Source organism: Tinamus guttatus, unplaced genomic scaffold (assembly GCF_059628265.1).
Source record: "Tinamus guttatus ecotype Peru unplaced genomic scaffold, ASM5962826v1 Tinamus_guttatus_pri_ptg000601l, whole genome shotgun sequence".
NCBI classification, from domain to species: Eukaryota; Metazoa; Chordata; class Aves; order Tinamiformes; family Tinamidae; genus Tinamus; species Tinamus guttatus.
In genome coordinates, this window is record NW_028289135.1 from 3,266,814 (window position 1) to 3,410,992 (window position 144,179).

Genomic DNA, 144,179 nt, shown 5'->3' on the forward strand with positions numbered 1-144,179 from the left:
GGAGATGAATCAGTAAAGTTACAGGATCACATGGATGAACCAACTACTCAACTGTTGTAGCTTCTGTGATGTGGAAGCTTGCCCAGACAACCCAAACACAGTTAAAACAGGAGCTAAAAGGATGGGTGAAATTTCTAAAAGTTGTCAGCTAAAACCCATCAAGCCATGCTCACCATCTTCATTTAGAAAATCTGCTAGAAATTGAGTATTGTACAAAACTCACAGAATTTTTGGCTTGATTTGAATAACACAACAGTGAGATTGGTATATCTTAATATCTCCACCTTCCGTCTTGGTGTCCTCCCATTTTAACTCTTAGCTGATCAACACTGGGAGATGTAATTGCTTTTGTTCAAACTCCAAGCTCTTAGGAATCAAACAAAAGACCAAAATGATCAGTTTTTTCCCAATAGAGAGACAAGTAGAGAGTAAGTTCAAACACCTAGAAATAGCAATTGCGTAAGTAAAATTACCACCAGGTTGAAAACTACCACCAGGAACTGAGATAGCTTCCTGAAGTGTTCAACCAGGGCAAGATCTTTTCATCCACAAAGCAGTAGAAACCACCCCAGCCATCTACTACAGTCCTGCCAGTTTGTTTGAGCAGAAATTACAAGCTCATTGCATCCAGCTGAATTAATAAGTGCAGCTCCTCAGATAATTCCTCTTGAAACACCTTATGTTCATCTCTACATAGGCATTTACAATGATCCATAATAAACATCTCATCAGAGTTTCCAGTGCTATGTGAATTCAGGTTTTTAAATACATCAGCAACCTTCACTTTTGTTTTGTTGTCATGAATTTGGAGCTGGTTCCACACTGCCAGCACTGACACAGGGTCACCATGCACATTCACATAAGACATCTCAAGCTTGAGCACCCAGAGCATAAATTCCCTCACTTGGTGCCATGGCCACACTTCATATCTGAATGGGTGGAAACATGTTTGGGTTGAGCCCCCAATCTTTGTCAAGACTGACAACCAACATGTCCGCTAGCACGAGCTGTGGTATTAATACCTCCTGGAGAGTTTTCTAAAGCAACTAACCTAACTATGACAACATACTGCCTCACCACATCTAGGCCACCTTCTCTCCCTGTGGCACAGGGAGGAGCCCAGAGAGTGCAGTGGGGAGAAGGAGGGAGGACTGCTGTTCTAAGCATGTAAGGTACAACCAAATCTCTGAATCCTCCTCTTCCTCTGCCCTGTACTTTATTCTAGAGCCAGAAATATTTGCCATCTTTCTGAGCATGTTAAGTCATCAAAGGTGTTGTGCCTGCCAAGTTACTCACCGGCAATGGAGTTCCTTTGACTGGTGCTCCTCTGGAGACATTGCCTCCTCAAAGCACAATGCTGACACCACACCAGGGAAACAAATAGGAGAACTGGTTCCCAGGGCTTTGTAAGCTGTGGGATCTGGCATCTGACTCTGTGAGTCTATGGTAATGCACACCTGCGAATGTCCTTGGACCAGGGCTCCCAAATGGAGACATTCTACCTTGGCTCCTCAAAAGAGCAGGTACAAGCCCTTGAGCTATAACAGTGTGAACCATTTGATCAATTCTCACATATACAAGTTTCAAAAGACATAAATATAGCCCTCCAGTTTCACCTTGGAGTTGGCCGGAGCCCATGTTCAAGGGAATTGTCTTGCAGCATGGTAGTAAGAGAGATGAGGCTGCTGGGAGTGAACTGAGTTAGACGTTTTCCCCAAAGCAAATGCTGTTTGTCATGCAAGAATGCTGCTTCACCTGCCATATCCTGCCTGTGTGCTCTTCTCTCCTTGCAAGATCCCAAGCTTTCTCTCAGAGCAAATGCTGGCAGATGCTGGCGAAACTCTCTGTCTGATCCACACTGTGGGAGAGAAGCTTTCTTCAAGGCAGTTATTCTGTGCAGAGATTCTGGCAGTTCTGTAAATCACAAGATTAATGTTCATTGTAAATTAAGGCAGAATCAGCCAGGCAGAAAACTTCAATGGCTGAACATTTCATGCGTTATAAATAGGAGTAGCTGCCTTGTACAACATGAAATAACCAAAAAACAACAAGATTACATTGTAGCTACAGAGACTTCCTCTATGCACCTGGAGGAAGCATGCACTGTAATAATATCATTTATTTTATGATCAATACTTATGCTTCAAAGAGAAATTCAGCTCTTTTTTCTTGAGTACTCTTGAGTGAAATTGAGTTTGTTGTTGATTTCCTGCTTTGCAGAGGGAGCAAAATCCTGTGCATTGTTCATCTGTTATCACCGTGGAAGAGAAATAAACACAGGGATTTAAGTTTAACATTTCCCTGGCTTGAATGGTTATCAAATTTGTATTGAACATACAATTAGACTGTGGCTTAATGACATATTTATACTAATGAACACCTCCCCCCACACAAAATCAGACTCAAGGCTTCTCTGGAGTCAAGAAAAAGCCCTACAGAACAGGCTTGGGTGAACTGTCAGTAGGATACGTGATAAGGATGGAAGTGGCTCTGGCTTCTAGAGGGGTCTCCCCATCTTCTACCTGATTTACCCTATCACTCCCACTCATCCTATCCCAGCTGTTTGTGGCTTGAAGCAGCAGAACTCAGCTGGGTAGGAAACATATACCTCTGGAAAGAAGTCAGATATCAAATGCTAATGAGTTTTTTCATTAGGGCAAAGTGTCCTTGGGAGACACCTGACCATAGCAATGTGTGTGCTGGGCACTTCCGGGTAGTGTGACAGCCTGCCCCACCTGGGACTGGAAAGCAACCAGCAGATGCAAGAGCACATTAGCCCAGAGCTCCATGAGGAAAAACTGACCAGAATTTGTTTATCTCACACTCCTCTCTTTCCACCCGCTCCCTATTGCTGCAGCTGTGCTCACCTCCCTGAAGCAACCATCTTCTCTTTTTCAGGGTGCTCTAGAGGGCCACAGCCAATTGCCTTTGCAGCTTTCCAGACATTCCCATGCATGCATAGCTCTTGCTAGCATCTGAAATGATGAATTCAATGGTGTTCTGTGTAAGCACTCAGGTCAGAAGTCCTCACTGCAGCAGATCTAGTTGAAGACAGGAAAAGGCCATTCCTGAAAAAAAAAATCCTTCCCATTCCCCACAGGGAGATCATTCTTTCCCCATTTTTCTAGGGATTCTCCATGTTTTTTTCCTCACTTGGTTTCTCTTTATTTCCGAGACTTCCAACTTTTGTTGGAGACCATGTACAATAACACTCAACCAAACGCATTCTCAAGGTAATGAATATCGTGCTTTGCTCTTCCTGTTGGCTTCAGTTTGAAGCTTTTAACTTTCCCACAGTTGACAGCAACATCAAAGGGTCTCACGTTGTTTGCAAGCCTTGGGTGAGGTCCACAGTTTGAACATTACCTTTTGATACACCCACAATTTAGCTTTGGAATGAAAACTGACCTCTACCAACACACTCCCTGAGAACAACCGGGGTCTTCACAAAATATCACCCCAAATCCAAAACAAAACAAAACAAAACTGTGTCCTCTATCTGTGAATTTAAGAACACAGTTCACGAAAGTTATTAGCAAGCACAACATCAGTTCAGCAGTTACGGAGGCGCACTCTACAGTTAGGCAAAGTGGAGACAGTGTCTATGTTTTGCAGAATATCCAGACAATATGCAGCCATGAGTCCATGCTTGAGAATCTGCTATGATTGCCCATTTACGTCTTTAGTGGGCTCTGTGCATTCATACGGGCTGTCACCTGGGCCTCCCATCTCAAGAACTGATATGGTGTGTGTGGGACCTCAAAGTCACAGCAGACAGGGAGATTCCCAATTCCACTACGCTCGTTGGCGGTTAAGCAAGGGGAAACTATGCAGCTCAAGGTAGCTTCACATGACTCCTCAGATATGAAACAGAGCTCCTAAATCTGTTAGTCAATAGATCCAGTGAAGCTACACACCCTCGTCTACAACTCCATTTTGACTGGGTGGGCTGCAGAGGTTAACTAAAGCATGAGAATTCAGCCTGTGCACCCTCCCATAACATATGAATAGAAGAAGAGATTGCATTTTCTATTTTTCCTCAGTAAATATCTGTCTAATCATTTAAATATTCATAAAATGGTTTTTGTTATTTTCACACTCATCTTTGAGTATCCCATTTGCTTCAGCAGCAGTACCACTCACTCCACGATTATTGAAGAATATTTTCATGACCTCAAGATGAAGTCACTCTGAGAAGTCCTGCACATTTGAATATGGCTAATTTAGAGATTGTTATAAAACATAAATGTTTTGTCCTACAGCTACTCTTGGGAAGTTCCTGAATTAATTAATTCCCTAAAATACGAAAGAAAATGTACAGACTGGAAACTAAGGACTTGGTTTCCCATTCTGAGAATAGGACCTCTGTTATGAGACCAACACTCTGTATTTGTACTTCACAAGAAAATCATTTTCTTTTCTACAATGGGAACCCAAAATATAGCATTCAGACTACAGTTGTATTGGCCTTCTTCTACAGCAGTGCTTGAAACAGGCTTCTCAAAATGCGAAATGGACATTTGCTCAGCAATGATCAAAGAAATTCATGATTTTACAGAGATATTGTGACTTTGGCTGTCATATGTGTATAATGAAGCAGGTAGCAGAAACAGCATTTCTTCTGTCACTTACATTTTCAATATGTCCATATATTCACCTTACATCATACATCATATATTGGCCCCAAAACAGTTACTTAGAAGATCTATGGAAAAAGTGTGATCAAAAAACTGAAATATAGGATAATACTAATAACACCTTGGCTAACTAACACAGCTCTTATCACAATCTTCTCTCTACTCATTTGATTTTGCTACTAAACTCCTCATGCTTTCTCGGGCGATGTATCCTTGAAGACTGGAGGTCAGGTTGCATCCAGAGTGGCAGATTCTATGCTGATAGCATGTCCAATATGAGGGAGATTCCTGCCTTCAGCAAGTTTTTCAAATGAGATTATTGATTTCACTTGGCAACCAAATCAAAGTAGATCACATGGCTGAGCACAGTGGGATTTCATTTGTGTGGTAAGGACAAAAGGTGAAAGTTTTTCTGTGAAATACCAAGCAGAATAAGCAAATCAAGAACCTTCTAGTTCTGAAACCCCTAACTCTTAAGGATTATCAAGAAAAACAGGGAGCAGCAAAAACCCTTGTTCTTTGAGAAGCCCAAAGATTTGTGATTGCTTACAATGATTTAAGCTTTTTCATGAGACATTCACCTAGTACAAGATTACCCAATTTGTATTGCTAATCCAATCGAGGATCCGAGACCACTAAGTCCAAAATGGTGTTAATGTTTGAGTGGAGGATATGGAAGGAAGGCCAAAACCCAAACTAGTAAGACCTCTTTGAGTTTTAACATATGAACTGTTGCGCTGTCTCCAAATGTTGCTGTTCCTAAACCCTGCCCTGGAAAAGCTACTTAAAAAACACACATAAGAGAAGGCATATTTACCGGTGGCTAAGCACACTCCTGCATAGAGGATCTTGTTTTGGAGAAACAAACATGGTTGCTCTCACAGAGGGTATCTCACACACTGCTCCCATAATCAGAGTTGGATCATGAGTCATTTGTATCCCCAAGTCTGTCTGCCACCAGTACATTTACCCTGGGCTAATGGGCTCAGCCAGCAAACTAAAGATGCTCTGTTCTCTGCTTTCCAGAGGGAGTTTGAAAATATTATACTCCCTAGAGCTAGGCTAGCTCTCCTGCTGCAGAATCACTGCAGCATCCAAGGTATGATGCTCGCTCCCTCCAGACTGAAGGTAATGCCTTTGAGCGGCTGTTTCTGTTTGAAAAATACTCGTATTTCTCTGCAGGTTCTGAAGAATGGAGACTTAGCCCAGCAAGTGCAGCAGCATGGCCTTCCTAAAGACAGATCCCCATTAATAAATCAAAATATTCCCACATTACCAGACAAACTCTTCTACATTTTCAAATGGGCAAGGGTGACTCAGTTACATGGGTCTTCTCCTTCTGCACAGATCAGCGGCTCTGGCACTTCAGCCTCTTTAGATCTAAATCAATGGCTGCATCAAGGAAGCCCAGAACAAGGACAGGGGGAAGAAGGCAAAGTTACCTCTCTCAGCTACTCTGACTCTTGAGACCCTGGCTCTGTTCCCCCATATAATTTATAGTATCTTGAAGAACGATCCAAACAACTCCAGTAGCATGATCAAAAGAATATAAAAAAGACCTAGAGGTGATTCAGGATATTAGTGCCATGGAGTCCTCCACCTTCTCCGTTGCCTCCCACACAGCCAGGGGAGCCACTGGAGGGGCTTCTAAGCACCAGCTCCCTTGGCAGCAACAGAAAGTGTAACTACCATGAAGATATTTTCTACAGTCGCTGTACGTGGCTACTACTTGTCCCCTTTGGCAAAGACAAACCCAGAAACATTGCAGTTTCACATTCACATTCAAGTGTGTCAGAACTAACAGCCTCTAGAACAACAGTAATTAATCTCCGCAAGGTTTATTGGGGTTTGTTTATTTTTGCTCCTTGCAAACTTTCAGTTTTTAGATTAAGAAGATCCTTGTTATCGATCACTCATTCATCACTCGTTTCATTATGTGATCTTCTGCTGTGCTGTTATTGTCATTTTTAAAATGATCAGATTACGTTTATTTATTGGCTACTTGAATCATGTAATCTATTAAGTTTCATTACTATGATTTGGAAGAAATATATATTCAGATAAGTTTTCATGGCATGAATACTCAAGGGTCACTTTGGCTCACAAGATGGAAAAAAGGTCAGAAATTCAATGTAATGTGACAAAATTCTGTTATTCCACTTATTATGGCAACATGTACTGGTACCACTAGTGTTAAGGCTTGCATCAACATTTCCACTTTAAATCTTCTTCACAGAAATCTGTAGCTCAGTCATAGAAATTTGCTGTAGGCAGAACATGTCATACAAATATTCAGCTTAGAACTAATTTTCTTTAACATGTTTTAACACCTTCCAAAACAAACAAGCAAAGACTTTGGCACTTTTAAAAACAGCCCTCTATCTTAATCTACACAAAGGGCTTGATTCAACAATGAGCTGCCCTAGTTTGAGGCTAATATAAAGTATAATAACATTAAATGAATTGAGTTACTCTGGAAATAAACTAGAATAACATACTGCAAGGTCAGACTCAAAGACTCTTTGTCTATCAGAAACTCTATATACCGCTAGTACATTCTATTTTAACATCAACCTGAAGCCTGCTGATTTCTGCTTCTCATAATAACTTGTCCAAAAAGGATAGAAATCCAGTGTTATAAAATTCTGTTTCCAGATGATCATACAGCATTAACTGAGGCATCCAGCGACACTCCAAACCTGCCTCAGTCAAAATAAATTAGGTGAATGCATCTCTCATCCCCCCTTTTTTTTTCATTTATTCAAAATGAAAAATGACTTTTGAGGGATAATGCTTGTGTAGAGCACAAAACAAAACTGACTTCAAATAATCTGAACATTGATATTACTTCCTAAGGAGATCAGAGTGTTTCTCATTTCAATCAAGATGCTCATAAACAACTAAACATTAAACAACAAATAAACAAAACAACAGAACAACAACAGAAAGGAACAACTAAAAACTCTCAAAAACAGACTATACCGAGAAATCTACATTTGAGTTCCTTATTAGATGCTGTTTTACATAGAACAGCAAGAGATAGGGCCTGTCAGAGGGTGACACAACTCCTAGAAGCTACATGATCAGCTGAACCCCAGCCTACAAACATCTACTTTTCTTCTTGAGCCCTATAGAGGACATTCATGACCAGTTCAGCTGTAGGAGGCTTTGTTTGGACAGAAGACCTCTGCAGAAGAAAGGTAAGTGAGATCCTACTTGGCTTTGCAGCAAATAGCTATGGGGTACTTGAGAAATGTCTTAAGCAAAAGGCAGGGTCAGAATCCTTTCAAAAAAACACGCCGCTTTGGGGAGTTTTAGCTTATCTGGATCTCATGGAAGGTGTACATACGTGTTTTTTGCTTCAGTATCTGCATGACAGCAACAGTTCTGACTCTGTGTTTTAGGACCATGTGTGCATCCGTGCTTGTCTTTATCCTTGTCACCGCCTCTAATGATGACATAAATAGTAAAGCATTTCCTCTCCCCAAACCCTAGACAGACAAAATCTCAGATGTAAGCAACCATCTCCATTGCCATAGAGTATTAGGATGGGTGGGAAAAGGAGGAAAAATGCAGAACTACAGCACCCCATACAGTGGCAGAAACTGCTGTGCCCTGCATGTATGGAGTAATAACTGGTGAGGTGTCACCTGGACTGTTATTGTCAGTTTTGGACTCCCCAGTTCAAAATAGATGGTAATAAACTGGAGAGAGCACAGCGAAGGGCTACTGAGATAGATAGTCAGGTGCCTTAAGCACCTGGCCACAAGGGACAGCTTAAGGGAGTCGGGCCCATTTAGTAATAGCAGCCTATAACTATGTGTAGGGGATTTACAAAGATGATAGAGCCAAACTCTTGTTACTGCCAGATGATCAAAGGTCAAAGGCCAGAGAGGGTGGCTTGGGAGATTCCGATTGGACATTAGAAAATGGACATTGGACATTACTCCCTTGTTGGGGGAGTAATGTGGAATAGAGGTTATGCAGGCAGGCTGTGCAATCTCCCCCCTTGGAGGTCAAAGCCATGTCCGGCCTGGTACAACGCTGGTGCTGGTGCAGGAGGTTGGACAGGATGACACCCAGACACTATTTCTTTGACAAATTATCAGTTTTCTTAACTGATAGTAACTGAAATGACTTCAGAATGAAATGTGGTTGCTCAGAAAGGAGAAAAAGAAGTCTGTGAAGGTGTGAAAAATGGAATCTGGACCCTGCATATCCATCATAGTGAAATGAAGAATATGTATTTATAGATGAAGGATGGCATTTGTGTTTCTGGCAAAGCTGTCTTAGTGGAGTTTAAAGTCTTCAGGTGAAAAGAATAAAACACAGCAGTCTCATTAGAAATTGCAATCATCTGTATTTCCTGTCCTGAGTTGGGATATAAGGTCCCAGCAATCTTGGGGTCACATCAGAGATGTATTTTTTTAGAGAATTTAATACCTTATACATACTGGGATTAAAGATTTCTTCAAAGGCATAGAAGCTGTACAGCTGACTGCTTTTGAATGCCAGAAAAGACACTTTGCACATATTGAACAAAACTCCTGTGGTTACACCCAAAATAACTTAGGAAGCCTGAACCAATTTGTTTGCCACTAAATACATTTCTACAATCAAGTCCTGAACTCTCTCAGGGCTCCTGTGATTGTTAAAAAATAAAACCACATTAAAATAAAAAAGTCCCATTTAGCCCACGAAGACTGAATGGCTGAGGGACATATTTTTTTCTCAAAATATCTTAAGTTTCTTGAGCTCTTTTTCCTTGTTGATGGATTTAATGAGACCATGCTGTTTACATTTTCTCAATCTCACTTTATTTCCTGCACTTCCAGCTGCAATCTACAGCTTGGGCTCAGTACTTGTAACACCAGATTTTCCAGAGCTATGGCTGTATGACTGCAAGTAAATGTTTCACAGGCACTTAGGTAATTGGGAAGGGTGCTATCAGCTTCATTTGCGTGTTCACTGCTTATTGTATATGTATTGCATGCTAGAGCAGCTTAAAGGCAGCAGAAAGGAAGGCAGCAGCTGGCACCCTCCCTGGCATGCAAGCAAGGAGCTTGCTGCTTCCCACCGGGCAGGTAAAATCCTCTGGAGGAAGGGGAGGGAGAGGAGACTGCCGAGAGGAACGGCCGGCTTGCTCCCCACCAAGACACCAAAACAACCTCCAGGCTGCCATGGAAAATGACACCTTCTGGAGGGGTCACATAGACCATGCACTCCAGGACACCGCTCGAATTTTCACAAAACAAGCAAGAGGAAAAAAAAAAAAGAAAGAAAAAAAGGCTTTATAGGCAGGGAGCAAAGATTTATTTTTGAACACTGAGAAAATCTCCATCCCTTAGAGGATCAGAGTAACTTTGTCTGAATTTACCTTGCTCTTATCTGTATTCTAATTAAATCCTGCATCAGAGACTGAAAGCCCTTTTGATATTTCAGGCATAGTCCTGCCAAGAAAAAGGTATAGGAATATCTGCCTCTAAGCTCTGATCATCTTAGGATCCTGTCAGAAGAGCTTAGCAATCTAAGTCTCATTCACGACTCTGGCTAAGGGGTTCAGGATCTTTATACCATTAACAAGAAGTGTGTATTTCCACATCACTTAAAATAATGTAGCCTGGGTATTTCTGAAAACTTTCCTTGAGCTGAAAAACTGCGGAATTATGGAGGGAATTTGTGATGTATTTCTTCTAAAGCATGTGGACAAGTCATTAGTACCATATTGTTACTCATTTACTGTAATGTGGTTTGCGTCTGCACGGCTTGGGAGAACATGTGGTGCATTCAGGAATTATCACTGGCCTGTTAAATATGCAAGCCTAGTTATTTCTCCCTTTTCCTCTCTTTGAGGATTATTAAGACATTACTGCAATATTATAAACTATTTAAAACGAATGCTCATCTGTGCTATTCTCCAAACTGATTCTACTTTCTGTACTTAGCTTTCTTTCAATGTCTCTTCTATTTCTGTTTTATGTTGGCTTTTTTGTTCTTTTTCTAATAACACCAACAAAAAAAAAGCAGCAGCTGAACTATACTGGGTTGCTCTGCAATATCAATTTAGGATGGACTTGAAAGGAAGGTAGCTAAACACCGTCTTAGCAATTCACATTTCGAGTTTCCAAGAGGATTTTATGCATGAACCTTAATAAGGCTATTTAGAGATGATGAAACTGCCTTGTCAGCATCCCTTTAAAGATGCTCAGTATAAATATCAACAGTCTTGCCGGACAATTGGCGAGACGTTAGGAGGCCTATTGCATGCTGTGCTCTGAAGCTATCTGGTTTTAAAGAGCAAATGACTCATTTAATAGATATGGTTCTGTTGAAAGAACATTTTTTTCAGTCCTTAGCAAGAGGTTTAAACCATATTAACATTAGAAATCAATGATCCAGCAAAATGTGGACTACTGAGATCATGCCTAATAAAGACAGACTTCAATTTTATTTTCATATCCTGTTGTTGGACTAATCATTTGACCTCATTATTAAGCAGGGTTTGGATATAATTCACCATCCCACACAGAGACTGATTCTTTTTCACTTGCGCCAGTTTTACTGTCTTCAGTAATTTCAGTGATATTAATCCTGATTTACAACAGAGGAACTGGATATAACAGAGGAATTGGATTTCCCTACATGTTCAAAGAAATCAATCACCCTCTATATACAGGCTCACAAAGCACAGTGCAAGTCAATGATCATTGCCATTGGAGTCAATGCCATTTGGAGTTTTTTAGTCTCTATGATAAACAGCTTCTGGTGACTATATGACATTAAAGTACATATGAATGTGCCTAATGTTTGCTTGAATGACAGCAGCCCCACTCCTCACTGTCCAAGCTGAAGTGGACTGAAATGGGTGAAATGGGTAGAATGGCATTTCCCCCACTGAAAACAAAGCTAGCTCAGCCTGTATGCTGATTGATAGAATGTTGAACACATTTACATTAATTAGTGCCTATGTTTAGGTCCTCCACTCATATACAAGTACTTGAAAAAACAGACTTTGACTTATGTGCTGAGCCACTTTGAAGTTCCGCTTTAAGCTTCAAAACAGGAGAATGCATAGGAAACAAAAAGATATTCATACTCTTCAAAAACTTACCACAAAGTGAAAACATTTCAAATGTTAAGTGAAGCAGCTTTTAGTAGGGGCCATTCTGAAGTCCCTACTGAAAAAAGGAGCTTACCAAGTTTTCCTTCTGGCTCATGTGCTTGGATTCTTCCAAACGGAAAAGCAAGGAAACAAGAGGTGGGGGGTAGAATTTTCTTCTCACTCCAAGGAAGCATGTTTCAGGCAGAACAGAATGAAAAACACAACCTGCCTGCATTGAGAACAGAGCAGAGATCAAGACTCATTTTTCTGCCAAAGTCTTTTCCAGGGTTGTGAAAGTATGTATTTCCCTCTCATTTTGCAAAACCTGCTCCCAAACATCCAGAAGCAAGCTTTGGTCTGCAAAATGTTGCTTCTGAGTTGTAAGCCATTCTTTCTCCTGCTAGTGAGAGCAATGAAAGACAGAAGCCGGAGTAAAGAACATCTTTTTTGGCAATAATTTGATGTTTCTGATGCTTTCAAATAATAGAACACCAACTCCTGTGTTGCACTGGGCTTCTTAGATGTTAGAACCAATATTACAGCATAGAGCTCAAGAAATGCTGGCATAGTAACATAATGCATGTAACAACCCTTTTTTTTTTTTTGCAGAGTAAAAATTGCTTTCTAAGCAATTGCCCTATGATAATGTCATTTGTTTGGATTACAAGTACTTCAAGCATTTTTTTTTTCCCCAAACAACTTGATTTGGGGCCTGAAAGGATGGAAGAATCGATTTGGGAATTTCTATTAAATAGAGCACAGAAGATGTAAAAAGATTCTGTATAAAGCTATTACGTGCTTTAATAGGCATCTACAACATGATTATGCTCTCAGAAATAGAAAAACACCAAAAAATATCCCTGATCGTCGTAATAGCAGTCTCAGAAAACAAGCCATTTACTAAAGCACGGTCGACACTGTGAGAAACGTCCACAAAACATTTCAGCAAGGACCTGCATGGAAATTAAGGGTCTCACTTCTAAGGCAGGACATTTTGTGATTTTACCACAACTTGTACTTTTACAAAGGTTAAACCCTTTTACAGAAGTAAACACTCGAGTTGGCTCACATGTTCAGTTTCTGCACCTCAGTGCTTTACAGCATAGCCTGCTGTGCTGGAAAAGCTTTGCTGACATTTAGAGTACTTCCATAACACAGTTTTAGGTCAGATCAGGAACACATCTTTGAAGTGAATTTCTCAGTCATTCCCACTTACTGTGCTTTGCTTCATATTGTGGATTGGTGTCGGAGTCCAAAGCCCAGATTCTTTTCAGATGAAATTAAACCAGATCCCACCTAATGAACCACTCCAACCGCTAAAGGCTTTTCAGTCACAGGACTGGACAAGAATGTCTGAAAGAATTCCTCCCACCTCCAAAAACTGGGTCTTCAACACCAAAGTGTTCTCCTGATCCACAGTAGTTGCTAAAGCAGACAGCCTCTGCCTACGCTTGACTAAAAGAGGCGTTCTTGTTAGCAGCAAGTTGCTCCGAGAGGAGTATTTAAAAAAATCAGATAACCAAAGTGCACAGCAAAATGCACATTACCTATGTCAAATCCGATTATGGTCTCTGATAAACACTATTTTCACATGTTTTAAAAACAGTAACAGGACAAACTAAAACTCCTTCCCCTGGTAAAAGTCACTTAAGGAAGAACCACTTGCCTCCAGCAAAACTGCTTTAGTGAATAGCTGCTTGCCCAAGGGACTAAGAGATTGCAGACAGAGCTTTGTATATTTTGGAAACAAAATATTTCAAAATATGGGATGGGAAAACAAGAAAGATAGATACCAAAAATCCTTTTTGCATAGCTAATTATAATAATGTGTTTTCAATTACTGAAAGAGAGTAATGGTGAAATGAGCATTGTACTAATAAATGCTGATACAAACTCAGTAGCATCCCTTCAGAAAAAGCTTGTTAACAAGTTTATTTCAGTTAGTACAGCTTTTCAAAGAGGATAAAGCTATCCTCAAATACAGGCGTTCACACACACATTGTGCAAGTTGCTCAGCACTGCTGTTTGGCAAGGTCTCCAGCCAGATGGGTTTGCTAATGACTCTTGCAAGGTGTTTAAATCAGATTTTAGTGGAACACATGACTGCCATGTTTAATTACTCTAAGTTAATATACCTTAATGGACATTATTTGGTATTTAAGCATCAGAATTTTTGATGAAAAGTACAAAGACAAAACAGTCATCTTCTTTTGGAAATAAAGATACCAAAGCCTTAATTCCCTGCTTATTTATGACCTTTCCAAAGAGAAGTCATTCAAAATAATTACCACAGCAGAAGCAGACATTTGTTCAACTTACAAAAATGTTTCTCAGCCAATATATAGTAACAATGGATACAGATTATTATTTGTGTCAGCAGAATATATATTTAAAATATTCTATGATTTTCTCTAGCTTTGCCTGAATGCATTCAGCTGAAAGGAAACTGAGATCTGGCCATGATCTCTAACTATTTTTTCTTTTGGAAGCATAACTTCAAAGGTGCTTATTAGCCTCATTTCATATTGTAAAAACTAAACTTTTTGGCACAGATTTTAAGCACATTGTTATATATGAAATTATAGCAAAATAAAAGGAATATAAGGTAGTTCAAGCTATTTTCAACCTGCTAGGGCATCTCACAGAAGCTAACATTGTAAACATATCTTTGATTTGGGCAAGCGGATTGCGAGCTATTTGCTGTTACAATTAATTTAAAATAACAAGGGAAAATCCGATACCTTCTGAAAATGTCTTCCTTAGGGAAAACATTACATATTTTGGTTAAAGAAGTGTTCTCCTGGGTAAGCACTCGAGCCTGTGAGCGCTCAAGACAGCTTTTGCCCCCTGCCCTATGATGCCACCTCCTCGGCCACAGGACGGACACAGCAAAGAGCTCGGAGCTGGGAACGGGAACAAGGGGCTGCGGGAGCCCTCGAGGGCCGGACTCTCCCTGGCCCAGGGAGCCGGGAACAGGGAGCCCGGGGAAGGGGATCCTCGCAGCGCCCTGAGCTGGCGGCGATGGCGTTCACGGTAGACAACACAACATAAAGTACTTTTCAGATTTATATTTTTAACATTTATTAAAAAAGCAGGATGTATGTTCATTTCAAATTAAACAGTTAAAAATGTTAAAGCATACAAACAAATCCGTTGTGTACTAGCAGCATCCAATTGTTAGAATTTTCTAAAACTCCTCAGTACAGTCTTGGCAAGCTAAAAATATTACAACTTGCAACCAACTGATCTCACCATAGTGCAGATAAAACAAACTTTATAAAATTAACAATTTAAGGTTAAATAAGCTTAAATAAAGGTGTTAAATACAAGACACTTAATCAAAGCTTCTGTACAAAGATAAACAAATTTGGCATTGTACAATTGATTGGCTGGCTCACACCATACATGTTTTCCAATAGGTAAGCAGTATAACTGTTTTAGCTGAACATCAACTATACAAAAGTAACTGAAGTTGAGAGCAGGCTAACCCCTGTGAGCCATTTACAAGGCATATGCATCTTTAGAAAATCAGAACACTGTTTATATTCAGGCACCATTTGTTCCTGCAAATAAATAATCTCTAATGTATCTGCATCCAAACTAGTGTTAAACACATCAGTGCTAACATTTTATAAACACAGCTTTGTGACTATTCACTATACCTCCATTCTTATTGCTATGACAATGTGGACTGTGGAAATAAAACTACTGTACATACAAAAAATAGAGCACCTTTTAAACATTAAAGTATATGTCTGGTTATTCTTTTTATCTTACAATACTGAAGCCCAAGCTAATGTAAATTGCTTTAACATTTCACCAATGCACCTGAAATGCAGGAACTAAAACCCCATATATTCCTCTTCAGGCAAGCCCCAGCCAGAGTATCTTCTAAAAATGTCTAAAATGACACCAATAATTTTTACATTCATCTTCACACAAACAAACATCTGCTATTCTCTGCTTTCTTCATATGAATTTAAAGATAGTTCTCTCTCCTGTTCAAATGAATAAAGCTGGATAGAGAATTTAGCAGAAACACCTAAAATGGATTGTGAACACAGTGAAATTATCCCGCTAATTCAAAAATACAGCCATTGTACTGTTGAAGTAAGGATTTTCAAATGGCCCAAACATTAAGATTTTTTGTCTATTGTATTGAAAAACCATTCCGTAAATTTCCTCAGTTGAGCAGCTGCCGTTTGAGACTCCTCTTGAAGTCTCATGTTATCTTGTCTCAGATGCTGCACCTCTGCTTGGAGAACTGCTTTGTCCTGTTTTTCCTGGTTAATAAAAGGTAAGTTGAATCAAGTGAGTAGCCATAATGACAACATTTATTTTTGTTGCTAGTATTTCTGTGCAAGCCATACAGTATAGTTTGCTGAGCTCCCTAATCCATCATGACAGCTACTAAGTGTAATCCCAAAATGTGATACAATGTTTTTCTGAGAAGGAAAACATGCAGGCTAAAAAGGAATCTAGATTCTACTTCAGTACAAGAATTCTGGAAGTTCATTTAACAAAAGACTCAAGCACTAAAAGAATAAGAAGCTCTCAGGTATCACAAATGATACCTAACGGGTTAAGTATTAGGGATTTGATTTCAATCATACACTAAGTAAGAAATACAGCTGGCTTCAGAAATTTCCCTTACATGACCATTTTCTTACCAAACTTGGTCTCTTCTAGCAGTCCTGATACTGTTTCCAGCTCAGAAATTAGACAGCAAATGAGACACAAGTCTCACAGAATGGCTGTGGCTCAAAGGAACCTCTGGAGATCATCTAGAGTCCAACCTTTCTGCTGAGCACTGCTGAAAAGCATCTTGGCTCATCATCTCTACACCCCCCATTCAGATGCTTATACACATTGATGAGATGCACTCTCAGTGTTCTCTTCACAGGCTGAACAGTCCCAGTTCTCCCAGCCTTTCCTCATAGAAGAGATGCTGCAGTCTCTTAGTCATCTTAGTAGCCCTCCAGTGAACTCGCTACAATAGCTCCACGTCCCTCTTGTAGTGAGAAGACCAGAACTGGACACAGTACTCGGCTTCGGCCTCACCATGGCTGAGTAGAGGGGCAGGACCACATCCCTCAGCCTGCTGGCAGTGTTCTTTCTAACGCACCCCAGGATACCACTGACCTTCTTGAACACAACAGTGCACCGCTGCCTCATAGCAACCTGTTGTCTACCAGGCCTTCCAGGTCCTTCTCCACGGAGCTGCTTTCCAGCAGCTCAGCCCCCAGCCTGCACTGGTGCAGGGGGTCCTCCCTAGGTGCGGGACCCTGCACTTGCCTTTACTGAACTTCCTGGGGTTCCTCTCTGCCCATCTCTGCAGCCTGCTGAGGTCCCTCTGAATGGCAGCACAGCCCTCTGATGTACCAACCACTCCTCCCAGTTTGGTATCATCAGCAAACTTGCTGGGGGTGCACTCTGTCCTTCACCCAGGTCATTTACCACAAGGCAACACAGGCAACAAATCTGATGTTAACTACTTAGCAATAGTGCCTGTGTGCATATTCCTATCCATTGCTAAATCCAAAATACCATAAATGAAACGGAGATAAAATACCTCACGTTCACTCTGGGATATGACTGCATGTGGCCTAGCTATTCTGGAGTAGTTAATGACCTGTAAATCTGTTAGCCTTGCAGCAACTTGTTTACACAACCATTTCCAGGGACCTTTTGGGCCTCAGTGTACTGATCAACCGCTGTGTTCTACAATTAATTCATTCATCATCCTCATGTTATCTAGTTTAACTGATGTATTTTTTTCAAACTTTTAATGAACTCTGCATAGGAATATAGCTATTAAAAGTGGAGAATAATGATACTGGTAATATTTTTTTACCTTTCTCAGGTCAGTTTGTAGCTGCCGGAGGATCACCTCTAGCTGGTTTACTTTTCCAGTCAGAGTAGTAGGAGCATGTTCCCTGTGAAGTAAGTGACTATATTACTCTGTGTGAGTTAAAAACATTCCCCCTGCCAAGTCTTGCAGAATAATACTTGTAGTGATAACAAGGCAGAAAAGCAATTTAGGGATAGTTGGGAAAACAGGGATGAAAACAGAAACAGTGGAAGGCTATTACTGAAGCAATGTCACAAATCATTGCTGCAATACCCAAATTTGATAGTGCCTCTCATGCTCATCAGGGTGAAATTAACATTAATTTAAGACGGAATGTCTTAGCAATCATTTGCACACTTTCACAGAGCAAGTCAAACCCTCTGCTAAATGGTGTGCTCAGTGCATTGGTTAACAAGCTGCTCTCTGATAAGGCCTGGGGTAATTTGAAGCAAGCTGCAGCGGCAGTCATGGTAAATCAGAAGAGCTGTTAGAATTCTTTTGTCTGGTCTACGTTTGTGCCATTTCCACTAAAAGATAAACCTATGACTTTATGAAGACAAATATTTTGTTGAAAGGTCAAACCATATGAAATATTGCCACAGGTTAATCAAATACATGACTGAAGAAAAATACTGAGAAAGTTTTCTTTTTGTATGACAATAAGCACTCTGGGAGTGCTTTATATATGTTATAGATGAAATTAGACATAATGTGAATTATTTTGTCTAGAAGAGAGAATATGTAGTTACACACAAAACTGAATCATCTGCTTTGTGCCAAGTGTGCAAATTGGAGAGATTTGCCAGTGTTAGAAGTGGAACATGTTTAACAGCCTTTTGCAATCCTTACTGCTTATAGCTGGTAGAAAGATGTGGTCTTAAAAGTCATTACAAGAAATATGCTTTACCACGTAAGTTGTGTAAAATTGGTTCAAATTAAAATGTGATAGACTAACAAGCATGAACACTAAAAGCTTTATTTTTCCTCCACTTCCTTTTCTTCTAGTCCTGCAGCTGAAAAGCAAAACTAATCTAAGAAGTGTTTTTCTTTTACAGTGTACTACTAATGGACAGATTCTACTGCTGAATCTCTATTTTCCAAACAACTATACTCCCCGCAGCAGAAAAGACGAAGGAGAAAAAAAAAAGTATAAACTAATTCTTTTCTAGAGCACTGGTTGTGAGAAATTAGGATAGGTGTGACACTAAAGTCTTCTTCAGCCTCAGTTATATGTTTCCTTCATTCATTTCTTTTTGTATAAACAGAAAAATATGGATTGGCAAGTAGCATGTTTTGCTTGAACATGTATTCATATATTTCCTGGAACAGCTGCAAAGGTTAAGTAGGAACACCTCTTGCACCCGTTGAAAGAAGTTTGCTCTAATTGTGACATACCCAGCAGCCTCAAGGAAATCTTTTCCATCTGGGGGACTCTCATCCAATGGTAATTCTTGTGCTCCCTCCAAATCCTGAGCTTGCTGCATATCGTTCAGGGTGCAAAAAGATGCTACTCTCTGATCTGTAAAAAAGTCATGTAAAGCTGTATGTAAATACGGACATATATACCGAATGAAAGCCTATATAGTGGTAGCTTTCTAGGCACAGTTAGAGAAAGTTTCTCCATCATAGCTTTGAAGATAAGCACCAGATATAACGTATATTCCAGTCAGTTGGCTTCCCAACATCTGCATCCAAAGACAACCTCAAAGCCCATTGTTTTGCATGTATCAGCAGAGTAATATAAATTTGATAGGACCACTTAATGCTGATTTAAACAGTAATTTGGTCTTTATGAAATCCACAGAAAATCTTTTGAGAATTCAGGGCCACCACCAATGACAATAACAATTCAGCAAAAGGTTTGCATTTCCATGGATTCAAAACCATTAAATTCAGAAACGTACACTGCTCAGTTTATACTGTTTTACTGTCTCAAGCATTTGCAGAACCTCCTGGTAATCTGCATACTTGAAAAACAATAAATTAATGCTCTTTTATCAATTGAGTTTTTTGTCATATGTTTTACCAGGACACATCATTCTCTATGCTGCATTTCACTGGAACATAGTCTAACAAGCAAAAATATAATTACCCGTAGATATACAGTGCAGTTGCCAAAATACACCAATCACCACATAATAAAACTATGCCATGCAGATCATCATTGCACGCAACAGAAGTAAACGATGCATTCATTATGATTTATATTTTCTTCTAATAACCTATGTTCTGTGGAGACTAATTTAACAGATTTCTGTCAACAAAATCCATGCCTGTAGGCTTTATATAAATTCTGGCCACAACATGCCTGCCTTGCCCTTTCTCCCCTTGCTCTGCCACCCCCACAGGCCCAAAGCTTGCATTACCATGCAGACGTGCAAACATAGCAAATATTAAAGAAAATACAGAAGGTAAAAGTCATCAAGCCCAGACCATCACCTAGAAACGGCGAGTAATGACAGAGCGGCCCAAGTTCTTCATCTGAGTCAAAACCTGGAATAAGATTTAGAATGTTCCTATAAACAAGGTAGACCATCTCCACTAACGCAGCTGTGGCCTTATGTTAAGTTCACATATGGAGTGTTTCCAGTGCAGCTCACGCTGCCTGTCACCATCAACCTTTCAAAACCATTTTTATACAACACCAGCATCACGGTAAAGCAGGAGCTTTCATGCCCCGTGTTTCCTATACCCAGTATGGTAACACACAACAAGACAACTTGGCACAACACACAAAAAGACATTCCGCCCTCCTTGGGACTCTAAGCACCCCGTTAAAAAAAAGTGACCGCAAGCCAGATCACTTTAATGGGAAGAAAATTTTCTTTGAAAGGTTTAATCAAATAAATACAGCAAAATAGCTCACTAAAGAGCAGTTTAAAGGTATTTTTGAATAGCCACTTTTAAGAAGTAGCAAAGACTGACAACTCTTCATATAACATACCTAAGTTGCACGTCATTTTGTATCTATCTTTAAAGATCACAGGTGATTTTTCCTAATTTTATTCCTTTTCTGACTAGAGATGGACCTCAAACATGAAGATTTTTTAAAATATATATCTTGACAGCAAAGCAGGAATATAATTTTAAACTCACCGTCAATGGCCTAACTTTCAGAACTGGAACACCTTAATATGAACAGATTTATATAGTACAAATAAACTAAACCTGGAATGTAGTCTTGAGGCCCGAAATAATACTGTATAAGCAATCTGGCTGACAAAAGGCATTGGGCATAAGTTTGATGTGCACATTTAATGATGCGTTTCACTTTTAGACTTTGTTCAGCTTTTCATTATCCTTGATAGAAGAAAACAGTCAGCAGCAAATAAGCTGCTGCTATTTTTTCTAAGTTATGACTTCGCTAATGCCCAACAATGTGATATGTGTGATACTGCCTCTAAGACAATTTTATTCCAATATAAAAATATTATTTTTTCTCCTACTACTTAGTAAGCTTAATTGAAGAGAATAGTCACTTGTCTGTCTCATTGCAGTTATGAAATTGTCAGTTAAGAAAATGTTTTGCGGGTTTGTTCTTCCTAGCAGTCTTTGAAAGTATGTTTTCTTGACTGATAAAAGCATGTGTATAAAGGGATATATGCAGCCATTAATGAAATAGCATTAAGAAATTTTTAAACACAATATTTTAAAATATTTTCAAAATCTTCCTGCAGATTTTGTTTTTATTGTTTTTTTAACAGAATGGATTTCACATTCTATGCATGAAAGTGAGAGCAAAACTACCTTAATAGTGAAGTGTTTTAAAGAAATCCTGTCTCTAACTATGATAATACAGACATACACTCTTATTCCTCCAGCCAATGAGGATATCTTCTCTTCAAGTGATTAAGTGCAAACTAAACAGAAAAAGAAGTACATATAATCTCAGAGCTTTATTTTTCATCTAGAATACGCTTGTCAAGTTATGGGTAGGAACCATGTATGAAAAACTATCTGAGAAAATATAGCAGCGTTTTTATCAAAAGCTTAAGCAACAGATGACTTGCAAAAGACGCAAAGATGAAACACAATCTGTCTCACTTGAAGGCAACAGAATGTACAGTTGTAACCATTCAACATTTGAGTCTGGCTTTGCACCGTTTCAGGTTACTGAAAAACAGTAAAAAAAAAAAAAAAAAAGCCGCCAGGTAATTTTCAGGCAGTAGAGAGCAGAAAATGCTAAAATCAGTATGGTTTATAAGGTAGCCCTCTTGTTATCAAGACCTAGTGCACCCATAAGCATATTCTGACTTTTGCACTGAAGCAAGCGGGAGTTACACAGGTATGCATTTGAAATGGCCAGATGTTATCTAAATATTTTCATTTTTTATTTTTTAATAGAAATTTAGCATACTAAGTTGGCAAAAATAATTATTTCTTATGTCAAATGCTTCACTTCTTCCTCATTATGTTTTCTGCAGCATTACTTGAATTACGATATGAAGATTTTAAGTGGAAATGCTAAAACAATACTAATTATAGTAGCACAGATGTTTCTGCAAAGATAAACTAGAATTAAGAAATGCTGCATTCTGATTGGCATGACTAGTAGACAATCATAAAAAAGAACGTGGAAAAAAATCAGTGGTTGAAACCACCTGATTTAATGAATTAAATGAGGAAAAGCAGAGGGACTTCCTTAGCTGTTTATCCTCACAGTATAATTTACCAGCTACTTAACAGTTTTCTTAACCATATTTTTATCTATTTATAATCTTTATACAATATATTAAAAAATACGTAATAATATACATGTTTGTGTGAATCCTTTTAACCTAGAATGCCAGGAACAGCTACGGACATCTAGAGAGGCTTCTCCCTTTGTCCACTCCAATTTTTCTACACGATCCAAAATTAGCTAGCAGCTTTAACATAACACAATTGTTCAAAGCCTGCCATTCTTTCCTAAGTTGGAAAGCTAGGAGAAGAATAATACAAGAAGAGAATTTAAAAAACTGTCTCCTTCTCCCTTATCCTTTTCTGAAATGTCTTTGTTCTCCCTGCTCTCATTTGGCTCTCCAATTTATTCCATAAATCTCCCCATCTTTGTGTTTATTCAGTTCAGCACGTTGTTTTCTTTGTTTCTTTAACTTCTCCTTATGCCCCCAATTCCCTTTCCCCAAACCCTGCCTCTTCTCTTCTGCTATGCAGGCACACCAGATCTCTGCCTATTTCTTATTGCTTATCTCAGGACTGGATGCAAAGGTATTTGCACATTGAAATAGTGTGGCAGGTGCTCCCTGTTACCCTCTCTGGAGAGTATCGGCATCCACACATGAAAGAAATGGAAGGGTAACCCTTGCTGTTGAGTGCATGCACAACTGCAAGGTAAAGATGATCTCTGTGGAAACTTTAGAGGCAGATGCCTGGCATGCAGCAGAAGGCAGTGCAAAGACTTGAACAACGTTGCCCAAGGCTCCAGCTTACACACCCTGACCCTCAGTAGAAACAGCCCAGGCACAAGACCTTCTGCTCCAGAGTGGAGCACCCCTTGCACAGCTCTCCATTGCACTGGGAAGACCCGTCTCAGGAATAACAAAAGATTTTCAGGAAAAGTGTGAAGTCGGCACTCAGCTCCCCGAAGCTGTTCTTGGAAAAGGTGTTTGAAAGGAAATGCGCACAATGTGAGAGGCAGCACTCTCATGGCACTTGTAACGCAAAAAAGTCACCACACCTTCTGGAGCTTTTTCTGAGCCACTCAGTCCACTCTCGTGGGCCACAGTTTAGAAACTTGTTCTACATGAGAGCAAGGCTTCAGTGGGATGCTGAACGAATCCCACTTCACGGGAGAGAAAATCTCCAAATCTGGAGAGTTTTCCTAACTCTCCAGAAGGAGAGAAAAAAATAGGTAAAAATCATATCCCTTCTTGTTTCAGCTGTGAGTAAATTCTTAGTCAAGATGATGGCTGCAGAAGTCTTGCTACTGCATTTAATTCCTGATCATCTAACTCCCACACTAGAAACTTCTAAATAAAAGGAAATTTATAATACCTAATATTAACCTGGGCACAAGCACATTTTAAGAGAGACAGAAGAAGATAGTGATGTTTGCATTACGGATTTTGAACTGAGAAAAATGTTTGGGTTGCCTGTATACAGGCCGGAGAGACTGGGGGCAAAATTCCTGACTCTGGAATCAGCCTGGTGATTCTTCTGAGGCACAAAATGATATTTTGTGCCTAGGGTCCAAAAAAGAACACAAAATTTAAATACCAGTTTGGTAAAACTCTAACATTAATTTATTAGCTCAGTGTTAGCCCTGCCCATTTTTAAATAATTTTTAATTAAAGGGATTATTTTATTATTTTAGGATACCTTTTTTTCCAATGGTCCAATGTAAAATGTAAAATCACTTTTACATCCAGTTCATTAGAAAGGTGGAAATAGTTTTATATTCATAACAGCATGATCTTATGATCAGCCACTCTTTCTCACACTGATAGAAAGCAGATCAGTAGTTCTAAGTTATTTTTCAAATCAACTTCAAGTGACCCCTCGATTTTAAAGGACAGTATTAAAATAGACAAGGACACAACATCTGTCAGTTCATATCCCATTATTTTAAAAGCAAATCGTAAGTCACATTCCCACCCAATGAATTTTTCATGATATGCCAATCAGAAAGTCATTTAAAAAAGAATAATTAATTGTAAGACATAGTATGCAGAAAGCTGACCAAGGGCGTTCAAAATATACGATTCCTAATCAAAAGATTTAGAATGAAGTGTTAGTCAAAATATTTTCTAAATTATCTAATACATGCACAGATGTCTCCATTGAAGAGCGCGAAACAGAGAAGAATCCTATTTTTGCATACAAAACTAGTGTATTATTTACTGTTCAAAATCTTCTAAGATTAAAATAAACAAATAAAAAATCCTCAGTAACAAAGTTTCTATCTTGTGACTCAGGTCATCAGTTCTTTGAAAATCTGAGATACTTGCAGTCAAAACCTAAGAAGTAAATACTTCCTCCCTAAAACAGGGCATTGCTTTTAGCCATGTTTTTCTCTCTCTCTCATAAATTCAAATGGTAACTATACTCACATAAGATTTCCAAAATGAAACTCTGCAAATTGATTAAATGTTTTAATTTTAATTCCATTTAAGGAGTAAAAAGAAATAAACTGTATGAAAATTTTTGTTTTTAAGAAAAAAAAAATCTTGAAAACAGAAATGTAATGAGTGCAGAAGTTTTTTATATGGTAGTTAAACATATTCTTCATATACCGAATTACATGGATCCAAATCTATTTTCAGCTGTTCAGGATGTGGATAACAGATACCAGAATTTTCCCCCAAGAAATTCAGCAAACATATAGGAACAGCTGTCCAGCTCTCAGCTTTACAGTACTTCCTACCAGCTACATGCTCAACAGACATAGTTAAGTACTACCAAACAGAGATTAATGAATATAAAGTTAATCAGTTTAAGAAACAATACAGTACTTTAGACGGCTAATCATCGCTGCTCTTTAGTGTCTTGAAATGCTAATATTGACATTCAAATTACTTTAGTAAGGTGATCTGAATAGCTTCTTATCAAATTGAAATTTAATCACTTCATACTTAGAGAAGCAATTCTCTAAGTATCACTTAGTATGAAATCTATCACTTATCACTAAGTATCAAATCACACCAGAAACCTGATTATCATGGTAGCTTCTAGTTAGTTGGGGGCAGGGGGAGTAAGAACATCTCATCACTAACTCCACCAACAGCTTTCCTCATATAGGTAATTCCTGCATCTTATATAATATTACAATCACTATGAAAATATCACTATCATTATTATCATGCTCTTTTACCTCTCATACCTTCACTAATTAAAGTGTGCCAATTAACAAATGCAGGGATTTTAGGACAGCACAGTGCTCTAACCAAAACATCGCACAAAAACAACTAAACAGTCATATATCTTAACTGTATACATCCATATATGCAAACTGAAACAAATATCCACCCCTCTCAGTTTATAAATTAAGTACGTGTACATAAGTTTTGTAAGTTCAGCTGTCAAAAAGCTGAATTTTTTTCTTTAGTTAGCCTGGTTTTATAATTTAATAATTTTAAACTTGGTCTTGCACCTGGAATTCCAATACTGGAAAACATAGCATTTTTGGTGCTTTTTGCAAACTTATTATGAAAACTGAGAGAGACAGCAACACCGTTTGAACAACACATTCAAAGTTTATAAACACAACACAATAAACCCAGAGAAGTGCTATTCCCACTCTCCTTTTTATGTATTTAACTCATGTAAGCTCTGAATTGCTCCCTCAGAGCACCTGATTTTTCCAAGAGATTACAGAGGGAACTTAGGCTCCTGAGTGCATGACTTGCAGCTAAGACAGATACTGTATCACCCCAAGCTGTCAGTGACAAACTGCCATTGAAAACTCATACAGCCAAAAGAACTAAAGGGCTACCGAGGCCAACACTGGCTTTTGGTAATTCAAATTGTGGCTATGCAATATATTAAAAAGAAAAGTTTTGTATGCAACAGTGATCTTTATGCAAGTTTTCCTGTTACCTTCAAACGCTCGTGCAGCATCTACCAGGTGGGACCAGTCTAGCCCTGTGGCAGTGTCTGGCAGGGGCATCAGGCCAGGATCATTGAATTTGGCTTTATCAGATAAGGACCCATCTGAGAACCAGAATTCATCTAAACAATAAACACAGTAATTAGTCTTCCTATAACAGTGTTGTATAATTCATTTTGAAACTACTATAATAAATTGTTAAAGTTTATAAGCAAAGCATGCTTATCCTCATTTTCTTTTCCAGTTCAATATTCAGTATGTGTAGAGCAATTGTTGAACTCAGGCAGCATAAGAGGGGGAGCATTTTGAAAGATCTTTTTGTGCCACTGTACACATGATGGGTTCTTTCCAGTTTCCTGTGATTGCTGTGTGAGTAGGCAGCATCTATTCTTAAAGCACCCCATATTAAACCTGAGCACTGAGCAAAAATATTGCTAGGCAGACAAAATTGTATTTAAGAAGACTGTGAAACTACACCTGTAGAATTTTATATTGAAACTGAGACATTTCAGGTCCAGAAGCAATTCCAAAACCATCACCTACTCTAATATCTTTGTAAATTCTAGCCTATCCTCAAAACTCACTTTCACACTGAAAATACTACTCCATCAGTTTAATATATGTATCTGAACAACAGAGGAAGTAAGACTTGCATGCTAATCCCTAGACTCCAGTGAGCTGTAACTCACAGTATACTGAAGATACCGGGTACTTTTTGATTAATGTACAATATCTAAAGATAATGTAAATACAGCTTACAGTTATGCAATCTTTTAGAAAGATACTATGCACCTACATCTTAGCAAAGGAAATCATTTTTATAACTATTTTAAACTTTTTTTTACATTTTTCTTTTCCAGCTGTAACAATCTTTATATCGATCAATGTATACACAGTAAAATGAATACACATGAGCAAGCACACACATGTTTTTAAAACTGAGCCTAAAACTAAAAGATTATATTTAATCTAATTTAATCTTAACCATAAATTTGGTGATACAATATTTTACTTTTTAAAATACCGCAGCCTGGAAAAGATATATCTACTTGTATTAAATAAAAAAGGTCAAAATATTTGTTTTTTTTTCCTCACATATTTTGGATATACAGGACTTCTTCCTTCCAGTTACTCTACTGATTCATACTATAATACGTATAAAAAAAAGCTTCCTCGAGCACAACACCAAACAAAATCAGTGAAGGAAGCAATGCACGCATGCATGTGAAAGATGCATCGTATTCTAAGAAAATGGCATGTTGCCATTGCCTTGATACCGGGAAAGAAGAGGAACAAAGCTTATTTGAATTAAAATTTGCATATATAAAAATCCAATAGCCTGTTATAGCACATATATAGTATAGTATAGCAACACTATTGTATTTCACAGAGCAATGATTACAGCAAGTTACATTCTTTGGGAAAGTTTTATCAGGAACAAGGCAGCAAAGGAGGTTTGCACTTCTGGGTCAAAAAAATATGAGTCTTGCAAATCAAAAACAATTCAGAAGAGGTAGGAATCCTGTATACTGTGGAATTTGTGTTCTATGAAAGTCGTTCTGCAAATTATGTGCATGATGCAGTACTGTTATAAATGGAAGTGGTTTGACAAACATCTAAAAATCTCTTTCTCAATCACTACTCTTGTAGGCAAAAGTAGATGCTATATAGTAGTAGTAGATGAGAAATTTAGTATACAAATAAATTCTGTTCATGCATTCATATATACATATTCATATAGAATATATATACATTCTATTCATACCTCTGTACCAATATTTTATTTTCAGTTCCTAATAAACATACCTAGAATTTTACCTAAGTTCACCTTGAGGTGAAAATACATTGGAAGCTCAACCACAGAGCATTCTCTGAGCTTTTCTATACACTCTGGGATTTATAACAACCTTGTTTCCGCAAGTACAATATTTTTTATATATTCTTGTCGAGGAAACCAGAGAGAGAGAATGCTTTATCTGAAAGCTGGCAAGGCAGCTTTTGGGCCTAGACCAGTAGGTGGGCCCTAAGGGAGAGCCCTTGCTTTTGTGTGATCAGGCTACAGAGGCTGGTTGTGAAATCCTACTGGTGTGATTCTGCTGGCTTTCCGAATTAGAGCGTAGGAGTGATATATTCACCAGCAGCCATCCTTCATTATGCACTGGCTTTCCGAAAACCTCAGTTCACCTTAGGGTGGATCCTAGTTGGACCTGCACAAGCTTTGACAGAGCAAGTCAACTGCAAGAAAGCCTGCTACAGTAGAGGATTTGAATAGATGACTCTGAAAACTGAGTGTTCATGCTGATGTTTGATTTATAAGCTGGAATAACTGAATAGGTATCCATATGGCTACCACCAAAAAAAAATATTTTGAAGATCCAAATTGTGTTAGGCAACAGGAAAAAAAGGCTCTCTAATGATACACACCAATTTGTGCATTCAGATTTCAGAGAATATAGTGTGTATTTCAGGAATGCTCTGAGGGGAACTATTTCTATAGTGCTGTATTTGCATTTCCGTACTGCTCCTGTTGCCTCCAGTTTTTCTTTGCATGATCCTACATCAGGAGCTTGGAGGCTACCTACTGATTCTTCTCTGATTTGCACAAAGTTGGCAAGTTATGCGTGAGAATGCACAGCTCTGCGCGTCCAGGAGGAGATGTCTAATCTCACAGACCACTGTCTCCATCGCCCATGAGGTTGGTTTTGAAGCAATACAAATATATCCTTTATTTCTTTTGAGGAAACAAAGGAAGTATTACCTTTTATTTTTAAAAACTATTTTCTTTACTCCCTTTTGGCACACAATCATTGATTTTGTGTTTTATGGTTCTTTCATTTATGTCATCTATTTCTATAGGTAGGAATTTTCTTAATTTTCATATGGTTACAGAAAAGTACTAAGCAATTTTAAGAGTGTTTGTTTTCACCAAAATTATAGAGTAAGCTCGGTTTCAAACAGAGACTTCCTAAAATTGACTGACATCAGTCCCACATACCTGTGTATTCAAAGAGTAACTAGTTATATTGAAAGAAGAAAGATTCACCTGACTTTGCTCATGCCACTTGTAAAAAAACTATTTTGCTTCAGCTGGAACTGCTACTTCTATGAAGAAATCTTAGATCATGAAAAAAAAAAATCTCAAAAGTGCTGCAGCTTAAGGAAAATTTCAAGTCACATGCAATGTCATGTGTAACTTCCATTTTTTCTTTCCTGCTATCAACAATTCTACCTCTAAACTCATTTTAAACAACAGCTTCTGCCTTTCCCTTCTTCAGTACTGTCTAGGGTTGCCCAGGCTCCCTTCAAAAATGTGTGAATATCCTTATGGTCTGAGACACTTTCTCACAGAAATATGTTTACGTTATTGTTAGAGTATTGGACACAGGCCCCCAGTAACTAGTTTTCTCTTTTACTGTGGAATATATTTTTACGTTCTGCTACAGAGGACTGTTCACTGAGCGGCAGTCTGTAGGAGTCAACACATCCACTCCTTTGGTTGTGTGGATCATTTGATCAACAGCCTGCACAATGACAAACTGACTTCCAAAACACTAAGACTGTACAATACTAACACTATTTTCCAGTTTAACATTGCTGTTATCACTGAGGCTGGTTTGGGGTTGCAACTCACCTGACCAGTAAGCTAGTTACTAAGATAGTCATTCATCTACTACCATAGTTTCAGATGTATCATATCTAAAATACAAACTTCTAGCAGCCTTTTCAAACAGCATGGATACTCTGAAAGCTTTTAGGTTTGCTAGTGTATCACTATAAAACCTTCCCTTCATTACAATGCTTTTCACTGCAAATATCCTGCACCTTGCTATTTTTTTTCCCCACAGTGCTACAGTATCATGCCAAGTTATCACTCACACAAATATTTTCCTTTCATGCTGGTTTTTTTATAATATAGGTGGACCATAATACTTGAAATCTTACTCAGACTGTTTCCTTGTGTGTTCCTGGGTTTCTCTGGCTTGCGTCTATGTTCTAGTTATGTACTTGTGGTTCTCACTGTTTTCTTTCTTTACCTTCTAGTTCAGCTCCCATGGATTTGCAAGACAGGGAGAGATTTGTACAGTTTGTGCTATGTTAGAATCACTCAACACAAACAGTACTATCTCAGAGCATCTTCAATGTCCCCCAGGCAAAATCTGGGGAAGATCTCAGCTACATGCATTTTGCTTTCTGTCTTATGCTAAAAATAAGATAAAATGAAATAAATCTTTCTATAGTTGCACACTCTGTGCAATCAACTGCACTCAAATATCAGAACTTTCACCATTTCAAGCGTTACTGAAAGCAACTCTTCTCTCACTTAATTTCTACCAGCAATAAAACAACAAATCCAGTAGCTTCATTTTCTTATCTTCCCACAGCAAAAACCAGATATAAAGTCCTATTTTCATATTTGCAAAGTCCTTTTGTGTGGTAACTCAGAATTCCGCATAATCTGAACCTCTTGTGGTTGTCCACTGTGCCTTCTTTTACATGCTACTTAGCTTCCCTCTGTTAATCACTCTTTTCCTTGTGACAGGGTCTCATGAGAGTTGGTGCTGCTGCAGTACTTTGTACACCACAAGCTGGGTAGTAACATGTAATAATGTATCCTTCCAGTCAAATTTGCACACTACCTCCACTAATTTCTGGACACATTAATTATTGTTAAAATTTAAAGAATGCCAATATAGGTATTTTAAAAAGACAATATTATGAAAGTTAAGTATCTTCTTATCTGAAACATCAATCTAAATTTACAAGCTTATCTCATCCCCATTGTAATTGAATGGGAATATCCACTTTGTAGTGATTCTAAGATCTTCCTCAACTAGAGTTGAAGTTAGTTTCATACATGATCATACTGCATAACTTCATTTTGAAATTAACAGCGGGCAAGTCATGATGTGATTATTTTCAGAGGGCAATTACAGAGAAGCAGAATCACAGAATGGCTGAGGTTGGAAGGGACCTCTAGAGGTCATCTAGTCCAACCCCCTGCTCCAGCAGGGACACCTAGAGCACGTGGCACAGGGTGGCATTCACGAGAGTTTTGAAGATCTCCAAAGAAGGAGACTCCATAACTTCTCCGGACAGCCTGTTCCACCATCCAACAGTAAAGAAGTTCTGTCTTGTATGCAGATGAATTTTCCTGCATTTCAATCTGAACCCATTATCATTTGGCATGCCCTTTCTAGCCCATTCCCGATGGGGCTCTAGGCTTTCTCTCTCCCTTAACCCTAACCCTAAGCCTAAACCTGAGGTCACCAGACTTAGTGCTCACTAAATTGCAAATATGATCCTACAATGAATCTGGATATAGAGCTACATTTCCTTTGGCATGCCCTTTATAGACTCACTCTCCAATGGGCTCCAGGCTTTCTCTCTCTCTTAACCCTAACCCTAGCCCTAAGCCTGAGGCCACCAGTTTTACTGCTGGCTAAACAGCAAATAATATCTTAGCACTAGCCCAGATATAGTGCTTCTTCTCCTTTGGGATGCCCTTTCTAGCCCATCTCCTCATGGGACCCTATGCTTTCTCTCTCTCTTCACCCTAACCCTAGATCCGAGCCTGAGGTATTCTCATTGCTACAGCTTTGCTAGTGCCTAAAACAGTACATGGCTATGAAAGGTAAAACCCTTGACAGAAGACATGCCACCAGGTCTAGTGTTGACTAAATGGTAAATATGGTCCTACAGCCAATCTGGATATACAGCCACACTTCCTTTGGCATGCCTTTTCTAGCCCCACTCCACATGGGGCTCTCGCCTTTCTCTCTCTCTTAACCCTAATCCTTACCCTAGTGCTAAGCCTGAGGACATAAGGCCTAGTGCTGTCTAAACGGTAAATAAAGTCCTATCAGCAACTGTATCTTCCTTGTAATTGTACCTTCCTTTAGAGAGCTATCATAAAAGATCCTCTATGACTGGCAGTGAAAGGCATATAAGTGCTTTTACAGTAAATAACTAAAAGAAAAAAAAAAGATTGAACAAGAAAACAATATTAACTACCTAGGATATCAAGAGTTTTATTATACTGGTAGGCTACTAGTTTTGATGTTTTTTACCTGCAATATTTTCCCTCCATTTATTAATCTTTTTTAAAGTATGAAACAAGAATGGAAAATAATGTGTTAAGACAGTTAATATTTTAAACACACTAAACTTTGACTGCTGAAGAGAAGCAGTATATGCAGCTCCAGTGCAAACCATTACCTGCCTTGTGTCAAACTCCAGAATAAAAGCACACTGAAGGTTTGATCTCACTTAGATTTACATTTACATCAAATAGCTTAAAATGCAGGCCTTGTTATATTAAAAAGGTATAAGAAGGTATCATAAGAAAAGGAAGCTATCAGGAAGCTATTTATACCCAGCTCCTTCATAAATAACAAAAATATACTGAACTAGTCTCACAGGAAATCAAATGCAGCTTCATTTTCTATCAGTAAAAACAGAAGGATCTTTTCATATTAAATTTATGGAAAAGATTTTCACTATGATGGAAGAATAATAATTTTAGAATGGCGTAAATTATGCCAAGCATGCATTGGCATCTGAAGCGAATGCATCACTTGTTCATGATACCAGTTCGAAATTAACCAGTGATTAGTTTATGAGGATCAGTGTCATAGCTGAAGCCACTGTAACTAGAAAAGTGATTTTTCCATAAGAAACTTACTTCTGAAAGTTCATAAATGATTGTTAGTTCATGAAGGAAAGATAACATTATTATATCGTTATTACAATTATTATTAAATTATCTGTCTGCCATCTCTCCGAACTGATGCCTATAAATCTCCTTAATGCTTTCAAAAACTCTTCTATTTTTGAAAATTGTGGTCAGTTGTGATACAGTATTAGGATATCCTCTAATTTTATGTCCTCTGTATGTCCAAATAAAATAATAGAGAAGTATATAGAGTATATAAGGAATACTCAGCATTTTTTCAAAACACACTCTTATTAAGTATATAAATACAGATATGTAGCCTAAGTATATGCATCTGGGTTGGTAGATGTGGGCTGTGGTATACAGGCATGCATATTTTTCACAATTTTATTTTGTTCTTCTATTTGTGATTTTAATACTTTTCATTCCATAATATTCATAAGATTACTACATACTTTACAGCTCATCACTCCATGTGCGAATTATTTCAAGATAAGCATATAATAAAGGTCTTACTTATGAAGGTATCACAAATGAAGAGAAACTTTAATAAAATAATTTTACCTTACCAATACCTATAATTTTTTCTGCTAATAATATCAAGTGTCATTCGCAAAGCTTTAACATGTAAAGAAAGTCTCATCAAATCTGATTTTGAAGTTGGTGATGATAGCAAGATATTACCAAAAAGATCATCTAAATAGAAAATATTCCATTTGACAACTACATTAAAAATATTCATGAATATGTGCATATTTCAATAGTTTAAATATACACACACACAAATAAGGAAATAAATAAACTAAGATAAAACAGGCCAGCTCAGCCTAAATGGGTCACCACTGGTTGCAAATAGGAAAATAAAATGAAAATAAGAAACATCTCCAGACAAATGGTTGCTACCCATCACTTGTATAATGAAAATTCTGGAAGGACAAGTAAAGTGAATGCGGCTCCCAAATATGAAAAATCCAATTTGAGCATTAAGGCAAGCATAAGCAGATACTACTGACAAAATATGCTTTTTACCTACGATATCTGGAACGCTGATTTAGAATTTCATAATTTTGCCTCTATTTTAACATTTGGTGATTCATTTGAGGTTATTAATAATATTCTAAACTCAGCAATAACAGAAACCATTACTTACTTCTCAGATTTCCCATTCCAGGAGTCACACTCATTCTGGGAGGTAAAGTGCAGTGATACGGTGGAGTAGTGCTGAACAAAATATCATTTGGCAAGGCCTGGTCTAGCATTGAACTTCGAGAACTCGCATATGAAGATCCTCTGCGATTGCTGCATATGCTCTCATCAGATAAGGTACGATAGAGTGTCCTCCGTGGAGAAAGGTTCCCATAAAAGGAAAACTAAATACAAAAATATGAACATATAAGACTATTCATTACTGATTAAATTAATTCACATTCTATCATATGCATTACTGATTAAATTAATTCACATTCTATCATATCCTGTCGTCAATTCCTGGAGTATTTTTCTGGGCAGGCCTTCTGGATAATAGAGAAGATCAGAGGTCAATTCTACCAGAGTCTCAAATGAGTTACTAAATTGGATTTTTATACATCCTCTTGATATTTTTGGAAAATATTACCATGAATTAATCAGATACTGTGTAGTTTTATTAATTCTGAAATGTTAAATAAAATCTCCATAACTATATGACAGTAGTATTTTCCAGAACGATATATGAGGAATTGGCCTCAAGTTGCATCAAGGGAGGTTCAGGTTAGATATTAGGAAAAAATACTATATGGAAAGAGTAGCCAAGCATTGGAACAGGGTGCCCAAGGAAGTGTGGGAGATTCCATCCATGGCAGTGTTTAAGAAACACATAGATTAGGGACATGGTTAACAGGTATGGTGTTGAGAGGCTTGTGGTTGGACTCGATAATCACAGAACCACAGAATGGCTGAGGTTGGAAGGGACCTCTACTGATCCTCTAGTGATCTTGAAGATCTTTTCCAACTACAATGATTCTATCATTCTATGAGGTTACCATTTCTGCCAAAATTTATTCAAGAAAGACTGCGTATAAAAGTGCCTGATTTGATTTGAAATGACTATATTTTAATATTAAGCATTTTGAACTGATATAAAGTGCAATATAATTTGTCAGTGAAAATGATTTGAGACATAGTAGCTCTCCAGTAAACATGAACTCTCTCTCACAATGGATGAGAGTTCAGTGAAAACTGTTTATGCATTTCAGAAAGTTAAACAACAATCCCAATAGCTACAGTAAAATAACTAGTTACAGTATTGTAAAACTTAAAGGATTCCTATGTGTTACTTTTGTTCAGAAACTATGATTATGCTATTTAGAACATATTACAAACATAGTAGGTCTGGATAACATTGAGTTAACATCCAAATATAGTGATTATTTCAGGTAATTCGATTGCTTTGTGTTTTATTTCATGTTATGCAAAGAATTCCGAACTATGCATGCTTTGCATAAGAATATCAAATTTTAAATCCTGTACTTTTCATGAACTGATTGTCTTCATGTGATGGAAAGTAGCTCCATGCTCTCCACTAGCACAGACAATTATGCTTTTTGAGAAGTTAATATAGGTATTCATGAAATTGTGATTCAGGCTTCAAGCAGAATGGCTGGTACCGAGTATCAGGGAGCAGGAGCAAGCAGGCTATTTTCATTCATATGCCTAAATACGGTTTGAGGCACATCAATTTAGGTACCCAACCTTGAAAGTGTTCCTCTAAACCTTTGAAATTATAAGGAACTTGCCCAACCTTTATAGCTGAGCAGAGGCATGTTCAAACAAATACTGGATTTAACATAGAAGCATCAAAAAAGTACTGTTTTCATATTGTGGTAAATTATGTTATAGGAACTAAGGTCAGTATATATAGACTCCCCTTAGAATATCTTTAGTTCATACAAAATGATCATGCCTTCTCTATACCCATTTGGGGCATACTATTAAATCACTTATAGATAATTGTGTCTGGAAGTTACAGAGGCAAAGAAAGAGGCCAACCTTTCTTCTCCCTTCCTCCACAGAGAGGTTGTCTGGCAGCATCATCTTCAGAAAATCTTCTTTGGATAATAGTTGCTGGCCTTCAACAATGGCACTCCTCGCTGAAGCCTGAAGCGGGCTGGATGCAGACACGGCATCAATATCACCATACTCTCTGTTCAGAAAATTCGCGTAAGTGTTATTGTATTTGCAAGGCTGCATTTATTTTCAATCACAAAATAAAACTTGCTAGAATTATTTTCTGGCATAGCACACCGTTATTCAGAACATTTTCAATTTTAAGTACGTTAACCTGTTTGTGAGTCCAAGATGAAATTCTTAAAGCACTGAGAAAAATCACTTCTTGGGAATTCCTCAGACAAATTAAAAGAGATAATGCTTATTCCTCCCAACTTGCTCTTCTTTGCACACTATACTTCTTTATTTTTGAACCTCCATTTATATCTACATTTTCAATAAATTGAATTTCAATAGATCTAATTTTTCAATTAAAAAATCAATATTTTGTGGTGTGACACTGTATTCAGCTTCACAACCTGACAAAATTACCATGGACATGATTGATCATATTTGAAGGATATTTGTAATCAATTGTGCCACATGCTAAGTGTGTTTTATTATCTGCAATTTCACAAAGCTGCTAGATAAATAAAACATCCATCCTCTTTAATTATCAACAGATAAAAATGTATTTACAGTCAGCAAAAGGCTGTCAAACTGAATTATTCTTTCGGTTTTCTTCCAGTGAGAAGGGAAAGAGGTAATTTTGACCAGCTTACTTTGTAAATGCAATTGAAGGAACTACAGATTCTGAAACACACAAAACATTTTAAGCCATTACTTACTGCCAACTGCAGCATAATTAGTGACTGTATCCTCAACAGAGAGAATTCAGGCTTGGCTATGGTAAATTGTAATTCTCAGTGAATTATACCCTATAGTGGCACAGCCTTCAGCAATTGACCTGATTTTCATCACCATTGCTAATTGGAGATGTTGTTTTATTCAACATAATTATCTACAGATAGAGATTTTCTCTCTGGGATGTATAGAAATCCTTCCTAGAAAGAAAGAAGTGAAGTAGTGCTCTGTGGCATGGAAACAAGTGAAAATGTTTTCCAACATGTGAAATGCTGCCATCTTCAATTAATGTTTTTTTAAATAGAGCTTTTTCTTGATGAGTCTTTTCAAAATTGCTGAGGTTTTAGTTTAAATGTCATGTTTTATTATGTATTTTTGCTTTAAGGTTCCATCCAAAATAAAGAAAAGCTGTTGCAAGGATTCATTAACTTCATAACGTGGAAGCCTGGGGGACCAGTGAGGCTGCCACTTTTCTATGGCAGCTCCTACTACGCCTGAACAATGACTAAACAATTTAACAGATGAAAACTTTGGGGAAAACAAAAAAGTGCACAATCTAATAACAGAAAATACACTATGATCTGGACTGGAGGGTAGTAGTACCTGCTACTTCTGAATATTAGGAAATCAAGAGCTTAACTTTCAACTGTGTTTTGGTGTACATATTCTAGATTTTATTTTTAAATGATTCTTACTATAAATACGCAGATATGTGCAATGCGAGGCAATACAGATAAACATTTAGATACACAGAGTCAACTACAATTTATTGAGAAGCAGAACTAAACAGCTTATGCACGATTTCAAAGGTAAAGAGGAATTTAAAAGCTAATTTTAAACAGCAAATTCAAGCATTATTTATCACTGCTACAGCATAGGGAAAGATGGAAAGTATCTATATCTGAGGTAGGGCATCTTTTCCATTCCTTCTGCCTCTGTCCAAGAACAACAGATTCCTCACAGGCTATTCCTGTGTAAAACTGAAAATATAGTTGTTAATTAGAACAGATCAGAAAACTTTGGGCTTTTGGGAAGCAGATGGACTTGAAAACCAGTCCTTAATATCAGTTCTGTATCCTGACCACCCGTACTGATCTGTTCTTAAAAATCAAGATCAGGAAAAGATACTAAGAATCTACCAAACCACTTCCACCTGACTTATTTTATTTATGTATTTATTTTTTAAACTATCTATGATAGACAGCTGTTTTGGGTCATCTCTCTCAACTCTAATGGATTAGCTGGTTTAGTTAGGTTTTATAACTAGCTTTAACAAGGAATGTCAGGAAATAAATTAGGTACTTTTTTCAATTAACTGTAAGGTTCCTGGGGATTTCCAGACGAGTTCTTTACCAAAATAAAATTATGGTTTCTCTCAGTTGTTTTTCAGAGATTCAAGAAGGAAAATGAAAATGTCTGACAACTATAGCTTTTTGCTTACACAGCATTTTCAATTATTTCATTTAACTTGCTTTATTTTAGGCCTGGGAAAAAGACACAGTTGGATAGAACTGAGAAAAAACAGTATCCTGCATTTATTACCTTTGAGGTAAGAAACAAAACCCCTCATACTTTTAAAGGTGAAAGGGAAACCTGTGTTTTTTCATCTCTCTATCCTATTTTAATTTTTTTTCACCATTCTTTTCCAAACAAAGTTAAACAGAGTTCTTACTCATGGCATTCAGAAACTTCAGATTCTTCAGGTGTTGGACTACCTTCTGATTTTTTCCATCCAATGACGTATTTACTCACTGCTCCTTGTCTGTGGTATGGTTTTGAAATTGGCCCAGAAATCTGTTGACTACTATTCTGTGACACTATATAGACTTTGGAGGTATCTAGGGAGCCGCTCTTCTTAGAGCAGTGTGTTGATGGGCTTCCTGAATGATGTGACCCACTGAAAAGCAAAAACATACAAAGGCAAAAATGAAATCTCCAATAATACTGTGAATCAGAGACTCTTCATCTAATAGGCAGCTATTATTTTTAATGTTATTTTTTTTTCAAGGTTAAAAATCAAGGCAATAATATCGATACAGTAATTTCTTGGATATCAGTGGCATTTATATTAAAGCTCTGATAATACATTCATGCGCATGCAAACATGAACAAAGTTGTGATGAGTTTCAAAAGTGAGTAATGTACATAATTCAACTTGCAGAAATGCTAACATAAACTGATGAATTAAGATGAAGGATCTTAGTTCAGTACATATATATGGGAGGAGCATGTGTGCAATATTCAGTATATAGGTACACACACAATATGGCATAATCCATTTATTTCAAGAACTATGTAAGGAAATACTTGGTCCCACAGATCTCTCTAATGTTAAAATATATCTCTCTGTGCTCTTCCATTTCATGGCAATGCTAGGCTGCATCAGTTTAAACTCAGTTTTTTGATTAGTACTGTTGAGAATTTAATACTACCAGCTTCCTCTATGATTTTAATACACTCTTTTATTATGAATAATAGCACTGGTAGGCACTAATGAAACATTTTACTGAAGACACAAAGTATTTTAAAATGAACTAATGCAAAGACTTATTTGAAGAATATACTTCTTTTTATCTTGAACAATCCATAAACCGAGTGTGTTGCCTAAAACCCTAGGCTGAAGCCTGAAGTTGAAATCCAACTTTCACTGTTGTTCACCAAAGAGCAAACACAGTGTTATCCTTTATTTTAATCCCAAGAGTGCTGGGTCCATTCACAGAGGATCAGAAATCATTGCTGAAAATATTACATACGTCTACTTTGCTTTCTGTGTCATTAGCCAAAATTAAAATGCCTACTGTGGAAAGAAATTTGATCATCTGAGGCAATGGATTAAGAATTTTCATCAGAGTTGGTATGAACATTTAGCTTAAAAAGAACTAATTTTCTGTCTTTCTCCCTTTATCTCCACCCCCAAAATGAACAAGATGAGAATTTTCTTGGGAAGAGTGACATTAAAAGCAATAGGGTTGCTCCTTTGCTCATTTTCCACACAAAATACATGAAGAAATGGGGTAAAGACATCAGGGCGAAGAAAATTATTCATGAAATGAATAATATAAAAACTTGAAGTCTAAAGGTCAAGCAAAGCAGAATGTAGAATATATATCAGATTGATACCATCCAGGGGATTTTAGATATCTGTTATTAAATTTAATAAAGATGGAGCATCCAGTGTTCCTCATGCCAGCCTCCTCTGCAGGCTTTAAATACAGGAATACTTTTCAAAGCAAAGAAATCTGGCTTTAGTTAGTGAGCTCAACACAAGTGTTTGCAAAAGCAGTACGTATTTTTAGAAACCAAAATGGATTGACAACCTATGTAAGAAACAATGCATAACTGGAGGCAAAGAGGCTGGTTCAGCAACAATAACCTGAAGGTATTTGATAATTCATGTATTAAAATGAATTTAACATTGAATTTTTAAATTAAAAAAAAAAAACTCACAGCTGTGAGACAATGTTTTGCCTCTGTCAGATCAGTCCTGCAATGTGCAATACTGTTCCTGCAACAGGTTTCAATCTGTAACCCTTATTCAGATACTACAGCATTTGACTTTTTCAGGAGGTTCTTTTATATGATGAAGTTCTAGAATGAGGTCAGTATTTCCAATCAACATCTTGCCTGTGTGTTGCACTTCATCTATGCAGTAAACAGAATACAATTCTAGCAAGGAAATGCTGCATTTACAGGACACTGATTTCCCCCAATCTGTGGACAGTTTTAAAGCTGTTTAGCTATTATAGAACTTCACTATTTAATGTTTCTAATTGTGAGTAAATGCCTTAGAAGTCCGCTGTTACGGATTATAAAACATATAAACTCAGGGTCTGTCCAGTTTAAAAGTACATAATGGATTTGGCTGTAGATGTGACATACTTCTGGCCTGATTTGAAAAACATGTAAGCAGAGTTTAAATGAAACATTTGGGGCATATAACAAATTTGCTGCTTGTTTATTTTCCTATACTGACTGACACTGAAAATGGAAAAATGAGAGGCAAAGAACAAACAATTTCCTTCCATGCTTTACAGAGCAAAAATCTTAACACAGAGACCAAAGCTTCAACTTCAAAGTCACCATAAAATGAGCATTAGGAGATAAAGGCAACCAGCTGTTCAAGCCAACTTTCACAGGTGGCTTTACAAAGATGCACCATGCACACATTCTATTGGTAACAAAAAGATGGAGCACAAAAATCAATCATAAATTCAGTTCAACAAACTTGTAAGGAATACATCACAATAACTTAAAGAGAGGCGGATGCAAATGCTGCTTTAGTACAAGGAAAAAGTCTATTGTAATTTATTTGATTTCTTTCTGCTATAACTCCCACATCATTTGTTGCACTGTATTAAGAAATACGAAAAGTCAAGTTTCAGAGGCAAAAGAAGACATTAATAAGGCTAATTGCTGTCAAAATAACAAGACTGAGGTGCTTTGACCTATTAAACTCAATATAATGGAAGAAATGCTAATGCTAAACTCACACAAATAATATAAGGCATCATGAATGGATGTTATGCTGATGCTTGCTAACTTACAGTTTTCTTTTCCAGTAATGAAAGTAAGGCCATATGCTCTCACGTATTTCAGCTATCAGCTCATTACTGGTAAGACAGCTTGGAACAGTCAAAATTTAAATGCAATATATATTTTAGTAATTTATTCTATGATATATGCTACTATAGTCACATGATGGGACTTATCAAATATGAAATTATTTGTAAAACATCTCCTAGAATTGAACTATGAGAAACAAATTTTAAAACATTATTAAAAAAAAAAAAGAAGAATTTATTACATCACTTTGCTCTGATTTAGCGATGTTTCCCAGCTTTGAAAATCTAAGCAACACACAGAAGGTCACATTTATAGTTCCCTTTGGACTTAGCAGCAGAGCTAACTTTTTTTTTCCCCTCTTACGTAGACTCATCAAAAAAGCTTGAAAATCAATAGTTTCTCTATAGCCGTTTAAATACAGCAAAAAAAAAAAAAAAAAGGAAATCAGTTAAGTGCACTTACAAAAAAAAGCAGAGGAAAGCAAGGAAAAGGAGGAAAAGGAAGAAAAGGGAAAGGAGGAAAAGGAAGAAAAGGGAAAGGAGGAAAAGGGAAAGGACAGAGTTCTCTGAATTTAATCTACAACTAAAAATTCCTGATTGCTACATACCTGGAATGAGAGGATATTTCGCTTAGGTCTCCCATACTGCCTTCAGCTGTATGACTGGTAGGAATGGCAGAGGCATAGCTATGAACAGCATAGATTTTGGCTGGATCATCATCTGGCCCAGGGGCTTCAGCAGCTTCGGCCCACTGCTCGGTCCGACAATGCACTCCGGCCCGGCTGCCAGCGAGATGCAGGGGGGCCAGCAGCGGGGTGGGCATACACGGAGCTGTATCGATCCCGCTGTCGGTAGAAGCCCCTTTTATATATGTTAGTCCAAGCAGTTCAGGGTCCATCAAATCTCCAGAACCAAAGTGTTTTTCATCACTGTTGCTGGACGTATTACTGGATAGAGTATTGCTGCTTGAGTGGCTGGAACAGCTTTTGTCTCCAATCTTAACAGCAACAACAAAACAAAGACATCCCCTCAAAGTCAAGTAGCAATATGTTTATTTTCGCATGCATTTCTGAATTTATGCTTTTCAAAGATGACTTAATTCTTGTTACAGGATGTTATAATTGCAAAATATGAAAAAGGTTAATTTTACCATAGTTTCTATGAAATTAATTACATGATTGGCTAAACACATTAGAGGTTGATGTCACTCCAAATAAAAGTGACTATTAGGTTCCAGTTGCATCTTTTGTAGCAAATCCTAGTAATACACTAGAATTTTCTGATTATAGGTCTTGCTTAACGTCCATAAAATTGCATTTCAGAATAGTTAAAATAAAATTGGCAATGATCTGTTTAAACATGTACCACAGCAAATCTGAAGAACACTAAAGACTGAATTACCCTTGGCCTTTTCTCAGTTGGGTGAAATATGCAGTTTCTTGGCTCAAATCCAATTGGATGTGTGGCTACTTGCATTGAAGCCAAGTGCAAGGTATGTGTACCAGATGAAAGTAACTTGAGTCACAAGGCTCTAAGCGAGGCATGGCTATTCAAGGGGAAGAACTTTGTCAGCCATTTGAGTCAGAAGTTCTTCTTTTTAAGGGGTTTTAGACTTGGATTGATCTACCTATGAGACAGAACAGCCAGAAGCATAGATGGACCTCTTAGATGGACCCTTAGGCATAAGGGTAGTGGAAGGGAGACTACTTTTATGCTCCTTCTAGCATGTGCACACAGGTGTTGCTTATACATTAAAGCTGTTAGACAGGGCAGCTTTTCCAGAAGTGACACTTCTATTTCAAGCAGGAATCGCCAGGTTTGAAAGTTTGAGAAATTGTTTAAGAAAGGTGGGAGGGGGACAAGGTTACATTTGTATTCATTCTGAACTTTGTACAACATGATTGTCACCTTAAAAACAACAAACTAATTGTGGAAAATGAGAAGTTCTTCCAAAAAGAGGAAAAGGTATTTAAAGAAAAAGGGCTCACTTTGTGCTGTAAATGTAAATTGTAAATGGAAAAGGAACAGACAAGGAAAAACAAAACAAAATGAAAACCTCAAAGGCATAAAACCTGCCCTGGAAGATATATCACGTGAATGAACCTTTCAAAAAACTTCTTGTGTGCTGCTGAACATACATACTTAGCCATGGTCCTAACACTGTAACCGGTAGAGAATCTGGACAACATCTATCGACACAGACACACTGAATTGTTCAAGGTTCACATGGCCATAGCTCAGGATCATTTTACACATTTCTTCATGCTAAGAGAAATTTTTAAATGAAGCCTAAGTTTGAAGTCCCTGATTGTGACTTCCTGTTAAATATCATGCCATGGAGCAAGATTTAAATAAATGAATAAATAAAGATAAAATCAGGAATATATTATTCAGCCAAGGGAATGATTCAAAGATTTTATGACCAGGAGAACAAAAAGAGTTTGAAGATGAAATTTCCCCCCTCTCCACCCACAAGTTAAAGGAGATAACAAGAATGCAAAGATTTATTTCTAATGCTTAAATATATTACAGAGTCCTTGTTCATTTGCTGCAGCTCTCAGTGCGAGTTTCACTGTCTTTCCTGGAAGAGTAAAATGGCAAATTGGGCTAAGCAAAAAAGGAGGAGCATAGGAGAATGTTACAAAGACTTCTACAAGGTAATGCCGTTTTTTTTTGTCTTGTTTTTTAAGATACACCAACTAAATAGTTCCATCTTGTTAGCATTACCTTTACAAGGAAAGTGCTCTTTTTTGTACAGTGTCTTCTGTACAATGCATACATGTAGCGCAGGTTCTCTAATACAGGTTAACTCTATTAAAAAAAATTCTATTCAGTTCCTCATCATCTAAAAAGACTAAGAGCTGCCCCGGCATAAAAATGTGATTGAAGTTCAACAGAACATGTGTTTAATTTTGGTATCCATACTCCATTTATTTTTAATTGTTATGTATACTGATTCCATCTTTACGTCAACTTGATCTAAATTTAATAAAAAGTACTTTCATGTCTGTGTGCGTAATTATGTAGTATGAGTCTGCTTATGATAGTACTTTTTTTTGAGAAATCTCAAGCTAGATTTTCATCATGTATCAATATACGCCAGATGCAAATCTGCCTCCATAATAATATCAATCATAAGCTTACAAACAGAATACAAGTTCCTACTCTGCATAAGAATATTTACCTGTCGCAATCACAAAAACAATAGAAGTAATGGACATAATAGAAAAGAACAAAGCATATCATTAATACTTCCTGAATTTCTGTCTCTACAACACTGAGAATATTGCTACTACTAAAGACAAATCTCTGATATTGGTGCATGAATAATCTGTTCACCATTCCCAATACAGAAAATGCATTTTTACTTATAATTATAGTGCATGTGTATTTCATACCACATAACAAGAAGTGGTATGGTGAATATAATGTCTTTATTTAGTACGTGAAATACTTTGGAGATTAAAGAAGCCAATATAAATAAAGTTGTAAACAGACAGCAGAGCAGTGTATATTAGCCAGGTTTTTATCTCCTCAATGCCCCAGCCCCCTAAAGTTCTTACAAACAGAGATTAAACATGTTATATTCACTCCAGGCAAGGGTCCAGATGAGATTACTCTTTGCTTCCCAAAACCTGCACTCATTTTCCTAAACTATCAGAATATATTTTAAAATGTGGTTCTTCAAGTCCTGATTTTTAAAGAGTTTTGAATGACATACAAGTAAAAGACTTACATGTGAAAGTTTGTTTGGAGAATCCTTGCCACTGCCGTCTTTTTGCAACGCCCGATCTTTGTAGGAACTCAGGACTTTGGTCGAGGGTGCATGCCACTTGGTTTCTGCCATAAATAATTGTGTTTTAATTTCTGACTGCTAAAAAGATGAGTATACTGTACAAAGAAAAAAGGCACATGGCTTAGTGCTTTAAACATCAGGTTTTAAACCCGTACACTCTTTGGAATCAGACATGAGTATCTTTCAGAATTTCCTAAGATCAAGCTTTTCAGGGATAATTAAACAGAGCTCAGCCTGCTTTCCACAATTCATAAGGCCTTTAGCAGTACAGAGTTAGTTTATTTCAAGTATTACCTAAACATCCCACAGCATATTCTGTTAGACTGTCTATTACAGTCCCTATTATTTTCACTGTCACATTATATGCTGTTTGAGTATCAAATCTCCGTATTAGAGACGGCTGTACTTCTGATACTGATATTGCACTGTAAACAACATTTTTTTAAGATATCATATTTTTTATTACCAGAATGTCTGCCTCCTTCCAAGGGTTCCTCTCGTTCTCTGCCTCCTTCACACTCCAGAGAACCTGAACCTTGGTGTTCATGAAGTAATGGGGATTGGCACCTTTTAACATAAAAACAAAATTAAAACAGAAAATTAAGCATTAAGTTTTTTTTTTCCTCTTCCCTATTAAGAAGCTAGTTATATGATGAACATCACCACTTCTTACTCCTCAAAGCAAATATTCTGCGATTAAACAATCACAACAAACCACCTACCAACCTAGTAATATTTCCAAACACAGGACGGAAATACTTACATGCTATTTTCTCAACAGCACACTTGTCTCTTAAATGTGAACAGACTAGAAGAAACTAGATTTTAAATTAAGCTTTGAGTTATACAGCAAATCTTTTTGCGGTGGGTGAGATACGGAAATGCAAGTTTAACTGCTTCATAAATGAAACACCACTGAAAACGCCCGTGCATTTTGCAGCAGAATTTCACATTCAAAACACGCGTTCAAGCTGCTGACAGATCCATTGCCTTGGTTTGCTGCCATTTTACTTCAAATTATGAATGATGCCTCTATTCATTTCAGATTTTGAAACTGTACGAGATTCTTCAAATTTTATAATCTGAACTCCAGATTGTCGGGTACATATTGCAGAAGGTTAATTATTTCTCACTAAAAATCAAGGTTGCTATTAGTAATTATTATGCTGGAAAAATGAAACCAGAGAAATTTTTTTGTGTTTCTGGTTCCAAAAAAGGATTGCCACAGTTTTATCTGAATTATTAACGCCTATCTAGCTGCCAGAGATGCGAGTGCATCATCTGAAATTCCTTGTGGTGGATCCAGAATACTTTTTGTAAATGCCTCACAGGATATTTTATACACAAGCATACATGCCAAATCAATATATTCCTTACAGACTCCTTTTGACAAGGAGTCAAAATGATGTTTTCAGTATTCATGTTTTTTCATAAAATCTTAAAAAAAAGTGACAAATATAGAGTGTTTTTAGATTATGCTATGTATATACTGCCATATCTCAGCATCTTATAACAGAGGTTCTCAGCAGCTGTATTTGTACCACAAAGGGATATATTTAAAGTAATCAAGGACAGATTTCTTACATAATATTCTTAGAATATGTACAGTATGTTAGAGTGGTCTCTTTGTCCATAAATAGGTAACTTCAGAGACTTTTAGCATTGAGGGATTAGCAGGGATTGGAAAGGACCATCTCTATACTGCAACAGCTTGTCAGGGAGAAGAGACCTCAGAAGAGAGTTTTCTGAGCCAGTTTCCTGAGCAAGAATGGAGGCCACTGGAACAAGCACAGGAAGCACAGTCTTGTAACAATAGAAGGATCAATGACCCTTCCACTGAAACAAAAGGAGAAGAAATTATATTTTTTATTATAGCTCTGAGCTACTAAGTGTTCCATTCCTGGGATGTTATTTACATGTCTGTTCCAGTGCATGTTATTTATCTGGAATGTAAAATACCTATTTGGTTCCAAACATTTAAGTGGTTCAGTTCTAAAATTATATGGGCATACACATTGCATTATGATGGTGAAATCTGGGCTTCTTAAAGCTTACTAATAATCTTTGCAAATCAATCTATGATATATAGCATGCACATAAGTTTTGTTTCAGAAATACGATGTGTGGGAGCTACAGTAAAATATAAAATCATCCAATACCCGTCATATCCCACTTGTCTCCACTGGCTACTCCCACTGGGTCCTGGGTCACTGGAGGAGGACTGGTTGCTCGGTGAACTTCTGCAATGTTGACTAGAATCATTAACAGGGCACTGAAGTATTTACACAAATAAATCCATATTTATAATTAAAAATTAGTTAAACATACGCAGTATGAACACAAAGTATATTAATTTGGGAAATTTATAGTTTTATCTTAGTTTCCTATCATTTAACTGAGTATTTTTGTAATATATTATTTCATTATTAACAAAATAATTCCAAATGTAACTTTTTTAAAAGGCATAAACTTAAAAGGAACAAAAAGACAGAGACTAATGGCCAAATCCCGATTTCCTTATATCTACCTTTACTTCTGTCCAAATAGGATTTACTCTTGAGTCACAGCAGCTGGATTAGGCCTCAAAATTTACATGTGGGAATTTCTTGTGGTCAATCAGAAGTAATTATTAGTCTCTTTTCATGTGTCCCAACTTTGAGCATAATAATTTAGAAAAGGAAAAACTGATACTTTTATATATTTTGTTCTAATAGTCTTCGACATAGAAGAGCAACGTGAAAACAGCTTCATGAATAATGTTATTTGTGCTTATTATTTAAAATTTGAGTCTTACATCTTTACAAAGCCACCACAACTATTCTTCCTGGATTTTCATTCAGCTAAAAAATAATGTTCAAATTTGTTCTCAATTTCCTTCCTTTCACTTCTGTGCAGATTGGTCCAGAACTCTACAACCTAATTTCCCTCCTCAGATATATTATCTTGAATTGCCTGTTTTTCCTTCTTTTTATTTATTTTTTTGAGGCAAGGTAAAAATGAATTTGCACACTCAGGCAAGACTTGAAAAGAGTTAGTTTTGGATTCATGCACAACATTTGCCCAAGGACATGGCATTCAATAAGCATTTTTACTGTTCAGCTTGAAAATCTTCAAGACACTTGCTACTGCATTTTGTCTAACAGCCAAACACACATAAAGGAGATGGAGCTACACTTAAATCTTGTCTGTGTTCCTCTCTAGTAGGGATGGACAGGACTGATTGTGTGTCTCACAGTCAAGTGAATTAGTGTATGGACTACAGATGAGATCAGTTCTGTGTTACTGCTTCTAATCATCCAGAACTCTACATCCCTTCCTGCAGAGCTTGTATCATCCAGCTTCAACAGGTGGGTAAAAGATGATCCTATCCTTAGACGGGGTCCCAGCCGCTAGACTGGGACACAGTGCTCAAAACTCAGATATTCCTTTGTACTATTTTAAGGCTGAGGAATGTCTAGCTTCCAAGCCTTCCAATTCCTAGACAAGTGACTGCTAAATAAAAAAAATTCCCTTTTAAAACCACAGCCCCAGAAGGCCGGCCAGAGAATCCTTCCCACAGCTCCTTGACAGGACTGTAAGGCAGCTGCCTGCCCGCAGGAGCGGATTCTAGACTCCAGGTGAACAGAAGCTTCCCTACAACTCCGACTCAAGCACAACAGCACGAGGAGACTTCCCAGGGGGAAAAGCCAGAAAAGCGAATCTGACTTAAGCTTAGCTCTTAGTCGTTCTCTGAGAAGCTGTCACAGAATTAGGCATTTTGTAAAAACAGAGGATGAGTTCGAAGATATCCTTGCAGTTCACAGAATCACAGAACCGTTAAGGTTGGTTAAGCTGGTTAAGTTCTCGTCAACTGATTATATGAGACCCCTTGATCAGCTCAGGAATGTCCGGCTTGCCTTCTCAAAGCCCGAAACTCTCCAGCAGCTGTACTAGGAGTTCAGACGCTCAGCACTCAGTTTTTGATTTCAGTCCAGCGACAGGGCACCTCACTGAGAAGCACCACAGTAGTTGAACTATTGCTGCTCCTTTACTCTATATTCTGCCCATAGGTCTCTTCTTCCTCTTTTTATCTCTGAAAACACCCATTATAAAATGACAGCCAGGTTCGTTCATTTTCAGATCAATTACTGTAACTTTCCAGTTTTATCTCTCTGCTTCTCCTCGCCTGCACTCCTCTTTAGTTTGGCTAAATTGATATTGGGTCTCTGACCCTTCTAAAATCTCTTCATCATTTTCGTAGTCTGAGTACATATTTTCACCCTCCCTAGACTATCTGCAATTAGCCTTATTTTAAACTTTAAGCCATCTACCAAGTCTCTTCCCATGTGGAAAGAGCTTGCCAATTAGATATGGTGCCTTTCATATTTGGTGCCCACATGTCTCAGTACATCATTCTCCTCCCCTCTCATTATTTGTGCTCTGCAGCATGTCTTCCCCAGAATAGCACCCGGGCCTTGCACTTAAGTGACGCAGAAATCTTTCCATGACAAGGGATGGTCTCTGTATTCTAAAGGTTTTTCACATGTTTCACTGTGTGTTAGAGATGTGCAAATTATGTTCAAAATTTCCATATTTGAATGAACAGCATGTCAGAAAACTTTTTCTTTCTTCCTAAGAATAGCATGTATATGAGCAGCAGAGCTTCATGAAGTATCCTGAAGTATTTCTAGATGTCCAATATATTATCTACTTATGCCAATAATTTACCAAGAATTTGGAGAACAAATCATCAGAATATACTTAAGTGCTGTAATGATAAGAAATGCACCTCTTTCTGCAGCTGTGGTGAGGGGTAAGGGCACAAGAGAGAGCAGCAAAATCCAAGTGATCTTAATTGTCCCTTTTCCAGACCAAGATATAGACATATATATTCAAAAATGTCTTACTAGTAACCGCATATTTTTAAGCAAAGTCATTAATTGTTTCTACCAAATTAGTAGTTCATGTAGGAATGGCAGTATTTCATGATTTCAGGAAGAAATTTTTTGAAACAAGACCATTATTTGGATTTTTATCAATTTGAGATTTCAGATAAGCAATACTTTTGTCCTTGGACATATATCATTTCAGAGAAAAGGGCATAAGCAGAAATAATTGAAAATAATAAACAGTAAATTAAAGGACAGAGATTTCTATTCAAGATGCATCGTTTTTCAAAATAATTCAGAGATCAGAGTTCGCTGAAATTTTAAACTTAAAAAGAAATTGTTCCCTTATGTAGAAATATGATTAAATTAGAACATACCTACTACCCAATCATCTAAGAGGTGTTATTTATTCAAATCACAAGCTCCTCTTTGTTTAATTAAAAGCAAAGCAAAGCATAAGGACTGGTAATGAGTTACAGAACCCTTTGAAACTATGCCAGTAGTGTGGTAATGAGATTAAATCATTCATTTTTAAAGGGATGCTTTCATTTTATTTACACTCACTATTTGTTTTAATATGCTCCCCAAAGACGGGGGACCATACACTGTTTAGATCAAAAAGTAACAACAAGCCAGTTTCGCACTTCATTGATTTGGGAATAAAGGGGAAACATTAACTGTCCTCATCACTAGCATCCTCAATACAGCATGCTTACGATGCACATAGAAACCACTTATTTCAATCTGAGAGAACCATGATCACTGAGTTTACTTTCACACAACCACAGAACTAAAATTTCTATTTAAACTGAACAAAGTAACATGCACATTCAAAAACGGTTTCGAAGCAAGCATAGCAAAGGTCTAGAAAACAGAGATATCCAAGGAAGGCACATGAGGAGAATGACAGGAATTAAATGGAGAGTATATTACCTTGCACCATCTGGTAGCTTTCTATCAAAGGAAGTGCTGCGAGGAATGGCTGTCTGAGCCTGCTGGAGAAGCTGCTGGCACTGCAGTCTGTCAGATGTTCCTAGGATTGGAGAGGCACGAGAGAGAGGCTGCCCAGCGGGAGTCGGCACCCGATGCCAAGTAGTATTCCTTCTGAAAGGGGTTTTATACTCACATGGGGTGCCTTCACTGTCAAGTTTGTATTCCACCATGGGTATACGACAAAGTTCTGAACAACCCCTGCAGAACAGAGGAAAACGCTGATAAATCTCATGGAAGGGACCAAAAAAGAAATCTTGTTTCCTACAGTGGGGAGTGCAGGCGTATTCTTCTTCAAGACGCTTAAAGATGTTCATACAGCATCACATTGCCATTTGAATGCTTCAAAACTGAGACGGCAATCAAGCAGGAAACACTTCAAAAGAAATGATTTGCTGTCATGCTGTCAAAGGTTTTTGAGCTTTCTCATTGAGCTTTCTCATTTCTCTTCAGAAAGAGAAGATAGTTTTCATAATCTGCATCTTAAATTTTACATAATAAAAACAAAGCATTCAGAAGCTATGAAACACCAATGTCAAGTTCTTGTGTAACACCTTCACTTTACTCAAATTTCATAAATACTAATAATTTCTTAATGTATAAAATTCCCATCAGAAGTTACACACATTTTTTTTGCTTCCCAAAACCACACAAAATCACACAACATATCACACAATTCCCAAAATAACACAACATATGTTTGCATCACAGTGTATGCAATAAGTGGCATCTAAGTATATTTCTATTTATTTGCAAAGGGTACTTTCCAGCATCTTGTCTACTGAGGACTTACTTTGCACAGAAGAGTAATGGTCAAGGGGAAAGAAGAGACAAATTCAAAATTAACTGCGCACATCTGCTTGAAGCCTACAGTACGCAGTTCCTAATGCATTCCCAGAAAGGGCAGACTCAGGTGAAGGCACTGGCAATATTCCCTAAAAGGTCAGTCTGCATCTGGGATATTTGCAGACCTAGGCAGGCTGTGCTTAAGTTAAGGACTACTGTCTAAGCAAGTAGTTAACAGAGATTTCAGGCTCCCTTTAAATCAGTGCTGACTATCACTGCAGACATACTTTATATTCTTGCACATAGTAAGGTTATTTATCTGTTTCTGACAGGTAGTGGGTACTAAATTAACTTCTATGAAAAAGCTCCTAAGTAATTCTAATACGCCACATTAAGTGTAAGTAAGAAATAGTGAAAACATGCTTCTCTGTCTCAACTAAAATTCACAGTTCTCTCGGTTGAATTGAGTCATAATCAAGTTTGCTTTTGTTGAAAACTCACATTCATCATTGCTGACTAAATTCAAAACATCTAGAGAAATTGTAATAGAGCAGGTATAATGTGATTATAGTCTTACGATCCTGAGAATACTTCAGCACAAGTGATTTCACATAAATGTGCAATTCAGTTAAATCATACAGATTCTTGTGTGGTGTATTATTGTGCCCTGAAGCTTCTAAACCAACCTCTAAAAATATATTTTTTATTGTAAGTATTCCAGTAGGCAGATGAAGGAGAAGGTATTATAAAAACGGTAACTATGTTATTCAAGATTGTTGAAAAGATCTTCATGCAAAAGAAGCAGCTCTTTCTGAATATGCCCAGGGAGATAAGTCACACTGCTTCAGGCTGCTGAATTTTTGCGGCATTGGAATTGGCAAACTGTTGATCTGCAACATTAAACTCCAGTCCCTGCAGATTTAGGGGACTAACTCCTAACACACTCCAAACAACTCCGTATGTTTGAGTATCCTGCTGGTACTTAAACATATAAAAAAAGGCCAAGAAAGAATTTCAGTCAAAATTCACATTTAGAGTGGAGATTAGAAGTTAATGTAGGTGAGAATATGCTGTGATGAAGACAACCTAAAGAAAGGGCACTAGGATATTCCAAAGGAGAACTGAAAAATCCTCATTTTTCACAGTTCTTCTGTGTTCAGAAAAGTCAATATTAAACTCACCAGTAAAAATTTAACATGTCTAATCTCTGCTGGTGAAATACCGCTGGATTTATTGGTATTACTTATTTTTCCTTACTTCTTTTTAGAAAAAAATGAAAAAGAAGATCACACTAAAACTGTACATCAAGGAAACATCAAGGTTGCAAGGTTAAGAACTTAAAGGGTAAGAAGGGTCGAAATTAATTAATATTATCCACATAACTTTAATTTCTCCTCTTTCTGTCACTGGAGTAAAATTTTATACTTTCCTTTTTGCTTTTAGCAAAGAACACCTCATGCCACACACATAAAGGACAGCATTCATTGAAGCTATGCTACTCAATACGTAGTTATCATTATCATTTGATGTATGTCAGATTTTCAGTTGCATTTTTCTGCACTCATTTCTCATGAGAAATTATTTGATAACTGCCTACTTTCGCTGCATGTAAAACTCATTTCTTCCCAGCTCCTTTTATCACACAGTATCAGAGAATTTCGCACGGATGATTTTCTGGCTTTAGCTTCTCTATGGAAGCAAGAAGACATGAACAGTCTCCTTCCACATACAAAGAATGAATGCACAGAGAAATCAGTGCTACAGAAATAGCACTAGTTTCAGATCAGTTTGATATGTCTATAGACTTATTTTTTCAGACAATGCCACATTTATTCAATCACTGCTTTGAAATACTTCACTTATCCTTTTTTTTTTAAAAAAAAAAAAACGTAAAAAATTGTTTTACTTTTCTGAAAATCACAAAATACACATAGTGAACTCTTGGAAAAATAGATACTGTGGAATGGCCACGTTAAGAAAATTGCATGGAATCACACAAACATTTCTACTGCAGAAGCATAAAGAGAATATACTTCTCCAGGGCACTATTCAGTCGCTTATACCCCAAGACCTTTCTTCTCTTTTAGGATTCCCTGCCTCATCTGCTATACATCTTCCAAATCTGCAACAAATGAGACCAAGGTCTAAGAGACAACAGCCTCTAGCAATACAATCTTGATTCATTTCCAGAGCAGGCCCATCATGTTAAGTGAACATAGAAGGCTCATAAAGGACAAATCATATAAGATTGATTATTCAATTAAAGCCTTTCATAAAGCTTTATATACAAAAGGAACAGAACAAAGAAGGCACAGATGACTTAGCAATGTTAATATTACTTTTGTGCACTGTATAATGCACAAAAGGCTGTCTATATGGTTGGTCATTATTTGATCAGGAAGCTAAACAGCTGTGCATCTCAATTATTCCTCTGCTGAATTCTTAGTATCACTTCACTCTCTCCCTTTTCAAGAGTTAGCAAAGCAGTGCCTAAAGAGCCTATACTGCAGCACAGAAAGGTAAAACCATAATTTTAGCTACTTGCTATATTGCAACCAAAAGGAATCAGTTACTACACGCCTGCAACCCAGTAAGAGGAGTTTTTTTAATATTTAATTGAAATTTTTACTAGGATGTGTAGGATTTAAAACAAATTTTCCAATTATACTAGATGCAATGCTATTTGAAAAACTCACTCAAAAAGATTCATGCTATTCATGAAGCAAGTATGAGCAAGTTTCAAGAGTACATTTGAAATTAGAGCATTTCCTGTCCTTCATTCGCTATAGTTTGCAAGCAAAACACTCTTCTAGCATAAAGACAAAGACTCCTAATCTCTTCAGTTTAGGATCTGTATTATCCAGTAAATAACTTTGTTCGCAGTAGTTACATAGCAGTTGTAGTTACATAGACTCAACAATATAGCAAACTGTATTTTAAAATGTAAGGGGCCACTTTAAAAGCCTACACTATTCAAGAGTTATTGCAAGGAACACTGTGGTCTGCAACAATACATTATTCAATTTTCAAAAATATGCAGACCAAACCCTTCACTATTAATTCAAGATTCCATGCATGGATTTGTAAAAGGCTCCCTGAAAGAACTACATTATACCAACCTACTAGTTAGAAAGGTAAATATTAATCTCTAGAGAAAAGTTAGAAGCTTTCATGTAGCATCATCAGGAGTTTGCCACCTTGATGACTATGTGACAGCCTTGTCTTTTCTGCTATATCCACTACTATCATCTATTCAGTATCACTCCTATATTTGGATCCCAATGATAGTGAGCAAATTTTATGAAAATAGCTTCCTACTCTTTAAAATTCTAGAAATGAAAGGATACAAAAAACATGGCTTGATCTGGTGAAGTTATCAAATTGACCACAATTTATTTATTTTACAAAATTAATTTTTGGTTAAAATTGCTACCACGTGTTAAAGTCCCTGTAGCATTTGGTGTTCCCATGAACTGATGAAAACATGGTTTTAATTTGCAGATCTCATACCTCATTATGAATGATTTGCTTCCACAATAACAAAACTGAATTGCTTGCAACTGAATCATCAAAACATCACAGATGGCCATTAAAAGATGGATATGGCCACAGAAACACACTCACAGGTGTTCACCTTTAATTTTGTACTGCACTGAAAAGGTCTCCCTTACTACTATTATTTCAATGCAAAACATTCACTCTTGCTCAGTAAAAAGTCATTATCTATACAATAAGCAATACAACAAGCAACCACAAGTCTTTTCTCTGTATATCACTATAGCTGATGTTAAATTAAAGGCATTTTAAATACCTTTCTCCACCTCAGCAGAATATGTAAATGTTGCATAGTAAAAGCCCTCCCAGAGCTGCTTAACACCTGGAAGAATGTTTTTTGCAGGGTCAGTAGGGCAACTGCAATAATGCTATAAGGGAGAGGCACATCTTCAAGTGGGTCAGGGAAAAAGATTTAAGAAGATGGTTTCTTGAGTTATCTGGTGTACAGAATTATCTCACTGATCTACACTATTTGCTTACGGTAGCTACAGATGACATATTCCAAAGGAGAAAAGAAAGAAAAAAAAAGAATTGGTGGTATGTTTCTTGAGAGAGGTAACACTGAAGGGACTCTGGCAGCATTAATAGGGCTAGAGCTCACTGTATCACAAAAGCACTTTATTAACCCTCTATACACTTGGTCTGGCTTGCAATTTTGTAGAAAACACCTGCTAATATACATGAAGAAATAAGTCAGAGTATCACAAAATTTAAAAGTCAGTATTAAAAACTGGCCTATTTTGGAAAACAGCATGACAACTCACACTGCTATCTAAAGGACTTTTCTGTTATCAAGGAGGAAATTATGCTCAAAGACAGAAGGCAATTAACTCTTCTAGACAATGCATAATGACCGAAATACAAGTGTTAAATTTAAGGAGAGAAAAAACATCAATGGAACTAATCTTTTCTAGAGTCCTGGTAAACCAGTTGAAGAGTATACAATGATTCTGTAGTTGCTAATCAACTTCCCTAAGTAGAGCAGGAGATATTGCATATTAACTGAATGCAGCAATCAGCTCAGTAGGCTGCCAAAGCTGGAAACACTCCTCTCTCAGAACAGGTATTTCCACCAAAAAATAGACTACTGCCACAAAAATGTTAACACGAGCAGGTACCCGCGTCCACTTTGATAATGCACAAAGTTCTTAGGGGGTTCCCAGAGGATTTTAGTTTGATAAAAATATAGCTGTTTGCCTAAGCACAAATAAACGTCAATCTTCCAATTATATGTCCAAACCTATTGTCACATATTTAAAAAGTAATGGGAAAGCTGCAATCATTTGAAATGCGACTATGAAAACAAGGTGAAGTACAGAGTCTCCAAAGCCTTTTGAAAGGATTTAGCAATGTTGAATCCTCTGATATATCACAAATTTGCCATAACTCACTCTGAAAATTTATGGCAGAAGACTCTCTCCATTGATACGAGCCAGCGGTATCTCTTATAATCACACATAAATATATGAACATAATAAATCTTTATAGAGATCAAGGTCTCTTATTTAAGTGAATGTGAATTTTGAAGAAACAAAATAAAGTTTATTGAGTTTTTTAGATCTTTATAGGATGCTGTACTTGAGAGTACAAAATGAAGAGTTAACTACAGGTGCTCTATATAGTCTTTGAGCATTACTGGAACAATAGCAGCAAAAGCAAATTGTTAAGTAATGCCATTAATTTCCTGTTAAAATGTGTATAAATCCAGTTTACACTCTACAATACAAGGTAACAGTAAAAACATCAGAAGAACAAGTGAAAAATTTCAGGGAAAGCCTTAATGTAGTAACAAATATGACACAAGCATACTTATGCAGAACTGGCTATCTGACCAGCATGTTCATCTGAATATTGCACTCTAATTGAGGAACTTTATGTTTTAAGAAAGCAATTTCTTTTTTCTATTTAAATATCAGCCTGGTGTCATAAAAATAATTACAACTTCTCAGTTTGTGCACCATTACTTAATTGTTGGAGCAAACTGACAACAGCAGGAGCTTTGTTCATTAATTTTACAAGACAGCAATGAAATCCAGGAGGCCTTATCCTATGATTGCTTTTGCATACACCGCTATCAAGACTGAACATAGAAGGATCTGCACTAAATATTGGAACACATTTATTGAGCAAATTTTGATATATTGCATACAGTATTTCCTAATCTCTCTGTAACACTAATCTGTGTGTTCAACATCTAAAGTAATTTATTTTTGCACTGCAATAAACTAATAACATGTAGTTGGGAACATAAAATAAATTTATTGTTAATAGTTCATTGCTAATATTTTAGTGCATGCACACTTACATATATATCTTTTTACATAAAGAGGTAAAGGACTGAAGATACTGTGGGTAAGCCATCATAAAAAAAATCAAGTTAAGAACTTGATCAAACATCTCCACTTCAGCTGATATTTTTTCAAGGGACTTAGACTGTTTTGGAAACACCCTTGAATACTTGAAAATCATTTCCATTTGAAGGGTATAATTCCCAAGACACTTAATGGCACTCATATCCCATCTGTGCAAACTCACTTCAGAATTTAATCTCAGCAAGGAACCACAGTTAATAAACAACCCAAAGAGGAAGTCCATATTGGTCTGTTTTCCTAAAACTCAGTTGAGCAGCAACTACTTCTTCCAGTAGTGGAAACCTATTTATTACCTCATTAATTAGAAGAGAGGCGTTAATAAAATTATAAATGGGAATAATCCATGAAGCTTGCATTTAGAGGGGGATAAGAATACGTATGAGTGCCATTTTTTTTTAATTCCATTGATTCTTGTAAAAATGTAAGAACTGATGTAAATCAGTATCTACTCACTGATAACAAAAAGATGAACATAAGCTAGTGACTAAACTTGAAATCCCAGATTTTGGCATTTAAAGTAATTATACACTAACAGAAAATTTATAATAATCACCAATATTTATCATGAAGAATAAAATTTAAACACAGAGGAAACAAATTTCCCATCATCAGAAGAACAAGACAAGTCAAACTTTCAAGATGCTTACTTCAGCCCCCAAAACACACTCCTCTACACCTGCCAGATAGAATGAAGTATTGTATCTTAGAAGTAAAGCTCTAAAGCCACCTGCGAATGAAAACAAGAATTCTTGGGACATACCGGTGAAGCCTGCAGACCTCAAGGATTTGACTGTACCCCTGACTTCAAAAGAAAAATGTCCTTTTTTTGTTTGTTTTCTGTTGTTGTTTTTAATATTTACTAGAGCTACTTGACAGCGAAAAAAAAAAAATCTCTCCTGTTGAGCAGGCACACCTGCCTTAACTGAACAGGTAGCCCAGAAGGCTGCAGGGCCTCCATCCTTGGATACACTCAGAAGCCACCTGGACGAGGGCCTGGGCAACCTGCTCTGACTGACCGTGCTTGAGCAGGAGGATTGGACTAACTACCTGGCAGAGACCCCTTCCCATCTCCATTCTGTGTCTCTGTGAACACTAGTAACATTGGTGAACACAAATAGAAAAAAGATGATGAATTAACTTTTCAGGAGAAAAGAATCCTCTGCAAAGGTTTACACAGCTACTTTAAGGTATAATGTGACCACCAGCTAAATCAGAGTGGCTCAATATTAAACCTTTAATTTATAAATATAAATATATATATATATATATATATATATAAATATATATATATATATATATATAAAATTTCAAACAGCTTTGATAAATGTTAATGAATTCAATTTGTGAACAATGTGGTGAAAATTAGAAGTTCAGTAACGCAAGAGACTAAACCTAAGCATAGATGTGGAAAAAAATAAGATGAGATAGAATTTATACACAGAGGTTTAATTAAAAAAAACTTATGCATCTTATATGGATTTGGGATTTTAACATTTCATTTCTAAAAATGTGTCAAGATTTAAAAAAATGTTCATACAGTATGTATTTTTCTATCAGAGACTATAAAATACACGTTTTACCTTTGATATAATAGGATCAGCTCATTAGGCTCATAGACAGTAAACAGCCTGGAGATGTATACTAAACAAGCCAGTGGAAATTCATACCCAGAAGCAGATGGTGAGAAGAGCAAAGCTAAGCAAAGACAGGCTTAATTGCTAATTCTCTCCAACTAAGCAAAACGGTAGTATTCTACATTCACAGGCATTTTCTTCAAAAAGGAACCCAATGCTTCAACATGCAGGTTGAGGCAGGAAAGGGCACTTCTGTGTCGTTCATCAGGCCAATGACTACTTGGAGAATTGCCACCAATTAAATAGAAGCACACCAGTATTCATGTATACTGGCACTAACTTCATAGTGCTGCATGCTATGTAAAATTTTATGGCTTGTTGTCTTGCCAAGAGCAACACACTAATGCTTTTTCTGTTAAATTAAAAATCAACAAGAGAGTTTAAAAAGGCCTTCTAAAAGCAGGCAGATGAGTAATTCAGTTTACCCTGGTACAGTTCTCATTCAGAATGAACCAAATTAACAATGTCTACATAAAGTATGGGAGAAATAAAGTCAGACTGTTATGAAGTTTTAAATGCTACCACCTCTTTTATCTACCACAATAGTATTAAAATGGAAAGAACAAAAATCAATCTTTTGGTGACCATAAAAAATAAAGGAATACTGGCAGGAGAACATTGCATTTCATCCCCGAAAACAATAGTACCGTCATTCTAATCGACTTTATTATACTGTTCTCCTGCGTGCGTGCACTCATTTATTTCAGCAAGACTTCTTAGCTTCAACTAAGGATTTCATTGATGTGATTCAACATTTAATATTAATAAATTATATTTTGATAGAAAATGAGGAGAATTACAAGGCCTGATACACCATAGATAATCTGAATCCAACGTTTCACCAGTTGCTTTGTTAAAATTTCATATAAGAAATATAAAAGTTCAATTTCAATACTTAAGAGTCAAAGAAACCTCACAGAAAGTAAATACGTATTTTTCAGACAAGGATACCTTATTTGCAAAATTAGTATTAAGATATAATAAAGTAAAAATCCTGTCACAGAAAAGAAATCACAACAGGTTTTATAGTGGTTGAAGCTCATTTCTTTCAACCCTTCCAAACTCCACAAAACTAAGGTTCTTACTAAATTTCTACGAAGATCCCATTTTATCTTCTAGTTCAAAGCCATATGGTTTTTGTAGGGAAAAACTGCTTTAACAGTCAAAATACTAGTATCACCAAATACAAGACACAATATTCATTCCTTGAGAGCCTCTAATAACAAAAGTCACAGGCAAAGCAGCAGCAAAGTAAAAATAAAATAAAATGTCACATGAAGGGGTGCTACTCCTTACCTTCTGGGTGCTCCATCCTCGTGTGGCTGAATTATCACCACCTTGACTGTGACTGACGTGCGTAAAAGGTCAATCATTTGCTCATGAGTCAGAGTCGCCACGGCCACTTTACAGATCTCGACCAGGCGGCTCCCTTGCCTTAAGCCTGCCTTCCACGCAAAACCAAAGGGCTCCACGTCTGCCACTATCCCTTCAAAGTTCACGTGGAATCCAAGCTGGCCCAAGCCATTCCTCCGAAGGGTCATTTCCGTGGTTTCACATCCTCTGGTCACTATCTAAAGAAATATCAGATTGATAAGCTACTGTCGGGACACTCATTTCTTTCAACACACAAACAGATCAATTATCAAACACTATAAAGCCACGAATGGCTTGATGTTAAGTATCCCCAGTGTAATAAGGCTAACAATTATTTTTGACGTTTTTGGTGGAACAACAGTTCCTGTGTAAAACAAAATGAACAAAACACAGTCCTAAAATCTGTCATCCCTGGAGCAAACAGCTGTCCTGTGTCAAATTCCCCCCCATCTCTACTCCCTCAACACAAAACTGTTTATATCATATTGAAATCTTAACAGTTACTTCAGCCTTAAAACACAAAACAAAACAAAATGCAATCCCGCCAGCTACTGCACTCTTGCTGGGTTCTGACTGCAGGTGTGCAGGCAGTTTTTCTTCAGGATTTAGCAGCATTAAATTTGATGATAAAGTAAGCTCCACTGAATGAAAAGCTTCAGTTCCAGCAGCTTTTCTTTCTCCAGCCCTTAGCAATGAAGATCATATGGATTTATTTTGCCTTGCAATCTGATTCCTAACTAGTGCCATCTCCACACATTGAGATTGCTCATGCGATTAGGAAATTTAGAACCAGAAAACTGAGGTTTTTCATACTCAATTTGAAGTAATTCTGTCATCATACAGAATCTTCAAATTCCAAAACCTTCAAATTCAGAATTTACTAAACAGGCTTATATTTATGTTTTAACAATTTCTCAACAGTTTTGCCCAGTAAAGCATGATCACAAGACTTTGTATGCGCTGGGGTACTGCACCAGTCTTTCACCTCTCAGAAGAGCAAATACTAGTCCTCATTACAAACTAAGTTGACGAGTCTAAGACTAACATTCCCTTCAGACAATGTCACAAAATTGGTACCTATTTTACCTCCATTATTACACTTAAAACTAAAACTTAGCAATTGCATTATCAAAAAACATTGTTCATAATACATAGCATTCAAATATCACAAACTGCTTACAACAATTCTGCAGGACACAGATCTGGCCTTTAAGGATAAAACTGTTAAGAAGATCACTTGACCTGGTATCCTAAGTTTACACTGCATTAAAAAGAGTTCTGCAGCACACCTTATTCCACACTTACTAATGCTGCTTACGGTTGCTTTTGGCATGCATTACAAAGGCACCTGTATAACCCAACTTTAGTCATATAATTTGAAGTGCTTAATTTAGGAAACTAGTGTCCCCATTTCATCAGCTGCATAGGACAGGTCTTGCCCAAGGTTGTTTTAAAGCTGGAGTTTAATACAGGAGCCCATTTTCGGAAGAGTCTTGTGCTTCCCACAGGGCTGTTACGCAGGCTGAGGCTGCACTGGGTTGCACAGCAGCAGCGACCATGGTGTAAGCAGGTCCCCACCACTCACAGGGAAGTGACCCTGCAGTGCGGACTAAGCCGCAAATGACCTCAGCAGTTTCCTCCCTGCACTTCCTATTTGGACAACCCTTCGTAGTCAAGGTCTGTTCTGGTGTCAGGGGTAGGAGGTCTAATTTCTCCTCCCTTCTCAAAACCAGCGGCTGTCTGGAAAAGCTTTGGAGTGTTTATATAACTTAACGGCTGTAACCTGGCCAGCCAAAAGTCACTGTTACTCTATATGTAACAGCAGTAAGGCAGTAAGTTACAGTCTTATTAAGTTTTAAAGCAGTACTACTGCATTTACAGAATATCTTCCATATGGTATCTGTCATCCAGCAGAAAAAAAAAAAAAAAAGAGAGAGAAACTAGACATATGAGAATGAAGTGCCTCAGGACAGTAAGTTATTGTATGTTTGCTGATCTGAGTGAGCTGATCCATGCTCATGCTTTTAACCTGCAGTAAACTCATCGCAATGAAATCCAGTTACTCCTCATTTATTAAGGGCTAATCTTCACTGAGTTCTGAAGTATTTAGACAGCTTGCAAGAGACTGATATTCTGAGAATCACTGCTTGGCAAATTCAGGATATTTAAACCATGGCAAGTTGAATTCCTAAAGCCTTCAGTTACTTTTGAAAATATGGGCTTCAAAGTTGAAATATGAAAGTCATAACTGAGATATCCAATATATGCTCTTTAGTTTTTGATTACAAGTAGCGCTCTGGGTCCTTCTTTCCAAAAACAGCTACAACATCCTCTGTCAGTATTCAGCTCTAAGTTACTGCTTTGTTTTAGAAGCTTTCCATTTTAAACTGAGAGTCAGGAGTCTAGCTGAGAGAGAGAATTTTATCTTCACTAAAGTACACAAAAAATCTTCTGAGCAAACACCTCTTTGTTATGTACCAATTATGGGATATTGCCAAGGATAAAGTATACTAGACAAAGTGTACAGATTGCCGCAACCTAAAGCTTTCAAAACTTCTTCAAGTTTGTTAAATATTCAAAAATTAAAAGAGAAGGAATATAAACATCCTGCCATAGATTCAGCTCCTTCCAAAGCAAGTAAAAAGAATTGCAGGAGACCTCAAGCAATGCCACATGAAACAGTATTGCTCCACTCCAAAATAGTTCTTTTTGATTTTGGGGGGGCTTATTTTCCTGAATATGTGGTGGTGCACAATCTAAGAGATGACTTTTCTGCATGCCACTAATATCAGTGATTTTAAGTTGAAGTTTTTTTTTTTTTTTTTTTTTTTTTTTTTTTTTTTAAGTGTACTGTCACAGAATCACAGAATCACAGAATGGTTGAGGTTGGAAGGAACCTCTAGAGATCATCTAGTCCAACCCCCCTGCTCCAGCAGAGACACCTAGAGCACGTGGCACAGAGTGGCATCCAGGCAGGTTTGGAAGATCTCCAGAGAAGGAGCCTCCACAACTTCTCTGGGCAGCCTGTTCCGGGGCTCTGTCACCCTCACAGGAAAGAAGTTCTTTCCCACACAGAGGTGGAACTTCCTGTGTTTCAACTAACACCCATTACCCCTTGTCCTGTCACTGGCCACCACCAAGAAGAGCTTGGACCCATCCTCCCTACAATCACCTCTCAGGTACTTGAACATATTGATCAGATCTCCTCTCAGCCTTCTCTTCTCCAGACTAAACAGGCCCAACTCACTTAGCCTTTCCTCAAAAGTTGGATGCTCCAGTCCCTTAATCATCTTTGTCTCTCTCCACTGGATCCTCTCTAGAAGCTCAATGTCCTTCTTGCACTGGGGAGCCCAGACCTGCACACAGTACTCCAGGTGTGGCCTCACCAGAGTTCAGTAGAGGGGGCAGAATCTCCTCTCTTGAGATGGTGGCTATTTATTTATTTAATAAGAGATTTGATCTTGGTTAGTTCTGAAATATTTTTGTCTTGCAGTAAGAAGATTCCAGAAGGTGTGCCACTTGATTTATAGTGAGGTTCCCATTAAAGATTGTGTCACATTTGAAGTATCGGTCAGATTAGATTTTTTTTTTTTTTTTTTTTTTGCCTGGGAAATACTAACTGATGTCAAGAATGTTGCAGTTACTGGGATTCATTTCACAGGCTAAAATGGAAAGAGTGGTAGACAGTGACTTACCCTGTGAAGATTAGGTTATCTGTACCAGCCAAAAAACAATGTTAAAGATTGTCCTCTTTGGGGATTGTGTTTTGGGACAGCACAGGCCAGAACGGCGAGAAACTTGCAGTTTGTCTCAGCTCATGTAATGGTCATGCTATAATAATATACACCCTTGTCTGCATGCTCCAACTAATAGTGCAGTACTGCTGGTGATTCTTAAAAGTCTATCATCAGTGGCCCCAACAGGTAAATTTTCCTACTTATTTCAGTCAGCTATGTCCCTAATGCTGCTAACAACTAAGAGTGAAATATTACATTGTTGATTGTAACCATGGGAATTGCAATCGTAAACTCTTCCAGACATTGAATCTAATCTACTCTCTAGAAGCACTTCCGATCGAGAACCTTTCTCAATAGAATATTCTATTTCAAACTTTTCTATCCATGTTCAGAAAGAATGAATCTGTCTTCTAATGAACTGTTATCTAATTGGAGACTGATGTCCAAAGATCCATTCAGAGTCTGTATTCTGTCTTAAATCACCCTGCCAATCTCTGTGATCCTAATGCAAGATCCACTGCTTTTACTGTCTTCACAGTAAAACACAGAGCCAACCTAGTTTGTCTAATGTTTGCTTTTCCTTTTCTCTCTCTATTCAGTATTATTAGATATTCTCCCCCACAACACAGATTTGACTCTTAACTTGACAAATCCCAGCTGTTTTTTTCTACTGATTCTTTTGGTTCAAAAGACAATCACAATAAGCTCCTCTGCAGCTTTTCATAACTTTTCTTCATCTAGATACTCAGAAAGTCTTCCCTATTTATCAGCAGAATTTAAAGCCAGAGAACAAAACATAATTATCTCCTCCAAGATATCAATTAGTAAATATTTTATTTTATTTTATTTTTTCTTAATTCTTTCTCTCTGTTAGTTCTCTAACAAATTATTTTACTAGTGACTGCGAAGGGTTAATCTGGTCACTGAAGTTTGGTGTCACATCACAGTTCGAGTATTCATCTTCAGCTTCTGCTAACACATATGTTTGTTGATCTTTGCTGTACTGCGCCAGTTAAAAGGGTTTTAAAGTATACATCTGCAGCACTGAAATGGAGTTTTACATAACTTCTAGTGTTTCTAAAGGGTCACCCCTCAGCTTCTGTGTCTAAGTGTACATAAGGACTGCTTAGAAAGTATTCAGCATCACAAAATAACTAAATATTGCTATTCAGCTTACAAAAGAGAGGGAGAAGCAGAGGAAAGACAGAAAAATCTGAGCCAAAAAAAAAGGAAAGAACAAAGTTGCTAAATACGCATGACAGATAGTCCTGTGAAGTAATGAGAAAGTTGGATGCTAGGGGTGAAAAAGGAGGTGATCAGGGTTCATGAGAATAAATATTTGGTAACATTAGTAATAACTGATGCTAAATTTTTAAAGCTTAAATAATACTGTACTGTAGCAGACAGTTACTGCGAATAAAGTAGGAGACCAAATCAGAATCAAAGAGTGAAACTGGCTCAAAATTACCTTTTTGTAGATAACCACTTTAATTTTTCTAACAGATGAACTGTAGATGAACTATAGATGAACTATAAAGATCTATCCTCAGCAATTTAGACATTTGAAGTAATTGTAACATTTAAATATTTTTACACGTTTTGTAAGACAGAAGAAGTGATAGCGAAAGTGAACAGCAAAGTAGTCACCACTGATGACACCAGTTTTCACTAAAGCTTTGAAACTTATCAGCTTTAAGCAACATATATTTTTAATTTAGTAATACCTTTATAGCATATACTGTTCTTCAGAAGAACAATAAGGAAAGAGAAGACCTAATGAAAAGCATAATGTAGCAGTGACAAAAGGGGTCCAAAAGACCCCTTTATTGAAACACTGAAAGTCTATTGAAAGATTAAATGCCCTTTGGTTGAAAAAGGTGATTATTTAAAGCATTTTTATTGTGCAATGCTAAATATGAATGCAGAACTATAAAAGCTCTAAACCATTAGCTTTGGTCCTGCAATCCAGCTCATTCAGTGTGAAAACAGCAAGCATAGGGATTTATTTTCAGTAGAAAACTTTCTAAGACAAACAAAACTGACACTACTAAGAGCACTTAAGGCCAAAGTAAAAAGTATAACCAAATGAAGATACATCAGTCTTTTTACCTTGCAGCTCCTGTCAGTTCATTTGTACTCACTGGCGCAGTTACAGGACAGTTTTGCTAACAGGGTCATCAAGTGCCTGAAAACCTTTATCCAGTCAGTTGCAAAAACTGGAATTAATTGGTCTACTTGCCTTCACTTCCTACATTTCTTTAGCATAGAGAAGCAAATCAGAAGCACCACTTATGTAAATTTGCTGCTAGAGTTCACATAGGCTATTATAAAAGGCAAAATGAATGTATTTTACAGTAACACCACAATTTTGTATTTTTTTTAACTGTAACTTTAACTAAGAGTACATTTCTGCCTATAAAGGTGTCATATAAGAAGAGACAACAGCAAGGGAAGAGCTTAGCCTTTCAATGCCAATTTCAACATTAAAACTATGCATAGCCTTGAACAAGTCTATCAAACTACTGGCATCAGATTTACTGTCCCTCAAAATGAATTGCTAACACTTATCTCATAAATTATCAAGTGTTATCATCTGATAACACTTATCTCACTTATCCTGTTGTGAAGATTATTGTCTGTAAAATTCTCTGAAGATTGAGAATGGTATTCAAGTATAAACAAAAGGCATTTTTAATTATATCTCAAAGGGAATGCAGACAAGTAACCGTTGATAAAAATGTTGGCACTCCGATTTAGAAATAGTACTTACTTCAAGTCTTTGAACAATTTCTCTGATGTCTTCAGTACAATTATCTGCCGCAGACAGAAGAATACATTCTCCTCTCTCATAAAATACTTTGATGCTCATTAACCCAGATGTCCATCCAATAACATCTCTGCAGGAGCAGTTAAACACAACATTTTTTGATTCTTTTTCAATCAACATGATAAATTCATTGGAGATTCCAAGGAGACATTCAATGTCAGCAGACTGGCCAAAATCTCGTGCAATCACATTCCACATAATTGCTCCAACACTGAATAAATGTGCATCTTTCCTTGGCTTCACTTTTTCTTTTTTTTTTGCCCCTAAAGTAATAAAGCTAAACTTTGCTGAAGTATCCACTGTAGCCGTAGTAACAAAATTCTCTGCCAGATCTTTCAAGTATTCTTGACGTGTCCTTGTGGCCATGGCTCGAAATTTTTCTGACTTATGTGCTGCATTCTCAGCATTAATGACTTTGGCTAAAAGAAAGTCCCTAAAGACTGCTGATTTGGGGAAAGTTACTCCTTTGGGAATGGGTGGACCAAATGGAGGTACGTCTTTTGATCTTGAAACACCAACACTGGGAATAAAAAGAGACAATAAAATGGATATTTAGGTAAAAAAGAAAAGGCATTTAGATAATCAGGACTGATCTACACAGTCTATTTATACAGATGAGTTAAGCATTGATGTATCAATTTTTAGGCGTTTTGGATAGACAAAATTTCAATAGTTAGGTTGGGAGAAACATTTAGGAAACCTATTAAATATATTCTCTTTCACATACCAACGAAAATAGAAGGGATGGTTCTGCTTTAGAATGGGCTTTTTTGTTTTAAATATGTAATAAGACACTGTAAATGTGTCTTAGTGAGGCTAAAAAAAATCAAAGATTATTTTTTAGGGGGCCAGTGTCTTGTTCCTTTTGATAAAATATGCAAAAAAACCTTTGTAAGATACTGTATTGATACACAGAAATAAAACTGATTTCAATTCTCGGACAGGTTGCAAGAGTGAAGCATGAAAACAGAGGCAAGAATACCAGTGTAAAACACACATCTGTAATAGTCACTAGTACAGATAGCAGTTTAAGTTGCCTTCTCTAAGTTATGGCCTTTCAGAAGGCCTGCAGTTAAAACGATGGAATTTCAAAAATTTCTGGACAGTTCACAATAGGATGTTGAGGAAGTAGAAATATTTGATACACAGTTGCAGCTACAATTGATAACATATTTCACACACAACATATACATACATACATTATGACACATAACATATTTCAAATTAAAAATAATTTCCAAATACAGCTGAAACTATGTACAACCACTAATAACTTGACTGAAGTACAGTCACACTTGGGCTTACAGACAGCTATCACTACGTAAAAAGAAAAATGTAACTTATGAAATATGCAATGTATTAAAATAAACACTGTTATAGTTACTTAAACAAACACAGGTTCTTAAAGAAAGCATAAATCCAGCAAGTACTGGAAATACTACTCTTAAGACCCTGATTATTATTTGGATAATTCCCAACTGGTTCAGAATTACTTTTCCATCCAGTTTGTCTTCCTAGAACTCACGATGCCTTAACTTAACTGTGAGAATTAAAAAGTGAACTAAGAATTTGAGATGCTTTTGTGCTCCCAAAAGCCCCAACTCAAGCGCTTAAAAGAAGTGACTTTTCTTAGTGTCATATAGTCAAGTGAGAGATTTATATATACTTTAATAGCCTTCTAAAATATTTTCTTTTAAATTGTCTTGCATTCTGTGGAAAAAAAAAGAAGCATGCAATACAAATTCTAAATTAGCTACTATTGTTGCATCAGTAGGTTTTATTTTCACACTGTTATTGCCCCCTTTTGTGCCTATACATCAGCAAGACGGAGGTTTGCACATACTTGAGTCTATCAATTATGTCCATAATTCCAAATGTGTGCAAGGTATTCACATGAGTTTCAGATTTACAGAAAATAAAGCAGAAATTCTAAAATTGTACACACATCTCTAGGAAATACAAAACTGTTGGAACAGACAATTTCACTGTAGAGTTAATAGCAAATTTAAATAGTTATAAGGCTCTACTCACCTATAGCACACATTTTCAGTGCAAGGATTATGCACTTTGACTATGACAAATACATGTTGAAAGTGGGAACGAATATTTTTTGGAGTAAAAGGAAGTGCTCCTGGCTCTTGGAAGACAATGGTAACTATATCATTTCCTATATGCCTTTTCCTTAGCAGCTGGACAAGAAACATGCATTGAAAAATTAGTTATTAAAAAACTGACATTTTAAAAAAATTTTAGCAAAAAGCAAACAAATAACCAAGTAACAAAAAAAAGTTTTTTTTTTCCTTATGAAATCTCATATCCTGGATAACTACAGGTAAATTATATCAGGCTGATCTGCAAAAGACAGGGAAAAGAAATTGGACTAAGAGCACAAGAATACCAGTGACTTCTTTCACACTCCCATGCTAGTTCAGGTTAGTGTCTGTTGTTTTTACTTATTCTCTCTTTTTTTTTTTTTTTTAGCATCAGTGCATCAGTGTAGTAATAAGAAATATATGTTACATCAATTAACTATTATTGCTATGTATACTTCTGTTCCCTTTTTACAGTGTAATGGGCTTTTATGTGTAATATCTGCTTTTATATAAAAAAGTAATATTGCTTTTCCAATAACTATTTCTTTTGTAGACTGCATTTTTATTGAACATTAGTCCTTAATATTATGATGATTTTTAAAAAATAGCTTAGCTTGAATACTAATCAACATTTTTAACTACTGTTTACTTGTGAATGAAGCTGAGACACAGAAGACTTATGGAGGAATAGTAGCTATTCGTAACTCATCTATTAATTAAAAGCTCATTCTGCTAATCAGTACTTTACTTTTTTATGACTGAAACATACTTAATGAAAAATGTGAAGTACTTTATATTACAGTTTAAAAAATAGCAATATAAACTACAAAACACCTCCAACAATAAGGGACAATAAGGGACCACTACTCTTAAAAAAAAAAAAAAAAAAAGGGGGGGGGGGGGTGCATCCTGGGGTGCATATTTCTGCTCCTGGGGTGCATTAAGAAGAGCGTCTCCAGCAGGTCGAGGGAGGTGATCCTGCCCCCTCATACTCAGCCCTGGTGAGGCCTCATCTGGAGTATTGTGTCCAGTTCTGGGCTCCACAGTACAAGAGGGATGTGGAGCTGCTGGAGAGAGTCCAGCGCAGGGCCACAAGGATGATCAGGGGCCTGGAACATCTGCCCTATGAGGAGAGGCTGAGAGAGCTGGGCCTGTTCAGCCTGGAGAAGAGAAGGCTGAGAGGGGATCTAATCAGTGTCTATAAGTACCTCAAGGGAGGGAGTGAGGAGGATGGTGCTGGCCTCTTTTCCCTGGTGGCCGCCGACAGAACTAGAGGTAATGGCCACAAACTGAAGCACCAAAAGTTCCACAGGAACTTAATGAAAAAAATTTTTAACAGTGAGGGTGACAGAGCACTGGAACAGGCTGCCCAGAGAGGTTGTGGAGTCTCCTTCTCTGGAGATCTTCAAAACCCGCTTGGATGCAGTCCTGTGCCATGTGCTCTAGGTGACCCTGCGTGTGCAGGGGGGTTGGACTAGATGATCTCTAGAGGTCCCTTCCAACCTTAAGCATTCTGTGATTCTATGATTCTATAAAATGATCCTTACGTTCCTCACTAAAGTAAATACCTTTCAATTTTTTAGCCCTCATTTTAAAATAACTTTGCTTAGAGAACACCAATTTATGTCACTAGAGGGAATGAAGTACTCTAGTACATGCTAGGTCGCAAATATCCACCAAAAGTGTGCAAAAGAATTTGCTTTGTCAACTACTAGCATATAGTTATACCTTGGCTCTTTTGCTTTAGTGTAACTAAAAAGGATATAAGAATAAGTTTAATTAAAAACTTGCAAAATAAGTAAAAAAGTTCTCTACTGGATGGATTTTACAAAATATAATCTTTCCAGTAACAGAATATTCGCTTGTATTACCTCAGTTGATTAAGAACAAGTGCTTCAGCTAAGAACAAATGAGGTAAGGTTACACATATTACAGCCTAAGACATGTAGGTATTTTACATCGCATTACATTACATTGATAAAGAAGTTCTAAAGCTAGTGAGAATGGCCAAACCCGCAATTTTAAAGCAGTTAATGTATCTATATAATTTTAAACACTTAAAATCCAAAATACAACATGAAGGAATTAGTCTAGTGATGAAATTTTAGAATAGATATGAGAAACAAAATAATATTTGGTGTAGGCCATGTGATCTAGTCATCCAAACAAGCACTATTTCACTAATTTCACTATATTCAAGAACATTTCCTAGTTTGGCAGACCTCTTTAGGAGGTTCTACTTGTAGGTATGCTTTGCTTAAGCAGGAATAACGGTCACTTAATAAGGGTTTTTTTTAAGAGTTTTTGAAATTATACTAGCAATAACCATCTTTTAAAAATGAAAGCAGTTTTTTATGCTCTCCCTAAACAGTTGTTTTAAGAGCTTAAATCTCTGAAGAGGCACAAAAAATAGTAAATAGTCAGTTCACCATTTTTATGAACCTTACCAAGCTTGCTGAGATCTGAGTGTTTTCTTCGACATTTTAAAATAAAATCAATGCAACACTGTTATAAATAACTGTCATGCATAAGTGGTCAGTGAACTTCAACACAATGCAAAGGCAAAACAAACACAGTCGTGCCTGTGTACAGGGAACCAGATGCAAAGAACCAGGAGGGGAAGGAGCTAAAACAGAGTGGTGTGAAGGTTGGAAAGTAGTGCTCTGGAGAGGATAACAGAACAGGAGAAGAATAAACTACTGAATGGAGAAAAAGGAGGGAATGCACTCTTCCCTAGAAAATGTAAATAAAGACTTAATTCTGAAAATGAAAGAGGAATTGGAGGAAACTGGAACCAAGCAAGAAGATGTATAAGCAATTCCTTTTCCAGTTCACATGCCATGGCCTGTATTTTCCTCCCAACTTCCACCTCCTCATTTTTTTTTTCAGGTTCTCAGTTTCCCCTTCCTCCCCCATTTAAAGGTCTGCTCAGGTTTTTCCTTTTTTTTTTTTTTTTTTTTTTTAAATCTGCCTTTCTAACATACAGTAAAGAATCTCATGCCAATGCAGAGCACAGTAGGAACTGTCAACGGGGTGCACAGATTACAAGGATTACTTACAGTAAGGGGATGCCAAACACTCCCTGACATCAATCAAGTATCAGTCTAAACCAGTATAGTAGAATGAACCCAACACAGTAAGATAGGCATTCAACAGGTAATCGGTAAAGGAATTTTATGGAAGAGTTCAAGACACACAAAGGGAGTCCAGTAAGGTAAATATGTTAGAAAAGCAGAAGTAACTAAAAATAGATATACAAAATAGCAGTTGTTATATCAAATAGGAGATCTTAACTATGATTGTCAATTCTTAATTTTCAGATATGCATCTCTAAGGAAAAATATTTGTTATTGTAAAATTTAGCATATTTACAGGCTATGTAGAGCCATAGAAATCTTACCCATTTCTGAGGAATTTTAATTGCCTATTCAAACCAGAAAACAATAAGGAATTCTCCTTGCAACAGGAGTGGAAAAATATTCTTCATTCAGTTAAATAATGAGATGCTGAGAGACAAAAAACAAAACCCTTCAAACTCATTTTAGTATGTTTCTAAAATAAGTGGCTTTAAAAGCTCTAATTTCAATTTGGGTTATTAATCAGCACAGCAAAGCCAGAACAAGTGTCAAAAGGTATTTCCTCAGACTTGGTTAAACTGTGCTTGGTATAGCCAGCCATATGTCTGGTTATCTCTAACATCTTAACAGTAACTTAAGTTCAATGTTATTTCACTCTTGCATATCTGTTTTAAGTTTTCATAAAGTCAGATGAAAATTGATGATTTGGACCAATTTGGATTAATCAGGTCTGACTATGTGCACACAAGCAGACTGCAAATGCATGAATGGAAAACTTGCAAGGGAATGATTCGGAAAGGAACTTTGGAAAGGGCGAAGTTTAAAGGGGAAGACCTTAAACTACGATTTCAAGAAAAGGCTTCTCCAGGAAAAGGAGAAGGATGGCCACACCAGGACTGGTTGTGCTTTCTGTCCTAGGGAAGGAGCAGCTGATTTGAAAATTCTCAGTCTTTGTTGTAGCCAAAGTGAAAATTACCTTGCTCTTTGGATCTCCTGCTGGCTCTAAAACTAGAGGGATGTCCTGATCAGTGACCAAGCAGGGCGTAGTTAAATCCTGGAAGAAGCAATAAATAATTCTGGTGTGGCCTATTTTTGGCTCACAAGTATTTGGAATCTAAGAAGAGCTTGGTGGTTGCTCATTGAAGGTCTTCAACCTAGATGATGAAGATTAGCTCAACATCTTGCCCCATCGTTACTAAAGGAATGACACAGGGAGAGGATGCAATAACCTCACTTTCAGTACATACACAATATGCCTGCAAAAAATAGCTATTGATATGGGGATCTTCATTACTAATAGAATCTAAAAAGAAAATTACTGTGGTCTCTAAATTGCCTTGATTTGCCAAATCCCACAGAGCGAAACAACATTCATATTCCAGGGCTCCTCCAAGTCTGTGTGTGGAGGATGTGAGCAACTGCATCTGGGCTACTCAGTATTTACACAGGCTCAAGGAAAAAGACCAAATCTATTTTATTTGAGCTTCTGAGAGATAAGACTGTTGCTACATTACATATTCCAATATGTATTTTGGAACTAAACAGTAACAGAAAAAAATTAAACAATGATTATTGCACATTAAGGCTGGCTAAATTCTGATCATTTGGGTGTGCTTGTCACACTTCATTAACAGTGTCCATGCTGTGCAAATATGGCTGGATACCAGCATTTAAAAATAATGTAGTGGGTCTTCAGATAGGCATGCTGCTTCAGCTTAGAGAATTGCCATGTTATTTTGATCTCAAGAAAGGCATGAATCACAATATGATGCTCTTACTAAATACTTAAACTGTTAATCAGACAACGACTGATGACGGTCTACTAAAACACTGTTGAAAAGAGTATTTGCTGCTGGGCAAAATCACGGAATTAATATCGGAAGATTTTGCAATTATAAGAATTGATACTGGTCTATGAAGAAAGACGCATAAGGAAATAAAAGAATGAAAGGAGAGCAAAGAAATAAGACCGTAATAAGGAATGGCTGAGCAACACAGCAGTGAAGGAGACAAACAGCAACCATTTACGAGAATTAGTGAATCACAGCAAGAGGACACCCTATTCTCACAATTAAAGAGAAGTTACAGAAGACAATGACAAAGGTAATACACTCCACGTAAGGTCATATTTACTGTCAGTGCCTGTGATTAGCTATAAAAATATTCATATTTCATTATAAGGCAAGCTCATTCAGTGTATTATATCTTAATAGTATACTGTTTTCCCTATTTATATGTTTTCCAGTCAAAAATCAATTTATTCAGAAATATTCTACTACTGCAATGAGTTCTGCATCTCTGCCTTGCAAATATGCAAAGGTCCTGAAAGGAATATTATAACTGATTTAAAACATAACAATATTTTTAACTATCTCATGTGATTTCAGAAATTCAGCAATCGATTTTATTTTTCAAAGTACCATATCTCAAGAAAACCTGAAGCATTTTTCAATTATGTATAAAAACAAATTATTTTTTGTATATAAATCAAATTAAAATACATTTTTAAACTAATACTCATTTGATTATTATGCACAGCTACTCTTAGCGTGTTTAATAAATTCATCTGATCCAGTAATAAGGCAGAAGTGAAAAGTTCAGAGAAACAAAGCTACTGCAAATCTGTGAAAACAATCCAGTATCTTGATTACTAGATGTTAGCACAGTTTAGTGTGCGATAAAGCTGAACATCTCCTCTGAAAGCCATATATATTTTAAGCCATATGATTGGTCAGAACATTCATAGTATTCATACTGTGAAGGATTTCTGCCTTTTGATTCCTAACATAGTTTCTTTAAACCTTATCTAAAGCCTAAGTGTAATGGCTTAAAACTTTGCAGTTATCTTAACTGCTCAGTTGCAACAGTTCTTCAAACACTTCAGAGCATTATGCAATAACTAGTTAAAATGCATAAATACATTATATATGTCCTTCCATTTCAATTTTCATTTATCCTTTGTCAAGAATTTTAATTGTTTGCTTTATCTTTTGTTGCTGCCTTGACACATCACTTTTTTCTTCCCACAAGACCTACTGATAGGGTAGACATGAAAGATGCAAATCACAGACAGTTTAACAGTCACTAGCCACAAATTTGGTATGCTGCTCATAAACAAAATCAGATAGCATCTTTATTTCATGACAATCCTCGTGACAATATGATTAAAGAAATCTTTGCATCTTACACTGCAGTGAGAGGATATTCTTAGAAATTCATTTAATGCTTATTTCTGCAAACATAGAAAAATGTAGAGCAGTAAGGCAGAAAGTTACAGGCTTATCTTCAGTTTGAGTAACTCTATCTATCACCTTATTAAGTGCTGGTTTAGATATATTATACCAAATGTGCTTGTACTTTTTAATTCAGTCAGAAGAAATACCTGAGACAGGCAAAGACAGAGTAACCTTAGTGGTGCTTTGCACATTTTGGATGCTGTGCTGTTTTTTAGCCATCCTTAATGCTTTGAAGATATTCTGAGCTATTACATAAGCAAAGTGAATTTTCCAGAAATAAAATAACTACACTGCAGTTTTCTGTCTTCACAGGCAGATATCTTGAAGGATACAGTGAGACATATATTCCTGAGCTAGCACATTAATAAAAATGTCAAGATGTGAAAGAGGACAATTATGTGGAATCATTTTAAAATCTTATTAGCCATATATTTTAACCATAAGTCTACATTCAATATTCAAAATGTACAAAGAATCTAAATCCAGTTCAAATTAAAAATACTTCATTCATCAGAGACATCAATAAGGTTTAATAATATCATGAAATGCAAGATCTGTCTAAAAAATCCCATGAGCATTTTAATACATTATAACTTTCCACAAATAATTCCAATTAAAAGCCATACTTCATATAAAACAATTTCAGTTTTATATCTGTATTATTTATATCAGTATTATTTTCAAATAAAGTATATGCAAATATTTATAAGATAAAACTACTATGAAAATAGGAAAGGTAAATACATACCTGTTGCCTATTATTGGGCATATATGGAAGCATTGTTGATACATGAAACATTAACTCATAATCTTTATAGGTAGTATAGAGGGAATGAGTTCCTGTTGAATCAGCTGAAAATGAATTAAATTGCAAGAAGTTGGTCAGGGAAATACAGCATTCATACTGCTTCTTAGGACTCCACTCTTTGCACACTATGCAAAAACAGTTTTAAATCTAAGAAAAGCAGTTTAATATTTATTTCAATAAGTCTACAATATTTTGCATCAGCTAAACAACTACTCACTAGTTTCATATTGTAATGTAGACAGCTGTGGCAGTAAGTTGCCCAAAGTGTGTGCTATCTGTGAGCCTAGGACCTAAGTGACTTAACTTCGGGTATACTGCCAAGCACTCTAAAATCTTAGTATCTTATGAAAAAGAAGTATAGTTACATATAGTTTTATATGGTGTACATTTTCTGTTATTTGAAACTTTAATAATGACAAATGACTAATCACCTACCTTACCAAACACAATTACTAATAATATTATACCAAATCTCATATTAAAGCACTTACTGTAGATGAGACGCTTTAAAAACGTATGTGCTATACATTATGGTATACTGCAAATATTATTTCCTTTGAAATTTTCAGATCTTTTAAAAGTAAAAACATTTTCAAATATTGCTTTGTATTCATAACTCTAACCATCTTCTTCCCTCTTTTTGATGCATTTGGATTATTTAGATAAATGCCTTTAAAGCAGCAGATTGCCTATCCAGACAAGGCAACTATCAATTATTCTTCCCTTTTTAAATGTCTGCTCATTTGTTATAAATAATTATATACACCAGCACCCTCCACAGAACATTTTTTTAATAACTATATTCCTAAAAAAATTGACCATGTTAGTTCCCTTGGTCAAAATACACAATGACACACTTAAATGTAAAACTCAGTATTAACCATCCTGTCTGCAGCCCTAAACTTGAAAGAATTACGGCATGGTATAACTTTGAACACTTCTGTACTACAAGAGTCTTCATTGGTGATGTTTGTACAAAATTAAGCTGATTTTTAACATACATGTAATAGAAACTATAGTTGCAGACTAAATAGCAGAATTTTCACTGAAGTTTCTTATTTAAGTGTTGTTAAAAAAAAAAGAGCAGTCATTATTGCACTTGTCTATTTTAAGATCTTTGTTGAAAATAATTCCATTATAACCTGTCCATGGTATTTTAGAAAGACAGAGCCAGGAAAAAAAAATAGAAGGGGGAAAACAATTATATTAGCTCATACAGCTATCTGTCTAAACTATATTGATCTTGGCAATCTGTATCCTTTTGAGAATAGATATTAAAGATTTATTAAGTAAATAAACTATCTTGAACAGTTATTGCATAAAAGAGTCCCTTTACATACTTACTACAGAAAGTCAGATTCCCTACTCTTAAATTAATTTTTTCTTAATGCAACATTCTACTCAGCTTTTGATTTAGCACCTTGACTTTGGAAGTGAAGTAGCACGCTTTTCTTGCAAAATTTAGGCACTGAATTTAAGCAAGGCAGATTCTTCTAGAATAAAAGATGCTCTAATAAGCAACTACTAAGGCACACTGATTTTTTTTAATTACAAACACCTTTCTGCTTATAGTGTTGTTTTTTGGCGTTTTGGGGGTTTTTCTTTGTTTTTTGTTCTCTGTTTTTTAAATATTGTACCTGATCATTTGTATTGTATTTGGATATTTTGTACCACATGACATACTATCAAGGGTACCATCAATTTGATTCCAGAACAGTAAAGAAAAAATAAGAAATACATATGTATTCCAGTTAAGACTGATGATGAAGCAGCAAAACGGTCCTAAGAACCAGTCTACAGCAACAGATAAGTGGTAGGAGGAGCACAGAAGCAGAAGAAGAGAGGCCCTATCTATTACTACATCTCTCTGACTAGCCAGAGGGCAAACATCCACTGCAAGAAAAGATGATCTTTCCTTAATTTCCTTTCTGTAGCTCTTTCTAAGTTTCTGTCTTGACAGCTTATTTCTAGCAGTTCAAGTAACTTTCCCATTTGACTAGAGGGGTAAATAGAGTATGAACGCAATTAATAGGATCTAGTAGCTTAAGAAGTTGGCTAATGAAAATATTCCATTTTGGTAATACTTGGACACATATAGTACGCAAAAATCCCCTCCACCCATTTTCAGATTGTAATTGACAGGCTATGGGAAAAAAAATGAGCATATGACTCGAAGAGTATGTTAGAATAAAATAAATGAGTAGATGATATCTCCAGATCACGCCTCATAATGATCACTTGTCAACATTTTGTTAACACCACATTAAGCTAAAAGAAGGAATCAAGTTAATACTGTACTAACTGATCGATTGTAACCTGTATAATTTCTTAGCACTACCCTGAAGAGATAGAATACAAAAGATACATAGATTGTTTGTTATCTGCAGAATGGTAACAGATTTAATGTGCTACTCAAAACTTGATTCCTCCTCAAACATAAATGCTAGAGTATGTGCTGACTGGCAGAAACACTGAAGTCTAAGAAGAATAAGGAAAACAGTCCCATCTTATGACTGCATTTTTCATAATAATTCTTTTTAAAGATAAAACAGTAAAACCTAGCTGCAAAGTTCTGCATAATCTTGATTTTTTTCTTGGATAAATGAATGATTCTCAAATAAATTATTGGATAAATCAGGCATTACATACTTAATAGTACTTTATTAAGAGCAAGAAAACAGAGTAAGTTTTCAGATTTTCTGGTTTTTTTCTGTGACAGGAAAAGTAAACAGACTTTCAGATATTCATGATGTATATATTGTTCTTATCATGTGCTACTTCTTAGTCTAGCCTGTGATCTTACTAGTTTATCTCAAAGTCAGCATAAGAATACAAAGTACAACTGCAGAAGATACTTTCCACTGCAGAACTCTACCACAGATCAGAAACACAACTTACTTTTATTATCTAGCTGAGCTCTGTATTTACTAAATCCTTTTAGCCGTACTCTCTGGCCCAGGAGATCAAGGAACTCTTCAAATGCCGGCCCTGCCATTTCATTGTTATACATTTCTTCCTCTGTGCTTTGACCTGCTTTGCAGTAAAGGATACCAATCTTGTGTTGAAAACTCAGCTGAAATAAAAAAAAAAAAAAAAGAGAAAAGAAAAAGAAAGGAAAATTACAGAAGGAAAAGAAAGGAAATTCTAAAACAAATATGAACTACTAACACTGTTGCAATGCCTGTTACTAACACTGTTACAATGGCAGGAGCAACTAGAGAATGACACAAGTTCTGTGATTCAGGAAATAAGTCACAACAAAGAGCAAAGTACATTATTTTGAAAGAAAACTGGATTATCGTAATCCAAACACAGAAACAGCCAATGAAGACTTTTGATTTAACTAGTTATTTATAGAAGCACGCTCTATTGCATGTTCCATAGTGTGAGAATTTTAATTGGCAATTATCCCAGTATTCTCTCGCAGATACAAAGCAGGATGTGGAGTTTATTCTCCCTTATTTCTACTTTTTAAAATTCAGCCAGACAGTTCTGTGCACATAAAGCTCCTTGTCGCCATTCAACAGCCTTTCCAATTATTTAAGAGCAGCCATTCAGAAGTCTCCACTATGAACATACTCTCACAACATTTCTCTTTCTCTCATTTCTCTCCCATTTCTCTTATAAATCTTTTCTCCCCCCATAAAACTGTGTTCTGAAAAAAATCATCCCAGATTTTCAAAGGTTTTACCACGTAAACACAATCTGATCGACATATAGTAAACTTTAAACTAGATATCACATTGCAGTTGAACAGTTTTTTTATATGTATTAAGGTCAAATCTAAAATATCAGTACAAAAGAGATGATTATATCTGGACTGAGATATTGTCTTATTTTCATAGCTTTTATACATATTTATGATGGCAAACAGGAAACCTCCATGTCAACAGATTAATCCTTTTATTCTTACTGCCAAATGCTGGAGCTTCACAAACTGGCAGGGACCATCAGCTGCATCAGATTCCCTTAAGACTACATACACTACTCAAACCTACTCTCCAGCTGCACACTCTTCTCTTAATCAAACTTCAGGATTAGTGTCTAAAATGTCCCAAGTGAAGACTGTACACTTGTATTGGACCAAGGGTGACAAGAACAGTCTGCTTCTCCTTACACAGATAGCACAAGGTCTGCACATTACAGACACAGTTATACATTGATGTTTATTACAACAATATGTAGGAAAGGCTACAAGTTGGGAACACTGCAAGGACTAGTCTTAAAAAACATACACACATGAAAGAAAAAAGTATCACAAACATAATACTGAAGTTCAAACAATGTTTTACTTTCCTACTTGTACATTTCTCCATGTAAGAACAGTGTGGCATGTAAGGCAGCTGCCAAGAGACAAAACAAACAAAAACACCCACATCCTGAAGAAACAGAATGGTTTGAAGACATATTTCAATCAAAGTTAGTCCTGGCTTGTAGTGAAATTTCAGCACTGTTACACAGAACAGGTAGCTCCTTATAACAGTTTCCTGTAGCAAAATTACCCAGTTTCTGACAACGTCAGCTTTCATTCAAACATTGCTATGGTTAGAGCATATGTAACATTTTCCCTACCTGAGTTTTCTGATGCTCTATACAGTCAACTATTGCCTTTTCCTCGAGCTCTCTTCTCCTTACCCAAGTCATAAATTTACATGACATCTGACATATTATGTTCAGGATGTTTACCAATTATCATTCAAACTGGTCCACAAATTCATTTATGAGGACAAAAAGAACAATACATATCTAATACAAAGAGACGGCTATTTCAAAGAAAATCAAACATTTTTCCTATGTAAGTATATACAGATTCAGTACAGGATTTGGGCACCCAAGACTTCCAGGGATAGTTCTTTCCAATAACTGAGATCCCTATTATACACAGAAATAAGTAAAGATTCTAGGTTACAGTTCACAGAAGGAGGTGCCAGCTCTGGCACTCTGGAGGAGACCAGCATGAAGACACCAGTGGTTCCTGGCATTTCCTACCAGCTGGCACTAGGCATGCTTCATGCCGCCTACTTGCTAGTTTGGCCCTCATTTCGAAGCACTGCCTGGAGAGGGGTAGGGGTATCTAGCAAAAGGTTCCACTGGAGACTATTTTATTCAGTGGAAAACTTGCATGGACAGTTCACGTTATAGGACATGGTGCTGTTACTTGAGATTTCCCAGCAAACACACTGACCAGTTATGAGCACAGGGCCACTTCTGTTCCAGCTCATTGTCAAATAGTTCAGCTTAAACCACTGGGAGTTTAACTTCCTTGACTCTATCCCACAATTAGGGACAGAAGTGCTGAGTCACTAGCAGCTAGAATAAGGACTACCAGCAACATATCTAATAATCTAGTCATGCTACACAAAAAAATGGTCTCCAACTTGCCCTTGGGTGCTGGGAGTCCAGTGACTCAAGTTAACTCAGAATGATTTGATCATCTAGCTCAGCAGCAGAAGGAAGTGAGAAAAGACAGATCATTTAACACTTCATCAATATGAATGAATGGCAAGTTAGCAAATTACATGGGCAAAATAGTCAATGTCAAAACACATAGTCATGTTCCTTCATCCTTTCCTAGGAGACTAATGAATTCTGAATTGGCTTCTGAATCTCAGCAAAATTTCAAGCAGAAATGGAATATATCATCCAATACAATATCATCACATGGTTAAAACAATATCCTTGGAAATAGAAAAGATAAGGATCTGAAACTTCCCAAATTGAGGAAGGGATTAATCATGGATTTTCGTTTCGCAGACAAGTACTATAAACACTTTTACATTTTATGTGGCAATTGCATACAATGTGGATTCTACTAATAGCACTCCCGAATGTGGCAGCAGCTGCAAACACATTTGCAAAGATCTTACTCCCTTGCTAGTGTGCTAGGAACACCCACGCCTCTCAGAAGACTTAAGTAGCAAAACATTTGGCTCTGGGTCACAGAAATAGCCTGTGCCCATCAGCACAGGCATGTGCAGGAGCCGTGTAGGCACATTTAGAACTTAGGACATAAGAAAGAAGTATCTACATCAATTTAACTAACGCCTTACACAGGGCATTTACCCTGCATAAAAACTGTCAGATTATTTTAAATGAATAAATTTTGCTAGTTTTCAAATTGTATTTTATGTTTGCCCCAAATCTTCCTAAGCAAATTATTTCAGACATAGTTCTGATTTAAGGATTTCTAAAATAGGAATTTTACATCTAATCTGAGAATAAATTTATAATGTGACACTAGAAACTATTTTCTAAACCACTTACCTATTAGCTGCATGATTTGTATTAAAAGTACGTAGCAGTCTTCCCTGACTCAGAATGGCTACGTTCCAGTCAGGATCATTCTCTACCAAATCTTGGCAGCTTTTCTGCTTCTTTTAGAGTAGGCCTTTATCATACACTAACAACTCCATGACTTTTATCACATGCAGATTTTTGTGATTTTCTGGTAAGTAATTTCAGGAAATTAGATGCTCAACCACCATTAAGTATGATTGCAATCAAAGCTCCTAATTTCTTTGGGCTACTTGTCAACTTCAATGTTTGACAAGGAAGCAGCAACATTCCCAGAGGGACATGAAGGGGCCCCAAAACACACACAGAATAACCCTGATTTCTGCCATTAGCAGAAATAGGGAAGTGGAACAAGAGGGGAAGTAAGAGTGAGAAAAAATATTCTTGTACTTTCCCACTGCAAGGGAATCAAAAGCACAAATGTATTGCATGCCAATTCTATGCACACCTTTCTAGCTACATTCAAGGCTTCTGAGGCTTCTTACCTCATAATAAGAAGCATATAACATACATTAATATTATATTTTACCTGGTGATTGCCCATTTCACAACAGATATGACTTTTCAAAATTGAACTCCCAAAATAAAAAGAAGACCTATACGCAGCAGTTTCTCAAAACTAAGAGCTGATAATTTTAAAAAAAGCCACTTTGGTCAGTTCAATGGACAAATTTGATTTCCAGTTAAGGGTAAATATTACATTCATGTCAAATAATGTGCTCTAAATTGCCTAGAACATAATAGCCCCATAAGAATTTATTATTATTTATTAAATGAACTTCAATTCACTCCGGAGCAACTGGGACAGGATATCAGGAGCTTTTAGATTCAGGTCTGACCTAACTTCCCCTTATTACTTTATCAGAAACACTTAGAAACACAGGAAAAACAAAAACAGAGCAGTATTTTGCAATTTAATTGAAATTTCATGCAAGAAGAAATTCAATCAAAAGTAAAGTTTTCCTCGAAGACTGCAATAAATAAAAAGAATATACATATAAAAATAGTTGATAGTCCCCTCCCCCACCCCCCAAAAAACAACACCCTCTCGCTGCCTATGTTTACTTGGTTTGAAGCAACTGCTGCAATAAGACAGAAGAGTTCTGGTAGACATCAAAATGTTATACCACTGTTATAATCAGCTGGAACTATCAAGCTGATTCAACTTCCAACATATAAATATTGACTTCTGCAGTATTTCCCCGAAATTAACAACTTGCAAAAAATGTCCTTTAAATCTGTATTAAAAGCCCTCACGAGCCTGTTCTTCACAAACTGTTCAGAAGCTACACACTTCCTCAGTAGTTTTTCCACACACTTCCTTGGTAGTTTTTCCATGAGGCAGTTTCATATCTCTGCACCCAGTAGACCTCACCAATTTCCTCTCTGAACTTAAAGCATATTAATCTGTTTCACTGCTGATGCAGCGTCAATTCAGTAGGTAGCTCCAGTTAGAATTTCAGCTGTTAGAAGCCAGCAGCATGGCAGTCTATTAACAAAGACCGCTTCAGGTAAACCAGAAAGTATCTATATCTAAGGAAGGGGGGGAAGCTGTGAAACTTTAAATGTACAGACTCAATACATCATATACTCAGGATTTTGCCTCTTCTCCCTAAAACCAGTACGAAAATACATTCCTTTTTTTTTTCATTTGCATTCAGTATCTCACCATAGAAAAATATAGTGAAAAAAAAAAAAAACCACTTTTACAGGCATTATAAGATTCATTATAACCTTTCTCTCATTTTCTGATTTAAAGAGAATCTTTATAGATTGATTTTTTCATAAATTTCCATGTATTTTAAAAAGTTTGCTTAGAATCAGATTCAAATTAGATTAGATTCTAATTTTTAAATACAACTAAAGACAATTAGATTAGATTCCAATTTTCAAATACAACTAAAGAAAAAATAAGCTCATTTCTGTAACCATAGTACCATTACACACAGCAACACTGTAAAGAAACCTCACTTAGACAATGAACATACACAGCTGACAGTAAGTATCTCCAAGATCAAGGAAGTGACCATTTCATATGATAGATTCATGTTATTAATATCAATATTTAAGACAAAAAACATAATATTTTAAGTTAATAGCCTTTGAAAAGAATGGTATGCTACATACCCCTTGTTCATCCAGTTTCAGCAGCTGTTCAGGGACTTTGGGTGAGTTGGAAGCCTGCCTCAGGCACTGAATGCTCAGCTCTGGTACTACATATTCTAGCACCTCTTTGAGAGGCAGGCCTCTTGCTGTGCCATGCCTAGCAGTGGATGGTATAGCGTCTTCTAAAATTGCTCCTCTAAGAGTAGTAAGCTGCAGCAAAGATAAACCAAATAACATAGGCTTAATTCTAATACCATCATAATTCTATTGCCACGATGGTGACTTTTAAAGAAATGCTCTTCAGACTATAAAAAAGTATGGAAAAGAGAACAAGTGGGAAGTAAAATACCGTTTTTTGAAGCCTGAACAAGGATTAGCAAGTAACTCTTAGACAAAATATACAGGCTCTTATTTTCTCAGTGACAAGTACGATTTTTGTTTAATAAAATAACTGATAATCATCTCAATTTATTCTAATTTCTAAGACTATTTGTTCTTTGGAAAAAAATTAAGCATTGGGATAACTAACAATTGTTAGTTATAATGTCACGCTACCCCAGCAGACACAGAAGTCTGAATATCAGGTTGGCTAGGTGAACTAAACCACAGCTAACAGAAACATTATTTATTCCATTCACCTACTTTTATAAGCCACAGTGCTTTATCCTCATTGGATTCTGCAACAAGACAAATGCTGCTTAGCCAGCTGAACTACCACTCCCCACATACACACATACTTCTTTGGGGGGTAATGAACAAAAAATCTAGCCTGCAAAACCTATGAATACTTATGTTTAATAAAAACACATGAGCCCAGATATATCAGAAAGCCTGACGAATACTTCTGTGCGTCCTAACCACAACAGGAAACAGAAGCCCACCAGATTATGAAAGCTTATAGTTGCTTGCTACAGTAGTAGCATTGTATATTTACGTATCAGTCAAAGTTAATTGCTAGATAAAGAAGATAAAGAAATTACTTCTGCAAAGAATGCAAATTCACCTGAAATATGAATTATATATATAAATAATTCACAAAAATAAAATTTAAATTCACCTGAAATACAAATATATATATATCTTTATCTAACTTACCTGTTTTTGGGAGTCCATCCAAAAAGAAAACAATTTTAGGTAGTAGAGAAGAAAGAAACTGTGTTCCTGGGGTCAGTTATATTTATTAATGGTATAATAAATATCCCTTTCCCATTCACAAATCTCCTTTCAAAGTTAATAATCTATCTATAGACAAATGAAAGGAGAAGCAGCTCTTACCCTAAGCTTTATCTTTTCTATTCCTTTGCACAATGGATCAAAGAACTTTACCTCACTCGTCCTGAAAACTATTCGATAGTTGAATAGAGATCCTTCTTTCTCCTTTAAGTCTTCAACCTTTTCCCTTCGGATGCTGACTGCTACAGGTCCAAGATTTTCATCTGTACCAAAGTAGTTCTGATGCTCTTTTGCAAAACAGAAGTAACGAACAGAAAAAAGAAAAATGAAGTATAAGTCTCATAAGTGATGTTCATCAAATCTCATCAGAAACCTTTCCTCCTAAGGGAGTAAGACCTCCTAATAAAAGCTCTTTCTTATACTGGGAAAACCTCCCTATTTGTAAGATTCAACCTGTAAGAAAAGAGACCAACTCAAAGCTGCAGAATACAGACTGAGCTAATATTGTGAGCCTGCTAATCCTGTAACGTTCTTTTCAATACATTTCTTCAGTTTCGTATCAGTAGATAGATACCAAAACATATTAAGAAATGGTTGCTGACAACCTAGAAATAAAATTTAGGGTATTAACAGTGAGTCTTGGGTATTATAAGGATAATTGCAAAAGGGCAATAGACAACTATATGCTAATAAAGACTTGTTTCAGTTATGCTTCTAAAATTAACGTATCTTTTTTCCCCTCCTACCTTCTTTTATCCCACAAAACCATAGTTCAGGAAAGGACACCGTTAATATATCTAAAGCATGAGATAAAATAAAACATTCTAGCTTTTGCAAGCCTCCTTAAGTGAAAGCTGAGAAGATATTTTCCATAAACATTAACATATTTTACATCAGTCATATTGAATTTGATTTTAACAATAGTTACAGAGCTTATAAATATGCAGTTAAAAAACTACAGCTCATTTCAGAAGACGCTGAATTCCAAATCTCTCATTTCTTGAAAGGGAAGGGCATAATTAGTGTTGCACATGCCAGGGTATTTCTTCCATGCATCTTAAAGCAGAAACAAAACTTTTAGGTTGACAAGTGCCAATTTTGCAGCTGTGAACTAAATCAAATATCCAGAAAGTTATTTCTCTTTTGCAGACATCATGTTAAAGGTAAAGAAAAATTAGTGGCATTGCACATGCCTTTATAAAGTGACCATTGTTTGTTAATTTTTTATTTAATCATTCCATGATTATATTGCTAAATTCAACTGTGCTATTAAATCTATTAAACCTACAGTTCAATGAACAACTAGCTAGAGAGTTCACTGTCATGGAAGGGCATGAAGTAAGATTCAGTGTGCATTTAAGTGTCCCTTTCTTATACAGGAGATCAAGGTCCAAGGCAAAATACCTGTTTGCTCTTCTTTATCCAAAATAAATTTTGCTTGGAAGAAAGCTGTGTTCAGCTGCAAGTAACCTGGAGATTCCCTGTATGCTTTATTCCTTTACTAATAGATACGAAAATTCGCTCCTTGATTCTATCAGCACATTTGCCTAACTTGCCATTTCCCTCATAAGGTCCACCCAATGCAGATTTCTCTCACGTAATTTCTGTTACAATGAAATATTAAAGCCAATTCCTTTATCACATTATCTTCCAAGAGAGTTGTAAAGGTGACACTACTTATTACAGAACATTGTGTGTCAAAAATGGTATTTACTCATGAAGAGCTCTACCTACAGAACAACTGATAACATGGACAATAACTGTTCAAATTTCCCAGTATTTTACTATGAGATAAATATCAGATAATATTTTTTATGTTTCTATCTTAACCTAAATATTATTTATAGTTAGGAGATAATATATACATGATACCAGAACAAAAGTTAACTAATTATATTTGTATCAGTATTCCAGAAGAGTCTTCAGGTCTGTTTATGGTGTATGAAAGTCACTTATGTTTTATGTTCTTTCTTATGTTTCATCTCCTACAAGATTTTTTTTTATCACAAAATAACGCTCAACCCTTCTGAACCCTGTAACTTATCCATTCTAAAAGAATTTCACGAACAACTTATCCTTTATTTAGTTTAATCTCTGCCTTCTGTTTTTCACCTCCACTGCCACTGTTGTCCACTGACAACTTTCCTTTCATTCAAATCTAAGCCAATCCTTTCTTTTCTCAGGCCATACAGCACCTCTGTGCCACATACTTCCCACCTAGACTCCCTCAACACCTTCTGATCACTTACAACTTATCTTCTAGTTTAAAAAACATTTTGAACCTTTGATTTTACTGTCCTTCCTTGCTTAGATATGTTTTCTTTTTGACTCCTCCATCACAAAGCAGCCTCTTTCTTCCTTCCCTTTTAAATACAGGTTTTACAACCTTTTTATTCTGGGTTTCCACAGTATGGTGAACACAAGCACCGCACTGGACTCTTTCGAGTCCCTCGTGAAGTGTCACAAGAGGAAGCAGCACAATACCGTGCTTACTGCCCTACTTCCTGCTATGCAGATATAGTCAGAAAGCAGAGATGTACGACCTGAGGAAGCATCAAACAATCTTTTTGACACTGAGGCAGAATGAAACAAGCTTTTAAGGACAGAGTAAATAAAAAAAAAAGGCTAAGCTATAACTCAGGATACAGAAAGGCTAGAGAGGAGGATTTAAAGGCTCTACCTACCCACCAAAACAGAGATTACAACCAGCAAAGCAAACCACAAAATGTTAATTGCTTATTTAAACAGCATTCAACGTAAGTTAGTTTACTCTGCTGTGACGAATACCCTTTACTTTGCAGGGTGAATATATCCTAAACTAAAAGGCAAATAGCTTATATGAGAAAGAAAGAAAGAAAGAAAACATTCTTTTTTTTTTCTTTCAGTTTAAAGAAGATAAAAACTAGTATCATCAGAAGCTCTCTGTTTAAGGTACTGACAGGAGTACATATATGTGTGTACAGTAAGGCCCCAAGAGACACTGGAAGATAGTAAAATCTGGAATAAGGGATTCAGAAGCTCTCTTTCGAAGATTTATTTTAGGAAATACTGATATCCAATCTGGGGATCACTATTTACAATACATTTACTGCATCCAAATATGTTCCTTCTTCCCTCCTCTCCCAGAAAGTTTGGTACAAACAAATTAATTATTTTCTTTATTAAATTACCCCATGTTTAGTGACTTTACGGAGCCATTGCAGAGCTTTACAACCCACTGGTTGTTAAATCTGGTTCTTCCAGGGGGATATTAAAAGTCTTAACTTTCATAAAGGGTTGTAAGAGCCTCAAAAATACTTGTTTTTCTGTTAATGAAGGAAAAAAAATTAATAAGCAAGTTAATTTTAATGCATGCCTATCTCAGAATAGTTGTATGAGAGGTGTTTACCTTTTCCATAGAAGAACTTGCGGTAGTAGTACGCTCCGAGGTCAATGTGTTCTATGATGTAACGCTTCACTTTCTCCCTGTGAATTGACTGATTTTCTCTTGGTACTTCCAGTACTGAAACACCAGCATTTGTACAATGGGAACTTAAAGACGACTCAAAAGAACAGCTTTCACCCGAGGAAAAAGATGCTGAATTTGCCCTAGAAAGTGCAATCCGTCTATCTCCTTCCCCACCAGTTTCATTCCTGAAGTAAGGGCAACTCAATACTAAATCATTGCTTTTCCCGTCACCCTCATCAGCATCTAAATTCTCCTTTGAATTGAGGTCCTCTTTGCTTCCCAAAGGAGATTCACAGTTGCCCATTTGGCCTGCAGGCATCTGAGTTTGTGATGCAGCTGAAGCCCCAGTGGTTATATTTTTTCTTTTTCCCACATTTACTCTGGTAGCCATTGCTTCATTTATGTTAAATAAAACACTCTGAACATCATAATGTGCAAAACATCTCTGACAGTTCCAAGAACGAACATTTCTGTCAAGCCTGTCATCCAGCTCAGATGGAAACTTAAAAGTTTCATGCTCACTTTTAACTGTTCGCAATTTTCTAAATAGAGAAGTTTCTACCGATTCTGATTTTAGTCTTCTCTTAAAAGATTTTTCCCTGTCTCGACCAATAAGCAGGCCTCTATCCATATAATCCAAGCCAGAAATCCTGACAAATTCTCCCCTGGAAATCTGTGCAGCAGCATGAAGACTCGGAGAAACTGTAGGATCACAGTGGAAAAACTCAGAAAATCCAAATGGCGCAAGGGATTTATGCTCAAAATTTTCCACTCGATATCCTCTTAGCATTGCAAAAAAATTCTCTCCAGACAAGCCCTGTCTATCAATTGAAGAAGTGCTGCCATATTCCCTATGGAGAGCCGCTCCAGTATTTGGGTTAACAGCATTCTGATCTAACACATCTTCAGCATCAATGTCACTTATTGTCACATCACTGTTGCTCCTTTGCCTTATGGGATGAAGTCCTCTTTGAGGGGAATGAACAAAAAGATCTCCAATGGTGTATTTGCCCTCTGTGAACTCCAATTCCAGCTCTTCTTGCTGCTCATCACTTTGGTCATTTTGTCCATTTGGAAGTATTGATCCAACACTTTCATAACTGGTTTGAGGTCTGCTTTCCCAAGCAGCTTTACTCAGCTCCTTAGAGGAATCCTTTTTCGGAGGCCATTCAGATACCCTTGCTCGAACACCCATTTTAGGCACAGCTGGTGTACCATTTGCTTGATTGTTTTCAGTTTTGCTAGGTGCACTTGAAGAAACAGGAGGACCCATGCTACCATTCAAAGCTTTAAGTTTTCTAGCAAAATAATCATCAGATTGCATGCTTCTTGAAGACTCCCTGAACTTTGAGGAAGATCTGCCAACTTTGTGCTTATCTTCTTGCGAAGGCCTTTGATCACTCATGTCCAATCAATGGGAGGGAAACTGCTAGCGTCACATAAATTACTATTATTTTTGTTATTACATTGTCTTTCATGGAGCAGCAAACTGCAATATGAAAGTGCAGTTATAATCTTCCCAGAAGAGCAAGCAGAATCTTCAGTATATCATTTTTGCACAGCTTCTGTCAGGAGAGCAATCCTAAAGGATTTCCTTCAGTTCAGAAGCATTTAGACCAGTATTAATACAGACAAATTTCTTGTATCTGTTTACAAAAGAGAAAGAGAGAGAAAATGTATTAAAATGTTTATATCCAGTAACAGCAAGTCTCCAATATTGCTTGCATATATACAACACCCCATAAAACTGGAACCAATGCGACTTGCTTTTTGCGGTTTTGTATTCTCTGCCTCCTAAACCCCCACAAATGCAGTTATCCCAGTTTCCCCCATGATGCCGGCAGGCTGTGAGCAGCTTGGAGCTCCCTCCTCGCCAGCCGGTGCATGCGCACTCTGCGCCAGAGCAGGTTCTGCCCCTTGGAAGCCTATTCTCTAACTAACCACCCTTTTCCATAACGTGAAAGAACATCGTCATCTCTAAGGCAGATAAATCCTTTTCAAGCTTGCTTGAAAATGACTAATAAATGTAGCACTTATTGGAAGAGGACAGATATTCTTACAGAAAAGAGCAAAAGATATGGAACAGATAAGACATCAGACAAAGAAAAACGCCTTCCCCATTTAAAAAGAACACTTTTAAATACAGTAATCTCTCCACTGTGATTAACTCGGTGAATAAACATATTTTTTCACTTTTTCCAGAGAAAAACTTTACCTTTCATTACTTGGAGTGTAAACTATTATTAGCTGCGTAAAACAGTTATGATTGTTTCTACTGCATTATATTTCTCTGGAAATACAGTGGAAAACCCAGACTATTACCCATCTGTAATGCTGGAAAACATGCTTATTTTCATATGATTATCATCTTCTACAGATTAAAAAAAAAGAAAAAAAGAAACTATGGATAAGTGTTGCCTCGTAACACTGGAGTTGCCTATACATTAGCAAATTCTTGAATTGTTTCTAAAGATCTTAAGGATGACTACAACTTGTATTGTAAAAATGCACTGAGACACAGCTTTATCCCATTTCATAAAATAGATTAAAAAGTAGATACAACTGTAAGTTATTTATTTCCTTATCAGCTTTTCTTCCTTGAGCAAAAACAGAAACATAATCATTTAAGATGTTGCAAGTAAGCATAATGTGCATAACGGCAAGGATGCTAAGGAAATAAAGCAGTAATTAAATTTAAAATTTCACACGATATTTTATTCGTCTGTCATAAAAAAATACGGATTTGAGGTGTGCTTGATGCAGCAAGTTTGAAGACTTTTCTATGGATACAGATTAATGAGCACATCTTACAGAGTTACAGTCATGTCACGGTCGACATAGTTTCTGTATGACTGTATTTCCAAGAATGGATCACAACACTGATAAAAACATAACATCACATTTCAATTTCACTCTATATGAATTCTCCAGAACTCCCATCTGACAGCACGGGCTATTAAAACAAATGCGAGGTTTCCTTCAAATACTCCCCAAAATTGTTTAAACAATTGACCTGTTCAAAAAAAAAAAAAAAAAAAAAAAAAAAAAAAAAAAAACTTTCAAAGGGAGCACAGAGGACTTAAACATGGACTTATGAAAACATATCAAAAAAAAAATCAAGTCAATATACTGAATGTTTTGGGACCACTACTCTTACACCTTTATATAAAGATGAAATATAAGAGAAAGAGCTATATATGAATATGTTCTGTGGGTTATGGATTAAAATCAGTAAAAAAAGACTATTTCTTTTTTAACATACGTGTATAGTCTCTGAGTCTTCTTAACATAATAGCAATAATGTAAAAAAAAATTTTGCCACTGAAATAAGACTAAACTATTCCAGAATCACCTTTCTGATTTGGCAAGAATATAAAGTAGCGGTGAGGACAAAGAAAGGTCAATTGCACATATCTTGAAAGATATTTGTCCGTTTATTGAAGATTAATTTGATTCTTTTTGAGGTTATCCAGAATCACAGAATGGCTGAGGTTGGAAGGGACCTCTAGAGATCATCTAGTCCAACCCCCCTGCACACGCAGGGTCACCTAGGGCATGTGGCACAGGGTGGCATCCAAGCGGGTTTGAAGATCCCCAGAGAAGGAGATTCCACAACCTCTCTGGGCAGCCTGTTCCAGGGCTCTGTCACCCTCACAGTAAAGAAGTTCTTCCTCACATGGAGATGCCAGGCGAATTGCATTTTTTATACTTCTTACCTGTCCCTTCACAGAAACAGCTACTGAACTCATTACTGTACACAATCATTACTATTTTTTACCATTATAATTAATCTCTTACAAAGGGAGGAAACACCTAGAAGGCCAGGAACTGCTATGCCTCAATTTCTTCCATGGTGTTAACTCCTTCTGCCATAAACCACTGTGCAAAAGTGGTGAACTGGATCAGAGTCATAATCCAGATGTAAATCAAGTTGAGGATGAGGTTGTGCGAGTCAAGACGGAAGGGCAACAAACGGTATCTCCCCCTTGTTTATTTGCAATCCAAATCCCCAGCATGGCTTACTGTTTAGCCTTGCAAACACCTTCATTTGTGCAATGCAGGAGATGGCCTGAAGGACACATGAAAGCAAGACTGCTTCTTTTGGAAGTGGTGTTAAATATTTCATTAAACTATGGAGCTAACCTTTTCAAGCAGAAGCACACTGCAAAAAAAGTAGTATTTACAGGAGAATTATTTTATTTTACACTGTAAAAACCAGTCAACAGCATGGCTGATGTGAAAGATAACCATAAAAATGACTGGCATGGAGCTGTAGATTCTGATGCTGGCCTAACTGACCAAATATGCTTATTTTTCATGTAAAATGTATATATTTTGGCATTCAGCATTCCTGTAAATTCCTCAGTAAAACAGTGTTTTTTGGTTGACATCTGACCTATGCTGATAAATAGCATTCTCTTTTCCTGTATTTGTTGTTTTCCTTGAACAGTTTTTCTTTCTCTGTATTAAGAACTTAGCAACTTGCATACACGCACTTACAGATTATATTGATGCTATTTGTTATACAAGGCTTTTGTCTGTTGAATTTAATGAACTATGGCTTCCAAAGAGAATGCTGTTAATATAATTCTGAATACCCTTCCCTTGAGACCTGTAAATACTTTTGGTCAAGCTCTTCACTTCTCTCTTTTTTGTCTCATCCTGGCATTTAAGAAGGGAATCACTGGCAGAGATGGCCAGAAGCTGAAAGCTGGATGCCTACCCTGCCGTTGTGCTCCTGCCAGCCCTTCCCACGAAGGCTGCTGGATGTTATGCAAATAACTCGAGTTCCTTCCACTCGGCTACAAAGGCTTCCTTCGGAGCTCAATACAGCAGCTGGTTTGTTAGCCACAGTTACAGTTCTTTAACCTGGCCTCTTTCCAAGTTTCCTGGGGACCTGGATGCATGCCCACAAATGTTCCTGTGCCAGGAGCACAGCAATGAATAAGAACAGAACTACTGGACTCTCCTGTCAAAAGGAGGCTGTTTGGTAACCCTGCCTCATGTCAGCCCTGATAGGCGGAAATGAATTATTTAAGAAGCTTTTGTGTGATCATTTTGTTGATCAAAAAGTTGGAAATCTGCCCCTGTTATTATGTAATGCTATCATCCTAAAAAGAATGCGCAATTTGGATGAAAGCCTTCATGTCTCTAGTATTTATCAAGATGACAATTTTATACACCGCGACTCTCAAGCTCTACTAATCTTAAAAAAAAAGGAAAGTGCAATTTGACAAAATTTGAGTATAGGCAGGAATAATACACCCAAAGCTGAAGATCAGACATGTAATTTGCATTCAATTGATTCTATGCAGCATCTTCTGTGTGCTGAAAGAGCTCTGGTTAGGCCCCACTCTTCAGAGACATGCCGAAAAGGAGTAGTATTATGTACTTTGCCAGTACAGATGATCATCCTTATGATAGACCACACTTCTGATCACACTTAACTACGATATCATATCCCTCTCTGTGACAGGTGATTACGATGCCACACCAGAGAATTATTACACTATATTGTAAGTCCTTCTAGATTTGTTTTCATGCAAAAGTCTTTAGAAAGCCTTGATATTTGAGCATAATTGTATTTAAAGAGAGTATTTCTTTTAAAGTTTTCCATGGGACATAGCAACTATTAAAGAAAAACACTAACTATAACTGAGTCACTTATTCAGACTGCAGCTGTGGAAAAATGGATTGAAAATAGTAACTATGAACAAATTATGAGCACAGTTCATAAAAAATGGTTCGAATTATACATCAGATTTACAATTAAAGCTACAAATAATACAGAATAAATGGTTATTTTGTATATGCATATTTCAGACTTTTGATTAATATGCAGACACAGACAAGAGGCAAACGAGATGGAAAGGCCCTTGTCTGAGTAATGGGAATACATATAAGCTGCTGCATAGCAAATATTTGTTACCCACTTCTTCAATTGTGTTCTGCTTCTTCATATTTATTGTCTTTGGTTGCAAGAGAAATGTAAGAGTAGAGAATGAAGAAACTCCTCTGTTGAAAAAATAAAATGTCATCAATGTACCTAAAGAACAGTCTACCAGCATTCTGTACTGTAGCACAGCTTAGATGATTTGGGAGGGAGGGAGAAGAGGCAGAAACTGTTATTTAAGGGGGTTAACAGGCTCCATGATTCTCAAAACTGATGCAAGACCAATTACATTTTTTACCAAATTTTTTGGAATTAAGCTGCTTTGGAGCAGAGCTAGGGAAAACTACGCATTTTGTTTGTTCTTCCAATATGGTTCCCTTCTTCAGAAAAGATATAACAGACACATGCAGACACTGAGACAGAGATTTAACATTTAATTTTAGAGCAGCAGAACTTTAGAAAAGAACTTGGAATTCCATGACTATTCAATACTGTTCACTGAAAGTTGTTTTAAGAAAAGAAAGCACTTTCAGAAATCAAAACTATACTTTCTTCCAGGCTTAAGGGAGAGGATAGGATGAGAAGAACCTTGTCATCATTATCTTCTGGAGTTTTTTTTTTTTTTTAATATAATAGCAAAAATTGTAAATCTTTAAAATTGAAAATATACTAAACACTTATGCTCATCCTACAGATAAGATTTCTATCTGTCATATTTGATTTTCAGAGACAATAATTTAATAAACCATACCTTCCAAATATTAAATTCATTGTTATTATTTTAAAAAATATTCTACAGCCACTTTTGAATCAACTAAAAACATGGTTATAAAATACATACCTGGCTTGGTATAACTCATCACATGAAATAATGCCTATCACAAAATTGTGCCATCTTCTCTTTTCTATTACTTTTGTTAAATTATCACCCTTAAAGGTGGTAGCTCTATTCATTTTTTGTTTAATCAAAAATACAGTTTTTCATACAGCAACTTGGATAATCTTTTGGGTACTACTTTTGTTTTATCCAGAGCTATTAATTACTATGATATTACCATCTCTGTTATCAAAAGTTCAGTAACAAAAGATGACTTCTCACACACACAAAAAAGTTTAGATAAATTTCCTTTTCTGTTAGAATTTTATGTTCTTAGGATACTAATATTTTATTGTTTGGTCAGTAAAAGTTTCGATACCTGGACAAAATAAGGTTAATTGAATTTCCAGACCAAACTGGATATCCTGCTATTCTTACAACTCAGTTTAATTATGCAGCCTATGCAGAGCTTAACTATTAAACTGGAACTGAGGTTGTCTTGCTCAGGTTGAACCATGCAAATTGAAATCCCAATTTTGGTGAAATTGACGGAAAAAAATTCCACTGGCAGGTATGCTGAGAGAATCTTTCATTTGGACTCTTGTATACATGTGCTCTGGTAATTTAGCTCAGCTATTTTTCAACTGGATTTATGGAAGTTAAAAATACACTGATGCTTGTTAACACAATGCAATTTATGAGGCAAAGGAGAAACATCTTAACACCTCTGTGCCTGCAATATCTTCTTATAACTAACTTCCTTGTAAATATCTTTATCCTCAGCTAATCATACAGACTTCTATTCCAGTTTTATCTTTGAGAACGAACAGCCTTTAATAAAGAATGATAGGAATACAACATCAAAAAAAGGCCACAAAGAAATATCGAGCAGCAGATAAATGCAGCAACTTTAAAAAAATACTACGCATATTTAACAACAGAGTTCAAGAGCTTACAAAGTAGGGAATTAAAAGCTGTCTGCATGATGTGAAAGGTGACAAAGCAAGTTTCTGCAGAATTGCCTTGGACTTCAGCTCAGCCACTGGAACCTATTCCATGGAGATGTTTGGTCAGACAGAGCAGGACCGAATTGTCCTCTAGAACTTTCAGCCACAACACTGAATGTTGTGCCAAAGCAATTCCCACTCAATAAACAATTAAATAAATAAAATAGTCATTTTCCACGTCCCCCTCAAACAATTTGCATATCCTCAGATCTCAGGAAGCACAGTATTGTTTAAAAGCTCAGCAATTTTCATGTATCTACTGATTCTTAAATTACTTTTTCCTGTTTGAACGTATGTATTGTCATTTAAATTGGATAATCCCCAATGCAGGGACTATTTCTTTGTCCTCTTTCAACAGACCCCCCATATGACAACTCCATTGTACAGGATGCTAAATACTATGATAATCCAGTTAGTAAACAACTGTACCAAGTCACTTCCAGAGGCAAGGCTTAGAAACATAAAGAGAGGATTTTCTGCACCACATATTCAGCTCCTTTGAGCACAAGGAAAAGGACTATCTGTACTGATTCCAAGCAATCATATTTGCATAATGCAAAGGGAAAAATCAGTAGTTCCTGAATAACCTGTTGCATCAAAATGAGTTTTGACAGACAAATGTATGGGTTGGATTATCAATCAAAAGAAAATATCAATGTCTGTAGACTGAGTAGCTGAGAACATTCATATTACATACTACATGAGAAAGGAACATATGGCATCATATTCTTTGTTAGCGCATATTAACAAACATTAAAAATGCTAAAGTTAATAGAGAGTTCTTGAAAAATACTGGCAGAAACAAAATACAATTCAGTGGGTTTAAAGAAATAAAGAAATAATAATAAATAATTCTGTTACTTAAAAACACTGAAAAAAAACTACTTTCTCCCAGAGTTAGTCACATCAGAAATTACTGTTTGTGTTACAATTTTAGCTCAGTGCACAAGACAGTTATTGAAATTCCAAAGGAAGACCACTATCTTCAAAACCAAGCACAGAGAAAACATAACACAGAATAAATCCACAGAATATTAAATCCTGTCTAGCTTAATAAAAAAGAAAATGCACTTGCATCGCTGCACAGTTTCTAAAACTTCTCAGAGTAGCCGAGGAGGAGAGGCCGGGGGGAAGTTTGGAGGAGTATATCAAATTTTCTCATTTATATTTTATGTTTTCCTCATGAAATTGAGGAAGAGAGACCCAGAATCTGACAGACTACACAAAGAAGATAATATCTAGATAAAAATGCTCACTCATACACCCTATTTTCATAGACCGGGTGAGGAAGAATTCTAACTGACCGACAGAAGAAACTGAAAGCTCCTGAGAAAACTAGGAATGAAAGAAGGGTAAGTCTGGTTGCTTGGGGTCTTCTTCCCCTGTAAATATAAAGAAAGAATGCATCAGAATAGGAACAAGAAGACAGAAAGAGGAAGGGAATACCAGCACTGTTGCTAGGCTTGTGCAACTGCCAGGCACAGTTAGGAAGGAATTTTTCCTGAAGACAAAAATAGCATATGATAGGATTTTCAGTTCTCCTCAGAGTAATCACGAAAATAGTTTTAAATTAGCACTAAAAAAGATAATTATTGTACATTTAATATATCAAGTTAGTGATTCTAGCATAATTTGCAGACAGCTTTCCTTTTTAGCGAGTCTCTAAGAGATTAGACTTTGAAGATAACTCCATGACCTGTTAGGCTCAAGAAGGAAAAGACACCGAGATACTGCAAACTGAGGTATCTTCATTTAATTAACATGAAGTTTCAGCTGGAGAACTGAAAAGTCAGCTGAGTTTTCAGAACTAAGGTGAGGAGGAAGAAAGAAAGAAGGCTATTATTTAACAGCGTACTAATTTCTTCATTCCTTCTTTTCCTCATATGCCCATTTTAACACCACCATTGCAAGCTTCACTTTCTTGAGTCTGTATGGTATTGTCCTACCTGCTCAATTTTCATTGCTAGGACAGGATCTAAAGCCAGTAAGTTAACACTCAGTACCTTTGAACCACCTCTCACACAGAACAGCTGAACATGAGTCAACCTATCGTGCCAAGCCTAAATTCAACTACCATGCTTTTTTAGAAGTGTAAAATATATCCATAAGATATAATAATTAAGGCTATAAGGCTGAGTACTTTGCTGCTCATTTAAAAAAAAATTAAAAGCGAGTTTTATTATAGTTAGGCTTTATTTTTAATCTGCTTCTCCCACAAATTACTATTTCACACCATTATCCAGATGATCGTGATGAGAGAACAAGACATCCTCTAAAGCAGGAAATTTATTGTATGTATTTCCTTATATTTGTGTGACTTACAGCTAGTGTGACTGAAAAAGTAATTTCATGTATGTCATGACCAGAACTTCCCATTGTTTAGCTTAGAGCTTACAGATTTGGCTTCAAATCAACTTAGCTGTAAGCCTTGTTTGAAGTCCAAATGCGCTCGGTGTTTAAAAAAAAAAAAAAAAAAAAAAGGCCTGTATAAGAGAGTATAACCTCTCATATATAAGAATGTATTGAAAGAAACTTATTGCAATTTTCTGTAAAGGTTCAGATTACAACAACAGCTTAGCATAGAAAAGAAAATAATGCATTTTCTCTGTAAGACTCTTTTGACAGTACTTTCCCAACCGGATTTTGATGGGGAAAAAGCTTGCAATCTTCTCTTCTACTTACTGCACAACTTCTCATCTTCCAACTCCTGAGGTTATTGAGCTTCAGTTATAGCTACCAAATATCTATCTTAGACTGTGAAATAATAAGTCAAAATTTCTTTATCAACATTTCAGTAACAGCCATTTCTTCAGATACTCCAGAAGGATCCAATGTCAATAGTTTTAATGTTTTGTTGTTGTTGCTGTTTTCAGAATAAGCAAAAGGGAACAGCCTTATACACACATATCCCACCTACCGTTAGTGGTAGATGTTCTTATTGTCATTAATATCTATATATTTAGATGGCTGAGATACCAAATATCAACCTAGCTATATGCTACTGAGTACTGAAAATACTTTAAGAAAGAAGAGAAAGTATATGACATCTACGCTAGCTTTCACTAAAGGTAGGTAGAACGTGTGTGTATAGGGCTGTTTCCTTCTGGTTACTCTGAAGATAGTTTGGTTAGTCTGAAAGACTTAGTTCCATATCTTGAATTCAGGCAGAAATGTTATATTGGTTATATTCTCTTTTCTTGAAATTATAAATAATTAAACACTCATTTTCATAATAAATCAATTCTTTGTAGAACACTTTTAATCTCCCTAACCTCCTGAGCCTTTTAGTTGTCAAATCCCAAATAAATTGTATGCTATACCTGTAGGAGAAAGAAAGGAGAAAAAAAAAAAAGAAAAAAAAAAAAGCTTCTACGTAGATGATATCAAAGTTCAAATTAATTTGAACCCTGCTTCATCTTGCACTTCAGAGAACTGGGAAGTTATAAGTAACATCAAACACCTTTGAAGGTGAAGCCCCTTTCTTTGGGGACCAAGTGCTACATAAAGGAGAGACCTTCCACAGTGCTTCAGGTTCTCGTTGCTCCTAGCTGTCTTCCTCACTATTTTGCTATGTGTAATTTCCTTGTATCAGGGGCAGCAAATGTAGCAGCAAACTGTAGCCCTATTTGCAATTCTACTTTCATCACCAACAAAGACAGCACAAACTGAAATGCACAAGGCTGACAGGCAGGCAAACATTCCTTTCTTTCAGCCCAAGCATTGGTTGGAAACCTTTGGAGGAGCAATGACAAGACACAGACAACATCAGGAGGCAACGCTGTAAACTGTCTCAGACAGAGGTGGCACAACTAAGATCAGACTAGTTGTGTCTGATTATTCAAATAGAGAGCACCCAATGAGTTAAGAAGGTAAACACACAGTCCAAGTGACACAGGACTCCTGTTAAGAGATGACAGAGGCCTTTTAAGTTTTCAACAAGATGGAGAGAGAAACAAAAGAAAACACACTATTAGTGTAACAGTCATTCCTTCATCATGAAGCAGAATAAGAAGGTAGTGGCAGCAGGAATAATCTATGTTCTATGTTTAACATTTCATGCATGGGAGAACTTCAGAAATTCCCACATCAATTTCAGTTATTTTATACTGGTGTGTTTCACGTTAGTTATTAGGGTGATGTATCTGGTTACTTTGGAAATAAGAGGGCAATTTCTGTAGTGACTTCTGTACATCTGCCCTATGAGGAAAGACTGAGAGAGCTGGGCCTGTTCAGCCTGGAGAAGAGAAGGCTGAGAGGGGACCTGATCAGTGTCTATAAGTACCTCAAGGGAGGGAGTGCAGAGGATGGTGCTGGCCTCTTTCCACTGGTGGCCACTGATAGGACTAGAGGAAACGGCCAGAAACTGAAACACCAAAAGTTCCACAGGAACTTAAGGAAAATTTTTTTAACAGTGAGGGTGACAGAGCACTGGAACAGGCTGCCCAGAGAGGTTGTGGAGTCTCCTTCCCTGGAGATCTTCAAAACCCGCTTGGACGCAGTCCTGTGCCACGTGCTCTAGGTGACCCTGCGTGCGCAGGGGGGTTGGACTAGATGATCTCTAGAGGTCCCTTCCAACCTTAACCATTCTATGATTCGATGTAGACAATTTTTTATATATATATAATGCCCCTATCACATCTGGAGAAATTTGTTTTACATTATGATGGCAAAAATTCTTACATGACTACTTCAAATTTTGAAACAATTTTGGCTTTTTAAGGTTAATGTCTACTACAGTGATACCAAAAATGAGTATTCAAAAGAGCTTTTGAGGCCTACAGTGCCATTTTTAGCTGTAACATGGAAGTTCTTTTGTATGTTTCCACTACTACCATGTTTCAGAGCAAACTGATGATTCAGCAGAAGCAGAAACCAGCCCCATTCAATTCAAAAAGGTCCAACTACTTCCACTGTCTGCCGCAGCACAGGCTCTGCGTATCCAACATGAATGCTGAGAGCTCTTTAGAGATGAGCTGCTCATACTGTTTCACCCCACTCCCCATGTGCTTAGATATTTCAGAAGACTGCAATGATTAAAGATTTGAGAAGCTATGACCAACATAGATTTTGTTTAGAGTTCTCACCCCATGTGAAAAATATTAAAGATACTTTAAAATTCTTTGTGAATTATCCTGTGATAAAGCTTGGGAGTCTGTTTCTCAGTTTGGTCTACCACAGGTGCCCAATTTGTGTATTTGCTAAAATGCCTCCCACAAATGTACATGTTTCAGCTTCTTCTATGGAAAACAAATAAAAACATTATTTTGGTGATGCTGTGGAGCCGGCTAATTACTACTTGTACAACTCTTCACCTCCCACCCTGCCATTTTGCCTATAGCAACAGATATATTGCCGAGAACCTCAGGACATCCTAACGGAGACAACATCTAAAATTTTCACTGAGATGACAGAATAATTGTGAAAGGGCACATTTTATGGAAAAAACAGGAGCACTAACTCTTCTACTGCCTCTGTTTTCAAGGGAGTAAAGGGGATATAAAACATTCTTTATATGTCACTTGGCAGTAAAATGGCTCTGTGTCAGAACCCTGAATTATTCTTGGTAGCAAAGAAGGAAGTGGTTGATTAAAATAAAATAAGCTTTAGGAAAGAAAAAGGAAACATTACCCTTTATCTTGATTGCTTTATATGGAAGCTACTTTAGCTTGACCTTGGCTATTTATTGACTGCGTGAGCAGTGAGTTAACAAACTGAAACATTCCTGGACAGTCTTCTGTAGCTTTTTCAAGTGACTGGAGTTTGGCAGTTTCAGATATCACCAAGTAATTTTGCACATACTTTTGCATCACTTCTATTTTACAGGTATTATGATGATAAAGTGTTACTCCACATCACTGTGCATCAAGATTTTTAAACAAGCTCTTTTCTGACAGGAGAGATTTCAGTTCTACCTTGAACATAAACTATATCCAGAAAGCAAATATGCTGAAATTTACGATGACTATAATAAAGGATAGTTTGTTCTTAATTTCACTATTTTGTTCTTAATTTTACAGTATAAATTCAGAAAGTTGATTTCATAGTATCAACAAAGCACCTTGAATATCTTGGTAGTTACCAAATAATTTGATAACATTAGTCATGGGTTTTTTTAATGAAAAAAAATCATATCATTTTAAATGAAAACAGAAATACAGGAACTAGAGCAAGAGAGTTGCCAGATGAAGATTGTTCTTTGCAATCCATTCAGTATGGCACAATTTCATAGCAATGAAATGTCATCATCATCTGTTCAGTGATTATTTGATGGTTTATCTAGAATAAAGTTGTCTGAAACCAACTTGTTTTCAGTTAGACTTAGAAATGCTGTATAAGGAAGACAATTTTGGTAAAAATAAAGTTTTATGTAAAACTTTATTGCAAAAGCTCCCCTGCCCCCCGAAAAGGAATTCAGAGTAACCATAGCTCTACAGTTTTGCTTTCAATATAGTACGTTAAAGCACCTATCAAAGCTCTCTTGAGGTGTCGTGCTGACAAAGCATGCTATATAATTTCATTTCAAACAGAAAGAATTGTGTTCTAACACTTCACTCAGAGATTCCCAGCAGATCAGGAAAAAAAAAAAAATGTTTTGCTAACCTCTCCCGCTACCATACGTTTTTTTAGACAATGCTCCGGTCACGACTGGGGGAATACAGGACCAATGTGTAATTCCTTCATGCTTGAGACACATTGATATTTAGCATAACAAAGGAATAAAGTAGACTTAGAAGATACAACCTTAAAAATTAGCTCTTAGTATTTCAAGAAACTTGCTTCTTTTACCAAACCTTGCCCCTAGCCCTTTTACTCCCAAGCCTTATCTCTTCCTTCAGATTCCACAAAAAAATCTGCATGGAATCACACACAGTGTGACAACCGCAGGCTATCAAAAGTGCGATACCGTCTCCCTAACTTTCCTTTCTTTTGGCACATAGTCAAAAGACAAAAAACTGAGGCAGGAGGAAGGGCGTGGGGTATCAAAAAAAAAAAAAAAAAAAGGCCTTACTCTAAGAATCACCTTATTGAAGTACTGAAAGGAAGAGCTGGCAGTGACCCTGAGGGACTGGATGCTTAGAAGAGTCTATTGGCTATATAGTCAACTAGCATCAAAAGCTTAGAACAGTCAAAGCCTCATTTGATTGCTCCAGTAATTTGTCTTTAAACACTTATCTAAACAGACAGATATGAAATAACATCATTAGGAAGTACAAATAATGTAAGTGTGGTCCCATTTGATAAGCACAGGGAATGCTAATTATGGGGTCACATTCACCTAGAAGATGACAGCTTGCTTTCACTGTGCCCAATTTTGTTTTTACTTTGGAATTTTTAAATACCGATTACGTAACACTCCACCCAAAAATTCAGAAACAGAATTTTGTATTTGACTAACCAAGTGCTGCACTTATGTAAATCCAGGTGTTCAAACAGCAGGGCGCGATGATCTGATCCAAAGGGATGGTCTTTGCACTGACAAAGTAACACCCTGTGAGGGCTGTGAAAAACTTCCCTCTGGATTTTATTATCGGCCTTCATTTAGCATATAGTTTCTACTCAGCCAACAAACTGGCTATCCTTGAAACAGACTGCACATTTCTACAAGTACGTTTTTACTTGGTGTCAGTGCATACTTCCCTCTTTTTTTTGTAGCATATTTACATTACAGAAACAGAGTTAATTTCAAAGCGAAAGCTTAGAAAGGAATAGCCAAAATTGTAAAGCTCCTGACCCTTATAAAACTCATATTAATTATACAAGAAACTATACATTTGACGTATCTAACTACATGACATTCCTCTTTCTTCTAACTCATGCTCACCTTTGTTAGCCACTACAGCACCAACATTATGCATAGCACTTCAAGAATAGCATCTTTACTAAAACAATTTATAATGCAAGTGTTTGAGACCAAGAAAACACTGCATCTCTTTTGAAAATATGGATTTAAAAAAAAAAAAAAGTTTATAGAGAATATCAGTAATGAGTTCTTTAAGGATTTTCTACAGGTTCTGTTCAAACAGCTTTTCCACATTTTTTAAACAAACACATCTGTGAACAAAAACAAAACAAAACAAAACAAAAAAAAGGGCAGCATTCCAAAAATCTACATGAACTAGGAGGTCCATATTTCAATGGGAGGATTTAGTAATGCAAATTCATATTTACAAATCAAATAACCATACATACATTTTCCCCTCCATTCCAAAGCTTTATTAGCTTTCCACAAGGAGAGGTGGTATTTGCATGCCATGTTTGCCTATCATGATTTAGCCCCCATCTCTGCTCCATCATTTCCCTTTCAAATGAAAGTCTTTGGCTCTCCCATTTTCACCATCCCAGGTTGAGGATGTTGGGTGCCCCTTCACTTCCTCTTTTCCCTTATTTTCATATACCACATGTGTTCTCATTCCCCACTCCTGCAACATTTCCCTTTTCATTCCATGGAAATATCATTGTCCTTGCAGGTTACAATGAGGACAAGCCAGACAGATAGGCTGTGTTCAGAACATGACACCCACCCAGTGTGGGATGAGAACATTCACAGAGAGCCATGACTCAGGCACAGCTACCCAGTATGACAAGAGACCCAGCAGGTAAAATAAGATACGAGGCGAAGTTTGGATGGTGATTATTGTTATGCTAGTAACAGTTGTCATCAAACAGTTGTTCAATTTTCAGACAGAGATGGTAAAAACTAGCAGCTTTGCTAACCACAAATCAAAAACTCCACATGTCCACATCATCTTCATTCCGGTTTAAAAACAGATCGATAGGGTGATAAAAAACAGAGGATGCACAGTAGCCCTGTGGCACAATATCCATACAAATTTATTACAAGTATCAAGCGCAAATATGTATTTCAATTTTCAGCTACTATTTTTAGAATATAGAAATATTTCTTCTTTCATTTAAAAAAATATTTCAGGACTTCCAAAGTCACAGACAGATACTTGAAAATGATTCAATTAATCTTTGAGTTTAAACAACCACATTATGTGAAAAGCTCATAGATGTATATCATCAAAGCCATAAAAAAAAAACTGAGTGAATGAAACACCTTTATGAAGAAAAAAAAATTATTAAGGGAAAAAACTTACTGTTCTGGATCAAACTACTGTATGAGTGCAAGAATTCATCTTGAAGATAAAATGTGAATCTGTTTGCCACATCTTCCTGGAAAACTGAGTTTCATAAAAGGAAGAATGTGTTGACTGGAATTTGCTTTCTGTTGCTTCAAAATAACTGTTAGTGCTAAAGACTAGACTTACTGTTCCAGTCAAGACAATTCTTCCACTGATTAAATGAATGTGGAGTTCTCTCTCTACTCTTAATAAAATCCTACTGAAAGAAACAGAAGAAATAAAGACCTATTAACTAATGATTCAATCAGTTCTGCCATTCCAATAAAAGTTTTTGATGTCCTAAACTACTGAAAGCTAAGCCAAATATTACTCCCTACCAGTGTGAGTTCCTAAGCGTTAGTTCTAATAGCATTAGAACTAACAGCATAAATAGGCAGCAGACAAGATTCCAATTTGTTAATCTTTGCGGAATGTAAAAAGAAAATGTGGAGTCATGTTTTTCAGGTACAACACTGATCCCTCCCCAGCTGCAAGGGGTCTTGTTCCAATCTCCTCTCCCCATTTCAGAAGGAAGAGTCTCCTTGATTCCAACAGACTCACATGGAAGAACTGCAATTGAGAATCACCTGCACATGACAGGTGACCCTCTTGCACCCTGGAACTACCCTGTAGGGAATTCCAGAGGAGAATAGTTCTTTCTTGATCTGCTTTTGTTTAGGAATGTAACTTCCTTGTAAGTCTTCACCAGCAGCTACCATTAAGACTGCCACAAGACCACACGCTGTTCCAGATCTGCTTGCCAACTCATGTGCAGCTAAAGCAAAGTGTCCCTCAAATTCCTCCCACCTACCTAAGAAAATAATTTGATATTTAAGTACTCTTTTAATCAAACCCAAAGTTTTAAAAGAGATAACAGTAATAATATATATTTTTAATTCCTATTATTAAACAAACTTGCATGTAAATTCAGTGCATTTTACTGATACGCAGTTATTTATTCAGACATTCCCAATGACTCCACATCAGAATGAGACAGAATCGAATACACCATGCAAGTAGGGAGGCACATAAGAAGGTCGGAGAGAACTAGAATAGTAGCATATTGTGCTTAAGCTAAACAAGACAGGCATTATTTCCTTGAACTCTCCACAACCCCAGTGACAGTTGTGAAGTGACTGGGGAAAGAGTTCCCATTAACATAAAAATTCTGAGTCTACTGGAGAAAAGCAGCTTTATGGAAAACTGCAGCACTGATCACCCAGATCACCCAGAGCAGGCACAGAGTACAGCACAGTGAAAGTTCCTACCCTGAAATACTGTCAGAAAAGGTTGACTCATAGAGCAAGTCAACCACCATATAAGGAATTGAATCTGAAGGTTGATTTAAGTCATTTTATTTAAAAAAAAAGGCCATTTGCCCAATACACAGTGGGCTTTTTAACTAATATTATTTATAACTATGTATTTCCATCGTGTTTGAATATTACTCAGATTATGATAAGAACCAAATTCTTACTTCTCTATTTAATTTAGATAAATAGATTAATTCCTTAAAGAAGTGATATAATTCAACAGAGAAACGGAACAGGCAAGCAAATAACATAAGAATTTAATGAAGCAAGAACTGGTGAGCTGTTTGAGACACTCACATAGGGAAGTATTTTGAATAGCATACCAATACTGGTAAATCATCTTACTTGCATTTTAAGTCATTTAGGAAACCACAAAATAAACATTACAGGATGAGGACAAAACCATTCATATTTATGTATAAAACAAAATCCACTCCCCTCTCCCACCCGCCAGAAAGATACCAAAATTAAGTAATGTGACCTGTGCATAAACACAGGAGGAGAAGGAAAAAGGGATAAAAGAAGATTAACTGAACAAATGAAATCATGATGTAAAGAACTGGACAGATGAAATCATGATGTAAAGAACGGGACAGATGAAATCATGATGTAAAGAACGTAAAAATGAAATTCATGAAAGGATTTAAAAGAGGACACAAAATGTCAAACTCTGCATTACATTTGAGAAAGGCGAAAGATCTAGCATGTTATGTTAAAAAAGAGAAGCTAAAGGACAGCTCAAGCAGAGAGACAAGAGAGGAGATGACAGAAGTATGCGCAGTACTTTTCTGGAAACGATTGCTTTCAGAGAAGGAATGAATACCACCAGAGAGACCACATATGCGGTTAACAAAGTTTTTTTAAAACATGAAACGGTATCAAAACCAGATGTCTTCTGATTCAATTAATAAGTAGATTTCAAAACCACTGAATAAAGGCGGCAGCATGCACATTATGGAATGAGTAAATTAAGTGGGAATGATACACTGCAGAGATCTAGCCATAGACTACACGTGGACACATCTGTCCTGCCTGTCAGGGCACTGTTTGGAAGGGAGTACAGGAGCCACTAGTGCTCACCCAAAAGCAACCCCTCACCTCCAAACGCTCATCGTGATAGCTTTTAGAGCATGGGATACCCAGTAAGGTCTTCTTCCATGCTACGAAACAAGGCAATTTTAAAACATTCTGTAACTGGAAGATAAGGAAACATCTGTTTACCTTGTGCTTTCCTATACTTCTGCAAACTAGACAAGAAAGCAAGTAAAAGAAGCTGTTTTAGTAAAATCATAAGTGATCAATATACCCAACAGAGCTGGCCCGTTGCTTAAGGAAAATCCACTGTCTAAAAAGAACAGAGCATGAAGAGAGTGACACTTGAATCACTCTCAGAGGTTGCTGTCTGCAAATCACCACAGTTGCCAGTGGCTGAAAAAAGACAGTAAGAAAATTAGTAAGAGTAAAGAAAATTCTGTCAGTTAAAAAAGTACATTCTACTTTAATAGTCCAGAGCAATAAAGTATGGAGAAAGGAGGGAGAGAGAGGAAAGGGAGAGGAAAAAGAAAGTAAATTAACCATGTAAACTTCAAAAGAAAATATCTTTTAACAGGCTGAGACAGATAAATTAAGCACTACCAAATCATTCTAAACTAAAAGTATTATTTCCTTGCTTCTTTCCATCTCTATGCGTACACACGCAGAGTGCCCAAATCATTTTTGTGGTCCTTCTACGCAGGGACTGAACAAAACACAACCCACATGGGAAACTGTAGGAACACATGTGCCTCAGTGTACGCACGTGCACATTCTAGTGCGGCCGGGCAGGCCGCGTGCTCCCATTAGGCTGCCGTCAAAGATTCTCTCTTTAGCTGCCTCATGGATTAAGCACACTTTGCCTTTTGCTTTACTGGAGCAAAGGGAAAAGGAGCTGCTGAACAATTATCCCAAGAAAGGGCCAAGAGGCAGGAAGGGCGACTGCAAACAGAGAAAAAGCAAGAGTAGAGGGAAATACTCCAGCCTATCACCTATCCTTCACCACAGCCCATTAAGATCGTGGACAACACTGGAGCTGGTACAAGGGATCGATTTCTCTGCGAAGAGGATTAAACAAATAAACAAACAAAAACCCACCTTCCTAGCTGGTTATTATTCATATTTCACTCAGTGCCAAAGGAGATTTAAAAAAAAAAAAAAAAAGCACTGATTTTAAATCAACCAGGTGAGGGAAAGCCTAATACTACATCATCCATTTTGGTTGGATATTCACAAAGAAATGAGATAAGAAAAGATTTTATGAAAAAGATTTTCCTCAGATGAAACTCCCTCTTTATCCCAAAACTCCAAGATACCACAATCTCTTGAGAATGCTCCACAAACAAAGGTTTAAATCTTGTGTGTCCCTGAAGAAAACATATTCTGTCTTGCCAGAATATTCACTGGAATTCGTTTTCACAAGACCTTCCTAAAATACTTACCTTTGAACAATCTCCTATTACAAATAATACTTATGTTTAAGTCTCCATGAACTAAAATGAAGAGTTCAAATTTACTGCATGATGGCTTTAAATATTCAGAAATAAACAATTTCTCTATAGAAAGTTATTAAATATATCCTCTATCAGAATACATGGATCAGAATACATATCTAAGTTTTTAATTTTGCTTCAGAAATACAGCCATGGGTGTAACTTCTATAGAGTTCATAGTTTATGTAGACTTGCAGCCGCTACAATGGAAAGTGTCACAATATTCCTCTGTGTTAAAAGTGTATGTGGTTTTAAACTTGTACCTCAGCACAATTTTATCAAACCAGGAAGGCTCAAGTTTCCAACAATGAAATTATTACTTCTGTGTGTAATTCTAGAAGCCATCTACACAATACTGCATAGTAAAACACATTTAAAAAAAAACACAATGAAGACCTCACTGAATGAACACTATTTTACTTTCCTCTGTAAGCTTAGTAACAAAAAAAAAGGTGCAATAGGAAAATAAATAGGAAAGCTCAAAAGCAAACCACCTTCAAATTTCAAAATATGTACTTCTCAACTACAATATAAGCTCAGTTTGTAGTGATTTTTTAATCATTTTAATGTTTTTATAGTTACAGCAGACTTCCTTAAAGAAGTACTCTGATAAAAAAAAAAAAAAAGGCTTGAATTGAAAATAGATTTTAACTGCATTAACTTCAGTACCTTGATATTAAGCATCAGCCCCAACAACTTACTATACTGGTAATAACCCTATGAAGGAAAATGTCTCCTTTTTACTTCTTCCACTAAAAGGAAATTTTAGTCACTTTAAAACCCATCAGGATTGCATATTCAAAACTATTCCTTCAAGAAAAACAAGCATATTAAGCAGTTATTTTTATTGCATATTTTAAGAATAGCATTTCAAGGTCAAACTCTATCAAATGCAAAATAAGAAGGCCAAAATTACCTTGCTAAACCTAAAGTACCATAAAGGCTGGCTGCCCTGGAGACCGAGCTAGCTGAAATGCATACAGCTGTCATATAATGCACACTCTTCCTCCTCCTCAAACAAAGCTACCAACTGCCAACTGTAATCTAATAATTAGCATATGTAAAGCAAAAGGGTTAGACTATGACATCAGTTTATCTGCTTCTTAGAAAACAGTTTTGAATTAAAATCCTACAGCCCACTCCAACCTTCAAAATTCTAAACAAATCCTGCCAAAGAGAAAGGAACAGCAAAGGCCACAAAAATAAGTGTATTCTAAAATTTAAAAATTAGAAAATATTTCTAACCATTCTCTTCTTAAAAAATAATAAAATTAAAAAAAAACCTTTCAGGTAAACATGAAAAAAAGAAAAAGTCAAACGTCAAAAATGACATACTTTATGTCTGACTTTTAAACATGATGAAAATGAGGAAGAAGAAGATTTAATATTGTTATGTCAGAGAAATTAATATTGCTGAATGGTGCTTTGGAGCCAGCTGAAAACTAAAGACAAGCCAAAGTAGAAATACAGCGTTTAACTAAGCTGTCAGTCCCCCAGACATAATTGGTTGTTACCATCATTAACAGTAATTCTAAAATCTCCAGAAGGCAAATGCCAAAAGGGAAGAAATAGCTGAAGCCCTTCTTTTCTTTGAGATTGTTAGTTTATGGGCTTAACAAAAAATACATGAAATGCAAGCATCTGTTCCTAACCCTCTCACTTAGAAATAATCACTTCAAAAAATATTTCCAAACTTAGTTTATAAAAGAAAGAAAACTTTGCTGCCACCTTCATCTTTGGTCAGCATTTGCTGGCATGTGGCCTACCTGAAGCTGTCCAGGGTAGTTCATTTCACTGGCGTTAAAAACAAGAAACATTTCAAAAAATTTTGAGAAGGAAAATCTTCCTGCTTATTTTCTGTAGGCATGATCCTTCACCATTCACCTTCCTCTATTAGCAAGAAAATCAATCAGAAAATCCATGTGCAGGCAGAAACAAGCTGCAGTGAAGGATGTGGGGAAATCTCCTATCCCCCTCCACACCCCCCAGCTGCATCACCGGGTGCACAGCCCATTCATAAGAAGGAATTTGATGAAGCAGCAGATCAGGTTACTGGGCTGAATGACAACTGTGAGAAGATAAAACAGGGAAAAAATAATAAAAGAAGCCTTAACAGGTATGAATTATCACATATTCTTAAGAGCAAAACAATAACTTGTTAGAGGGCTAACAAGGACAGACTGAGCACTTGCAAGACAGCTATTTTTGAAAAGAGATGCCCTCTTCCTCAGCCCCCTCTGCAAGCAGACAGGGCTCAGAGTGTGCCGGGTTAATAACCAGACCAGGCAGCCGCGGGGAGATTATTTTAAGCTGTCTGCATTTTTTAGATAGGGAGTGGATGTGACAGGCTATCCAAGAAAAGACCAAATATAACAAAAGGTCATCTGTATCATATTATCAATATTTTAAGTCTAAAATTACTGAAAACAAGTACTTGGACATTTCATAGACGGGGTAAAAATACTGCAACTTAACCAGTTTCACTAGATTGGAAGACTTGGACAGTTACTTCAGTCAATACATTTTCAGCCTGAAAAACGCATCCAAAACCTCATTAATTTTTTTCCTATTCAAAACGTAATGAGTTGAGCCCGAAAAATATACCTGATGTTTACTGCCCTGCTAAGCTCACTAACCAAGGGAAAAATGACCTAAGCATCATCCCTACAACTTGCTTAAGAAAGAACTACAAGTGGCTTTGACCTAATTATTTTAATTCATGCAATTTGTCCATCTGCTTTAGTTTATTTTCCTGCTTGGGAACTGCAGAGCAATTTCTTCTCTTTTCCTATTCAATTTCCCTCCCTGAATCTTTCTCAGGTTGTTTCATTTTCTCAATTTCTTACCTTTCCCTATCCTGTTACATGTTCTGTTCCCAGGCCTCCCTTTCCCAGCTGCATAGCTCTTCTTTTCTAACACACCCTTACCAAACAGAAGCGAGCTCTTAGGATATGTTTTTGACCTATTCTTTTAGTTTAGCTTCAAAAGAATTTCCAGGGATTAGTAACAATCTGAAATATTTAGAGATCTTTACTTAAAAAGATCACAAGCCAGAAAAAAAGGACTTCAGCTAAGATAATTCATTATAAACCTTTGCTTTGTACTCTCACTTTACTGAAATAAACAAGATTAAGTAACAGATCAAGATGGTGCATATGCTTTTTCTTTTCTGAGAACCATCTTCCGATTATTTTTATTTGTTGTTTCTTCTCAGCTCCTCTTAATACATGAGGGGTGCATATGTCTCTTCCTCGATGGCAAAACACACGCTACATTTCTTGAGGCCAAAGAAAAGAAGACTTTAGACTAGTTGCTCCCAACTCTAGTTGCTCTCATCCTCTCTTCCCTTTTAAGACCCATCACTCTGCAGCTCTTAATCTTTAATTGTCTTTTCTTATACTCAGTACTCCTCCTTTTTCCCATACTCCCTCCACAATGACCAGCACAAAAAACAAGGGCTCCCATTTTATTAACCCAGATGGTACTGCATCGCTTTTAATTCTGATGATCCTCACTAGTAAGGTATGCATTAACAGGTGACTAATGAGTGCTAATTTGGGGGCCAAACTCTTCTCGGCCAGTGACAGGACAAGGGGTAATGGGTACAAGCTGAAACACAGAAAGTTCCATCTCCATGTGAGGAAGAACTTCTTTCCTGTGAGGGTGACAGAGCCCTGGAACAGGCTGCCCAGAGAGGCTGCTGCGTCTCTTCCTTTCCAGATACTCAAAACCTGTGCAGCCGGGTTGGAAAGGCCAACTATGCAGCACAAATTGCCTCAAAACTGAATATTGTACTCACAAATAACAGAAATTACTCTAGACGTGTAGTTCTTGGAAAGATTGGTTAAAGCACCATTCTACTTTGCTCCTCCACATCTCTTCCACTCTGTTTCTATGGTTTCATTATATTAACTTTATTTCAGTTATTGGTTGTAGAGTTCACTCTTCTTTCTTAATTTCTACCAGCAATTCCATCTACATCATTGCCATTATTTAACATTTGCTACATGCAAAAAAAAGAGACCACACTGAAGATGTATTTACTGTAAAAACAGAAAATTCCATGTCTGCTTATATAGGAAATACGTCACACGAACCAAGTGCAGTGCCTTTTTTCCTACTGACAAAATTATTATTCCCATTTAATGTTTGATTATTTAATGCCCTTGTATAAAGGCATATTTCCAAACTATACCAGTCCTCATAAAAAAACAGGAATGGTTTAAAATGTTACGATTACTATTGTGAAACAGCAGAATCAAGACTTTACACTTAGCTTGCCCTCTAATGTGCATGGCTTACTGACCTTTATTATTAACTTTATCTCCACTGTGACAAGACCTGCAACCCTAGAAGCAGCCCTCATCTTCCGTCACTCATGACTAGAGCACAGTTGCTTCTAGTCCTGTTTAAAGGACTTGGTCTAGAACACCTCTCTGTTTAAAACAGATTTAAATTACATAAAAGGTAATTTTGGTAATTACACAAAAGCTGTAATTTAAAGCTGCTTCAATATACAAGCATGTGTGTGTCAAAATACATGTTAACAATACTCCTTAAGCCACTTTGTGTAACAGAATAAAAAAAAATTGTATATTTAGAAAATAAATTTTCTAAACTTTAGAAGCTAAAGTTATCTTCTTAGACATTTTTTTCCAAATTTCCAAACAGCAATTGGCCTAAAAATCTCCCTAGATATTTTAGGAGTTCTCAGTCCTTGTACCGCCAACCTTTGCTTGCGAGTTGCTTCACTGCTGCATGGCATTTTGTGGTTGTTAACACAAATAAACTTTAAATATTTATGACTTGTTAGCCTTTTTATTCTTGAAAAAATGGTTAGCAGGGCTTAACTTTCTTCTGTAATACCACTGTTGAGTTTCCTCAATAAGCAAATTAGCTGCTGTCAACAATTTGTTCCTGTTTATGACAAAAAAAGACTAAGTCCTTATGTTCTACCATATACTCTAGGTTTATGTATTTCAAAATCAGAATTACCATAAATTTAATAATGTAATTACAATTCTAAGTAAAACGTGGAGAAATATTTACATAAACACTGTAGCAGTATACATGGAACAAAAAAAGAACAAAAATCAATGTGTATTAGCTCATGCATGAGCAAACCAGAAGCTTCTTCTCTCAGCTGTAAATGACAATATTGCTTGTGCTATATATCTTGCAAGTTATGAAAAAAAAGTGCACTTGATTAATATACCTCCACATAAAGGATTAGACATCTGTTCTGTATTCTGTTCTCTTTGCAGCAATGCTGTATCACAACTGCTATTAGTCTAACCCACAAAAGAGAACAAAATGAAGGAACACTTGAATTGTTTTTTCAGCTTCTTCTGATTTGCTCTAAGTAGCTACTATGTCTTCTCTAATTATACAGCCAAAAGGTAAAGCAAGCACAAAGCTAGCAAGAGTCGTCAGACACTATTAGTGCAGCTTTACTAGCTTAAGTTCTCTTTTCCTACATAATTAGCACCATTCAAATGCAGATACTTTTGACAACTTGTAATACAAAATACGCTACAATATTGTCCTCTCAATCTGACTATTTCCCAAGCAAAAGCATAGCTCTGTTCAGCCAAAGCATCAGATCGGTATGTATCTATGTACATAAAAACACTCCGCATATGTGAAAAATAGTAGTTAAGACTTCTAAAGGTATAACTTACACTGCCATTATTACAACAGGCCTTTATCTTGCCCACTAATACAAGAGTTTCTACATGAAGTGAGATCAAGATCAGAATTGACCACTCATTTAGAATGGAGTCCTAAATGAAAAGGGGAAAGAAACTGCTAAGCTGATATGAGCAGAGAAAGCCATTTAAAAACAGGTAAGCTGAAACATGTATGAAACATGAGCATCCGTCTAGGGGAACTGTGGAGCACAAAGGGCAGAGGGGCTCAGGTGGCTGGACTGAAAGTTCATTTTCGTTCTTGCATCCAGGCCTAAGCCAGCCATGCTAAGCCACTGACAAGGAAGGTCCAGTTTTTAGATTCTCTTACATCTGTTGTTCTTTGAATAGACTGACAAACCTGTACAGAATTCAAAAGCAGATATCCTCATGGAAGTCTCTAAATGCAGAATAAGTTCTACATGACTCTTCGCACCCCAAAAATCAATTCTTCTTCCAGAAGATTTTTTTTTCATGGAAACAATGTGTTGTTAGAAATGGCAATTACGATTCAGGTATGAAACTACCATTTTGGAAAAAAAAGCACAAACTGCAATTGCGAAGTAGAAATGATCTTTAAGCCTCATTTGGAACACCTGGGATATTCCGGAAGGAGAGGCCTGTGCTGCATCTTCAGCATCGACAAGTACTTCTCAAGCAGCTGTTGTTAGAAATTCTGTCCTTGTTCTGCTCCGACTCCTGTGTCTTGGCTGCCTGGCCAGTCAGGTGTCTCTGCTATGCAGCAGAGGTACATTATGGAACTGCATGACAATAACTGGCTCAGGCATAAAGAAAACTTTTGCTTGACACTTTGCAGCCTTAGCTAGAAAAGCTGCCGTCAGCATGGCTAACACAATTTAAGTTAGTGTGCCTCCCAACTGAAATGTTTATTTTTTTTCCATGATGCAAAGATGGAATAGGAATATATTAGAATAGGAATATATCAAAAAAAATGGATTATGAAAAAAAAATGCCCGAAAATGCAAGTTTCTAGCTTCAGCAATATTTTTTTCCACTATTCTTGTGTAATAGAACATGCAGCACTGGAATACTTTATTTCCTGGTGAAGGATAGTACTTTAGGAAAAAAAAAAAAAAAAAAAAGAGAGAGAGAGAGAGAGAGAGACTAGAATGACTACAATAAGAATAGCAAGTTCAATTTATTTTGTTTGATATAATTTCTTTATAATTCCATATATACATATAAGCTTAACTTACTCTTATATGACCCAACATTTCAATTACAACAACCACCAAAAAAGCTAAAATAGAGCAGTGTGTCCAAGTTTTTACTAATGTTTCTTAATTTTCCATATACTACTATTTTTGTCTTAAGTTTGTAAAAGATCATGAAAGATTTTATCTATCTGGACCACAAGCCACTAAATACAGATTCAGGGCTGGTTCAGTCTCACACCGTTATACAAAACATACTTCCCACTGTTTACTAGTATCAATAAGATAATATTGCATTCTTCAAATGAGAGTAGGCATAGTGCATACTTACAATACCTGATTGTGGCCAGATGATTAAATACACTAACTTAAATTCGGAAAATTCAGAATTCACTCTAGATTATATTATGTTTGCATGTATTGAAAATAAACAGTTTCTCCATAAATTCCCATAAAGTATTCAGTTACTCAGGTCTAAAAAATGACTAATCTGTTCACTGTGCTGCAGACAGTGTGTCACCATCAGACAACAGCCATGTTCTCTGTTTAGTGTGTAGCACTTCTAAGCTTAAGCCATATGTCAGAATCATAACGCTGCTCTTTCAGACTAGATAAAGTAGTTTAAAGAGTTACAGGAGAAGAACTGAACCTCTTGATTTCTATTAGAGAAAATACCAAGGCGTCATTACCAACTGCATTCTCACGGTCTTCTACAGAGTAATCGGCCTTTACAAAGAACGCTCAGCATATCAATCTAGTGTCCGTTTCTGGTCATATCATCTCTCTTCCAGAGAAAGACCAAGCTATGATTTATAAATCACCAAAATTACAAGTTTATTTTTCTTTACCCAATTCGCTAGGAAATGCAGCTATCCTGTATAACGACAACTATAACACGAGTTGCTTCCATGTGATTGAACTATACTCTCAAATTTCAATGCAAGGTTATTTCCCAAATAACAGATTTCAAAAGAAGACTAAACTTCACACTTGTACACTTAACCATAGAAATGACCCTTTTCACAGTTTCTAGAAGAATCTTAAAACCAGTGAACATCAGCTGCAAGTTTAAAAGGTGGGTTAATACTAGACATACACTGAAAATATATTTTGTCAGAGCTTAAAAAAATATTCTTACCTTTGGTTAGAAGGATTTCAAAGGATGACAACTTGACTCACTTTTTTCTAATATCTTTAAAATGGAGACACCTGCAAGTCAAAAAAGAAAGATTCAGATGCTTTTTTTTTTTTTTTTTTTTTTTAAGGCAAACTTGCATACTTAGAGTATGGAAGTTGAAATCAAAACCACAATTTTAAATGATTTCTTTAATCATTTAATCATTTCTTTAATATGGCAATAAAACACCACAAAATACACAAAGGCTATAAAACTCAGCACGGTATAGTAGGTATCACTTCATGTGTTGCAAGAGGTTTTTAAAGCTGTAATCTATGAATGTTCCTGGCAATTCCTGGGAAAGGCTTGGCTGGGAGGAGACGTGATGAACCAGAAGCAGCAGAATCATATTTTTAAAAGATAACTCAAAGCAATAGTTAACAGTACAAATACCAGAAGTGTTTTTGTTTTTAAATGAAATACTGATTTATATTCCATAAGCTTAACTTCTATTTTGCACCGTAGTCTGTATCTAGCCACGCTCTTAGATGACAAGTTAAATAAAGGATTTGGGAACAAACTGAAGAAACACCCTGCTTTGATTTCAGCAACTAATATAGTTGCCCAGCATTTCTCAGGGTCAAGACTAAAGTGACTAAATGGATTTTGTTGTTTATTTCCACTGCAAAAATTAAAATCAGTTTAATTTCATATAACTGCCAGTATTCCCAGCACAATAGGCTGATCTCTGTAAAGGCACTTTTCCTTCCTTTCATACAGAAAATATCCTGTAAACAGCCTATTTCCCACTCTAAGTGAGTGCTTTTGTTTACAGGAAGGAAAGGCAACAGAAACCTTGCCATGCAATAGTGAGAGCTAAAAAGTTTTGTTTCATTTCCTACTGTGCAGGTGTTTCATACATGAAATCTATTGTAACTCCTTATTTCAGATAGAAAACATGCCGCTTCTTTTCAAAACACAGACCGAGAAGTATAAAACAATAGGGATAAGGAAGTGAAGCAAAACAAAAATACACAGCAAATATGCTCAGTGTGATTTTTTCTTAGTTCTGTATGAGACACAGAAAAACAAAAGGCAATGAGTAAAATGTAAAGAAAAAGCACAGACTCAAGAAAACAACAAAGAGGCAGTCAAATGATACGTATTTAATCCAGGCTGCTGATGCAGTAAATACTGCTCCCAGCACTATGTGCCATCCCCGGGCCTCCCCAGCGGATGCGGTGCCGGACTCCGGGTACCTGGCTGAGCACAGCACGGAGAACGGCCTTTAAATCCCAGGGGGCCCACCGGCCAAACACCCACCTCGTACCTCAAAGTGACGGGAAGGCAACTGGCAGGACCGGCTGGGCCAAATATAATCTGGCAGCCATCAGCTGGACCACACTGCTTTAATCAAAACATCTTTACTGAAACACACAATCACTTCAGTTGTTAAAAAAGGGCTTTCTCAACTGTCATGCCGCACCATCAGTGACCTTAGGCAACAAGTTACATCACGGCAGGCTGAATACTTAAAAGAAGGATTTGCTAATTAAGGGCAATTAATTACACAGTAGTGCTAATTTGAGAAGCAATATCCGTTAAGCTTTTGTCTGCTTAAGTCTCAAATTGACTCAGATTGACTGCTGAGCAGAGTTGTTTATGGAACCTGCTGAGCTAGTTATAATTTCAGACGATCACTTCTCCGAGATGAATACAGAACACTTGCTACAAAACATGTAGGGCATAACATACACTGGTGGTCCACTCTGCAATACAAGTAGCGACACAAACAGGTTATCTTTAGACTTTTTTTTAATGTACACTCACTATCTAAGCATAGCCAAATCCTGAATGTCAGCTATCCTTACTCTTACATGGCCCCCCTCACTGCTCATCATTTCAACTAGGTGTCTTGCCACAAATTTGTGATTTACATATAATTATTTTCAAGAAACGGTTATAAACAAAGAACTAAATCTTTATTGTTTATATTTTCAACATACCTCATACAGCTACCTCATACATTGCTATTCTAATATTTAATGTAAAAACATCTTTGTTCCCACCTTTATTTTTCTTCTGTGAAACAATGTTCAGTTTTGGGCCTTTCTTCCTTCATAACACTTCATTCTGGCCACAGAGCACTAGCATGTAATAATATAGCATAACAAAGCCAGCTTTAAATCGTATCAATTCTGGCACTGCAAAAATATCATAGTGGGACCACAAGTTATAGAAAATGCAGTAGATGACACAGGCACCTTCTGGTATCTCTGTCACCTCTTATTGTGAGCATCTTTGCTGCTTCCCTGGTCTCTGCCAGAAATAGCTCAGCATTTAAGTCCTCACTCTCACATATTTTTACTCCACATTTTCCCAGACTTCATTACAGATATCACAATGCATGTGGCTTGGTATAACCACAGCAACATTGAGTATCACATCACAAAATGAAAGGTGAGGGCTCTCAACCTCCCTACATTTTCTGTGCACAGCAAAAGGAATTTTGCAGCAATTTTGATAAATACTAAACAGAAAAGAGGAGACAACATGAAAGTGTAAGTGCTGAAAAAAATAATGATGGACGTGAGTTAGCAGCCTAGAATGGAAGTTTCAAAACAAAAGTCATTGACAGGATCCACACTAAAACAAATGAAAAAAACTCAGCATGAGGATGACGTAGCACCTGACAGTTTCCAATCAACTGTAAGAGGACTGTAGGCATCTAACTGAGGGTAATTGCTTAACAGCAGCAAAGACACCAAAGTTAGTCAGAAGTCATAAAATGAATATGAAATAAACGTACCTAAATTGCAATTTCAAAGATGAAATTTTCCATATGATTCCTGTAGGGCTGCTCAACATTTTATTTGCCAATATCTTTCCTCTGGGCTGCATAATATTTTGGGGCGGATTTGGGGGATTACCATTTAAGAATGCATCTCTGTGTTTAGAATATTTTTGGCAGTGCTCTTATTTTTCCAAATAAACATGCAAGGCACAATCACTTTAGAAAGTGGTAATAAAATAAAGATAGGGGATGAGCAAAACCTAAGCAGAAGGAGATAACATTTTAAGAGTTGCTACTGCTGTTCTGGTGCCAGCACAACTACTTAAGTACAAGGCTGAGAGCTCAGCCTCTGAACCAAAACCAGTGAGACAAACCCTCACTCATAAAGCTTCACTTGCTGCTAGGAAGAAGCTTGGACGAGGAGGATCACATACACGCCAATTCACCCCCACTCCTGCCTGGTGGGATAGTCTCCCACTTCATCCCAGGTCCAGGGATTTTTTGTTTGTTTGGCGCATTTTTATTAGTAGAAAGCTACACCAAAGCCATGCTGACAATAGCAAGAATGTTGGGACTGACTTGCCCATCAGTATTTCTTGTTTCAGTAATGATTGTCAGCTACAAGAGTATGGGTTTATTCTAAATAAACCTGTTAGCAGCTCCTTAAAACAAAATGGGTGTGCTGTTGCTTTTCACTGATAGGAGGAACACTGAGTTTGCATTTTTAAGATGCATCTGTAAAATGTATTATCTCTCCACTCACAACGATAATAAGAGTAAACAACCTAAAGGGCTATCAAATATATTTTCGAGTTTGAGGAGAGCAGAATAATTGTGTGACAATTCTTTGCCCCCCAGCATAGGGGAAAAATAGTGCCTGGAGTTGATCTCTAAAACAAAAACGTACTTTAAAGACTGTCAGTGAACTCAGAGAGCATCCAGAAAAGCCCAGATTAGAGACCTTGGCATTGTACTGGGGGAAATACTCGATAACTTCACAGACATCTGATTTGGCTTTAGAAAGATAAAAATCAGACTGGGATGGTGGGAGTAAATCCATACTCTGGCTTCTTTGCTTTTGTGCCTAAAGTGACAGCTGAAAAGAGTCCGTATGAGCTCTGCAGAGCACTGACAGTCCTGTACAAAGACAGCCTCACTTCACAACTTCTTTGTTTTCTTCGTATATCACTCCATCACAAAAGCCAGTATTAGGTTTCCTGACAGATCCTTTTTGTTCTCTTGAAGCCATAGGTTAGGCCATTCAGAATAGTTAGTCGGTTGTGAATTCCTACACAAGTTTCCATTTTTTCAAAAACTGCTTTCAATATAATGATAGAAAAATAGTCTTTACATTATATATATACATACACACACACACACATATATATGTATATAAAAACACACACACAGACACACATGTGGACAGAAAGACATACCAAGCAAACTTGGGTTGACTTAACATAGAGTTTAGATACTCGGACATTCTATTCAAAATATCAGGAATCACAGAATTTACATATGTATTCTCTCTATATTAGTTAAAGGATATCCAGGGAAGAACTAGAAGGGATTTTCTGATATAAGTGGAAAAAAACAATGCTACCTAAATTCATCTGATAAAGCTTTTAACATTAAAAATGAAGGTAGCCGTGATTTATTTTCAAGGGAGACAATTATTTTAATCTAACAGACAAATTGAGAGCATTCTGAAACTGTTTGTGTGTGGGTATAGATGATATATATTAATATTTTCATATTCCCTATGCATTTCCATTCACTTGATTTTCTCATTTTGCCTCCATTTAAGGGCATCTTGAAGGTGACAAATATCTCAGTCGTTTTTACAATGTACATAAATACAGTGAAGTAGACATATTAACCCATTAGTTTGACATTTACTTCCCATAAAACATAACCTTGCAGCTTGTTAGCTCTTAAATGCGAATATTTTGAACTCTTCTAGTAAGATAAAGGGACTTGGTTGACTTGTCTTTTCCACACTGGTGGTTTGTAAGCTTTACAAATTGCTCATATTTTATTAAAAAATATTATCAACACTGTAGTGGTTACAGCAGTCACACAGGAAGGGGGAAAAGACAGGGAAAAAAAGAACAAAACAAAACAAAAAGTGAAGGAAAAAGGAACCTCTAATGAAGTATCAGGGCTTTTACTAAACTTTTGAATAAGTGCAGAATATACTTGCCAACTGCATACTTTGCAAGGACAAGACAAGATGTTTGTTAAAAATACATATATATATAAAATTATATACATATAAATATTAAAATACAAATATACACACAACAACTATCCAATTTTACAGGAGACAAAACGTCAAATATTTCAAAATATTGATGACAAACAGAGCCCAGGAGGCTTTTATCACCATAATATATGAATATTTTAACGATTCATCCGCATGAAAAGAAGGTGCTAGTCTTGTGGGTATTAATAGAAACACAAAAAAAGCCAAAATTTGTATTCTAAAAAAGTCGTTGGGTATTCAAATTCCACTGACTTAGCAATGAAAAAAAAAAAAAAAAAAAACATTGCTTTGGTGACCCATAGATGGGCTTCCTAGTCTTTGAAACCCCTTCCAATGTTTTATTTCCTCTAACTGATGAGGCAGAAAAATCACTTGAAGTCTGAGTAGCCTGAAAGGGCAGATCATTTTCTGTAAATTCAGACTACCACTATCTGCTGCTGTGCAACACAGGCCCACAAGGAAGATAAGGGGTTTTCTGTTCCAATAGTGGGCAAGAGATGCGAGAGACAAAAATGAGCACAGAGAGAGGGACAATGTGAGTTCTACTGAAGAATGAAAGACTGTATGTGGGAGGAGAATATCAGAATAGAAATTATGTTAATATAGTTTAAGAAAAAATGAATTCTAAGCAGATTTTTTTTAATTTATTGCCAAGAAGGTTGAAGGCCATAAACATTTCATTAGAAGCTCAAGGTTTAGGTTTCATAACATCTCATAATTGCAGGGATTTACTGTGGTCAGCTCAACTAGGAGAATTTTTATATTATTGCTATAAATCAACCGGGCTAGTGGTAATTAGTTGCAATTGTGTCGCAGTGTTTCTACCCAAGATCCTCTCTCCCAAAAGCTCAGAACGGTGTTTTCTATTACCTTATTGCCAGGTAAGTAACCCCATGAAGACTGCAAAAAACTGTAAATAATTAACAGCAAATTTGGGAGGGGCAGAGGAAGAAACACTGTTTTGTTTGATAAAACTACAGCATTTGAAAGCTAGAGGAATCAGATAAGTGTTTGATTATCTTCTCCAAAGAAGAGTTGATTAAAAAAAAACAACTTCCTGACAAGTGAATGGAAAGCGCAGACCTCAGGAATGGCCATTTTCTGAAGTACCATGAAAGAGAAAGCAGGAGAAAAAGCAGAGAGTCACTTAAAAAAATGTGTTTTTCCTGCTCCATTAAAAAAATACAGAACTTTATCCATCTTACTTCATACTGTGAAAATTTCAAGTACTGTGGAATAGTTTGGGGAAACAAAATTTTATCACTGTGCGTTACCCAAGTTTGACGAATACTTTATCTTTTCTCATAGTTTAATGAAAGGCTTCTGCTTGGCAAACAATCTTAACTTCTCTATCTGCCTTTCTCCCCTCCCCGCAACCTCCCATGGTAATTTTCTTCCAAATTACTTAATGTTCCCTGATCTCTTTCACATGGGCAACATTGTAGATGCACAGGCAGGAAGAGCCAATACCACGAAAAGATACTGTTCTAAGAAACAGGAATTAGTGGAGTAACAGAAATTAATTCTTTGTGTGAAAAACAGACTGCAAACTTCTAGCACTCTACAAAATAGCTGTACTGCATCTAGGAAGGTTTTTTGTTGTTGTTGTTTTTTCCCCAATATTCTTTGATAATTTTCAGAAAAATACTCCAAAAGAAAGCATCAGCTTTAGCGAGCAATGTTCTTTGACATTCTCCATAAACATTTACCAGTTTAGAAGTAGTCATATTCACTCACAGTGCTACACATTTGTCTCAAGGCCTTGAGAGTATCTAAGAAATGCAGTATTCAAAGTTATATTTGGAGGAAAACGCCATGACTTCTATCTTTTCTCTGTAGACTATGCTGCTTCATGAACAGTCAACGGTCTACAAAATATCAAAAAGGGCTCTTTAAAACCAAGTGAAAAGGCAGCAGAGGAACTTTCTCATGGACCAACTTAAATTTCTTAATGAGGTTATTAGCTCACTGTTTTAACTGCAGAAGACAAGGAGTGTCTTCTTAGACCATGCTTCTGACATAAATGTAACATCCTAACTTTTGCTGCACTCATCGAATTCCAAATAAAGTCCTCAAAGTTAAAGACCAGACCTTAGGCAACCTTGCAAGTGCATATATATTTGACCTGGAACAATCATTATGGAAGATGATGACTCAAGGCAAAAAAAAAAAAAAAAAAAAACAGCAGCCTAGGTAGCAAGCTTAATTTATAAAGGCTGAGAATTGAGATTACGTATTAGGGGCAGAAGGGGGAGGGTAGTTATTTGGAAGATAGAAATGCATTAATTTTTCCACTCCAAGGAGAAAGTTTTAAATAAATAAATAAAATAATTAATTATTAATTAATTAATAAGCAAAGTAGCTGCTGTGGAGGCCATGCTTTTAAGCCTCCAGTACATCAGTTTCCAACTATGTTTCCTTAACAGAATATCATTTTAAGTATCCTTCCTGTTGAGCAACCACTCTCGGGTTACTCAATTCCATCTCAGCGGGCTGATAAAGATGCAGATACAGTATTTTTAATACTTCTGTTCAAATCCTCAAAAGTTGGAGACAAATTTGACTTCCTAAATTCTTGGAATTAAATGTTTACTCAGTAAGCTTCATTTCCTTTTGCTATTTACTTTCTTCTCTCATATGCAGCTAAAGTTTTGGTAAAGCTTCTTACCCTCATCCATACTGTTTTTAACTTTCCCAGTAACTTAACTATCTTGCATGGTGTTCCAAGTTAAAAATCCACAGTTCATGCAAACAGCAACATTTTGTTCAGGTTAATTTCACCAGAAAGGAATACAGCTGGCATTCTCTAAAACTGCTCCATCATGCAAACCAAATTTTGGTAAGTGGGAAGAGCAGGAGATTAATTTCAAAAGCTTTGTCCTATCCTGAAAATAAAGTGCTAATCGGCACACATTTAAACCCGCTAATGAATGGGTAATTGATCTAAAAATCAGAATCAAAAGCCTAAAAGAAAAATAAGACTCACTGAGGAAGAACTTCTTTACTGTGAGGGTGACAGAGCGCTGGAACAGGCTGCCCAGAGAGGTTGTGGAGGCTCCTTCCCTGGAGATCTTCCAAACCTGCCTGGATGTCACCCTGTGCCATGTGCTCTAGGTGTCCCTGCTGGAGCAGGGGGTTGGACTAGATGATCTCTAGAGGTCCCTTCCAACCTCAACCATTCTGTGATTCTGTGCTCTCTGCAATATGAACAACTAGGCCATTTCTTCAGCACAGCACAATTTACATTGTTTTCCTCTAGCAGACATCTGTAGACTTTTGTTGAATGTTTGGAATTATTTCCCCTCTAGAAATTACATTAAAATAAATATATTCACAGAAACGAGAAACTCCGAGTCTGTACCCATGAAGGAAGGGTCTCATTTGTGAGCTGACCAGCTGCAGATCTTGGCTTGGCAGCAAGTTCTGAGGTCTGCGTTGCCCCAAGCTTGTTGACACAAGCAGAGCATCATCGGTTGGATGACAGAATACAGTTTGGATGAAAGACGCTCCGATTTTACAGCTATGAGAACTAGGCAGCATGTATAAATTTTGAGGTGACACACAGTTTGGGACTAAATCTAGCCACCTCTGAAATGATGGGCAGATTAGTAAGCAGGAACCAATAGTCTACCATAACTTTCTGGCTTCCCAGCTTGACAACTTCACTGTTCTTCCCTTACCAAGTATCAGTTGCTGTGTTCCATATTTGAACATACACTCCCACATGGGAATGCAGAATATCACAAACTGAGCAAGTGCTTTTACAGCTTTCAAGCTTTTAGCTTTAGTTGTTTCTCTACTTTAGGTAAAGGTTTGAGAGTACGTATTAGACCAACAAACAGCTACCGATTCTGAGAGCAGCAGCTAGGATAAGGTACTGCAAAGGCCTGGCAAAGCAATTAGCTCACAAAATGCATCATAAGAAATCAGGATTCAAACCTGGCATTTTCTGAGCATTCAGCTCCAGATGATGCAAATATACTGAGTCCTATACAATCCTGGATGCTATGTAAAAACCTCCTTTTTGCACTGTTGACAAGACTACCTAATAGGACCTGAAACATTTTCTATACTAAAAGTACAAGTCTGCGCATCCTCATATACAAAAAATGACATTATTATTATTATTTATAATGTCCAACTTTATTTTGAATGGCTTAAAATCTTTCTGAACATGCTTTATAAAAAAAAATAAAAAATAAAATGAGCCTCTGCTAAGACTAAAATAGATAACCCAGGAAACAGCATCTATAAATAAGCTACCTTTTTTTTAAATTACATTTAACATCACATTTTTATAGTGAAAATGCACTTTCCTAGATGAAGAATTGTACATATTACTTAGAAATACCACCTACAACTTTCATAAAACATGAGGTACCATTCTGAATAACGTCTCCTGACTGTCCAGAACAGTTAGTCTTCTCTACCCCTCATACTGGTTTCCTATGTATATTCTTTTACAAACAGTTAAAGTCATTTCCTGTGTCATTCTTCCTCCCATATTTAACACATCTCCATGTTGAAACTGAAAAAGGTTTTAAAATAAAGAATAGACAGTAAAATACAAACTCTCCAAAGACTTAATGATTCCATTATTGATTTCCAGAAAAGTTTTTTTTTCCCACATATTACTTCCTATAGCTCCTGTAGAGGGTGTAGTATACCATACCACTACTACTTTATTTTAAATTGCTATACTGTCACCGTTTGGCATGTAAGCCACACTAGAATGCATTTAGGAAGTCAGCAAGAGCTGCTGCTCCAGCTGGGTTTCTTCAGGCATCACAGAGTGGCTGGCTCTGGAGGAAGTTGCAGTTAAGATTCTCCAGATCAGTTCATCAACAATGTCCCCAAAAAAATCTGTTGATTCAACGTGGAATTAACAGGATATCTGATACAGAACGCTAGTGAAAATAGAAGAACAGTAGATTACCCTGAAAAAAAGAAACTAGATCTAAAGCAGTTCAGACGATTAAGTCAGAGATCACTCTTGGAGTTGGTCTTACTTCGTAATTTCAATAACAGCCTCAACACAAAAAGTCAAAGTTGCTAACGAAGTCTGAAGACAACAGAAAGTTGAGGCTTGCTGCCACTGCAGGGAAAGGTCAAAATACAATAGAGAAAGCACAAAATGAGCTTTCAGGAACAACTTCACATTTATCTTATATGCAAAGTCATTTACCCAGGGTCTGTAGCAGAAAATTTTGATCAGTCTAGTAGCTCACCAGCTTAAAACAACAGAAAGAGGGCAACTATGACATTGTACCCAACATGAGGGCACAACGGAACCATTATGCAAGACACCAGTGTCATTTATCTCAGGAGGCATCAAGGAAGATATTTCCAGTAGAGACGAAGCTTTAACATCACTGTATCTACCACAAACGAGACATGACCTAGCGTACCACAAAAGCTCTTCTTAGCTATGTCAGAAACATGAGAAAGGTCTTTGGTGCCCAGACATCTTACTTTATAAGAAGAAACTAAATTTTCAGCTTTTTTGAAGGTCAGAGAGCAAGCTGTCTGTAAATATCAGGAAAGAAGGAATAAGACATGTAGGCAAAGTAAGAATATTGTTAAAGATGAAAAATGGACAGTGAATTATCTTAGCATGTATTCCACATACAACCTAGTAGAAAATCTGCTTCTCAATAAGGTATGTCCCTGGAACAGCCTTTCTTTACTGTGTGTGAAAGGAGAAAACAAAACAAAAACAAAACCAGGAGCCCATTCCATCCATAATTCAAAATGGATTGCAACTGATGTAGGAAGGAGATCAATTTTCTATACCAACATGATTGATTTCTGCATGTTGATACTTCCCACATTTGGTTCAATTTAGGACAAAGGTTTCAGGATAGGGCTGCCAATCTGCATCAAAAGATTGGCTCTGCATGAGCCTCAAAATTCAGCAGTTTTGCAAATCTATAGCCTTAACAAAGTTAAAATTTTACTGTATTTTCTTAAAATTAAGACTTGATAGGAGGTCAGAGTGAGCTTCTCCAAATCCAATCCAGCACCATCCAAAAGGATAACAAATAAAAAAAAGATTCCTTCTCACCTCTTGGAAAAAAAAAAAAATCTTCACAACAGAGTAGTAAACCTCTCTGACAAGGCTTACCCAACTGACAAACTCAACTGACAAGCAATGTCATGGCTATTTCAGCTTTAAAGAATTTTACCCTAAAGGAAATTCTTTCCATCCCCTTTGCTCTTTGTTATGCTTAGCTCAGCAGGCATTTTATGGACTTCTTCATATTGAAGCTGAGCGTTATATAAAACCCTGAAGTTTGAAATACTTAATGAAATGGTATATAAAAATACAAAGCAGGGATCTGAATATGAAGCTTGGAGGTTCTTGTTGTTTTGTTGTTCTTCTGGTTCATGCTTTGCTAAGCATAGAAATATTTAATAGTATAATTACTCCAAAAGTTGGATGAGCAAGAACAAGCATTGCTCCAATCTTCTGAGGTTCTGCTGGCTCTTGTTTATAGGTAATGAAGTTTACAGGTAAGACTAAACATAACAAAATGCAAGAAGAAGCTGTTTGCAGAGCTGAACCACTTTAATCCTGATTTTAAAATAATTTGACAAGCCTCAACATATTTTTTCCAACTCTCAGCATCTTTTTTTCCAGCCATATGGATAACTCTAGCAAGCATTATCAAAAGTTTCACAATACTAAAATTAGTAGTCAGTGCAAAAGAATTAAATGCAAATGTAGCTTTGACTGGCTGAGAGCCAATTTCAAACTCAAATTGTCCTGCTCTTTCTAACAGTAAAACAATCTTTTGGAAGAAAGCCAGCAAAATAGCTCAATAAATGCTCACATATTCAAATTCTAGCATTGCTATTCATGTTTTAAAATTCAGTGACAAGGTGAGCAAAGTATATCTGAAGTAAAACCTGAAAAGATGCTACCTTCTTGAAGTGCTTATTCTTTTGTTGAGTAAAAGATTATAGTTATAAAATATGCAACTGCCAGTAAGTTATTTAGGAATTCGTGTCAATTGGTTTAACCAAAGAATATACAATATAAGTACATAATATTCTAGTTCTTAAGCACAAAGAATATTTTTCTATTATGATGACAAGATTTTTTTACTAGAACATAAAGCAGAAACATAGTACAGTAAAATATCAACTAAAATTCTAAATTATTAGACAAATCATCAAAAAATCATGAAATTTTCATAAAATAATCTATATCAGAAGATAACCTCATGGCATCATCTAGTCCAACTTCATGCTCACAGCACCTAGCTCAGACTGATTGGACTAAGGCTTTGTCCAGTCTGGTCTTCAAAACTTCTGAGGATGGAGATTCCACAACCCCCTCTGAGCTACTTGTTCCTGTTTCTTGATGTCCTCAGAGTGATTTTATCCCCCTAATGCCTAGAACCAATCCTGTTTTAGCTTATGACCTGTTTCTTGCCCTCCTGCCACGCACCTCTGAAAAGAACCTGTGCCTGCCCTAATAACCCTCACTTAGATCTCACAAGGATACTCCTAGGTGTCCCCTAAGCCTTCGGTTGTGCACGCTATGCAGACCAAGCTCCCCCACTGGACTCACTACACTTTAATCGATGTTTCTCATGTATCTGGGGAACCAAAACTGAAAGCAACATTTCCAATATGGAATAATGAGTGCTTAGTAGAGGAAAGCAAACGCTTCCCTTAACCAGCCGACTGTTCACCTCTGTTCATGAAGCAGAGCACGTTGCCAGACTCCTTCGCTGTCCAGGCACGCTGCTAACCTGGGCCCAGCAGGACAGCCAGGTCCTTTTCAGTGTTCAGTGACCCTCAGTTACTATGAAGGCAAGAACACAATTGCTCTAGTTTTATTCCTTTTGAGGAACAGAACAGAGAAAGAGAGGAATGTGCTTATGCATAAAATAAAGAGGTTTAAAACTGCAGAAGCTGTAAATATATTTTATTAGAAGAAATCTTAATTTTACCACACCATCTGGGAAATCTGGAGAGGGAATTATCCCTCTCATACAAGAATGATGCAAACTGTAACAGAGTTACTTAAACAAAAGAGTAAATTCTTTATCGTTTTAATCGATTAGGGTTTCTTAGAGGGCTGACATGTTGACCTCTGTTTAAGGCATTATTGGTTTTCCAGATGAGCAAAAGTTTCACGTTGGAAACCACAGGTGACCAGGATTCTGGATTCTGGAGGGCGCTTGCTGATGTTCAGTGAAGAACAGTTAGTTTCCTGGAGTTGTTTTTCCAACTCCACAACTTACTGTTAAGTCACAGAGGGAAACATCTAAGATATTTTAGCAGTCTTGTTATTACTTTTCCACACAGTGACTTCTATAGCTGCCAAAAAGAACTCATACAATTGTACAAAGAGATGTGGTCCAGTCAGTTGGTAAGTAAAGAAAAGCGGTTCTCAAGAATCCCTTTACATTGCAAGTTGGAACACCTCAGACAGAGCATACTGAATGAACAGGGATGCTGACATATTTGGGTACAGTTTACCTAAGAAAAAGAAGTGCCATTATACATGTATTTTCCTGGGAGAAGTGAACATTAGTATGCATGCATATAAATATGCTGTGTGAACTTGAGTTTCATAGGTGCAGAGCAAGGCAGATAATCAACTGACTAGGAATACAGAGATACAGTTTGCATGCACTTTATCTGGTCCAAATGTACATTCTTAAATTTTTACTATTAATATTGTGTTACATATTTAACAATACACAAGAAATGCAGCTGTAAATCTTAAAGTAAGAACAAAATAGTTTACAAAATACAGTATCCATTTGCTACAGACCAGCATGATAGAAAGAACCTCTTTTTAAGAATTATTTTCTAAGGAAATTAGGCTTATATAATCATGCAGTATAACTCCACCTTCGCCCTCAAGATTTGAGCTTGCTGCTTGACTCAGCAACATTTAAGAGGAAGAGAGAGTTTCTAGGATAATTAAGCTCACAGCAACATCATTAAAAATTACACAACCACAGTGAAGAGGCACAAAATAGTGGAGAAACACTGACAGTAGCAAAGTTAAAGCTCAGAAGCTCATGGATTATCAAAATACTGCTTGCCCTTCATTCAGAAAGCTCCACTAACAATAATAATTTCATCCATCCAGGGTAAGAAACTAACAAAGGTCAAGGACCCCACAAACCCTCTGCTTGGCTGCTTGAACAGTAATAATCTCATCTCATCTAGAAAAATTGGTTGATGCCCAGGTGATATTTGACAAGTTTTTTTTTGGGGGGGGGGGAGAGGGTGAGGTATAGCTCCCTGAGCAAATGCATCTAGAGCTCTTGACAAACTCAGAGAAACTCATTTATCATATTTCCTTCTATTAGAAAACCAGTCAAGTTCTGCATTTGAAGGCAAATGGAAATTTGTGCATTGTTACAGATTATATTGATGGCTACTCACTCTGCCTCTTCTCATCATCTTCAAAAATAATCACTTCAAAACTTCAAATATTTTCCTAATCAAACAAGCCTTATGCAATTAAGACAGACATACAAATACACAAGAAAAAGACTGAGGATTGGGGAAGAAGAGGCAAGAAGCAGAGAAGTCTAGTAGGGGAAGGCTACAAGCTCTTGACCTACTGGTTGATCTCAAAAAAAAAAAAGGTAAAGCCAGGTAAAGCAGAAAACATTTTGAACATTTCTGAACACAATTGAACACAGATGCCCATGTGTCCCAGCTAAAATACTCTGTGAATGGACATTTGTTCCAGTTCTCTGGAAAAGGAATTTGAAACAGAAGATTACTGGTTTGATAAAGTATTTTAACCTTTTAAGGACATCACTTCATTGATAAATACAAATCAACCCAGATCAAAGAGCTCTAAGATCTGACTAAGGGACATCCTTAGATCCTCAATATACGTAAAAATAAAACTTTCTTCAAAGTTATTTGGTAGCTTTCCTCATATAGTGTGGGTGTGGGTGGGTGTGTGTGTGTGTGTGTGTGTGTATATGTATACATATATATATATATATATATATATATAAAAATAAAATGACCACATGTAGAGAGCACTTTTTTACTACCTCACTTTTGCGTATAGCAACAGGCATTCTTTTTCCATTTACCATCTAATGCAGAACAGTATTTTTTTCCAGCTGGCAATACTAAAATAATTACTGTATAGCTTATCACTGAACACCAAATTCATAAGATGTTTTTGTAGAAGACATAACCAAATACCCTAACAGAAATTCCTCGGAATTTCCAATTGTTAGTTTTCCAACGTCAGACTGGAACAAACTGACATAACACAGCCCTTAGACTAATGCCTACCTTGTCTCAACTCAGAGCATATGCTCCATACCATCAAACATAAAACATTTTTCTTTGTGTCTCTGATGGAAGAGAACAGGGAAATAATGACAATACTGCTGAGAAAATAGGGCATGGGTTTGTAAATACAATGGGTTGTTTTGCATTAGTCCAATGAACAAAATTATTCTCACAGTGGGTTTGTATTCATCACCAATTAGAGTTTTTACATGACAAATCCAGAGCGTCCTGCTCAGCCCAAATCACAGCTGGCAGTCCTTGCAGCCCCGGCGTCGCGAGGCAGTCACTCACCATGTTAAACAGCTCCATGCATCGATAAAGAGAGGAGGAAAAAAAACAAAAAAAAAAGCTAGCAGCAATAATAATATTCTGTTGTCCTGACAACCTCACAAAGCAAAAACGAGACTTACTTTAGTGTAGCAGAACGGCAAGGATAACCCCACCACCCCAAATGCTCGTAACTTGCTGAGAGCAGCCGGGCTGGCAGCGCACGTTGCTGCTCGCCACGCGCCAGCCCCGGTGCACGCGCCGCACGCGGGCACGCACGCGCCTACGCGCAAGAGCCACCGAGTCCGGCTTCAGCCAGCGCCACACCAGCATCGCCACGGCCCTGCCGGCCAAAACGGGCCAAGGATTCGCCTTCTGCTGAGCGGCTGTGAAAATACGAAGGGGTGGTTGTTCTGTTGCAGGTGCTTTAGGTATCTGAAGGAGGAAATCGCGTTTTTGAACCAAAAGGCATAGATGAAAGCAATTAGAGAGGAAAAGTTTGATTAAGTGACTTGCAGTGAAAAACAAAACAAGAACACAGACTGAAAAAAGGCCTTCTCCGTAGAATGTAAAAGCAGAATTGCTTTTCCAGTGGCAGAGTTGTTAACTACATTAATTGCAGGATTCCCTCTTACTCCTCCAATGAAAGAAAAAAAAATAGTAGGGTAAATATTTTAATAATATGTATATTTAATGTCTATAAAAAAGCCTTTTTCTGTCCTAACTTCCCTTAGTTGCCACTCAGTTTTCATACTTTTAACAATTCACCAGGAGTTTTGATGAAACAAATGTAAAATCCCACATCCAATACAAAAAGAGTATTCTAAAAGTGGGGTAGAACCTCCTTTCCATCTCAAATACACAGAGCAAACAACACCAAAAAATTAGGTTGTTCAAGCACATACTAGGTTTTAGAAAAACATCCTAATTCCCTTTGAATTAATTTGCCATTGAACCCTTTGTACTCTCACAGCATTTTTCCTTACAGTACTTAACAAAATGTATTTGTAATCTATTGTTATGTAATCTGTACATAAGTTTTATAACTTTACCATAGACTGTATGAGGTTTAAAACGAAGGCTGGTGACCTGGAAGAGAAATGGAAGTGCAAACTGTTGATTTACAGCTTTATATTTCTACTACGTGTCCTCTAACAAAAATTCCATCAAATCATTTCCATATATATTTCTGAAAAGATCTATTTCAAACTGCCCCCTACACTAAAGCCTCCCTAAAAGGTAGCAGGTAGCTGTTATTACAACCCGCAGCCACTGTGCCTGTGAGAATTGGGGGTGGGAGAAAGGAGAGAGAAAAGGGAAAAAAAGGGCAAACGGTGTTCGGAGGATTATCCGAATGTCTGCAGATTTCGGTACGTCACCCTGCAGGCACCAGGACAACAAATAAAGACATTATGTAAGAAAAGATTTAAAGTCAACGGCAAACTGCAAGTCCTGTGTTCAGAATTGCATTGGCACATCTGTAATTTGCAGAGCTGCTGAGAGGGAGGGAAAGTCATGACAGCTTCAACTCCCCCCAGCTCCCAGCCTCCCAATTACTGCACAATTTCCTACCTCTCCTCCACTCTCCCTCTGGATCCCCTTACCCTCCAAAACAGATAGAGCATCTTCCTATGTGACTTCTCATAGACTTCCAAAAAGCCTTTTGAGCAAAGCGAGTATATCCCAGTCTCCCACGGAACACAGCATCGCCAATTAACGAGAACTAAAACAAATGCCTTCTTCCTTTCAAGCATCTACTGTTCTTAAAAAGCATCAGATTCATTAAAGCTGCCTCTTTGCAGACTCAGAAAGATGGGACAGCATCTGCTTATATTTATTAAGTGTTCAAAAGATTATCTCCATAAGGATTCGGGGCATATTTTAAATGAGATCTTTAATTATGTATGAACTGATCACTATTTAAAAATTCCAGATACTACAAAAACCCACTTACAGATCATGAGCACCCAACTGCTGATGTAATTACATATTCATGACCCAAACAAGAGTCTACACAGGTTCTAGTAATAACCACAGTGCAGAATAATCCCAATGACAGGTCTTCCTGCTGCGGTCCTGTCTTGAGCTGGGGAGGGAAAGAGTACCATCAATTACAATAACCCTCTCAATCTTCAGTTCATTCAGTTATGCCTAAAAATGGTTTTAAACCTGGAGTGGGTGCTTCAACATAAAGGAACAAAGAGACAGAATCCCTAGGGTTTAACCAAAATGGTCAAAATCAGATGTTTAACACTCAGTTAATTTCTTCTCAGTTTAAAATACACTTAAAAAAAAAAAACATTTCAAACATTTTTTTTTAAATGAACAGTCCTATGGCATCATATCTCTGAATGTCATAAGGAATTAATATTACTCTTGGTTTAACCTACATGAAAAAAATAATATATTGTTTAAAGTACAATAAAAAGTGAACCTTACTTTTCCATCTACAATGTAGAAGGCCTTCATAAATTCTTATGAACAGCTCTACTTGGTACACGATTCTCCCAATAATTCTCCAAATAATCCAGGCAGAAAAAAAAATGGGATTAAAAAAAAGGAAATGGCGAGGACCTTCCCTAGCCCCTACAGTCCGATCTGTTCAGATTTATAAGAGAATATAAATTCTCTTAAAAATAAAATGAATGACCCACTAATGTTTAATTTTCCTAAGCGCACATAAGCCAGATACATACTAACATAGCAGAAATTCTGACTTTTCATACCATCCTGCATTGTATAAAATAAACACAGTCATCTCCAGTTTCATTCACTGATTCAAAACCCAGCCTGTGCAATCACTAGTCAATCTGACCATAAATGTAATATGGAAATAAAACATTTTAAACTGCAGAGCAAAAATTGCATTCAAGGAGAAGGCCCATTCATCAAGCCAGGACTCCATTTCGGGCTGTCAATACATCTCCCGTTGGCAATCCCGGATGACTAACATGAGAAACTAGATAACCCAGCGCCCCACCCTCTTTCCACAATCACTCCATCTGCAACCGGAATCTTGTATTTTCATAATAACACAGCATTTCTCACTCGCTATTAGCAACTCCCTAGATCACCCATCTGTAAAAGCTATGAACCAACTGAAAATATTTTAGCCACCTAAACATAATCTTAATCCCAGTCAAGGCTAGGAGGAATTACTGATTTGCTGCTGCAGATGGAACTGCTGATCTGCACATGAAAGCCCTAAGTGCAATTCCTGACTAACACATCCAATATGAAGCTGAAAGTGAAAAAAAATGAACTGCCTCAGTTCACTTGTAAAGGTCATCAGACTGCAGAAGAAATGGATGGTTGGGACTGCTTTGACTTCTAGTTTGCTTAGCTCCTCATTTCGCTCTCTATACCTGCAAGTATATTGTACAATGTGCTTAAGGAATTATGTGGATCGCTAAAAGTCTATAAAAAAAAAGACTACATTTTCTTCCTTTGAGGAAAATAGAACAGAAACCTCTAAAAATATTCTGATTTGAATAGCAAGCAAATTCCAGACACAAAGAATTGAGTGTTTGTTTAACTGTGTTTCACATTATACCCCCCCTCCCCAGTGTATATGAATGACATGAACTTCAGCTGATCCAGCATGATGGGTAACACTGCCTGGCATCCCTACGAGTAAGTATTCCTCCCTGCTACATCCACGTACAGCATAAGCTGGACAGGTAACCTACTGGGCATGCAAAACCCATGCAATAGATTCAGAGACCTCTCCTGTGATCTTGCTTTATCTGTGTGCTACATAAATTATAAATCAACTGTTGGGGAGCTTAAGTGATGTTTAAATATCCATAATGCATTATATCTCTAGATGATTTAAACATTTTTGCATCAATAATAAAAGACATTTCAAGGACCACATTTAAGATGCTATTTTTCTAGACAGGCTACCACAAGAAGCAAAACAGGGGCAAACAGAATATTTCACTCAGACCACTCATAATTTGGAGAAAAGCATGGAAAATACTTTGCATTAGGCCTAGGCACATTCATACATCCAGTAGGCTGTGGTACATTGTTTCTGCACGTCCAAATCACTCTAAAATAGTCAGGTAGAGAATCAGGGAGAAAAATAGCTGAACAAGCATATTTTAAATACTCTGTAGTCCTCTTTTTAAACAAAGACAATTCTGTCAAAGTAACAGACTGAACTATTGTTCTGTTCCACTTAAAAACATCCCTTCCCATCCAGCTGCCTTCCTTTAAAACAACCTAAATATTTTTCAGAACTATCTTCTAACTAAACAAACTCGCTCTGGATATTGGGAGCACACAGATAAAATGATTTTTATAAACAGTAAGAAGCAGCGATCAAAACAATGAAAGCAAACTTTAAATTCTGCTCTGGTCTAATCAGCGCAGAAGAAGGTAGTTTAATATTCATGGAAAGGAAAAAAATAGACAAGCAGAGAATGCTGGGCTGCAGGGACAGATTAGAGGCCTTCCTTCTTGGGTGGATGTCTGATATAAGAAAGCCATCTAGTGTTAACATCTAGAAGTGAAAATGGCACACAAAAGAGTTTCGGGAGAATTTATACGGGCAATTCTCTTTAACTTTGCAAGTCTTCTGCATCCTAAGTAACAAAACTAGTTTCTGCCAGAAAAGCGAGGCTGAAAGCAAATACTCAAGCGGCCAGTGTTCTACAACCACCCGGCACCAAGCACTGAACCTGCTTCCTGCCCTATTTTGTGGCTGTTCGCAGCCACATCTGAAATTTGTCAACTTCGGAGCCGCCTTTGTGAAGAGCGGGCCACGGCGCCCGGTTCCGCGCTCGCGCAGACACCCCCTTCCGCGCGCGGCGCCGCGCCCGGGAGCGGGAGCCGGGCACCAAGCGGGGACCGCGGGACGCGGCGGACACCGGCACGCACGTCAGCAAAGCGGCTGCGGTGGGAAAACACGCTCAAGAAAACGACACGGGCTGCGAACCTCGCTGCTATTTCAGACGCCCGGCGGGGCCGCTCGCGCTGCCCTCGCCCCGCAGGGACAAAGCGGCACCGCGGGGGCGAACTGCGCGGACCAACTTTCTCCCCAGGTGCCCGCACGCCTTAGGGGGCCCCGAGGGGCGCCACGACGTGGCCGCGCGCACCGGGGGCGGCAGAACCGCGCGGCGACCCCGCCTGCGCCCGCGCCGCCCCCAGCCCTCGTCCCGGGGAGGGAGCGCTCTCCTCGGCCCCCGTCCCGCGCCGCTGCTCACCTGCTGCGGCTGCGCTCGCTGCGGCTGCCCCCGCCGCGGGATCCCCATCGCCGCCCGCCTCCGCGCGCTGCTCCCCGCCGCGGGGCCGTTGGGAGGGAACGGGAGCGCCCGTTGGGGCCGGCCGGGGCGCGCGCGCTGCTGCCGCCGCTGCTGCCGCCGCTCCGCGCGCTCCCTGCGCGCGCTCTGCCCGGCGCCGGCTCCGAGCGCCGCAGCCGGACGGGCAGCGAGGAGGGAGGAGGCAGCGGCGCCCACACGCGCGCGCTCTCCCGCCCTCAGGCCCCGCCCCCTCCCCCCGACCACGCCCCCATTGGCTAGCGGGGGGGGCACGCCCTCCTCATTGGCCGCTCGCGCTGTCGCGCAACCAAAACAGGCCCCGCCCCGCAGCGTGCCCGCCGCTCCCCCGCCCGCTTCCAGTCCCTCCGGGCGGGGGGTGCGGGAGGGTCCCCGCGCCGGCCCGGGGCTCCGCGGCGGGGCCCGGGCGAGGGGGGACGCGGGCAACAGGTGGCCATGGCCGGCGCGGAGGCGCCCTGCCCTGCCCTGCCCGGGCGGGAGCGAGATGAGCGCGGCCGGGAGGGCGCCGCGCTGCCTCCGCAGACGGGAGCGCCGCGGTGCCGGCACCGGCGCCAAGCGCAGGCGGCGCGGTGCGGTGCCCTCCGCGGCGCGGTGCCCTCGTCCCGAGCCCGCGCGGCTCGTCCTCCCGCTTTCAAGACCCTGGACAACGCCGCCCGCCGCGGCCCGGCTCCTGCGCGGGGCCCCGCGGCCGTTGGCGCCAGCAGCCGTCAGCGCCAACGGCCGCTGCGCGCGGTCCGGGCGCTGCGCGCGGGGCGAGCGCGGTGCGACCCTGAGAGAAGCGCTGCGCCGCCGCGGGAAAGCAGCGCCGCGGAGCCCCCGGGGCTTTGCTGCCGTCCTGCAGTGCCGGCTCTTCCCGCCCCTGGCTCAAAGTCAAGGCACCTGCGACGTTAAAGACACCGAGCCAGGGGTGCCCTCCCTCCGGCCCCACGGCCCTGAGCACCTTCAGCTTCCTGCCCAAACAGCCGGCACCGGCGTCTCCTCCGCCTCCTCCACGAGCACCGGCGAGTGAGCCAAAGTCCGCTCCTGAAATTTGAATTTCCCTGCTTCTGCCCTGTGGGCCGGTTCTGCAAGGGGCCGCAATGGCGAGGCTCACCTCCGCGCAGAGGTTGCAACACGAGAGATGTTATCGGGACCCATGTGGCTGCTACCCCGAATTAGGAGGCCTGCAAGGGCGCTGGAGCTAAAGCCTCCTCCTGCAGCGCCCCGCAGGAACAAGCCGGGACTCTCTTGTTTCCTCTGGTCCCTCCGCCCGCGCCCACCTCTCGGAGTATGCGGCTTTCTGGTCCTACCAGTTTGATCAGCTCTGGGGAGCAGGTTGCGTGTTGACATCTACGGTTATTCCCCTGCCTCGTAAACTTCTCCCCACTGCCTGCCCGGTGCTGGAAACGGAGCAGAGGGATGTAGTGGGAAGCAGCTGCCAGGTGTGCACCGAGATCGAAACACCCAGGGCAGGCCAGATTTGAGGTTATTATGCTTAACTGCTCCTTTAATTTGCCTCAAGAAATGTCATTCACATTTGTAAACGTAAGCACAGATTCACACAGGCTTATTAGTAGAAAGAAATTTCCATGTCATCATTTATTCTAAAAGCACTAGCAAGTATGATGTACATTATTAGTGTTTAGATGCCTTCTCAAGTGTTATAGTTTTAGTTAAAAACATTCTGGGGTATTATTATTTCTAAGCAAAATTACTAGTACAGTTAGACTATATCCGTACTAAAGCAAGCTCACAGAAATAATATTGCCCTGACAAAGAGCCTCAGAAAAAAAAAATACTGCAAGTGAAGGAAGCAATCTATTCTCCCAGTATGACCTTGTTATAAACAGTGTCCTTTTTGGAAAGATCATTCCTGTAAAACCTAGTCCTGGTAACGTCACTGGAAAGATAAGGGATTAAGGGAGATGTAAGTGTACACAAAGTATGGTAGTCAGTACTTTCTTGCAATTTCTCTGCTCTCTGTTCATTACCATAGTGCTCGGGCTGCTTATTCCAACGAGTCTCTCTTACCCTGAGAACCAGCTGCCTCTCTCGAGTTTAGACTCTTCACAGCAGTTGCTGAATTTTCTCTCCCATCTCATTCACATTCTCCTCTACACGTCTTGTTCTGCAGGAAAACTGCATCACCAGGAAAACTGCCCTCCAATATCTTGACTTTCTCAAGACCTTTTTTTAGAAATAATTATCAAAACTCCTACCTGCTTTTTTTTCTGCTTTTTGCTCCTTTTTTCTTGTCTCTCTTTTCAACGACCCTCATCCCCTCTATATCATGTCATTCCTCGTGGCCCTTCTGCTCGCTCTGCACCATCATTAATATCTCTCCCTCGAAAAATGTGCATTAATAGCAAGCTACGCAAAACGCTCTTGATCAAATTCTGTTCTCGGTCCTACTCCTCCTCCAGCGCTTGTGCATCAGAGCAGAATTTGACCGATCATCCCTTTTCTGCAGGTCCTGCCAAGCCCCACCGGTGAGTTTTCCCTGTGGCATCGCAGCGTGTGGCCTTGCTGCCTGCCCCGCCGAACAGCACAAACTCGCTGCTGGACTGAACAGGGGAGATGATTCGCAGCGATTTAGGAGCATCCCCTCGAGGAAGGCGCTCGCCACCACTAGGTGTCCCCTGTCTGTTGAGCCGTGCGGCGACCGAGTACGTCCTTTTTATTCTGTTTTGCTGAATTTGTCTGCTTAGTGTCTCACCCACCTCTGCTGTGGCTGATCTTCTGCTGGCTATAGCAGCAGTGTGGCTAAATTGTTCCTTTTTAGTCCTGGCTAGGTTTCATGTGCAAATTTATGAAGCTGGTATAGTGCTACACTAACAGGTAACAGAGCTGCAATAGTTTGCATGTTAAGAACAGTATTTGCATTTACTCCTTGGATTTTCTTTTTAAAGGCTCATTTCATAAAGCACTTTGGATGCAAATCAGCGTTCTCCAGAAATATTCAGGTGTTTCACCTACTATCCCAAAGAACACGATACTAAAGAAAACTGATGGAAGTCTTCCGTAAGTTCTGGCATTTCCTTATGCTCTAAAGTAATGCTAGTCAAATCCCTCTCAAACTGCAGTAGTAAAATTAACTCCTTCCTGCACGTAGGGTGAATTCACCCTTCTGCAGAGTGTGCCCACAATCTGTGTAAGAGGACTAATGTGAACACAAGAAATCCTTAGGCGTTCTGCAGATGTGGTGCCCGAGGCTGAATTCCACCATTAAAGAACCGACTAACTATGGCACTGCATGTGAATGAAAAGATGTTTCTCAACTGGCTGAGTGCGCTTCATGATGGAATTGCGTTGCCTTACTTAATAGGTCTGAACATTTACAGCTAGCAAACTAAATGTGATAAGGTGGCGTTCCTAAAATTATGTATTACCTGCATCTTGACAAGATCCAGGACACTGATATGGATTAGGGCTTTGTTGTCAGGAGCAGAGTCGGGAGGTTTGTTCTCATTGCTGCTTTTTTTTTTTCCCCTGCTTTTCTTTTTTGTTGGTTTTTTTTCCTCTCTCTCACTCCTCCAGTATCATTCCATTTGGCTTCCAGGCTACCATCTGTGTACCCTCAGGGAGTCAACAAGAGGAAAACAAAGGCCAGAAAACAGAACACAGGTGAAAAGAGGTAAACAGGAGCTTCTTGCAATAATAATAAAGGGCCGCTGAGGCCTCGGGAGCGCAAAAACAAAAGGGGTAAGGTGAATCCCCTATCCAAACTGAAAACTAAAAATCATAAAAATGTAATTTAGAGGGGTGAGAAGAGGAGATGGATTTATCTATTTGAGCTCCTTATTCTTCCAGAATGCCTGTATTTTACTTGAAATTTCTAGTAAAGGACACTCACATACTGCAAATTTGGAGTATGTCACTTAGAGCAGAACAGTCCAACCTTTGACTTGACTATATGGACTCAGACTGTATTAAAACAGTTTAGCCAGCAAGCAGCAAGCACATAAACAGGAGCCAGGCAGAAAGCACCTCAGAGTCTGGACAGCTCTGATTTAGAGGGGTGCCAACCTTTTTCCTTCACCTCGTCTCTCCCATTTGTATTTCATTTCAAAGTAGGGGTGATGCCTACGCAGCTCAGCCACATCTGAAGTCAGTGTTCAGACACTGCTAACACACAGGGTGTTCCTACAGGCTGTTTGTTTCCTGGCACATGAAAAGAACTCTAACAGCACAAGTGGACTTTTCCATTCATGCTGGGGGAAGCGGGCCTGAGCGGGATGCAGGAGGTGGAGGAAGCATCCGGCAGCCACATGATGAGGCATGTTTTGCTGACACAAGGCACTCATGAATAGGCAAGCTGAAGAAAGTTTAGGTTTGTTTCCTCAGCCTTAGGCACCAGCCTAGAATCTGGGTGAAGTAAATAAGCCCTGAGCCTAAAACCTCACCAATGCATAAAGACGTAATCTCAGTCACAAATCTTTTTGCTGACACAGCTCCGTATTTTCTGAGGCAGCTAAGGAGGGGAGGAGCTCTGGAAAGGAATCCTGAGGAGGCCTTTGGAGCAACCTCCTCTCCCTCCATCAGCTCCCACCTCAGGAAAGCTGTGAGCAGCAGCAGGGATGCACTCCCTGGGAATCCCCATGCCCCTGGGGACTGGTGCTAAGGATGACGCTGAAGGCAAATGCCCGGAGTTCATACTCTGTAGACCCAGCAGCTCTGGAGCCGCACTCACAGCCTGGGCACGCAGCCGCTCTTATTCCAGGAGCCATGGCTGAGGGGCAGCTTCTCGCACCTCAGGGTAGTCTGAGGATGCATTTTGCTCCTCTAACTCCACACTGCCCTTTCATTTAGACTTTATGTGAGTGAAATCACGTATCTACAATTGGTAAGGTGCCCATTTCACACACTGCTGTTAAAGCACACGCACAGTTTACTGCAATGCTAATATTGCATCCTAGAAGCTTCCCTATAGAAGCAATGCAGCTGAAATGAAACATCCTCTGTATCATCTGAAGATGGTTTTGAAAGCCCAGATGGAGGAAAATGCCATTGGTTTTAATTAGCAATATCCTTCAAATGAATCCTCTATTAGCTAAAGGGGCATACAATATTTCATCTCACTTCCTCTAGTTTACTTACTACTGCCTCTCTTCTCTGTGGTTTACCAGCAGGAAACCACTAGAGGGGACATATTCAGATAAGATTAGACAACAATTATTATCTATACTATAAGCATGCTGGCAGACTTT

The 144,179-nt window shown here is 37.5% G+C and overlaps 1 protein-coding gene across 1 annotated transcript; it reads right to left on the reverse strand.

Moving 5' to 3' along the window:
- Positions 1-14,795: 14,795 nt before the first annotated feature.
- Positions 14,796-118,144, reverse strand: SIPA1L2 (signal induced proliferation associated 1 like 2). The gene is made up of 22 exons (XM_010214835.2): positions 118,113-118,144; positions 89,373-91,078; positions 86,138-86,271; positions 84,833-85,021; positions 79,310-79,484; positions 76,352-76,455; positions 69,229-69,386; positions 67,141-67,717; positions 60,556-60,830; positions 50,856-51,113; positions 47,214-47,294; positions 45,521-45,621; positions 44,995-45,098; positions 41,867-42,255; positions 38,369-38,593; positions 35,836-35,989; positions 33,959-34,178; positions 26,126-26,257; positions 20,030-20,083; positions 18,986-19,109; positions 17,594-17,675; positions 14,796-16,022 (listed from the first exon to the last, which is right to left on the reverse strand). The coding sequence occupies exons 2-22, from the start codon at positions 90,835-90,837 to the stop codon at positions 15,876-15,878; spliced, it is 5,148 nt and encodes a 1,715-aa protein (XP_010213137.2). The 5' UTR covers positions 90,838-91,078; positions 118,113-118,144; the 3' UTR covers positions 14,796-15,875.
- Between the last annotated feature and the right edge of the window lie 26,035 nt (positions 118,145-144,179).

What these genes read in the sequence shown, in the direction of transcription:
- SIPA1L2 (XM_010214835.2), bottom strand. Translation starts at nt 90,837, where the DNA reads ATGAGTGATCAAAGGCCTTCGCAAGAAGATAAGCACAAAGTTGGCAGA. An exon ending in AGCTCAGCTAGATAATAAAA is followed by an intron (nt 76,456 to 79,309) that starts GTAAGTTGTGTT and finishes ATTCATTTTCAG; the next exon opens with CTGATTCAACAGGAACTCAT. An exon ending in GAAATATCCTCTCATTCCAG is followed by an intron (nt 38,594 to 41,866) that starts GTATGTAGCAAT and finishes TTTGCTTTTCAG; the next exon opens with TGGGTCACATCATTCAGGAA.